The sequence below is a fragment of the Pelophylax lessonae genome (genome assembly GCF_965119305.1).
Source record: "Pelophylax lessonae genome assembly, chromosome: 5".
In the NCBI taxonomy this organism is placed as follows: domain Eukaryota; kingdom Metazoa; phylum Chordata; class Amphibia; order Anura; family Ranidae; genus Pelophylax; species Pelophylax lessonae.
Genome location: NC_138772.1, coordinates 512,491,150 through 512,635,328, shown reverse-complemented (window position 1 = coordinate 512,635,328; position 144,179 = coordinate 512,491,150).

The following is a 144,179-nucleotide window of genomic DNA, read 5'->3' as shown; positions in this document are numbered from 1 at the left end:
TTTACTGCCCACTGGGTGAACCTTCTGACAGCCGTCAAACAAGTAACCCATGGCACCCATGTAGATTTGATTGTACCGCCACGGATTGCATGCAGGCCTGCCTCCTCCTCTCCTCCTCCATTCTCCCTCTCCTTCTCGGCTGACTCCTCCTTTTCCGCTGCTACCGTCTCTTCCGCTGCGTCTCCCAAGATCCCCAGAACCTATTCCACATGCCAGATGAGACGTTGCCATACTGTGCTGCGTCTGTTGTGCCTGGAAGCCAAGAGCCATACTGGTCCTGCGCTCCTTTCAGCTTTGTGTTCACAGGCAGATCAGTGGCTGACACCACTGAATTTGACAGTTGGTAAAGTGGTGTGTGACAACGGTGCCAATCTGCTGAGCGCGCTGAAACAGGGCAAAATAACACACGTGCCATGCATGGTACACCACCCTGGATTGGAGTCTTACGTCACTACGTCACTTCCGGTATTTGGAGCTTGGGCCGTGGAACGCGGAAGCTTCCCGGCTTCTCTTCACTGATCGAGGACAGCCTAACCGTGAGTTACTACCTCGCCCTTAAAAAATTGGCACCATACATCGCACCAAGGGGTCCCCCTCTCTCTCTCTTTTTGTATTCTGAGGTACTCTGGACGAGGAGAGATCGTGGTGAGGGAACCCCAGGATTCCATATTGGTCCCTATTGATATACAGGTGGTATACTGGCCGGGTGCGACACCTAGTGGCTACATTGGTGTTTGCAACCCGTGCTCTCCTTTCCTCTTTATCAACACCTGTTTTCTCATTTCTCTACTAGAGAGGACTCACTACTTCATTTATTTTTTTCACCTGTATATATATGTGAAGTTTCACATCACCTTTTGATCACAGCACGTAACAATAACAGGTTATTATTTTACAGTCATTTTTTCAATAAAATAAGCACTTTTTGTTTATATGTTATTTATGTAAACTTCCACGATTTACCACTGTAACACACAATATTAATTTGAATAAAAGCACTGGGTTTGGTTTCTTTTCAAGTTTTTTCTGGCACTAGCATTTATGATTGATAAGTGTTGCAATATTTAACCCGTTATCACTCAGCATATGAGCACTTTAAATAAATAATATTCATCATATTAGACACACCAGCACTTTATTTCATACACTATTTATTTATTTATTTGGCACATTAGCACTTTGAAGGTAGCGCCGTTTTCAACCTTTTTTACATTTTTATCAACCCTGTGGTCTAGGACCTCTTGAGGCAGGCCAGGAAAATCTCAGGCCCTTTCAGAGGATCTTACACAGCCATGGCTCGCCTTGCTGACATTCAGCGGCGACACAACCTGCCCGTCAGGCTTCTTATTTGTGACTGCCCGACGTGATGGAACTCAACATTGCATATGCTTGATAGGCTGCTCCAGCAGAAACGTGCAGTTAACGGCTACCTGTACGAACTCTGCGGCAGGACAGGTTCTGGGAAGCTTGGGTTTTTTTCACCTCGCCAGTGGCTGCTCATGGGCGATGCATGCAGACTTCTGCGGCCATTCGATGTGATCACCAAACTGGTCAGTCACGGCCAGGGCGCCATCAGTGACATCGTACCTTACGCCTTCTTTCTGGAGCATGCATTGCGTCATGTCATTGATCAAGCCATTGAGGAGCAGGAGCAGGAAGATGAGGAAGTTGCAATGTTGGATGAATTCCCAGTGGGTGCTACTCCACCTGAGACAAGTCAACAGCAGAAGTCTGAAGAGGAGTCAGAGGAGGATGGTGCCGGGGGGGATGAGGAGAAGCAAGAAGAGCTTGCTTTAAACCTTTCTGGGATCCCTGGTGTTATCCGTGGATGGGGGGAGGAGAATCAGGACAAAATTATCCTGGATGATGAGCTGGAGCAGGCCACTACACCGCTTCCAGTTTAGTGAGAATGGGGGCCTTCATGCTCCAGTGTTTTAAGGGGGACCCCCGTATAAAAAGCATAAAGGCCAAGGACCAGTACTGGGTGGCAACGTACTTAGACCCCCGGTACAAACAAAAAATGGCAGAAATGTTAGCACAATCACAGAGGGCAGAATGCAGCACTTCCAGGCCTTGCTGCGGGAAATACTGCATTCTGCTTTTGCGTGCGCTGGCAGAGGAATTTCCAGTCACAGAGAGACAGTTGCGGTTAGCAATCCAACAGCGCCGGCTAGAATAGGGTGGTTTGAAGATGTGTTGGTCACTTCAGATATGAGATTCTTCTTTCAGCCGACCCATCGGCAGCTGTAGTCCGGATCCAGCATGAGGGAACGCCTAAACCAACAGGTGTCCGACTACATCGGGTTAACGGCCGATGTGGATGCTCTAAAGAGTGATGAACCCCTGGACTACTGGGTGGGCAGGCTTGACCTCTGGCCAGAGCTTGCACAATTTGCAATGGAAATGTTGGCTTGCCCCCATTTAGTATCCTGTCCGAAAGGACGCTCAGTGCAGCAGGGGGGATCATGACCGATAAGCGTACTTGCCTAGCTTATGAAAGTGTAGACTACCTCTCATTTATAAAAAATGAATGAGGCATGGATCTCTGAGGAATTCAACACATGTGACCAGTAGGCCATGTTTCATTGAAATTCCTTATGCCAGGCCACAAAAATTCCGCCAGATCGCCATCCACCCACAACAATTCCTGGTCCTTGTCTTCGCTAAATACAGCGGCATAAAAGGCATTTCATGTCCATAGAATGCCAAATTTTTGCGGCCTTTCAGGGCCGACAATTATTTTTTATGTGAATGCCTAATGTACAACATTCTTAGCTGTCAGGTAAACCCATATGGGCTAATTTTTGGGGCCAATACTGGCCGACACTTACTTCTGTATCCTGTGAATGCCTAATGTGCCTTCAGCCACAGAATACAACGTTCTTAGCTGTCAGGTACACCCATGTGGGCTAATTTTTGGGACCAATACTGGCTGACACTTACTTCTGTATCCTGTGAATGCCTTATGTACCTCCAGCCATCAAATACTACGTTCTTAGTTGTCAAGTAAACCCATGTGGGCTAATTTTTGGGGCCTATACTGGCCGACACTTACTTCTGTATCCTGTGAATGCCTAATGTACCTTCAGCCACAGAATACAACATTCTTAGCTGTCAGGTAAACCCATGTGGTCTAATTTTTGAGGCCTATACTGGCCGACACTTACTTCTGTATCCTGTGAATGCCTAATGTACCTTCAGCCACAGAATACAACATTCTTAGCTGTCAGGTAAACCCATGTGGTCTAATTTTTTGGGCCAATACTGGCCTACACTTACTTCTGTATCCTGTGAAGGCCTAATGTGCCTTCAGCCAAAGAATACAACGTTATTAGCTGTCAGGTACACCCATGTGGGCTAATTTTTGGGACCAATACTGGCTGACACTTACTTCTGTATCCTGTGAATGCCTAATGTACCTCCAGCCATCAAATACTACATTCTTAGTTGTCAAGTAAACCCATGTGGGCTAATTTTTGGGGCCTATACTGGCCGACACTTACTTCTGTATCCTGTGAATGCCTAATGTACCTTCAGCCACAGAATACAACATTCTTAACTGTCAGGTAAACCCAAGTGGGCTAATTTTTGGGGCCAATACTGACCGACACTTACTTCTGTATCCTGTGAATGCCTAATGTACCTTCAGCCACAGAATACAACGTTCTTAGCTGTCAGGTAAATGCATGTGGTCTAATTTTTGGGGCCTGGAATGGCCGACACTTATTTCTTTATCCTGGGAATGCCTAATTTTTCAGACTGGAATTGAAAATCAATGGGTCTGTAAACATTCTGCAAAATTGTGGAATGGACGGGGACCCATTTTACAGATGTGTGAATGGACCCTATATGTATTTGACATGTATTTACCGGCTGCTGTCAGTTCTGGCTGATTTATGAAAAAAAAATATATTTTTTTTTTTGCTGTAAAAAAATAAAAAATTTTTAGGGCAACTTTTCCAATTGCAATACTTGTGTTATGACATTGTCCATGTGCTGGGACTATTTGTGCACAGCTAGTAAGTCTTTTGTGGCTGCAAACATGACCTAAAGGTTTTTAAAGTTTGCCTCCCATTAAAGTCAATGGGGCCCGCCGATGTTCGTCCATCACTATCTGTAAAGTGGTGCATCTGTACGATGTATGGAGCCTGCTGCAGCAATACTGACATTTCTAAAGGAAAAAATGTAATTTAAAATTGTTTGCGGCTGTAATGTATTGTCGGCTCCCGGCAATACAGTAAAAAAAATGTAAAAAAAAAAACAGCGTGGAGTCCCCCCCAAAATCAATACCAGACCCTTATCCAAGCATGCAGCCTGGCAGGCCAGGATGGGGGGGGAGCACAAGCGAGCGCCCCCCTCCTGAAACATACCAGGCCACTTGCCTCCAACATGGGGATGGTGCTTTGGGGTGTCCCCAAAAGCACCTTGTCCTCATGTTGATGGGGACAAAGGCCTCTTCCCGACAACCCTGGGCTGTGGTTGTGGGGGGCTTATCTTAATTTTGGAAAATCCTGCTCCCCCGCCCTCATGTGAATGGGTATCGGATACATCGTACCCCTACCCATTCACCAAAAAAGTGTACAAAAGGAAAAACCACAGAACACAGTTTTTGACAAGTCCTTTATTAAAAAGAAGAAAAAAATAAATAAATAGTGTCCCTCGATGTAAATCGTCAATCACAATGCCTGCCGACATGAAGAATAGAAAAAGTTTAAAAACAGCTTCGATCTTTCCTGAGGCTACCCGCCATATACCCCACTTCAGGTTTGACAGCTGTTTTATAGGCAAGGGGCGGGGCCACCCGCTTACGTCACCGAGTGGGACCGCCCCATTCTGACGTCACATGACAAGCACTTAATGCACTGCAATTGTACAGTGCATTGTGAGCGCTTATCGGCGGGCAAACTTCCCACGAACACCCGAACTTCAGCGAACACACAAACACCCGATGTGTCTACCATCTCTACTGGTCACATGCTTCACTCCATGAGGTTGATTTACTAACACTGAAGCATGCAAAATCTGGTGCAGCTCTGCATAGAAACCAATCAGTTTTCAGGTTTTTATATCAATGCCTAATTGAACAAGTTGGAGTTAGAAGCTGATTGGCTACCATGCAGAGCTGCACCAGATTTTGCACTCTCCAGTTTTAGTAAATCAACCTCTGTGTGCACTACAATTCCCATAGTGCTGAATGAGTCTACATGTAGATACATCTGCTTGAGGAGTGGCTGTGTTCACATGCACAAGGTGGGCATTAAGAATAAATGTAGCCACCCTAGAACAGGAAGGCTGAGAATAGCAGAAACAAAAGCTTACATTTGAGAGAAGAAATAAAGTGAAGAGTGAGATAGGAGGTACATTCTACTTATATTAAAACATCAAGTTGATATAAGATCACTTTTGCACTAAGACATGGCACCAGTCCTATTGGGGAGGCTCTCTCTAGATTCCATGTATCTCCAGCACGTAACCAAGGCCATGGTCTTATAAAATCCACTTGGTCTTGCTGTCCACTTCAGGATGGAGAATCCATAAGCATGCCTCCCAAATTTTCAGATGGGAACAAGGTACACCTATTAGAAATAGTATGTAAGCATAGGACACACACCCTGCCACGCCCCTTAAAGGAGAATTATACAAAAAAAAAATTAGTTAAACCCACAAGTGCTTTTTTTTAACACTGCTATTCCTTTATACTGGCTTTTGAAATTTACAAATGAAACAATTTAGAAATTGGATGAAAGGTTTAGCACTGGGAAACACTTTCTGAAAGATAAAAAGTACATTATATATACAACTATAAAGATGAGACCAAAATGAGGGACAAATGCGGAGGAAAGAGGGACAGAGGGACTTTGCTCAAAATCAGGGACAGTCCCTCCAAATCAGGGACAGTTGGGAGCTATGCTTAAGCACTATGCATGAAAAAAAAACCTTTGAATCACATGGTACTTCATTCTCTACTAGGGATGATCGAACGGTTCGGGTCGACCATCGGTTCGGCCCGAACATTGGGAGTTCGAGGTTCGGCCGACGTTAGAACGTTTTGCCCAAAAAGTTCGGAATTCGGCAACCAGAACCGACCAAAATGCAATGCTTCAGGAAATGGGCTTTAAAAGCCCGTGATTGGACCAGAACCATTAGCAAAAGCCAATTGAGGGGGCAGGAGAATGCTAGGAATGTGATTGGAGTGACTAGGGGGTCCCTAGACCAATCATTAGTGAATACGCCCCCCAGTATATAAGATCGCCCCCGCCATATTCCTAGCATTGTTATACTGGACATGGAAGAGAGTGGAAGCAGTTCTGTTAACTTTACTTTAAAAGTGTCATTTAGCTATTTATTAGTGTGAGGAAAGGGATATCTAGTGTAGTTAGAGTGCTCCTTTACACTTAAGTTAGCTTCAAAAATTTAGTTTCTGTAGGGAAAGTGTTAAGTGTAAAGGGACCGTAGTGTAGGGTTAACTGGCAGTGACTGCTATGGCAGGGTGACAAAACCCTTCCATAGCAGGGTGACCGCTATAGAGAAATGATCATTTCTCTGAGTTGCTTCGGAACTGGAATATGGCTTCTCACCAGCCAAGCACTTTTTATGATGCAGAGGCTGCCACTGCCAGTGCTTTTTTGAGGACATGTTTGATGTCAGACATGACATCTGAACATGTGTATAGGGGGTATATATACACATATATGTCTGTATATATACCCCTAGACATATATAGGTGTGATAGTAGCAGAAATAAATGCTTGCGCTAATGAAATCATTTACAGTAATATATTTCTGCTACTATCACACCTATATATGGCTAGGTGTCTATATACATATAATTATGTGTGTATATATACCACTATACACAAGTTCAGATGTTTTGCCTGCCTCAAAAGAACCCAAAAAAATGCCAAAAAAAACGCTAGCGTCAAAAAAAAAAATGCCCAGGTGTGTTTTTGCTGGCATTTTTTGGGGGGTTTTGGAGGCAGGCAAAACATCTGAACTTGTGTATAGTGGTGTATATACACACATCCATATATTTATATACACACCTAGACATATATAGGTGTGATAGTAGCAGAAATATATGCTTGCGCTAATGAAATCATTTACAGTAATATATTTCTGCTACTATCACACCTATATATGTCTAGGTGTCTATATACATATAATTATGTGTGTATATATACCACTATACACAAGTTCAGATGTTTTGCCTGCCTCAAAAGAACCCAAAAAAATGCCAAAAAAACGCTAGGGTCAAAAAAAAAAATGCCCAGGTGTGTTTTTGCTGGCATTTTTTGGGGGGTTTTGGAGGCAGGCAAAACATCTGAACTTGTGCACAGTACCACTATACACAAGTTCAGATGTTTTTCCTGACTGCAAAGAACCCAAAAAAATGCCTGCTTTGAAACCGGCAAGGTGTGAAAACCGAGGAGAGAAGCTAACCCCCTGAGCTGAAAGTTTTCTAATACAAACAATCCTTTTTTTTTTTTCTGGTTCTGGACATGCTACAGAGCTGAAACTTCACTGGTACACCTTTTAGACCCAGCAGACACAAAATCACACAAAAAAAAGTTCTTAAAAATTGTCATTTTTGATAAAAAAGCCAATTATTGAAAAAATAAAAAAAATAAAAAAAAAAGAGATTTTTTGATTTTTACTTTGGATTTCAGATCTGGGGGCGTCTAAAAAGTGTACATGTGAAGTTTCAGCTCTGTAGCATGTCCAGAACCATAAAAAAAGATTGTTTGTATTAGAAAACTTTCAGCACAGGAGTATGGCTTCGCTGCTGTAACACCTTGCCGGTTTAATAGAAGGCATTTTTTTGGGTTCTTTGCAGTCAGGAAAAATATTTTCCTGGTAGCCAATAAAAATACATACTACTATTACTGTAAATGATTTCATTAGCGCAAGCATATATTTCTGCTACTATCACACCTATATATGTCTAGGTGTGTATATAAATATATGTATGTGTGTATATACACCACTATACACAAGTTTGTTTGTTTTTTAATTTTTTTCAATAATTGGCTTTTTTATCAAAAATTACAATTTTTAAGAACTTTTTTTGTGTGATTTTGTGTCTGGGGGGTCTAAAAGGTGTGCCTGTGAAGTTTCAGCTCTGTAGCATGTCCAGAACCAGAAAAAAAAGGATTGTTTGTATTAGAAAACTTTCAGCTCAGGGGGTTATCTTCTCTCCTCGGTTTTCACACCTTGCCGGTTTCAAAGCAGGCATTTTTTTGGGTTCTTTGCAGTCAGGAAAAACATCTGAACTTGTGTATAGTGGTACTGTGCACAAGTTCTGATGTTTTGCCTGCCTCCAAAAACTCCCAAAAAATGCCAGCAAAAACACACCTGGGCATTTTTTTTTTTTTACGCTAGCGTTTTTTTTGGCATTTTTTGGGGTTCTTTTGAGGCAGGCAAAACATCTGAACTTGTGTATAGTGGTATATATACACACATAATTATATGTATATAGACACCTAGACATATATAGGTGTGATAGTAGCAGAAATATATTACTGTAAATGATTTCATTAGCGCAAGCATATATTTCTGCTACTATCACACCTATATATGTCTAGGTGTCTATATAAATATATGTAATGTGTGTATATACACCACTATACACAAATTCAGATGTTTTGCCTGCCTCAAAAGAACCCCAAAAAATGCCAAAAAAAACGCTAGCGTCAAAAAAAAAATGCCCAGGTGTGTTTTTGCTGGAATTTTTTGGGGGTTTTGGAGGCAGGCAAAACATCAGAACTTGTGCACAGTACCACTATACACAAGTTCAGATGTTTTTCCTGACTGCAAAGAACCCAAAAAAATGCCTGCTATTAAACCGGCAAGGTGTTACAGCAGCGAAGCCATACTCCTGTGCTGAAAGTTTTCTAATACAAACAATCTTTTTTTTTATGGTTCTGGACATGCTACAGAGCTGAAACTTCACATGTACACTTTTTAGACCCCCCCCCCCCCCCCCCCAGATACTAAATCTCTTTTTTTTTTTTTTTTTTTAATTTTTCAATAATTGGCTTTTTTTTTTTATCAAAAATGACAATTTTTAAGAACTTTTTTTGTGTGATTTTGTGTCTGGGGGGTCTAAAAGGTGTTAGGGAATGAAGGGCACCCAATTAAGAGACTACTGTGTCCTATAAGTACTGGGCACAGAACCGTCAAGAGACCTATTGGAAATCCAATTAGTCTCAAATCATAAGTGGGGAGCCACCGCAGCCAATGTAATACTGTAGAGAAGAAATGGGAAGGGCCATAGAGAACCCCTTGGAACGGCTGCAGGAAGGGATGCTCAGACCGACTTAGTATAAATTTTCAAAAAGCTTTATTGAGGATCAAAAGACACATGGTCTAAAAAGTACCCCAACATTGGGGAACAATGTACAAATATCAAAAAGGTACATGGAAGTACAACCAACAACATACAAGACATATAAAAACAATGACTCACACTCACAGGGCCGGCCACACATTCATTCCAGAAGAATTGACCAGTAGATACTTGAGCCTGCTGCATATATTCCCTTATGGGAATTTGTAAATGCCTCTAGCTCATGGGTCTGCTGGTCGGCATGCCACAATTTGGTATTGTAACCTGGTGTATTAATAAACCAATAATGCTGCACCAATTAGACATTGGATCATGGATTACATATAGTATACTCCCATCGAGTCAGGCTAGTGTTTCAAAACCTATATGTGATGAATTCAAGAGTCCGCTTGGCAGACAATCATGTAACTAGGAAGCACTAGTGGGCTACTCAGGTGCGCATTGAACCATTACCCTTCTGCTTATCTGTGATGCAAATTGGCTCTTGGTTTCCGATGCAGTTCCACCATTAAGGGGAGGGTATCTGGAGGAATGTCTGCGTGCCGAGTAGGATGGGCTATATGGAAAGCCAGTCCTTCGAAAATGGACGATGACTAATGTCCTTAGAGGGATATGGTTTAGTCCCTCTTGAATTTGGCGGTAGCAATATCGGACCGTCATGTGTCCGCCTGCAACAGAAAGTCTCTCTTTTCAGTAATGGATGGGGGTGCGGGAGCTGGGGAGAGACGCAGTATAGTTGGATAGCTGCCTGGGCTCACACCGTGGTCAGGCTGTATCCAATATGGGACAAATTTGCAATTGGCCAGTCTATGGCCGTTCACTGAATAGCATTGACATGCTGTGTGTCCAGTACAGCCAGGTGTTCACTGCCTTTTCTCTATCCCCTATCATTCAAAGGTTTTAGCTCACCGTGCACTTGAGACTTTCAATAGGTAGACTTCTGTGCATCCTCTTCGGGTGTAGTTTTAGATGAAGGCCCGATGTGAGGGTTCAGCTCCGGCATGCCATTGTAATGTTCCGGTACCTTTGGTACCCTAAATTACACTTTCCACAAGTGTATGCACCCCACCATTTACTTTTGAAAAAGGTGCGCATACACCTTTAAGACTGGAGCTGTCATCACCCAGCGCCGGACTAGATGGCTATTTAAAGCGCCGGTTCTCACTCACATGTGTTCGTTCAAACACCCTTACCTGGATGCTAACCTTGCTTGAAGCTTCCATGCTTGCAAGCTTACCTCGCTGACGGAACCTCGCCGCGCTGATCCCTGTATCCCGCTACTGGATCATATGTATCGCTAATAGTGCTAAGTACCCCGCAGGGGAATTCTCTATAAACTTATACTAAGCTTACACTATCTAGCTCTGCATAGTAAAGACTGTTTATCACATCTGCATAACTAGATTGCTAGCTCTTGAGACTACTGCTACTTTTCTGCACTGGGTTGATCTCTTTTGTATGTCCACCTGCTATTCTGTTATCTGCTACCATACAACATTGCTAAACCTTCCTGCATCCATCTGCTACTGTCTCACCTTCAAGTGTCTATCACCTACCACCTCCACTCAACCTATCCCTCAACCTTCATCATTGTGTTACCACATACATAAAGTCATTCTTTGAACCAGCTTGCTAATTGTGTGTATTTACTGGCTGAAATAAGACCTTCCACACATGATGAGTCATTGAGGTTGGGAATGGTATCTCAGCATATCTCTTACATGACTACTGACGTGGAACTATTTCTGCAGCTGAAAATCCACACCATATAAGAAACGCAGGAGCGTTACAGATTGAACGAACCCAAAAATGGATTCAGCAGAAATAACCACTCAGGTGACACAATTAAAACAGCAAGTATCTGCGTTAATACACGCACTTGTTGAATTAAAAGAAGACAATCAGGCTCTGTCGCAGCAGGTAATTAGACTGACACAACTTACCTCTGCTCAGTCCCCTGAACCCAAGATAAATCCCCCTTTGGTATTTACAGGCGATCGCAAAAAATTTCGCGAATTTAAAAACGCATGTGAGTTACTTTTTTTTGCTAAAACCTCGTACCTACCTTACTGATCACATTAAGGTTTGTACTATTATTTCTTACCTATCAAACGATCCTCGAGCCTGGGCAGATTCTCTTTTTGAGAAAAACGACCAGCTTCTCAACTCCTATGCCTTGTTCCTGGCAGAGCTCACTAGCCTATATGATGACCCCAATAGGCAGAGTACTGCTGATCTTCAGTTAAGATCCTTGAAACAAGGAAGGAGGCCTGTAGAAGACTTTGTCGCAGAGTTCAAGAGATGGACCCTTGATTCAGAATGGAATGATGCATCTCTGAAAACCCAATTTAGGCTTGGCCTATCAGAAGCCGTTAAGGACGAGCTCGCCCGAGCGGATCTGCCAAAAACCCTGGATGCATTAATACAACTCAGTATTACCATAGATAGAAGACTACGAGAAAGAAAGACTGAAAAGATGGGAATGCCATTATCCGTTTCCTCTCGAAGTCTGGCCGTTCCTATGGAGGTAGGAACCATACGCCCACCGCTATCAACTATGGAAAAAGCCAAAAGACAAAATGAAAATCTCTGCTTGTACTGTGCATCCCCGGATCACAAGATAAACGTCTGTCCCCTAGTCAACAAAAAGAAGGGTGAGTGTTCACATGTCTCCCTAGGAGGATTGACAACTTCATTCACTAACCCCTACATTTCTGTTTTTTTGACATTACAGTGGGACCAGAACAGGATTACTACTAAGGCCATGATTGACACAGGATCTTGTGGAAATTATATGGATATATGTTTTGCTGCTTTAAATAAAATTCCTATTATTTCTAAACTCAAACCTGTCTCAGTAAGTCTTATTACCGGTGTTCCGTTATCCTCTGGTCCGATCACCGATCAGACACAAGCACTTCTAGTCACTATTAACGAGTCTCATAGGGAGACTTCTACCTTCGATTTAATACCATCACCCCACTTTCCCATTGTGTTGGGACTTCCCTGGTTGCACACACACCAACCAACCATAGATTGGAAGAAACGGTCCTTGACCTTCCCTTCTTGTTATTGCGAGGAAACGTGTAACCTCCCGTTTTCCGGGAAGATTCTGTCTGTGGTGACAGATGAGATTGCACCACTATGTTATCAGGATCTTTCTGAGGTTTTTCTTGAGAAAAATGCTCAAGCATTACCTCCTCATCGAGACTATGATTGTAGCATTGATCTACTCCCAAATAGCAAATTGCCGTTAGGTCATGTTTATCCTCTTTCACAGGATGAACTTGCCCATCTCAAAACCTATTTGGATGAGAACTTGGAAAAAGGTTTTATTAGACCTTCCACTTCTTCCACAGCAGCAGGACTCTTTTTTGTTCGCAATAAAGATTCAAGTCTCAGACCTATCATCGACTACAGGAAATTGAATGCTATCACAATAAAAGATCGCTATCCTCTACCGCTTATCCCTGAGCTCATTGAGCAGGTGCGTGGAGATACCTATTTTTCAAAATTAGACCTGAAAGGAGCATACAATCTCATTCGAATCCGTGATGGACACGAGTGGAAGACTGCATTCAGAACTCGATACGGATTGTTCGAATATCTTGTGATGCCATTCGGCCTATGCAATGCCCCTGCAGTTTTCCAACGATTTATAAACAATATTTTTAAAGACTTACTAGATGTCTGTGTTGTGGTATATCTGGACGATATACTTATATATTCACGGACCCTGTCTGAACACATAAGACATGTAAGACTTGTATTATCGAGATTGCTTGCACATAATCTTTATGTGAAGCTGAAGAAATGCTTGTTCCATAAAGATGAGGTACTCTTTCTAGGCTACATCATATCCAAAACAGGAATCGAGATGGACATGAGTAAAATATCCTGCATTCAGGATTGGCCTACACCAACTACACGCAAGGCGCTACAGCGATTCCTGGGATTTTCAAATTTCTACAGGAAGTTCATAAAAAACTTTTCTGCTATTGTGAGACTCCTCACACAGCTCACTAGCATAAAAATACCATTTAAATGGTCAGAAGAAGCAAATAAGGCTTTCCACTTGTTAAAGACAAGGTTTACTTCCGCTCCCATATTTCGCCATCCAGACCCATCCCTCCAATACATTCTGGAGGTAGATGCGTCAAACATGGCAGTAGGAGCAATACTCTCCCAACGACCTACCCACACTTCACCACTTCATCCAGTCGCTTTTTTTTCTAAATCCCTGAGCAGTCCCGAGATAAATTACCCCGTGGGTGAAAAGGAACTGCTTGCTATAAAATTGGCTCTGGAGAATTGGCGACATCTACTCGAAGGCACCCAACTACCAATAATTATATACACGGACCATAAAAACCTCCAATATCTTCAGACTAGCAAAACTCTCTCGCATCGACAGGTACGATGGTCACTATTCTTTCTAAGGTTTAACTTCCTAGTGACCTACACACCCGCAGATAAGAACAAAAAGGCGGATGCACTATCACGACTAACTGAAGAAAACTACTTTGAAATCCCTTCCGTTCCTATAATACCTCACAAACGCATTATTGGAGTTGTCCGTTCCTTAAAGGAAGAGGTTCTGCATGGTATAAGTTTGGATTCACCCCCACCACAACTAAATACTGATGCAGAAGGCTTCCTCTACTACAACGACAAACTTTACATACCACCTACCTTACGCACCAAGATCTTGGAATTATCGCATGATGTGCCTATGGCAGGACATATGGGTATGACAAAGACTTTCAATTTGATTTCTCGACAATTCTGGTGGCCTGACATGAAAACATCTATACAAAAATTCGTCTCTTCATGCAATGTCTGTGCCAGGTCCAAAATTGACACTACGAGACCATCCGGTCTACTATGCCGTCTATCAATACCCCAAACTCCATGGGAGGTTTTGTCATTGGACTTCATCGTAGAATTGCCTCCTTCCAAAGGATTTAATACCATCTTGGTGTCAGTGGACCATCTGACAAAGATGGCACATTTCATTGCTATTCGCAGACTACCTTCGTCCAAACAAACGGCAGAACTCCTGATGAAACATGTCTTCAGATTACATGGTATCCCAAAAACTCTTCTGTCTGACCGTGGATCCCAATTTATTTCTAAATTCTGGCAAGAACTATGTCACATACTACGGATTGAGTGGAAGCTCACTTCTCCTTACCATCCGCAGACCAACGGACAGACTGAAAGAGTCAACCAATGCATCGAGCAGTATTTACGTTGTTACACTTCTTACCAACAGGATGATTGGTTGGATCTTCTCCCCCTGGCAGAATTTGCCTACAACGCAACTCACAGTACAACCAAGCAGAGTCCGTTCTACTTGAACTATGGGTTCCATCCCTCTATTCTCCCTCCACGCATCCTTCCTTCAAATAACCCAGTAGCCTCAGACTATCTTACCCAAATAAAGGATTCTCTGGGTTTACTAAATATTACCATTGCACACGCTCACAGTCAACAAAAGAAGTACTATGATCTTCGTAGAAGACCTTCTCCACAGTATACTATCGGGGACCTCGTTTGGCTCTCAACAAAAAACTTGAGACTGAAGATCCCTAGCAAAAAGCTTGGACCTCTGTTCTTGGGACCTTTCCCAATCAAGAAACTTATTGGAAAAGCTGCAGTGCAGCTTACATTGCCAATGGACCTAAAAATCCATCCCATTTTCCATGTGTCGCTACTAAAACCCCATGTTCCGAACCAAGGAATAAGGCCTAATATTCCACCTCCCCCTCCTGTACAAGTTGAAGGTGGAGAAGAATACGAGATAAAAGAGATTCTGGATTCTCGTATCTACAGAAGAAGACTTCAGTACTTGGTTAGATGGAAGAACTATGGGCCCCAAGACGACACCTGGCTAAACACCTCTGACATACATGCCCCTAGATTAATCCGCAATTTTCATGCGAGATACCCAGACAAACCAGCTCCAGAGGCCTTCAGGAGCAGGCCTTAAGGGGGGGGTATTGTAATGTTCCGGTACCTTTGGTACCCTAAATTACACTTTCCACAAGTGTATGCGCCCCACCATTTACTTTTGGAAAAGGTGCGCATACACCTTTAAGACTGGAGCTGTCATCACCCAGCGCCGGACTAGATGGCTATTTAAAGCGCCGGTTCTCACTCACATGTGTTCGTTCAAACACCCTTACCTGGATGCTAACCTTGCTTGAAGCTTCCATGCTTGCAAGCTTACCTCGCTGACGGAACCTCGCCGCGCTGATCCCTGTATCCCGCTACTGGATCATCCGCCTCTCCTGAACCACCCTTCGGCTGTATCGCTAATAGTGCTAAGTACCCCGCAGGGGAATTCTCTATAAACTTATACTAAGCTTACACTATCTAGCTCTGCATAGTAAAGACTGTTTATCACATCTGCATAACTAGATTGCTAGCTATTGAGACTACTGCTACTTTTCTGCACTGGGTTGATCTCTTTTGTATGTCCACCTGCTATTCTGTCATCTGCTACCATACAACATTGCTAAACCTTCCTGCATCCATCTTCTACTGTCTCACCTTCAAGTGTCTATCACCTACCACCTCCACTCAACCTATCCCTCAACCTTCATCATTGTGTTACCACATACATAAAGTCATTCTAGGAACCAGCTTGCTAATTGTGTGTATTTGCTGGCTGAAATAAGACCTTCCACACATGATGAGTCATTGAGGTTGGGAATGGTATCTCAGCATATCTCTTACATGACTACTGACGTGGAACTATTTCTGCAGCTGAAAAACCACACCATATAAGAAACGCAGGAGCGTTACAGCCATGAAGAGGCAGCGTGTTCTGTGTATGGCTGGTGGACTGCGCCGTAGGTGGGAGCTGGAACGCATCAGTGGCTCTTCCGGGTGACGTGCGGTCGGCGTGTGACGTCAACGCGTTTCGCGTGCGTGACGCACGCTTCGTCAGGACGTCATTGGATAGTGCGGAAGGACAATAAATAGGGAGATAGCCTGATTGGTGAGTGCTGTCAGGTGGCAGCACTGCAGACATTCCTCCATTACCACTTCCTGTATAGTTAAAAACCGGATGGTAGATCTCCATCTTGTGGTGAAAAATAGGTAAAGCTTTATATTTCATATTCATTAACAATTATGGCGTGGCTCCGGAACTACATACAACAGCATTCAAAAATATTGTCTAACTTCGAGGCATGAATCAGAACTATAGTCAGCAGATATTGAAGTACCATTGGCCAAGCTAGTCAAAGAGCTACGTTATTACTGTCATTTTTTAGTACTCTTCTGACAAGTCACATTGCTATCATTCAAATGGCAACCGTGATAAACACAGCTTGAAATTATTAAGTGATTAGACATATACTGGATTTAATAAGTGATATATGGAACCCATAGATCTGGTGCTAGTCAAGTGTCACCTTTGACCTATACATCTAAAAGTGGGCTTTATTTTAAACAGAGTTTCCATACTTCATTTTAGTGGGATCTTAGACTATGCTTTGGTACAGTAGCCTAAGTCTTATGAAGGGGACGTATTAGTATTGGTTTCGCCCATTATTAGCATGCATGTAGATAAATATACAGATGAGTTGTCTGGATTTATGAAAGACAGATATAATTCAGGTCAAAGGGGTGCTGGTTCGAAGGAAATATCGCATAATTTGCTGGAAAGTGTAAAGGGTACTAGGTGGTATTGTCTGGTGATAATTAAAGAGCAAGGAGTTCTTTCGCCCTCTATTCCAGTATTCTAAGACTTAGTGTGGTTCCTCTCATAGTCTACCCTTTGTGTCACCTAGTTGCCCACCTATAGTCCTAATACTAAGACTGACCCCATGATTCTATGGTTCAAGAAATATGCTAAGGCTCATGTCGGTGTTCAGGCCTAAAGGTACCAGACTAGACGGAAAATCCATGCTTTCTCCTCTTTTAGAAGGACTTTATCAAAATCACCTCTTCTAGGTGATATCTTTAAGGCCCAAAAGCCCATTACCTTCAAGCCTGAAGGGTCTCCATTGTGCTTTTCAGCGAAGTGTAAGCCAATAGGGGTCTCTTCCTTGAGTCGTACACTTTTCAGGTGCTCCCCTATTCTAATACGTAGTTGCCGTTTGGTCTTACCTACGTACATTTTGTGACATGGGCACTCTATAATATATAATACTCAGGAGGTGGAGCAGTTTATGAAGGACTCAACTTTGTAAGTTACTTTAAATTGTGAGTCAGTGTAGACCTGTGATTTTATCACATGGCTGCAGATCTGACAATGACCACAAGGATACATTCCTTTTAAGGGTTGTAGTTCAGTGAGCCAGTTGGTTTTGGTGATACGTGTAAACTCAGAGCGTACCAGATGGTCATTAAGATTTGTGGCTCTTTTAGCTGTTAACAGTGGACGTGGGCCCACTACATTTTTTATTTGTTCATTATTTTGCAGTATGTGCCAATGTGATTGAAGGATTTGTCTCACCTCATTCCAATGGCAGCCATATTTGGTGATTAGGCGCGGTAGGTTGGGATTTTCTTTTTTTGGCTTATTTTGGATCAGGAGCTCATTTCTGTCCCTTGCGGCCGCCTTCCTTCTAGCCCTCCTGATCATTCGGTGAGAGTATCCTCTTTCGCGAAATCTCGAATAGAGTTCTCTGGATTCCCGTAAATAGTCCTCACCGGATGAGCAGTTGCGCTTAATGCGGATAAATTGTCCTACAGGGATCCCCATTTTAAGGCTGGTTGGATGGTGGCTATCTGCCCTGAGGAGGGTATTGGCGGCTGTTGGTTTACGAAAAGCAGTGGTAGCTAGTTTTCCATCTTTAAGCTCAATATTCAAATCCAAAAAGGAAATCATTTTCTTATCAACTGTATAGGTCAACCGGATGTTGCGCTGATTGTTGTTGAGTTCCGACATGAACTGCAGTGAACACCTGGCTGTACTGGACACACAGCATGTCAATGCTATTCAGTGAACGGCCATAGACTGGCCAATTGCAAATTTGTCCCATATTGGATACAGCCTGACCACGGTGTGAGCCCGCACAGCTATCCACCTATACTGCATCTCTCCCCAGCTCCCGCACCCCCATCCATTACAGAAAAGAGAGACTTTCTGTTGCAGGCGGACACATGACGGTCCGATATTGCTACCGCCAAATTCAAGAGGGACTAAACCATATCCCTCTAAGGACATTAGTCATCGTCCATTTTTGAAGGACTGGCTTTCCATATAGCCCATCCTACTCGGCACGCAGACATTCCTCCAGATACCCTCCCCTTAATGGTGGAACTGCATCGGAAACCAAGAGCCAATTTGCATCACAGATAAGCAGAAGGGTAATGGTTCAATGCGCACCTGAGTAGCCCACTAGTGCTTCCTAGTTACATGATTGTCTTCCAAGCGGACTCTTGAATTCATCACATATTGGTTTTGAAACACTAGCCTGACTCGATGGGAGTATACTATATGTAATCCATGATCCAATGTCTAATTGGTGCAGCATTATTGGTTTATTAATACACCAGGTTACAATACCAAATTGTGGCATGCCGACCAGCAGACCCATGAGCTAGAGGCATTTACAAATTCCCATAAGGGAATATATGCAGCAGGCTCAAGTATCTACTGGTCAAATCTTCTGGAATGAATGTGTGGCCGGCCCTGTGAGTGTGAGTCATTGTTTTTATATGTCTTGTATGTTGTTGGTTGTACTTCCATGTACCTTTTTGATATTTGTACATTGTTCCCCAATGTTGGGGTACTTTTTAGACCATGTGTCATTTGATCCTCAATAAAGCTTTTTGAAAATTTATACTAAGTCGGTCTGAGCATCCCTTCCTGCAGCCGTTCCAAGGGGTTCTCTATGGCCCCTCCCATTTCTTCTCTACGGTCTAAAAGGTGTACCTGTGAAGTTTCAGCTCTGTAGCATGTCCAGAACCAGAAAAAAAGATCATATAGGTGTTAAAGGAGGGTCCCACATCCCTGTTCAACTGAAAAATTATCTTTTTTTTTTTTCATGGTTCTGGACATGCTACAGAGCTGAAACTTCACATGTACACTTTTTAGACCCCCCAGATACTAAATCCAAAGTCAAAATCAAAAAATCTCTCTCTTTTTTTTTCAATAATTGGCTTTTTTTATCAAAAATGACAATTTTTAAGAACTTTTTTTTGTGTGATTAATAGTTAATGGGGCATGACCCAGAACCCTAGGCACTTTTTAGGGGCATTTATTGGGTTTTAGGGCTTCAAAATGGTGTTTTTTGATTCCAGAAGTTCGGGTCCCATTGATTTCAATGGGGTTCTGGAATCCGAACCGAACTTTCCTGAAATTCGGGTGTTCTGGTCGAACCGAACTTTTCAAAAGTTCGATCATCCCTATTCTCTACAACTTTGGAGACTATATAAAACAATGTTTAGATTGACCTCTTGTTCCCCCTTCTCATGCATCGTTCCTAGGGGACCCAAAATTTACTTTGGGACTATATAAGGCAGAAGAATTTTCCTGGTGGATAGATAATGATCTTATTTCTCTACACAAATTTAATAATAATTCCACCTTTACTACATTTTCAGCAATTCAAGTCATATACCAGACCCCCCAAAACGAACATAGGAACTTGAGAATTGTATGGAGAGAAATGGTCTATATATAAGCTGGCACCGTCCCCTGGGATAAATGTAAGAAGGCAAATGTGTCCAGGTTGGTAGGCGACTAGTAGGGAGTGGGAAGGGAAGGGGATAGGAAGAGGATGAGAGGGGAATAATTCTACCAACCCTGGAAATGGGGATTTAATTGTGCCTATATTTCACAAATTAGAACCCAAAATGAAAGAAGAAATAAAAGGAAATATAATTTATTTATTGACAATCACAAATGCATTATGTATACATGTATATTTTCCTCAACAATCATATCCATAAAACAATGTATGTCTGAAGTATATCACATAGAAACGCTCATGGATCGACGTGTTTCGCTACAATAGCTTCCTCAGGATCTGTACATTATGCGTAAACAGACAATCAGAATGATATCTAAAATGAAACAATGCAATTCAGTATATGGCATATATAATACTTCAAAATAAACACTAATCATGCCCAAAATAAATCAATCCATCATAACAGAAATCAAGAAAGAAGGAAGAAAAAAAAAAGGAAAATGAGTAAAATCAAATTAATCAATGAATGAATAAATAAATAAATAAAAAATACTGGGGATGTGAGGCCGATAAAAAGGCAGAAAATCAAACAAAATATTTGCATCCAAATTGATCATACAACAGCCGCAAGACGTTGAGAGAAAAGGGACAATGTTCCAGCGTAGCCAAGGACCTACAAGACCCAGAGAAAAAAAAGGGGGGGATATTAAATAAATAAATATAAATAAATAGATGAATAAATCAATAAATAAATAAATTAATTAAATATAAAAAAATAAATATGATTGTATAAGAAAAGAGAGGGAGGGAACAAAGGGGGAAAAATGGGGGGAGGGGGGAGGGGAGATGGGGAACATAGGAACTTTTTACAAATTAGACATTTTTATTCTTCCCAGTTCCCAATCACAGCTATAAAGCCTCCTTCATTTTATGAAACTATTTGTCTTAAAAACCCTAGAGGTCAGGGACTAATATTGGAGATTTATAGCAATCTTGTAAAAGCAAACTCACAAGAAAAGCTCCCATACATGTTAAAATTGGAATCAGAATGCAACTCTACATAAGATTGGAGTGAAAGCATTGCCAATCTTCGCAAGTGTACTAGATCTCTGTCGATCAGAGACACAGCAATCAAGCTCTTTACAAGGTGGTACTACACTCCCACCAAATTAAATGCCATATTCCCTTCAGTTTCATTAACCTGTTTTAGAGGTTGCCCTGTCCCAGGTTCTTTTTCGCACATTTTTTTGGGATTGCGATAAAGTCTCTCATATTTGGAACCAATTATCTAATTTTGCATCGACAATCTCCGGTAATCGGATTAGCCTCACTTTGCTCAACTGCCTTTTATTTAGTACCATTCCACAATTATCCATACCTCAAATGAGACTGATCCATACCATTAGTGTTTCTATACTATGGCTTATTGCATCACACTGGAAATCCCCCACAATTCCTATTATACAATTGAAAACGAGACTGAATACTATAATTCTAGTAGAAAATATTTTTCATACTCTATATAACTCTATAACATTTTATCATAAAAAATGGATTTCTTGGTTTAGCCATTCAGAGATCTTCTTTCATTCGTTGGATGATTAGAGAAAGCTCATTTTATTCTTCCTTCGTTATTAAGATCTATAGAATGCTATAATGTACATGTTTGTACCTAAAGAAATACCTTTTTCAATTGACACAGTTATAACCATTGTATTATACGTATGTTAATTAACCCAATAATGCATTCTGTGCAAAGGGGTGCATAAGCCTTGTGCATTAACCAAGACACCATTTACTTAAGAATAACAAATAATGTACTCAGTAACAAAATAGAGCATCGAGCCCATCACAAATAGCCAACAGATACACCAGAACTCTGTCTTATTCTCCAGGTCAGTGATATCAAACATTGACACCCCAACTGTTTTGGAGCTACATTTCCCATGATGCTCAACTACAGTGCAGAGTGCATGAGCATCGTGGGAAATGTAGTTCCAAAACATCTGAGGTGCCAAAGGTTCGCCATCACTACTCTAGGTCAATCTGGGGATGGGCGATGAGGAGGCACCCTCGAATTGCGTTTACCATCTTGGTCCATCTAGAGGTGCCTTACCAGTTCTGGTGAATCTGTTAGATATTTGTAATGGGCTTGATGCGCTATATTGTTTGTTATTGTTATGTTTTATTCTTAAATACCTGGTGATAGATTTACTAACACTGGAGCAGCTCTGAATAGAAACCAATCAGCTTCCAGGTTTTTTTGTTAAAGCTTAATTGAAACAAGCTGAAGTCAGAAACTGATTGGCTACCATGCACAGCTGCTCCAGATTTTTGCACACTCCAGTTTTAGTAAATCAACCCCATTCTTTGGTAATACACAGTGCTGGTGCTCCCCCTTCTTTTGTTTTTATCTATTAAAATATATAAGATTTATTATATTTTATAAAAAAAATTTGAGTTTAATTTCACTTTGACCCTTCCCAACTGTATCTAAACCTAAGAAAAAATGTTGGCTTTGCATGCACTTTAAGAGAAGTCATCTTTCCCTCTTGTTTCTTACACCCGTCACGCTTTCTTGAAGGTTTGCCTACTTTTTGGCAAGACTTGAAAGTGGAAAAGTAGATGGTTCAGGTAACACTGGTCCTATTGCATACAAGCACAGTGATAGCTGTGATATATTAATCTCCAAAAGAAATTATCAGGTATCACAATTACTATAAACATTACTTTGAATAACTTCATTAGTATGAAAACCATGAGCGCCGCTTGGGTTAATGTAAACTGTTACAGTATGAAACTCAGTACGTGTTCTGGTACAGTACAAGGTTTTACTTGCTTGTATGGAGTTTGACCTTCAAAGGTTAATTGCTTGACATGTATCTCCAGTATACAAGGGAAAAAATGAAACATTTATTGGTCTAGACTTCTGCTGTAAATACATGTAAAACACAACTGTGGTCTGGCTGTATAAAACGAGATCACACAAGCTGATAATATAATATTTTTAGAGTTTCTTCTTCTAGTCTGTCCTTTGCAGGCAACCTACATTAAATATATATATATGTAATATAATATAATATAGCAGAATATAATAAATACAGTAAAATTCTAACACTATATATATATATTTTTTTTATATTTATATATATATATATATATATATATATATATATATATATATATTGTGATGGTATGCGAGGTGAGGTAGTAGATAATCGCTATATTTCACCTCACATACGTTCTGTAGTGAGAGACTGAACCGGAATCCGGCCTGGGTTTTTCCAGCCTTTGTGACAGGTTAGGTTCCGGTCCAGAAAATTGTGGGTTACCTGAGTCCATGCTTAGGTGGACTTTAACCACTTAAGCCCCAGAGGATTTGGCTGCTCAAAGACCAGGGCCTATTTTGCAATTCGGCACTGCGTGAATTTAACGGACAATTCCGCGGTCGTGCGACGCTGTACCCAAATTAAATTGACGTCCTTTTTTTCCCAGAAACAGAGCTTTCTTTTGGTGGTATTTGATCACCTGTGCGATTTTTACTTTTTGCGCTATAAATAAGAAAAGAGCGACAATTTTGAAAAAATAATATTTTTCACATTTGTTTATATGAAATTACCCCAAAAAATTTAAAAATCAAAATTTTTTAACATTTTAGGCCAATTTGTTTTCTGCTACATATGTTTTCTGCCAGAACTAGTTTTGCATTTGGCTAGGGTAGGTGTCACTACAGGTAACATGAGGCGATACCTGGAAACCCAATAGAGGTTGCACAGGCAGTCCAAGTCCTCGCACATCAATATGTGCCATTGCCAGAAGGTTTGCTGTGTCTCCCAGCACAGTCTCAAGAGCATGGAGGAGATTTCAGAAGACAGGCAGTTACTCTAGGAGAGCTGGATAGAAGATCCTTAACTAGTAATGGGCCTTACACCCCCCCTGTTCGGTTCGTATCAGAACAATGAGAACATCTTGAACAGGGAAAAAGTTCTAGCGAACATGCAAACTCTATTAATGTCTGTGGGACACGAACATGAAAAATCGAAAGTCCTAATTTTAAAGGCTTATATGCAAGTTATTGCCTTAAAAAGTGTACGGGAACCCGGGTGCTGCCCTGGGGGACATGTATCAATGCAAAAACATTTTTTTTAAATGATCGTTTTTAAAGGAGCAGTCATTTTAATGATGCTTAAAGTGAAACAATAAAAAAGAAAAATTACTTTTGATATCGTACCTGGGGGGCTCCCCTTAATGTGCCTGTAAAGTGACGCATATGTACGATTTATGGAGCCTGCTGCAGCAATACTGACATTTCTAAAGGAAAAATGTAATCTAAACTTGGTCGCCGCTGTAATGCATTGCAGGCTCCCGGCAAAACAGATAAAATAAAGCAAAAAAAAAAAAAAAAAAAATGAAAAAAACTGTGTAGGGTCCCCCCCAGTCCTTCGGGTCTGGTATGGATTTTAAGGGCAACCCTACCCCAAAATCCATACCAGACCCTTATGCGGGCATGCAGCCTGGCAGGTCAGGAAGGGGCTCCCCCCCCCCTCCTGAGCCATACCAGGTCACATGCCCTCAACATGAGGGGGGCTCTGCTTAACAAGCCCCCCCCCCATGTGAATCGTACCGGTACCCATTCACCAAAAAGTGTAAAAAGTAAAAACCACAGGATGCAATTTTTCACAAGTCCTTTATTAAAAAAAAAAAAGTGTCCCTCGATGTAAATCCATCGTCAATCATGACGCCCGCCACCCGAAAAATAGAGAAATTGCTAAAAGCGTATTGCCTCCTAAGAGGCTACCTGCCATATGCCCGATCTTCGGCTTTGACAATTCATTTATAGGCAAGGGGTGGGGCCACCCACCTACGTCACCCGGTGGCACTGCCCCTTCTGACATCACGTGATGTCTGAAGGGGGCGGTGCGCCTGGGTGATGTAGCTGGGTGGCCCTGCCCTTTCCTATAAATTAACATTCAAAGCTGAAGATTGGGCATACAGCGGGTAGCCTCTAAAGAGGGGAAGCATTTTTTTGCTATTTCTCGGGTCGGTATGCATCGTGATTGATGATAGATTTACATCATGGGGTACTATTTATTTATTTATTTTTAATAAAGGACTCGTCAAAAACAGTTTCCTGTGGTTTTTACTTTATTACACTTTTTTGGTGAATGGGTTTTGGGTATATTGTACCCATTCACATATGGGAACGGGGCCTGGGATCTAAGGGCCCCCTTGTTAAAGGGGGCTTTCAGATTCCGATAAGCCCCCCCTATTTGCATGGTTTAGGAAGGGGGTGTTCTTTTTTTTACATTTTGGCATGGATTTCCCCCTATTTTGGCATGGATTTCCCCCAAGGGCCTGGTATAGATTTGGGGGGGGGGGCATGCCTTTTTTTTTTAATTCAGTCATAGGGTTCCCCTTAACCACTTAAATACAGGACACTTTCACCCCCTTCCTACCCAGACCAATTTTTGGTCGGCTTGACATGACACTACTCCCAAACCATAAGTGACAGGGACACCAAACTTGGGGAGTACTGACAGTGGACCCAGGACTACAACATATTTCTTTAAAAGTGGAGTATGCCTGTACACTACACTGACTGCACTAAACTGACTGAAAACACTTTCCACTAACTATGTGCCTAATCTCCATTATCACACACTATACATGGCTGCCGTGTAAGCAGCAGCCTTATATAGTGTGGGGCGTGGCCTTAGACCCTGAGCCATGATTGGCCAAAGGCACTTTGACTTTGGCCAATCATGACTCTGATTGTACATTGTGCTGTAATTGGCCAAAGCATACAGGTCAGGTGCATGCTTTGGCCAATCATCAGCAATCAATGTACTTCAAGAGCGCAGTGCATTATGGGGCTCCCATCAACAGACGAACTTCCCGCTGAGCGCCCCATTTGTTCGTGTGTTCAGCGAAAACACAGACAGCTGATGTCAAACTTACATTCAACTCGAACACAGAGCCCATCCCTATCCTTAAACCATCAGCAGGACCAGTATCTGCTCCTTTATGCAAGGAGGAACAGGATGAGCACTGCCAGAGCCCTACAAAATGACCTCCAGCAGGCCACTAGTGTGAATGTCTCTGACCAAACAATCAGAAACAGACTTCATGAAGGTGGCCTGAGGGCTCGACGTCCTCTAGTGGGCCCTGTGCTCACTGCCCGGCAACATTGAGCTAGATTAGCATTTGCCATTGAACACCATGATTGGCAGGTCCGCCACTGGTGCCTTATGCTTTTCACAGATGAGAGCAGGTTCACCCTGAGCACATGTGACAGGCGTGAAAGGGTCTGGAGAAGTCATAGAGAACATTATGCTGCCTGTAACATCGTTTAACATGACCGGTTTTGTAGTGGGTCAGTGATGGTCTGGAGAGGCATATCCATGGACGGACGTACAAACCTCTACAGACTAGACAATGGCACCCTGACTGCCATTAGGTATCGGGATGAAATCCTTGGACCCATTGTCAGACTCTACACTGGTGCAGTGGGTCCTGGGTTCATCTTGGTGCAGGACAATCCCTGGCCTCATGTGGCGAAAGTATGCAGCCAGTTCCTGGAGAATGAAGGAATTGATACCATTGAATGGCCCCCACGCTTGCCTGACCTAAATCCAATAGAACACCTCTGAGACATTATGTTTCAGTCAATCCAAACCACCAGGTTGTACCAGTCTTTTCAGGAGATCAGTTATGCCCTGGTCCAGATCTGGGAGGAAATACCCCAGGACACCATCTGTCGTCTCATTAGGAGCATGCATCAAAGTTGTCAGGCACATGGGGGCCATACAAACTACTGAGTACCATTTTAAGTTGCTGCAATGAAATTTATAAATACAATTATTTCTGGGTACAAGGACTGTGGCCAATATCTGCTGTGTATACAGTAAGTAGGCTTAGGTTTTTTAACCATAGCCCCTCATACCCTTCCAACTGTTACAACAATATGGCCACAGTCACCAGGGGCAGACTGGCAACTTTCGGCCCAGGGGGCAAGTACAAACCAGAGGCCCATGGAGCAGCGACTCAGCCCCCCTCCCACTCTCCCTCTTCCCGTCCTCCTCCTGACCCCCATTCCATGCTGAAGCCCTACTCACTGGCTTAATCCAGGTTCCCAACCTGGCCAGCAGGGGGCAGTTGGGGGAGCTGGGACAGCTCAGTTGGGGCTGGCCAGTGGAGGAGAATCTCCAGTGGGGCCTCTACTCAGATACAGTTTACACCATCCATGCTGAGGAAGGAAGCCTGTGCTCTGTCCTTATCTTCAACCCGCACTCAGTAGGTCAGCGGTGGGGACTTTTTACTTCTCTTCACTAGGAATCCTTTAAGCATGTCTGTGGCAGAAGCAGTGCAGCCTTTTTACAGAACATCAGAGCGGCCCAGGGGGCAATTGCCCCCCTGCCCCCTGGCCCAGTCCTCCCCTGACAGTCACCATTTGCCCAATAGGGGTGGGTGGATTAGAATAATACTCTGCATGGTTTAAGAATCTATTAGAACATAAAACTGTTCTTACATTTGGCTTTAAAAAGCACTGCGTGACAAAATGACGCCATGCCTCAGCATATTTAGATAATTTGCCATCCATTTATTTTGCTATTCTTTCATTTTTCGTTTTTTAACCTTAAAAAGCTTTGTTGTGTTGGGAAAGCCACATTTTCTATAACTAATTGTGGTTTATATTTCCAATGGATTTGTAAATCCCCATGTCAGCACGTTATTGTTGCTGTAGAGTTGGCTTCAAAGGCCACAATTGTATTTGTTTTCATGACTCTGGCCTGCTGCTTTTTTAGCACTTGATGGTGTTAGCATTTCTCACATAAAGAGGTTGATGCTGATTTTAGAATGTGTAACTGTTCCCTAACGGTGTATGATCAGAACTGTGATCTTTGTCATTTCCCGCACATGCAGATAAAAAGGAACCCCGTGTCCCCTTAACAAGCCTCTTACTTAATGTACTTATTTTGCAAAAATAAAACAGCTTTCCATTAATTCTACACAGGCTTACCTCACTCTCTTCATAGCTGTTTAACCACTTGCCGATCGGCCACCGTAGTTTTACTGCGGCAGGTCGATTCTATTACGCCAAAACGACACACCTGTATGTCGCTTCCTGTAATAGATAGTGGGGGCGCCCGGCGCACCACCGGAGCCATGCACACACGCCGATTGGCCAGAGGGGCAGCCAATCATCAGATCCAACGGATGCGATGTCTGCCAGCCACCCACGATCGCTCCCCATGGAGACAGAATGGCGGTCTGCCTATGTAAACAAGGCAGACCGCTGTTCTGTTATAGATGAACACAGGGACCCTGTGTTTCTCCTATTTAGGAACACAGGTCTCTATGTTCATCCAGTGAGTCCATCCCCCACACAGTTAGAAAGCACTCCCTAGCAGCACACTTAACCCTTTGAAGTTAACCCCTTCCCTGCCAGTGTCATTATTATATTAACAGTGCATATTTTTAGCCCTGATAAAGGAAAAGGAATTGGCAGCACTCCAGGTTGAGTCAAGTAATGATTAAGCACACAGTCAGTGTGTGAAACGTGTCTACCTTGTCACGATTGTCATATTTGGATGTCCTGCCAATAAAACTGGATTTTGACTCAACCTGGAGTGCTGCCAATTCCTTTTCCTTTATCAAGTTTTCACTGAGGCGAGCCGGGGCATGCACCGGTGTAAGTCATCAGGCAATTACACCACCTTGAGCAGTGAGTTCTTGTCTCTTCAATATTTTTAGCCCTGATTACTGTAATAATGTCACTGGTCCCCTCAAAAATGTCAGTTAGGTGTATGATATGTTTGCTGCAATGTCGCAGTCCCGCTAAAAATCACTGATCGCTGCCATTACTTTTTAAAAAAATAAATAAAATAAAAAACTGACATAAATCTATCCCCTAGTTTGTAGACGTGATGACTTTTTTGCAGACCTATCAATATACACCTATTGGGAATTTTTTTTACCAAAACTGTGGTAAAATACATATTGGCCTAAATTGATGAAAAAATTTGATTTTTTATTTTTGTTTTATTGGGAATGTTTTTTAGCAGAAAGTGTTTGTGTTTTTTTTTTTCAGAATTGTCGCTTTTTTTTGGTTATAGCGTAAAACATAAAAACCGCAGAGGTGATCAAATACCACCTAAAGAAAGCTCTATTTGTGGGGAAAAAGGACAACATTTATTTGGGTACAGCGTTGCACGATCGCACAATTGTCACTTAAAGTAAGGCAGTACTGTATTGCAAAAAATGGCCTGATCATTAAGGGGGTAAAACCTTCCACTCCTTAAGTGGTTAAAAACACTACTCAAATACTTCTGCCTGGCTTCCTGGTCAGACTTTAGGTCATGACACAGGAAGTTGTTGACCAGCTGAGGGTAGATGATGGAGGGTGTGTGCTAATGAGATCAGTTGGTCAACTCCATCCTGTGTCATGACCTAAAGGAAGTAAGGCAGAAGTAATAGATAAGTGTTTTTAAACAGCTATGAAGAGAGTGAGTTAAAGCGGAGTTCCACCCTGGGACATTTTTTTTTAAAAAATTACCCCTGGGACAGTCAGTATTCCACAATGGCTAGCCTCTGATCTGTCCCGGGTCGCACTTACATGCAAGAAGAAATACTCACTTTTAAAATTTCTTCTCCAGCGCTGCCATCTCAGGTGTGGGCAGCTTGAAGCCAGCGCAATCCTCTTCTGCGTCCTCTTTCGTCCTCTTCGGTCCCACGATGCACTGCACCGGCCCCGCCGTCACTTCCGGTGCCGCAGCGTCATCCCTTCACAGCTTCTGGGCATGCCCAGAAGCTGTTTAGCAAGGTATGACGGCGCCTGCACCGGAACTGATGTCGGGGCCGGTGCAGGCGCATTAATTCCTGGGAGCGATGACGTTCAGCTCCCAGGAATCATTGCAAAGTCAGGAAGTGACGAATTGCCGTGGCCGCCGAGGGGAGGAAGAGGAAGTAAGGTAAGTATATTTTCTTCTAAACCAGGTAAGTAAAAAAAAAAAAAAAAAATTGCGATTATCCATTTGTTTTTCAGGTGACCTGGAGCGAGAAGATGGAGGTAAGTTTAATTTTAGGGTGGAACTCTGCTTTAAGCCTGTGTAGAATTAATAAAAAGCTTTTTTATTTTTGCAAAATAAGTACATTAATTATATATTAGTGTACAGGGAAGCTGGAATTCAGAAAAAAAAGGTGAGCTTTAAGCCTTTAAGCCTATATGGCCTATTGGGTATCTGGTTCTGGCACCTCAGAAGAAATGCTTTAAAGTGCTATTGTTTAAAGGTGTGCATGTGTTCATCATATGCTCAGTTTGCGGTTTTCTGACACGCCTACTTTAAATGAAAGAAAGATAAAGATCTAAAGATCAGCTATTCCTTCAATATTGAGCTGTCACCATCCGCTGTTTACAGCTCTGTGGTCCCACACATAGTAGAGCTAACCAAAAAGAAATGATACAGTGCATGTCATAAAGACCACATCATTTGTCTGAGGCTTCTTTCAATGTTTTATGGAGCATACATTTCCTAAACACTTCAACAGTCTGAGATTAAGATGTGAGAAGGACTGCTTTTACCTAAAGTTTATGTAAAGCTAAAAGTTTTTGGATAAAATCTGGAAGAGTTTAAACCCCAAGTTATTGGAACTGCTATATCAACGTAATGATTGTGGTGTAATATTGTTCCCAGGCTTGTGGATTCTTCACCCAAAAGGATCTCCACGCTCTCCTTGACTTGAAAAATGTGAATTGAGACATCACACCACTGCCAAAAGGTGCAGATAAGGCTTTATACCAAAAACAGTCGAGGAGAAGAGTATCTGATGCATTTAAGGGGTCCAAAAACATCCCTTCATCAGAGCTTGATATTTAGAACAATGTGAATGGACTAGAGGTGAACTGGACCTTTATTGGTATTTCTTCTTGTGTGATTACAAGCACAAGTCCCATCGGCAGCTGTTTTTGCAGTCCATTCATATTTCAATCTCAAGCCCCGATGAAGATTGGATTGTTCCCCTGACTTTTATTGAAATAAAGCCCCATCTGGATATTTTAGCAGAATGTCTATCTGTGTCCCCACTGGGGACATTCCTTCTCTTTATTGGTCCTGGTAAGCATTGTCTACAGTAAAGAGAGTAACTGGAAATCCAACATTTTGTATTTGCCTTGGGAACTGAGGAGAAGCATAAATCCTCAAAACCAAAAACCCACTGTAGTGACAACTGTATAAAAGGGGATATCCTGTAGTTTTTGTATAGATCTCCTCCTACTTCCTCCAATGTGTCTGGGACAGGAAGTGAAGGCAAAACCCTCTGACAGGACAAAGACAAAAAGATCGCTTAACTAATCCCTACTCTATCCAAAAGTACAGCAAACAAATTTTAGCTTTAAAATATTATAAAACAGCGCTACCAGGCGTATAAAAATTAAGTGCACTAATAATGTAAACTAGATTATTCGATAATAATAATAATAAAGTGCATCAGTGACAGAAAATGTAATGTCATACAATCACATAATTATTTAAAGTGCAAAATAATATAATATATAGAGTGCCAAATGTGCAATAAGTGCAAAAAGTGCCAAATATAGTGCAGTCCAAAAATTGTAAACAGTTCACTTGAATCAAATAAAGTGCTGAATATCGTGCTCCACACAAAGTGCCACATGCTTCCAAAGAAACCCCTTTTGGGGATCCACTCACCAGACTTAGGATAATTCTGAGCTTTACATATATATCCAAGCATATGGCCAATAGGGAAGGATAGGATGGCTACACCTCCGAATTAACCTCCAGCCTCAGGTGTTTTAGCTTTACTGTATGCACATTATTACATTTGTTCCAATATATGCATCTCAAATCATCATGTCGGTATGTCTGATCTGGCTTTCTTTAGTGTGTCTCTCAAGCTGCAAAAACAGGGGGTGCTGATATGCAAATATCAACCAGCCCCCCCATGGTCACTGACTCTGCCCGCCTACTTCTGACCCTCGCTGTAATAGGTAGCTCCACTAACCATCAGTGAAACTTAGGAGGTAAGATTGGTAGGCAGACCTGGTGACCATGGAAAGCTGTCACATATCAGGACACTTTGTGTTTTGGGGTCCATGGGTAGCTCTACAGAGGTAGCCCCTTTACACAGCCTGCATACGTCTTATGGATTTACAGTAGCTACAGGTTAGACTTAAGAAGTCTTTATAAAACATACAAATGTGGCTTCTAATCAAGTCTTAAGATCCCCCAAAGCACTCTCTAGCTCCCTTTTGGAGATCAAACTGGACTCTTCCTTCTGGGTTCTGCAGATACACAACATTTTTATTTTTTTTGTTTCAAAGGAGTAGGGAAAGGTCAAAACCCCTAATATGTTTTTTGCTGTCTGTGTCCTAGGTATAAGTCTTTTTTACTTTCTACCTTGGAGACACAACAGAAAATTAAATGAAATCTCCCCAAAGTGAGGATGATTTCTATCCTAGACAGCTGTAACTGTCCCCATAGGAAGATTTCCACCCCACTTCCCTCCTGTTTTGTCATGACAACTCTTAAATGCTAGGATTTTCCTTAACTTTCTATCTCGGTGATAATGGTCACCACTCACCAGGACAAATACAGTGGTGGATCTCCCAAATAAAAAAAGACTGCAATATAAACTTGACAGAACGTTTTTCCTTTCCTTTCTAAATCCAGATCTAAACTTTAATTTCCATTGGGGTGCTACGGGTTGTGTGGTAGGGTAGGTGGAAAATTATTTTTTTGTTAGGAGATACATCACATGCTCATTTTAGAGATTTCAATAAATGTTAAGTTTAGAAGGAGGGAGAGGTTGTGTGTTTGGTGGGTGAAAGTGTTAGTGATAGGTGGGCATGCAAGTTAATATCTAAATTAGTATATGTTCTAACCACTAAAAACATGGCGTTTGGATGCCCTATGTTAGGCTGTTGGCAGGTTGCAAAACCCAATGTCCTATTCTACCCATATACAATTGGCTGATCCTGTGCCATTTTACCTTCAGCTCAAAATTTACTCCTGTGCTGTTCCTTCAGATTCCTGTGCTGTGAATGATGGGTCTCCCACACATGCGTGGGAGTGACGTCCTCGCGGCTCCGGCCTGGCACACAGTCCCGGTAGGAAGACCGGGAGAAAATAGAGGCTGCCTCCAACAACTACATTGCATCGCTGAAGGGCTTTGTTTTCAGATAAGTTTCACATAATGTGCTAGTATGCAATGCATACTAGCACATAATGCCTTTACTTTGCACGTCCTAAAAAAAAAAAAGTAGCCATCAGTTTACAACTACTTTCAAAAGCACATCAAAATGGTTCTTAAAGCAGTTTTAGAGTCACGGGCCTATAAAAAAAAGTGCACCGCTATTGTCTCAAAAGCGCTGCAAAACCACTCCGTGTCCTCAGTGTGAAAGAGCTTTAAGGGAATTGGTCCCTCGGAAGTTCTGTACAGTGCATAGAGAGAGGAAGGCATAGTTGCATAGTTACATAGTTAGTCAGGTTGAAAAAAAAGACACAAGTCCATCTGGCTCAACCAATAATAAAAAAAAAAAAACAGTAAAGAAAACGCAACCATACAATCCCATATATGCAATCCTATACCCGCAGTTGATCCAGAGGAAGGCGAAAAACACCAGCAAAGCATGATCCAATTTGTTACAGCAGGGGAAAAAATTCCTTCCTGATCCCCCTGAGAGGCAATCGGATATTCCCTGGATCAACTTTACCTATAAAATATTAGTACCCATTTATATTATGTACACCTAGGAAAGAATCCAGGCCTTTTTTAAAGCAATCTACTGAGCTGGCCAGAACCCCCTCTGGAGGGAGTCTATTCCACATTTTCACAGCTCTTACGGTGAAGAAACATTTCCATATTTGGAGACGGAATATCTCTTTTCCTCGAGATGTAAAGAGTTCCCCCTTGTCCTCTGTGATGACCTTAAAGTGAATAACTCAACACCAAGTTCACTATATGGACCCCTTATGTATTTATACATGGTGATCATATCCCCCCTCAATCTCCTCTTCTCAAGAGAGAATAAATTCAGTTCCTCTATTCTTTTCTCATAGCTGAGCTCCTCCATGCCTTTTATTAGTTTGGTTGACCTTCTCTGCACTTTCTCCAGTTCCCCGATATCTTTTTTTAAGAACTGGTCCCCAAAACTGAACTGCATATTCCAGATGAGGTCTAACTAATGATTTGTACAAGGGCAAAATTATATCTCTCTCTTTGGAGTCCATGCCTCTGTTAATACAAGAAAGGACTTTGAACGCTTTGGAAACTGCAGCTTGGCATTGCATGCAATTATTAAACTTGTGATCTACCAGAACACCCAGATCCTTCTCCAATATGGACTCCCCTAGTTCTACTCCCCCTAGTATGTATGATGCATGCATATTCTTAGCCCCCAAGTGCATAATTTTACATTTATCAACATTAAACCTCATTTGCCTCATAGTTGCCCAATGAAACAGTGCATTTAGGTTGGCTTGTAAGTGGAAGGTAGTCTGACTGGACACTGAACCCTCGAGAAAAATTGGTGGCCATCTTGGGTGAGGGAACCTTTTCAAAAATGGGACCCCGCATCATTTTGTCATTCGTTCTCGCATTAGGTTCCAAATGAGAACAGATAGCTTAGGGAAGACTCCTTCTTCACAGCATATACCCTGGTAAGCTGTGGGGAGGCAAAGAGCAGAAACATCCTCTACCTATTCAAAGAGGGTACACAACCCCTGGTAGCAGAAGCAATCCTACGGTAACCTATACTGTTAACATTGAGAGCTAAAAAAAATTGTTTTTGGTGGAGTTCCTTTTCACAGTAGAGAACATATCTCACCATTCATAAACTCATAATTAAAAATGAATAATTGATACGAACTAGCTCAAGTTTATATAATGAATTCTTGGTAAACCACATGCGTTGAGCTTTCCAATGTATATTCCTTAGAATTTATACAATAGAACAGCCGATCATATGGTAACAATCATCTGTGAAGTTTGCTGGGGAGAGCTACGCACATGGTAACAACATGCAATATATTTATACTGTGCATTATATTCAACACTCCGTTTTCTAGCCATATATATGCAGTAACTCTGTTGACAGACCTGTTTAGGGGTAATAAGGCCCACAGGAATTACAAATAAAAAAGCAAGCTTGAATAGTACATTTGTTGCTTCATATTTTTTCCAGTGCTTGTTGTGTTGTCTTTTAATCATAGGAACATCCACTGATGCACATTAAATGAAAATGTATGATAAATGCTTTAGAACTTTAAAGTGGAAATCCAACCCAGATGTAAAAAAAAGATTTGACAATCCAAAGAATAATATAGTGAGCAGCAGAACATATAAAATTCCTTTTTCTTTCTCCTGGCAGTTCTGCATCTCCAACATCACATCCCCCTGCTGCTGGTGTCAGCCAACCAACATGTTGCCTGCACAGAGTGTCCAGGTGTACTTGACTTTACTGGTGATGGTTCCTCCAAGCTCACCTTTTTACTTCTCCTATTGGTTTTAGGTCTTGTGATCCGGGATAAGCCTCACTGCCCTGGGCTCAGTTCGAGCAGGGTTTGGCAAAACCTAGAGTTTGGGTGCCGAACCTCATTGAAATCAATGAGAGCCAAATCTGTCAAATCAAATTGCCCATTTTCTGGGCAAATAGGCAAATGGCTGTCAAAAAACATTAGGGGTGGACATTGCACTGGGGAACATGTACCAGTGCACAAACGTAAAAAAAAAAATCCTATTGACTGGGAGCATTGATTGTTTTAAGTAGTGATCGACCGATTATCGCAAAGCTCATATATCGAGGGCCGATCTGCACTTTCCCCAATATATCGTAATCAGCCCCCGAGGGTACCGATATTGCCGATATTTCGGGTAAGTGTTGTACCGGAGTGATGCCTGCAGCTAGAGGCTGTGTCCATAGCTGACGGTCGGCTGTCTTGTAATGACAACTGATGCGTCTGAGAAGCCGCTCGGGTGTCATTACAAGGAGCAGAAGGGGATGTCCCCCCCCTCCTGCTTCACGTAATAGAGCCGACCTGTCGCAGTAAAACTACGTCGGCTCATCGGCAAGTGGTTAAAGTACTGACATTTACAAAGGAAACATGGTTTTAAATTGCCTCCAAATGACATTTCCCTTCTGGGCTCTATTTTTTAAAAAAGGCACACAGACCCAAAATATGTGGGGGATCTTTGAAGGTGTCTGTTTGCCATTAAAAAAAAAAAAGAAGCTGGCAAAGAAATAGCATTTGCCAACAATTGAAACTGTATACTTTTTTTCCATTGCAAATGCCACTGTTCTGTAGCACATCCTTCAAATAAAACGAACCCCCCCCCCCCCTTCCATGCATAGCAGATCTCTTGAATCTTGTATGGATTTTAAGGGGATCCTCGTGCAAAAAACAAATAATTGCTTGAGGTCCATCTAAAAACCCATACCAGACCCTTAATCTAAGCTTGTAGTCTGACTGACTGGCCTCATACCAGGCAATGTGCCCTCAACATAGAGGGTGCCTTGCAAGGGGGGCCCCCCATGGCAAAGCACTTTGTACCCATGTATATAAAATGTATTATTTGACTATCAACCAAACTTTTTTTTAATTAAACTTTAAAGTTGGAAGGTATAACTAATGGGGTCCTTTTTAAAAAGCAATGGTACTGCAGTAGTGTGGCCACCATGCTGGGTGGAGAGCCCATTCATGGGACCCGTCAAAGTCACATTGCCTGCTTTTCAGCAATAAAAGCTCTCTCTCAGCTACGTTAAAGCGGAAATAAACTCCTCAATTTAACAGTTTCAAAAATACTGCATGCACCGTGAATGTAACATTGGTTGTGCTCTCAACCAAACTGTCAATCCATCAAATGTCTGGTGTCATACCTGATCCCATGTGCAGCATCATGGCAGTTTGAAGATCTAACAGAGGCCATGATGGCAGCTTCCTTGGCTGAAAGAATTTGGAGGGTTTAGTTCTGCTTTAAGATGAAAGAACTCTGGGGGCACTGCAGGCTCCACAACATGGCCCCCATTTTATGAATGGGCTTTAAAATGTGGGTCACAGTTTGCATAACCCTAGAGAGCATGAAAGAGAATGGATAGCACCATCCCAACCTGTCTAAGCTGGTGTCAGAGCTCAAATGAGGATGATGGTACATTCCCCAACCACAGATAACAGTGTTCAGGCTTGTGGACTGGGTGACTTGATAAAGCGCACAGCGCGAAACATGTAGTCATGGCAACCATATAGCTTGTGGTCCACCCTGGTTCCTGGTACTTCCCCGCAAGTGGCGCCTGTCCGGCTGATGTCACCGCTACGGAACTAGAGCAGAGTCCTTTCATCCTCACGTCGGCTAGTTTCCGGCTTTGTGCACACTGCTCAGCAGTCCTGGGAGACTGACCTCCTCGCACTCATGTTGCTTGCTGCCAGGTGTCCTTATCCACTCCAGCCCAGGGGGATGTAAGCATTTTATGTACTTTGTTTTTCGGCTATCAATACCAATAAACTGTTAACCCTTTCTATACTGGATGTTCACCTGACTTTCTTATCCATTGCATCCCGGTGTGGTTCATGCGCTGCCTTCCTCATGTACTTTTATCCATATCAGCACCCTTCCTATGCTCGTTGGCTAGCAGCAGAAAAAAACGCTGGGGAGCCTCACAGGCTTATTTTTATCCCTCCACCGTAAAGGCACCTCAGGAGCGCCAGATTTGTGATTATTGCTTTGACTTCTGGACTGGAATTTTTCCTATGGCTTGCCTGGGTGCGAATCTCTTTACTGAGCCACTAGTTGGCTAACAGCAGAACAACCGCTGGGGAGCCTCACAGGCTTATTTTTATCCCTCCACCCTACAAGCATCCCAGGAGCGCCTGGTTTGTAAATATTGCTTTGGGTGGCATAGGAGCATGGCTCAGTAAGTATAACTTCTTGGGGGTGTTGGGTTGTCTTCAGCCATCGGAGCTATTTTCCCTGAATGGGCAATTTCACAGTAAGGCAAATAACCAAAACAACAAATAACATGGCTTCAATTCAACCCATAATGCATGCAGACAGCGGGAAGCCATTGCAACCTGACCACACACAAAAATAGATGTGTGAGCTATTTGGCTTTAGATTGTTATTGCTAAGTTCTCACTTTTTCTGGGATCCAATTATCAACACTTTCTCTATATGATCTGGTTTATTTGGACGGGTTTATCGTTTGCATGTTGATTTGTATAGTTCTTAATATAATTTTTTCCCCTCCTTTTTACTTTTATTTTTTTTTACTCTATAAACTAATTTCTGGTGTTCACATTTTATGGATGGGTTTCCTGCCTTCTCTGGAGTGATTATTACATATTTAATGACACCTTTCATAGCCCATGTAAAGTAATCAGTTTTAATAAGTAGAGTCATACATTACTTCTTAGGTAGAACCAATTGTGTATAATGAACTTTTACCCTTAGCCACAACATTGAGTTATTCAGACCCTCTTAACCTTTCCAACAGCCTAATGAGTGTGTTAATATTCCCCCTAAGGGCTCTGCTGTGCCGAGATTAATTCAGGAAGGAAGCTGTATGGAGATGTCACTAGGAGTTCCATGCAATACTCAGGTCCTGCTGGCCACTGGGACATAAATGAAAGAAATACTGTCTCCTTATTAGGACCTCTTTTTACACTGTTCTACATAAGACATTTCTGTTCTAGTTCTAAAAAATAACTGTTGAAATATTTTTTGCATGTAACTCTTGGTTTACTCGAGGTATGACCAGATGTTTTTACAGCCTCATAACCAAGAGGCTTTCAACTTTTTTTGATATGTAAATGTTTGAAATCTTTTCCTACTTTGGAAATGTTTAGCTTCAGGTTTCGTGAAATATTTTTGTTCTGAATAGTATCATAGTAAATCATGTTATTTGGATACCTGTTTACAGTATCTCACAAAAGTGAGTATACCCCTCACATTTTTGTAAATATTTTATTATATTATTTCATGTGACAACACTGAAGAAAGGTGTTATCGCACTCCCTCTCTCATACTGGTCACTGGAAGTTCAACATGGCACCTCATGGCAAATAACTCTCTGAGGATCTGAAAGAATTGTTGCTCTTCATAAAGATGGCCTAGGCTATAAGAAGATTGGCAAGACCCTTAAAGCTGCAGCAGAGTGGCCGAGTTCATACAGCAGTTTAACAGGACAGGTTCTACTCAGAACAGGCCTCGCCATGGTTGACCAAGGAAGTTGAGTGTACGTGCTCAGCGTCGTATACAGGGGTTGTCTTTGGTCTCTAAAATCCACCAGCTCCTTGATGTCATCATGGAGGAGTGGAAGAGGACTCCAGTGGCAACCTGTGAAGCTCTGGTGGACTCCATGCCCAAGAGGGTTAAGGCAGTGCTGGGAAATAATTGTAGCTACACAAAATATTGACACTTTGGGCCCAATTTGGACATTTTAATTTAGGGGTGTACTCATCTAAGTGAAAATGTCAAAATTGAGCCCAATAAGCCATTTACCTTTCCTGTGTCATGTGACTAGTTAGTGTTACAAAGTCTCAGGTGTGAATGGGTGTGTTAAATTTGGTGTTATCACTCTCACTGGAAGTTCAACATGGCACCTTATGGCAAAGAACTCTGAGGATCTGAAAAAAAAAATTGTTGCTCTACATAAAAATGGCCTAGGCTTTAAGAAGGTATATCCAGAGGTTGTCTTTGGGAAATAGACGTATAAGTGCTGCCAACATTGCTGCAGAGGTTGAAGGGGTGGGGGGTCAACCTGTCAGTGCTCAGACCATACGCCGCACACTGCATCAAATTGGTCTGTATGGTTGTCATCCCAGAAGGAAGCCTCTTTTAAAGATGATGCACAAGAAAGTCTGCAAACAGTTTGCTGAAGACAAGGAGACTAAGGACATGGATTACTGGAACCATGTCCTGTGGTCTGATGAGACCAAGACAAACGTATTTGGTTCAGTTGGTGTCAAGCATGTGTGGCTGCAACCAGGTGAGGAATGCAAAGACAAGTGTGTCTTGCCTACAGTCAAGCATGGTGGTGGGAGTGTCATGGTCTGGGGCTGCATGAGTGCTGCCGGCACTGGGGAACTACAGTTCATTGAGGGAACCATGAATGCCAACATGTACTGTGACATACTGAAGCAGAGCATGATTCCCTCCCTTCAGAGACTGGGCCGCAGGGAAGTATTCCAACATGATAACAACCCCAAACACAACTCCAAGATGACCACTGCCTTGCTAAAGAAGCTGAGGGTAAAGGTGATGGATTGGCCAAGCATGTCTCCAGACCTAAACCTATTGAGCATCTGTGAGGCATTCTCAAATGGAAGAGGAGGAGCGCAAGGTTTCTAACATCCACCAGCTCCTTGATGTCGTCATGGAGGAGTGGAAGAGGACTCCAGTGGCAACCTGTGAAGCTCTGGGGGACTCCATGCCCAAGAGGATTAAGGCAGTGCTGGAAAATAATGATAGCCACACAAAATATTGATACGTTGGGCCCAATTTGGACATTTTAACTTAGGGGTGTACTCATCTAAGTGAAAATGTCAAAATTGAGCCCAATAAGCCATTTTCCCTTCATGTGTCATGTGACTAGTTAGTGTCAAAAGGTCTCAGATGGGAATTGGGAGCAGGTGTGTTAAATTTGGTGTTATCGCTTACATACTGGTCACTGGAAGTTCAACATGGCACCTCATGGCAAAGAACTCACTGAGGATCTGAAAAAAAGAATTGTTGCTCTACATAAAGACCATACAGTGGTTTAACAGGACAGCTTCCACTCAGAACATGCCTCACCATGGTCGACCAAAGAGGTTGAGTGCACGTGCTCAGTGTCATATCCAGGGGTTGTCTTTGGGAAATAGAGGTATGAGTGCTGCCAGCATTGCTGCAGAGGTTGAAGGGGTGGGGTGTCAGCCTGTCGGTGCTCAGACCATACGCCGCACACTGCATCAAATTGGTCTGCATGTCTATCATCCCAAAAGGAAGCCTCTTCTAAAGATGATGCACAAGAAAGCCTGCAAACAGTTTTCTGAAGACAAGCTGAAGGACATGGATTACTGGAGCCATATCCTATGTTATATTGCCTAAAGTATTGGGACACCCGCCTTTACACGCACATGAACTTTAATGGCATTCCAGTCTTAGTTCATAGTGTTCATTATTGAGTTGGCCCAGCCTTTGCAGCTATAACAGATTCAACTCTTCTGGGCAGGGTGGCCACAAGGTTTAGGAGTGTGTCTATGGCAATGTTTGACCATTCTTCTAGAAGCGCATTTGTGAGGTCAGGCTCTGATGTGGGCGAGAATGCCTTGCTTAGAGTCTCCACTCTATTACATCCAAAAGGTGTTCTATTAGGTTGATGTTAGGACTCTGTGTAGAGCAGTCAAGTTGCTCCTACCCAAACTCGCTCATCCATGTCTTTATGGACCTTGCTTTGTGCACTGGTGAGCAGTCCTTTTGGAACAGGAAGGGGCCATCCCCAAACTGTTCACACAAAGTTGGGAGCATGACACTGTCTAAAATATCTTAAGAGTTCCCTTCACTGGAACTAAGAGCCCAAGCCCAACCCCTGAAACACAACCCCACACCATAATCCCCCCTCCACTAAATGATTTGGACCAGTGCAAAAAGCAAGGTCCATAAAGACATGGATGAGTGAATTTGGGGTGGAGGGATTTGACTGGCCTGCACAGAGTCCTGATCTCAACCCAATAGAACACCTTTGGGATCAATTAGAGTGGAGACTGTGAGCGAGGCCTTCTCATCCAACATAAGTGCATGACCTTAAAAATACGCTTCTGGAAGAATAGTCAAACTTTTCCCTAGACACATGGACAGCCTTCCCAGAAGAGTTGAAGATGTTATAGCTGCAAAAGGTGGGCCAACTCAATTTTGAACCCTACGGACTAAAGCAGGCATACCAATACTTTTGGTAATATAGTGTATGTGAGCCCAGCCTAAATACTTCCACTTTTTGCTCCCTACACCCCTTTCAAAAATGAATTGTGCCATGTTTGATGTTTCTTTCAGCAGGATCCATTATCCAAGATCAGAGGATTTAAAAAAAAAAAACATAAAAAAGAGAAAAGGATCGGACAGGACAAAAAAAAGGTGTGTGAAAAAAATAAACCAAACCTTTTAACTACCATTAGCTGGCATAAAGCATATTTTTCTTTCAGCAACCCAAATAATATCCTAGGTCAAAGAGGAACTTTACCCCCCCCCCCAAATTTTTTATATTTTTGTAGCCTCACCTACCTGATGATGAATTCTGCTAACTCTCACCCACCCAGAAGATCCAGCGCTGTCCGCCTGAGAGCCCCTTCTCTTTTGGCAGTGCTCAGTCCCGCGCCGCCATGTTTCCCTGTGACATCATCGCTAGGCTGCCAGCTGTTCAGGGTTCCGCTAGCACGCCTCCTGATGATGCATAGACAGGCCTGCCCCCTCCTCCTTTCCCCAATGAAAGCCTATAACTCCTGGGATATGTGATGCACATATCCCGGGAGGCACAGTGGCAGAATGCACGTCATTCACCTAAGGGGAGGCGGGTCGGACTTTATATTAAAAAAATTGGTAAACAAAAGGGAAAAAAAGCCCTAATTCTACAGAGAACGAGGAGGGGTGGAGAGGCGGGATCCTCCTTGGCAGTGGCGTCGGGAGAGGGGCTGACCAGGGCTATAGCCCTGAGTGGGCCCCCAAAAAGCCATGGCTCTCGTATTGCTCATTGAGAATTATTAGCCTCGAGTCCCAAGGCCTGGGGTTGGCTGGGAACTCAGGGCTATAGTATGCAGTTTGCACACATCCAGGGCTGGGCTTGCCTACCACTACCAGGATAGCGGAAAATCTCCCACTAGGCTACCTGCCCTGGGGCTGCTTTGAGCTGTGGCTGCAGTGGGGCCGATCCTGGGCAGCTAGGGCGCGGAAGCTCAATTACCAGAGTCATCCCCTCCCTCCTCCTCTTCTTGTTTTACATCACACACAGCAGGAAGCCTAGGCCTGAATCCTGGGAAGGATGGAGGTCCGCTTTAAGAAAACACAAACAAATGTCTGCAGGGGCCCTGAGGGCTGCACGAAATGTGCCAAAAGACCCCCCAGCTGCTGGTTGGGCACCAGGGTGCTGAACAGTGACTCAGGTAAGGATAGAATCGAGTGTTGTTCATAGGAGTGCCAATGCAGTGAGATATTCCTAACTCCTAAGACAAAACATTTGAGACCAGTTTACACAGTACAGGGTTTAAGTTAACACTTTGCCACTCATTATTTAAATAAAGCCTCATTCAAGCGTATTATTTCATTTCCTCTTCCCAGTGTATAACAAAGAACATGCATTGTCTGGGTCGCATACACCAGTAGCACTCATGAATATTTTATCATACAGTCTACCACAGCCATATATCAAATTTTGCCTTATTGCGTTACATACTTGTTGAGCTATTCCGTCAAAAAAAGTCCATTCTTAAACTCTCATTGATGAAAAAAGCCCTGCCACACAAGTAAGCCCTTTGTTTGAATTATACGATTGATGACGGAACTCAAGCCTGTAATTAATGTTAGATCGAAATGCAACATCTTGCTTGGACTCTCTGCCAGAACCAATAGTCTAAACAAATCTGGATCATGCATTAAACATAGATTCGGAGCTGATTGACGTCCAACATTTTCTACACTCAGGTTTTGTGCCAAGGTGAAAAAGTCAAATGTAACCTGGGCAAAAGTCCTTTGTTTTCACAGAGTGTACAGTAATGTAATGTCAAGGGATACTTCACTGTATTGGGTTATTTCGTAGGAGATTTTTCCATAATGTGAAAAATGCTTAGAATGAGGTTGCAATTGAATTTGCTTTCCTTGGGATAAACTGTGGATATAGGGTTCCGTATATGGAGGGTTTCTATTTTTTTGTTTTATTCTGATGACTGAACTAGATAGTTTGTGTCTTTTTCTCAACCTAATTTTGTAACTATGACATTTCTAACAGGGCTTTAACCACATGCTGTCCACATCATGGAAGCATGGAAGCAGATAATCAAGTACAATCCATGCTTGATTAGCTGCACTGAAGCGCAAGGGAAGCATTGGGGGTTTAATAGACCCCTGATGCCTCCAAATGCGTACCTATCACTAGGGATGCACTGATAACGGTATCAGTGCCAATACCAAGCATTTGCACAAGTATCCTTACTCACACAAATGCTCCCATTACCAAAACTAATAGTTTGCAGGGCATTGAAGAGCAAGGGAGACATTGGGGGTTTAATAGGCCCCCGATGCCTCCAGAAAGCGTACCTGTCACTAGGGATGCACCGATACCAGTATCGGTGTCGGTGCCAATACCAAGCATTTGTGCGAGTATCGGTACTTGGGCAAATGCTCCCGATGCCGAAACTAATACTTTGCAGTGTGTTGAAAGGAAAAGGAGACTTGGAGGTGTAATTGACCCCCTCTAAAAAGAGAACCTGTCAAGGGATGCCCTGGTATCGGTGCCAATACCAAGCTTTTGTGCTCGGTACTCACGCAAATGTTCCTGATACCAAAACCAATACTTTGCAGTGCGATTTGCATCAATACAAAATGAATGGGCGCAAATCGCACTGCAAAGAACCGCATCCGATTTGAACAGGAATGCGGTGCAATTCCTGTCTGAATTGCATGCGATTTGCCCCCAACGCTCCTGTGTGTGTATGTGAGTGTGGGTGTGTATAGAAAGGGAAGTGCCATCTAGTGGGCAGTTTACTAAACACTATGCAAATTTTGCATTTGATCTTACATAATGTGAGTTATAAACTGCCCACAAGATGGCACACACACACACACATACAGGAGTGGTGGGGAAATCACATACGATTCAGAGAGGAATCACTCCGCACTCCTGTTCAAATCACCTGATATATAGATATATAGATATATATCTATATCTATATCTATATCTATAGATATAGATATATATAGATAAAGATAAGTTCCTCCCCTGGTCCAAGTTTAGCAGATGCTGTATGGAGTAACCAAGAGAGGGAGTAAGTATTAGCATATTTAAATCATACCTGTCTGTTATATAGTATCAATGTTTGTTCAAAAAAGCCACAGCTGCCATTAGCTCCATGTAGTCTGAACTAGCCTTGAGGAGTGATCTCTATATACCTTTCCTACAGGGGATTGGTAGCAACTTGGTGTGCAACACAGTTGGTCATTAGTGTGGTGAAAGTGTCTGTTGTCTTGGCAAAAAGCCATATCCACCAAGGGTCCCTCGGCGAGGTGGCGTGCGGCACCAGCCCGCCCAAAGGGGCGGAGTGAAGTTCCGTGTCATATCCCCACCGGTGCATCATAGGCCAAGCGTCGGCATTCCAAGCTGGAGTGCAAACAGGAAGAGGACCGCACCTGGAGGATCAAGTGTACGGTCCATAACGGCCTGCTAAAAAAGACCCACTAACCCTCTATAAGGAAGCGAAAGGGGCCTTTATGTGGTCCTGTATCAAACCACCCCTCCATAGGCCAACAGATCCTCCCATGGGTTGGCCCCATGTTTCACCATTACCAGCAAACTAGAAAATACAGTACATATTAACATAGCAAAAATTGGTCAACATTAGTTTGATATTTATTGCCATAGACAATGTAAAGACCATACTAACAGAGTGATCTATTGACTTGAATACATAACAAATTAAGTTCATTGAGCAAACAGCATTGCAATAGAATGGTTATTCACTTTGTATATAACATTCAATTTACATCAAAAGGATAGACAGACAGAGAGAATATAGAATGAAGAATGAAAGAATGTGTCTGATCATATTATAAAGGTCCAATTCACACGAACCTGATTGAAAATCAAGTGATATGGTTTAACCACTTTACCTCCGGCCACTGTGCTGCTACTTGATTTTTACATATTTGATTTTTACATATTTTCTGGGAGGAATTTCATATTAAAAAAATTTTAAAAATATTGTTATTTTTTTCAAAATAAACGCTATTTTTTTGTTTATAGCGCAAAAAGTAAAAATTGCACAGGTGATCAAATACCACCAAAAGAAAGCTCTATTTGTGGTAAAAAAAAGGATGTAAATTTCGTTTGGGTACGGCATCGCACGACCGTGCAATTGTCAGTTAAAGTCACACAGCGCCGAATCGCAAAAAGTGGCCTGGACGTAAGACAGCAAAATCCTCCGGTGGTAAAGTAGTTAAATGAAACGCTTCATTCAAACCAGGGGGCGATGTGGCTTTAAGATGAAATATCCATCTAAGTCAGGGGTTTTGCAATTTACATAACGTTTAGGCCTAAACTTATTGCCATTAGGCAGAGTATTGCAAGCCCTTGTGTCCATGTATTTACTGCAACTACAGTTGCGGCATATAAAGTACCTACCGTTCTGCATCTATCCCTTTTTTCTATTTTAAACTCACCGTGGACCAGTTTGTCTTTCAGACAGACTCTTCTGTATGTAATCTTAGGGGGTTTGGGTACAAATCGGGCCAAGTATGGATCCATACTAAGTAAATTCCAGTACTTTCCAAAAATATGCTTAATTTGTTCATGTTGTATAGCGTATTGAGTAATGTTATTCGGGTTGTATTTTCATTTTTTTTTTTTTTGTGAAAATAATAGATCATTAGGCGATCTAACCTTAGCTTTTTTGTAAGTCTTTTTCAAAAGATATTTTGAGTAGCCTCTATCGAGTAATCTGGATCTTAATCGTTCTGCCTCCTGTTCAAAGAGAGTATCATTTGAGCAATTACGTTTCACTCTGATATATTGTCCATACGGGATTGATGCTAGAAGGAGTTTTGGGGTGAAAGCTAGGAGTTTCCAGGATTGTATTGCCGGCCGTAGGTTTTCTGAATAGTTTGCTATAGAGTTGGCCATCTGAGTTTTTGTGTATAGATACATTCAAATATGTAATAGTAGACTTGTTGTGGGACATTGTGAACCTTAAATTAAAGGTTTTGTTCTGATTGATGTAATCAAGAAAATCATTAGTAGTGTTTCTGGTCCAACAAAAAAAATGTAATCGATGTATCGGTAAAGTGCCAGAGCATGGTCCATATACACCAATGCTGTCTCCTCAGCAAATAGTAGAGATTCTCACTCCCCCAGGTACAAATTAACATAAGAGGGGGCGTAACAAGTGCCCATGGCTACCCCATTGTACCTGGAGGTAGTGGGAATCGAGGAATGTAAAATAATTATGTTTAAGAATTAATTCCAATGATAACACAATAAATTCATTAAGTGATTGTTCATATTGGCTCTTCTGTGAACGAATGTGTTGAATGGCCGACAGGCCTCTATCATGGGGTATAGAATTGTATACAGCCTCTACATCAATGTCCACCAAAGTATTTTTTTATAGACGATACATCTGGCCGTTGGTCACACAGGCGGTTTTTCCACTGTCGGGTCCTTGTGATTGTAACATTACTCTTCCTGGGTCATGCCGGTTCATGCCTACATTGGGTCCCTAACCATGCATATCCATTCAGCAATATCTATTGTGTATCCAGCACCCCAAACTCGCTCATCCATGTTTTAATGGACCTTGCTTTGTGCAATGGTGCAAATCATTTGGGGGAGGGGGGATTATGGTGTGGGGTTATTTTTCAGGGGTTGGGCTTGGCCCCTTAGTTCTATTGAAGGGAACTCTTCAGGCATCAGCGTACTAAGAAATTTTGGATAATTTAATTCTCCCAACTCTGTGGGAACAGTATGGGGTTGGCCCTTTCCTGTTCCAACATGACTAAGCACCAGTGCACAAAGTAAGGTCCGTAAAAACATGGATTTGGGGTGGAAGAACTTGACTGGCCTTCACAGAGTTCTGACCTCAACCATACAGAACACCTTTGGGATAAACAAGAGTGGAAACTGCAAACCAGGCCTTCTTGTCCAACATCAGTGCCTGACTTCACAATGTGCTTTTGGAAGAATGGTCAAACATTCCCATAGACACACTCCTAAACCTTGTGGACAGCCTTCCCAGAAGAGTTGAAGCTGTTATAGCTGCAAAGGGTGCAGCTCAATATTGAATCCTACGGACTAAGACTGGGATACCATTAAAGTTCATATGCATGTGAAGGCAAGTATCCCAAAACTTTTGGTAATAAAGTGTATATTCACATGGCTGAGCCGTGATTTTACAGCCCCTAAACTTAACTTACTGTAAGATTCTGGTACCTTTGGTAACCTTATAGGTCATTTCCTTCTTCATATTGCGTCCCACCTTTTCAGCTAGGTGGAACGCATATACCTTTAAGCCGCATGACGTCATCACTAAGCGCCGCTCTGAGCGGCTATTTTAATCGCCAGCTTCTCTCTCACAAATTGTTCGTTCAAACCGCATGGTATACAGCCTTGTCTTACGCTGCCGGAGCCTCCAGCTATTGCCATACCTGGATAGACCGGAACCTCGCTATTGATCCCGTATCTCGCTACCCGATCATTCACTCATTACCGGACCCTTCAGCTTACTAATCTAACTAGTGATAAGTACCCCGCAGGGGATTCCTTCCTATCAAACTTACACTATCTACTTCTGCATACTAAGGACTGTTACTATCTATGCATTACTATTTCTATCATCTGCACTGTTACATAGATTGCTAGCTCTTGAGTCTACTACCATCTATATCCTTGCACTAAGTTAGGCTCTCTTGTACACTCCATCTGCTGTCCCCTACCACCTGTTATTGCACATGATTGCTAACCTATCTACCATCATCTACTACTCTCCTGAACATTACTATTGAGTACTCATCATTGCTATCACAACTCACGCCTGTCCTTTCAGCACATCACCTCTATACTATCATATACAACCTATCACTCCAGGAACATCTTATTGAGTGTTTGTATATTGTATGCTGAAGCAGGCTGGCCACAATGATGAGTCTGGAGAGTTGGACATGGTGATTCAACACATCTCTACATGACTACTGAGTGGAGATTCTGCAGCTGCAAATCCAACTCTCTAAACAAACGCTAGAGCGTTACACTTGCAAAGTCAGCCAGATGTAAATGTACACGCCCTGCCACATTAGACGAGCAGTACCACCATTTAAAAACCCATTCAAATGAATAGGGCGTGGCTACAACCGCAGGCAATGCGACCCTTTGATACAGGCTTTATAGAGTTAAAACATATGGCAGGAAGACAGCATTACACCTCCCAGATGCCTGTCAAATGCCTTCTTAAAAGTGTTAAAAGTGATCCACCAAGCCCTATTATATGAACCTCATGAGACTAAAATAAAAATCTATATTAATAAAAGCCATGTGGCTCTGCATCTGCTTTCCCTGTGTCCGTGGAAATGCGCTACTGCGCATGTGCCCCAAGACAGCCGTTGAGACTTCGGGCGGCCGGCCGAAGAGACTTCGGGCGGCCGGCCGAAGAGACTTTGGGCAGCTTGCCGAAAATGTTGAAGCGGCGGGATGGAGAGGCTTCTGGATGCGGGCACTGATCGGGGCTCCCCGGGACCCTCACCGTGGGACATGGACCTCGATCACAGCGGAGCCGTGCTGCAGTCTGCCAGCGGTAAGGAGCGGAAAGGAGGGGGGTGTGATGGAGGGGAATGGGGCAGTGTGGTGAGATGGGATGATATTTGGGAATGTGGTATGAGGAGGATGCTGAGAAGGTGCTGAGCCCACAGGAGATCACACTCCATTCTGTGTTATCATCCGAGCACCGGGGCTGATCGCTGGGATCACAGCTCCCTCCTGCAGGTGACAGGCAAAGGTCTTTTTTTTTTTTTGTCATTTATGTGTACCTATAACACTCCATTGTACAGTATATAAATTCTGGAGCTGATTGTTACTTATGGGGGGATTCAAACTGTTGGAATTAAAAAATCAACAAGATTGTCTTTCTGAGCTCAATTTCTTAATTTCACGTTTTTTTCTTTTGGTTCTGATCTCTGTGTGTGGAACTTTGGTGTTCAGTAATTGTATTTCTATGGATTTTAACAACAATGCTATTTAAACTATATATACTGTATATATATATATATATATATATATATATATAGTTTAAATAGCATTGTCGTTAAAATCCATAGAAATACAATTGCTGAACACCAAAGTTCCGCATATATATATATATATATATATATATATATATAATAAACTGAAAAGGTTTAATAGAGTATGAAAGAAAACAATATTGTACACCAGGAGATTTTTTGTGTAAGTTATAAAGTGGGACCTTGATCAACTTTTATATTGTATGAATATGAAAACTCAGGAATTCCAAAATGGAATTGTAAAATGCCTTATAACTAGTGTTGAGCGAACACGGACTGTATTATTCGTGTTCGTACCGAATAATTGGATTTTTTGTACCCGAACACGGACACGGACACTTTACTGTATGTTCGGGTAAAAATCCGTGTTCGGTCGTTTTATTTCCGGGTTTTGCATGCTTTGGCGCTCTTTTCATGGCGGGCTTTCAACAGCCAATCAACAATCGTTTAACTGGTGTGCCTTAAGCCATCCCAGCCATGCCTGCAAATGTCTCAGTAGCTGTGATTGGCCGTCTGAAGCATGTGACCAAGTCTTTATAAGTTCGAGGCAGCCGCAGCGGCGTCATTATGCTGCTTAGATTCAGGGACAGAGCACACATCAACGTGCTGGCTGCTGATTAGGGAAAGATAGGCAGGAAAAAACCATTTGTGTCCGGATAGAATTGAGGGACAGGTCGGAGTGTTTAGGCAGGGCGAGTTGTAGGCATTTTAGGGATAGAGTCTGCTGAATTATAGGGTCAGTGTCTTCTACAAACTACAATCGATATTGCTGTGTGGGGGGTGGGGTCTGCACTCAATCCTGATCTACGATCTCTTCTCAATCCTGTTAGGGACAGAGTCTGCTGAATTTTAGGGAAACTGTGTTCTACAAACTACAATCGATATTGCTGTGTGGTGTGGGATTGGAGATAGGCAGGTGTCAGTGATCCACATCCATTTTTCTGTGTGTGAGCTGCAGTGAACACAATCTTTTTGGGCTGCAGTGAACACAATCTTTTTGGGCTGCAGTGAACACAATCTTTTTGGGCTGCAGTGAACACAATCTTTTTGGGCTGCAGTGAACACAATCTTTTTGGGGTGCAGTGAACAAAATCTTTTTGGGGTGCAGTGAACACAATCCTTTTTGGTGTGCAGTGAACACAATCTTTGTGGGGTGCAGTGAACAAAATCCTTTGTGGGGTGCAGTGAACACAATCTTTTTGGGGTGCAGTGAACAAAATCCTTTTTGGGGTGCAGTGAACAACATCCTTTTTGGGGTGCAGTGAACACAATCTTTTTGGGGTGCAGTGAACAAAATCCTTTGTGGGGTGCAGTGAACACAATCTTTTTGGGGTGCAGTGAACACAATCTTTTTGGGGTGGAGTGAACAACATCCTTTTTGGGGTGCAGTGAACAAAATCCTTTTTGGGGTGCAGTGAACAAAATCATTTTTGGGGTGCAGTGAACACAATCTTTTTGGGGTGCAGTGAACACAATCTTTGTGGGGTGCAGTGAACACAATCTTTTTGGGGTGGAGTGAACAACATCCTTTTTGGGGTGCAGTGAACAACATCCTTTTTGGGGTGCAGTGAACACAATCTTTTTGGGGTGCAGTGAACACAATCTTTGTGGGGTACAGTGAACAGAATCTTTGTGGGGTGCAGTGAACACAATCTTTGGGGGGTACAGTGAACACAATCTTTGTGAGGTGCAGTGAACACAATCTTTGTGGGGTGCAGTGAACACAATCATTGTGGGGTGCAGTGAACTCAATCTTTGTGGGGTACAGTGAACACAATCTCATACTTCTGAAGGTTTGAGGGTGCTGCCTGTTCCATACTCCCCCTACTCCTCATCTAGCCTTTTAGGGGTACAAACAATAGTAATTGGGGCCTAGTGTGGTTGTGTACGTGTGATATACATACACTTTTTTGGGATCATATTTTCTATTCCGCTATTTAATCAAAAACCTTTGGGGATCAGTTAAATTGGGGGATAGTCTGTGTTGGTACGTGTGAGAGAGATCCACCTTTCCAAGTTGTTGGGGTTCATCTCATACTTCTGAAGGTTTGAGGGTGCTGCCTGTTCCATACTCCCCCTACTCCTAGCCTTTTAGGGGTACAAACAATAGTAATTGGGGCCTAGTGTGGTTGTGTACGTGTGATATACATACACTTTTTTGAGATCATATTTTCTATTCCGCTATTTAATCAAAAACCTTTGGGGATCAGTTAAATTGGGGGATAGTCTGTGTTGGTACGTGTGAGAGAGATCCACATTTCCAAGTTGTTGGGGTTCATCTCATACTTCTGAAGGTTTGAGGGTGCTGCCTGTTCCATACTCCCCCTACTCCTAGCCTTTTAGGGGTACAAACAATAGTAATTGGGGCCTAGTGTGGTTGTGTACGTGTGATATACATACACTTTTTTGGGATCATATTTTCTATTCCGCTATTTAATCAAAAACCTTTGGGGATCAGTTAAATTGGGGGATAGTCTGTGTTGGTACGTGTGAGAGAGATCCACCTTTCCAAGTTGTTGGGGTTCATCTCATACTTCTGAAGGTTTGAGGGTGCTGCCTGTTCCATACTCCCCCTACTCCTAGCCTTTTAGGGGTACAAACAATAGTAATTGGGGCCTAGTGTGGTTGTGTACGTGTGATATACATACACTTTTTTGGGATCATATTTTCTATTCCGCTATTTAATCAAAAACCTTTGGGGATCAGTTAAATTGGGGGATAGTCTGTGTTGGTACGTGTGAGAGAGATCCACCTTTCCAAGTTGTTGGGGTTCATCTCATACTTCTGAAGGTTTGAGGGTGCTGCCTGTTCCATACTCCCCCTACTCCTAGCCTTTTAGGGGTACAAACAATAGTAATTGGGGCCTAGTGTGGTTGTGTACGTGTGATATACATACACTTTTTTGGGATCATATTTTCTATTCCGCTATTTAATCAAAAACCTCTGGGGATCAGTTAAATTGGGGGATAGTCTGTGTTGGTACGTGTGAGAGAGATCCACCTTTCCAAGTTGTTGGGGTTCATCTCATACTTCTGAAGGTTTGAGGGTGCTGCCTGTTCCATACTCCCCCTACTCCTAGCCTTTTAGGGGTACAAACAATAGTAATTGGGGCCTAGTGTGGTTGTGTACGTGTGATATACATACACTTTTTTGGGATCATATTTTCTATTCCGCTATTTAATCAAAAACCTCTGGGGATCAGTTAAATTGGGGGATAGTCTGTGTTGGTACGTGTGAGAGAGATCCACCTTTCCAAGTTGTTGGGGTTCATCTCATACTTCTGAAGGTTTGAGGGTGCTGCCTGTTCCATACTCCCCCTACTCCTAGCCTTTTAGGGGTACAAACAATAGTAATTGGGGCCTAGTGTGGTTGTGTACGTGTGATATACATACACTTTTTTGGGATCATATTTTCTATTCCGCTATTTAATCAAAAACCTTTGGGGATCAGTTAAATTGGGGGATAGTCTGTGTTGGTACGTGTGAGAGAGATCCACCTTTCCAAGTTGTTGGGGTTCATCTCATACTTCTGAAGGTTTGAGGGTGCTGCCTGTTCCATACTCCCCCTACTCCTCATCTAGCCTTTTAGGGGTACAAACAATAGTAATTGGGGCCTAGTGTGGTTGTGTACGTGCGAGATACATACACTTTTTTTGATCATATTTCCTATTCCGCTATTCAATAAAAACCTTTGAGGATCAATTGAATTGCGGGATAGTCTGTGTCGGTACGTGTGAGAGAGATCCACCTTTCCAAGTTGTTGGGGTTCATCTCATACTTCTGAAGGTTTGAGGGTGCTGCCTGTTCCATACTCCCCCTACTCCTCATCTAGCCTTTTAGGGGTACAAACAATAGTAATTGGGGCCTAGTGTGGTTGTGTACGTGTGATATACATACACTTTTTTTGGATCATATTTTCTATTCCGCTATTTAATCAAAAACCTTTGGGGATCAGTTAAATTGGGGGATAGTCTGTGTTGGTACGTGTGAGAGAGATCCACCTTTCCAAGTTGTTGGGGTTCATCTCATACTTCTGAAGGTTTGAGGGTGCTGCCTGTTCCATACTCCCCCTACTCCTCATCTAGCCTTTTAGGGGTACAAACAATAGTAATTGGGGCCTATTGTGGTTGTGTACGTGCGAGATACATACACTTTTTTTGATCATATTTCCTATTCCGCTATTCAATAAAAACCTTTGAGGATCAATTGAATTGGGGGATAGTCTGTGTCGGTACGTGTGAGAGAGATCCACCTTTCCAAGTTGTTGGGGTTCATCTCATACTTCTGAAGGTTTGAGGGTGCTGCCTGTTCCATACCCCCCCTACTCCTCATCTAGCCTTTTAGGGGTACAAACAATAGTAATTGGGGCCTAGTGTGGTTGTGTACGTGCGAGATACATACACTTTTTTTGATCATATTTCCTATTCCGCTATTCAATAAAAACCTTTGAGGATCAATTGAATTGCGGGATAGTCTGTGTCGGTACGTGTGAGAGAGATCCACCTTTCCAAGTTGTTGGGGTTCATCTCATACTTCTGAAGGTTTGAGGGTGCTGCCTGTTCCATACCCCCCCTACTCCTCATCTAGCCTTTTAGGGGTACAAACAATAGTAATTGGGGCCTAGTGTGGTTGTGTACGTGCGAGATACATACACTTTTTTTGATCATATTTCCTATTCCGCTATTCAATAAAAACCTTTGAGGATCAATTGAATTGCGGGATAGTCTGTGTCGGTACGTGTGAGAGAGATCCACCTTTCCAAGTTGTTGGGGTTCATCTCATACTTCTGAAGGTTTGAGGGTGCTGCCTGTTCCATACTCCCCCTACTCCTCATCTAGCCTTTTAGGGGTACAAACAATAGTAATTGGGGCCTAGTGTGGTTGTGTACGTGTGATATACATACACTTTTTTTGGATCATATTTTCTATTCCGCTATTTAATCAAAAACCTTTGGGGATCAGTTAAATTGGGGGATAGTCTGTGTTGGTACGTGTGAGAGAGATCCACCTTTCCAAGTTGTTGGGGTTCATCTCATACTTCTGAAGGTTTGAGGGTGCTGCCTGTTCCATACTCCCCCTACTCCTAGCCTTTTAGGGGTACAAACAATAGTAATTGGGGCCTAGTGTGGTTGTGTACGTGTGATATACATACACTTTTTTGGGATCATATTTTCTATTCCGCTATTTAATCAAAAACCTTTGGGGATCAGTTAAATTGGGGGATAGTCTGTGTTGGTACGTGTGATAGAGATCCACCTTTCCAAGTTGTTGGGGTTCATCTCATACTTCTGAAGGTTTGAGGGTGCTGCCTGTTCCATACTCCCCCTACTCCTAGCCTTTTAGGGGTACAAACAATAGTAATTGGGGCCTAGTGTGGTTGTGTACGTGTGATATACATACACTTTTTTTGGATCATATTTTCTATTCCGCTATTTAATCAAAAACCTTTGGGGATCAGTTAAATTGGGGGATAGTCTGTGTTGGTACGTGTGAGAGAGATCCACCTTTCCAAGTTGTTGGGGTTCATCTCATACTTCTGAAGGTTTGAGGGTGCTGCCTGTTCCATACTCCCCCTACTCCTAGCCTTTTAGGGGTACAAACAATAGTAATTGGGGCCTAGTGTGGTTGTGTACGTGTGATATACATACACTTTTTTGGGATCATATTTTCTATTCCGCTATTTAATCAAAAACCTTTGGGGATCAGTTAAATTGGGGGATAGTCTGTGTTGGTACGTGTGAGAGAGATCCACCTTTCCAAGTTGTTGGGGTTCATCTCATACTTCTGAAGGTTTGAGGGTGCTGCCTGTTCCATACTCCCCCTACTCCTAGCCTTTTAGGGGTACAAACAATAGTAATTGGGGCCTAGTGTGGTTGTGTACGTTTGATATACATACACTTTTTTGGGATCATATTTTCTATTCCGCTATTTAATCAAAAACCTCTGGGGATCAGTTAAATTGGGGGATAGTCTGTGTTGGTACGTGTGAGAGAGATCCACCTTTCCAAGTTGTTGGGGTTCATCTCATACTTCTGAAGGTTTGAGGGTGCTGCCTGTTCCATACTCCCCCTACTCCTAGCCTTTTAGGGGTACAAACAATAGTAATTGGGGCCTAGTGTGGTTGTGTACGTGTGATATACATACACTTTTTTGGGATCATATTTTCTATTCCGCTATTTAATCAAAAACCTCTGGGGATCAGTTAAATTGGGGGATAGTCTGTGTTGGTACGTGTGAGAGAGATCCACCTTTCCAAGTTGTTGGGGTTCATCTCATACTTCTGAAGGTTTGAGGGTGCTGCCTGTTCCATACTCCCCCTACTCCTCATCTAGCCTTTTAGGGGTACAAACAATAGTAATTGGGGCCTAGTGTGGTTGTGTACGTGCGAGATACATACACTTTTTTTGATCATATTTCCTATTCCGCTATTCAATAAAAACCTTTGAGGATCAATTGAATTGCGGGATAGTCTGTGTCGGTACGTGTGAGAGAGATCCACCTTTCCAAGTTGTTGGGGTTCATCTCATACTTCTGAAGGTTTGAGGGTGCTGCCTGTTCCATACCCCCCCTACTCCTCATCTAGCCTTTTAGGGGTACAAACAATAGTAATTGGGGCCTAGTGTGGTTGTGTACGTGCGAGATACATACACTTTTTTTGATCATATTTCCTATTCCGCTATTCAATAAAAACCTTTGAGGATCAATTGAATTGCGGGATAGTCTGTGTCGGTACGTGTGAGAGAGATCCACCTTTCCAAGTTGTTGGGGTTCATCTCATACTTCTGAAGGTTTGAGGGTGCTGCCTGTTCCATACCCCCCCTACTCCTCATCTAGCCTTTTAGGGGTACAAACAATAGTAATTGGGGCCTAGTGTGGTTGTGTACGTGCGAGATACATACACTTTTTTTGATCATATTTCCTATTCCGCTATTCAATAAAAACCTTTGAGGATCAATTGAATTGCGGGATAGTCTGTGTCGGTACGTGTGAGAGAGATCCACCTTTCCAAGTTGTTGGGGTTCATCTCATACTTCTGAAGGTTTGAGGGTGCTGCCTGTTCCATACTCCCCCTACTCCTCATCTAGCCTTTTAGGGGTACAAACAATAGTAATTGGGGCCTAGTGTGGTTGTGTACGTGTGATATACATACACTTTTTTTGGATCATATTTTCTATTCCGCTATTTAATCAAAAACCTTTGGGGATCAGTTAAATTGGGGGATAGTCTGTGTTGGTACGTGTGAGAGAGATCCACCTTTCCAAGTTGTTGGGGTTCATCTCATACTTCTGAAGGTTTGAGGGTGCTGCCTGTTCCATACTCCCCCTACTCCTAGCCTTTTAGGGGTACAAACAATAGTAATTGGGGCCTAGTGTGGTTGTGTACGTGTGATATACATACACTTTTTTGGGATCATATTTTCTATTCCGCTATTTAATCAAAAACCTTTGGGGATCAGTTAAATTGGGGGATAGTCTGTGTTGGTACGTGTGAGAGAGATCCACCTTTCCAAGTTGTTGGGGTTCATCTCATACTTCTGAAGGTTTGAGGGTGCTGCCTGTTCCATACTCCCCCTACTCCTAGCCTTTTAGGGGTACAAACAATAGTAATTGGGGCCTAGTGTGGTTGTGTACGTGTGATATACATACACTTTTTTTGGATCATATTTTCTATTCCGCTATTTAATCAAAAACCTTTGGGGATCAGTTAAATTGGGGGATAGTCTGTGTTGGTACGTGTGAGAGAGATCCACCTTTCCAAGTTGTTGGGGTTCATCTCATACTTCTGAAGGTTTGAGGGTGCTGCCTGTTCCATACTCCCCCTACTCCTAGCCTTTTAGGGGTACAAACAATAGTAATTGGGGCCTAGTGTGGTTGTGTACGTGTGATATACATACACTTTTTTGGGATCATATTTTCTATTCCGCTATTTAATCAAAAACCTTTGGGGATCAGTTAAATTGGGGGATAGTCTGTGTTGGTACGTGTGAGAGAGATCCACCTTTCCAAGTTGTTGGGGTTCATCTCATACTTCTGAAGGTTTGAGGGTGCTGCCTGTTCCATACTCCCCCTACTCCTAGCCTTTTAGGGGTACAAACAATAGTAATTGGGGCCTAGTGTGGTTGTGTACGTGTGATATACATACACTTTTTTGGGATCATATTTTCTATTCCGCTATTTAATCAAAAACCTCTGGGGATCAGTTAAATTGGGGGATAGTCTGTGTTGGTACGTGTGAGAGAGATCCACCTTTCCAAGTTGTTGGGGTTCATCTCATACTTCTGAAGGTTTGAGGGTGCTGCCTGTTCCATACTCCCCCTACTCCTAGCCTTTTAGGGGTACAAACAATAGTAATTGGGGCCTAGTGTGGTTGTGTACGTGTGATATACATACACTTTTTTGGGATCATATTTTCTATTCCGCTATTTAATCAAAAACCTCTGGGGATCAGTTAAATTGGGGGATAGTCTGTGTTGGTACGTGTGAGAGAGATCCACCTTTCCAAGTTGTTGGGGTTCATCTCATACTTCTGAAGGTTTGAGGGTGCTGCCTGTTCCATACTCCCCCTACTCCTCATCTAGCCTTTTAGGGGTACAAACAATAGTAATTGGGGCCTAGTGTGGTTGTGTACGTGTGATATACATACACTTTTTTGGGATCATATTTTCTATTCCGCTATTTAATCAAAAACCTTTGGGGATCAGTTAAATTGGGGGATAGTCTGTGTTGGTACGTGTGAGAGAGATCCACCTTTCCAAGTTGTTGGGGTTCATCTCATACTTCTGAAGGTTTGAGGGTGCTGCCTGTTCCATACTCCCCCTACTCCTCATCTAGCCTTTTAGGGGTACAAACAATAGTAATTGGGGCCTAGTGTGGTTGTGTACGTGCGAGATACATACACTTTTTTTGATCATATTTCCTATTCCGCTATTCAATAAAAACCTTTGAGGATCAATTGAATTGCGGGATAGTCTGTGTCGGTACGTGTGAGAGAGATCCACCTTTCCAAGTTGTTGGGGTTCATCTCATACTTCTGAAGGTTTGAGGGTGCTGCCTGTTCCATACTCCCCCTACTCCTCATCTAGCCTTTTAGGGGTACAAACAATAGTAATTGGGGCCTAGTGTGGTTGTGTACGTGTGATATACATACACTTTTTTTGGATCATATTTTCTATTCCGCTATTTAATCAAAAACCTTTGGGGATCAGTTAAATTGGGGGATAGTCTGTGTTGGTGCGTGTGAGAGAGATCCACCTTTCCAAGTTGTTGGGGTTCATCTCATACTTCTGAAGGTTTGAGGGTGCTGCCTGTTCCATACTCCCCCTACTCCTCATCTAGCCTTTTAGGGGTACAAACAATAGTAATTGGGGCCTAGTGTGGTTGTGTACATGCGAGATACATACACTTTTTTTGATCATATTTCCTATTCCGCTATTCAATAAAAACCTTTGAGGATCAATTGAATTGCGGGATAGTCTGTGTCGGTACGTGTGAGAGAGATCCACCTTTCCAAGTTGTTGGGGTTCATCTCATACTTCTGAAGGTTTGAGGGTGCTGCCTGTTCCATACCCCCCCTACTCCTCATCTAGCCTTTTAGGGGTACAAACAATAGTAATTGGGGCCTAGTGTGGTTGTGTACGTGCGAGATACATACACTTTTTTTGATCATATTTCCTATTCCGCTATTCAATAAAAACCTTTGAGGATCAATTGAATTGCGGGATAGTCTGTGTCGGTACGTGTGAGAGAGATCCACCTTTCCAAGTTGTTGGGGTTCATCTCATACTTCTGAAGGTTTGAGGGTGCTGCCTGTTCCATACCCCCCCTACTCCTCATCTAGCCTTTTAGGGGTACAAACAATAGTAATTGGGGCCTAGTGTGGTTGTGTACGTGCGAGATACATACACTTTTTTTGATCATATTTCCTATTCCGCTATTCAATAAAAACCTTTGAGGATCAATTGAATTGCGGGATAGTCTGTGTCGGTACGTGTGAGAGAGATCCACCTTTCCAAGTTGTTGGGGTTCATCTCATACTTCTGAAGGTTTGAGGGTGCTGCCTGTTCCATACTCCCCCTACTCCTCATCTAGCCTTTTAGGGGTACAAACAATAGTAATTGGGGCCTAGTGTGGTTGTGTACGTGTGATATACATACACTTTTTTTGATCATATTTCCTATTCCGCTATTCAATAAAAACCTTTGAGGATCAATTGAATTGCGGGATAGTCTGTGTCGGTACGTGTGAGAGAGATCCACCTTTCCAAGTTGTTGGGGTTCATCTCATACTTCTGAAGGTTTGAGGGTGCTGCCTGTTCCATACCCCCCCTACTCCTCATCTAGCCTTTTAGGGGTACAAACAATAGTAATTGGGGCCTAGTGTGGTTGTGTACGTGCGAGATACATACACTTTTTTTGATCATATTTCCTATTCCGCTATTCAATAAAAACCTTTGAGGATCAATTGAATTGCGGGATAGTCTGTGTCGGTACGTGTGAGAGAGATCCACCTTTCCAAGTTGTTGGGGTTCATCTCATACTTCTGAAGGTTTGAGGGTGCTGCCTGTTCCATACCCCCCCTACTCCTCATCTAGCCTTTTAGGGGTACAAACAATAGTAATTGGGGCCTAGTGTGGTTGTGTACGTGCGAGATACATACACTTTTTTTGATCATATTTCCTATTCCGCTATTCAATAAAAACCTTTGAGGATCAATTGAATTGCGGGATAGTCTGTGTCGGTACGTGTGAGAGAGATCCACCTTTCCAAGTTGTTGGGGTTCATCTCATACTTCTGAAGGTTTGAGGGTGCTGCCTGTTCCATACTCCCCCTACTCCTCATCTAGCCTTTTAGGGGTACAAACAATAGTAATTGGGGCCTAGTGTGGTTGTGTACGTGTGATATACATACACTTTTTTTGGATCATATTTTCTATTCCGCTATTCAATAAAAACCTTTCTAGGGCAAGATCTTAAATTACAGAAATATGAGGAGACCGTCAAATAAGGGCCGTGGCCTGGGTCGTGGTGCTGCTGGTAGAGCTCCTGTTGCAAGGAGAGGACATGGTCGATCTGTGCCAGCTACACGCACAAGTGAAACACCTTCCTCAAGTGTGAGTAGGCGACAGAACCTGCATCAGTATTTGGTAGGGCATCAAACGCCCCTAGAAGTGATGAGGCCAGAACAAGTTGAGGCGATAGTAGATTGGTTTGCTGCTGACAGTGCCTCCAGTTCCTTCACATTGTCTCCCACCCAGTCTACTGCAGAAAGGTCAGAGTTGGCACCTGCAGCCAATGTCCAACCGTCTTTCACCTCACCCCCTTGCAAATCAGGCCAGCAGTCTGAGCCCCAAGCCATACAGCAGTCTCTTATTCTTTTTGAGGACTCTCTCAGCAGGGTTTCCCAGGGCCATCCACCTAGCCCTGCCCCAGAAGTGGAAGAGATTGAGTGCAGCGATGCCCAACCACTTATTTCTCAAGATGAGTACATGCAAGGATCATCGCAGCACGTCTCCGATGATGACGAAACGCAGGTGCCAACTGCTGCGGCGTTCAGCATTGTGGAGACCGACAAGGAGGGCAGGGGTGAAGACTGGGTGGAAGATGATGTGGAGGACGATGAGGTCCTCGACCCCACATGGAATGAACGTCATGCAGGTGACCTGAGTAGTTTGGAGGAAGAGGCGGTGGTCGCACAGAGCCACCAGCACAGCAGAAGAGGGAGCAGGGTGCAGAAGCGGAGCGGCCGTGCCCTAGACACTACGCCCGCTACTGCCCAACGCAGCAAGGGAACGAGCGCACCAAAGTCAGCTCAAAGGAGTTCTCTAGCGTGGAAGTTCTTTAGAAAATGTGCTGATGACAGGACACGAGTGGTTTGCACCCTGTGCAATCAGAGCTTGAAGCGAGGCATGAACCTTCTCAACCTGAGCACAACCTGCATGATCAGGCATCTAAGTGCAAAGCACGAGCTGCAGTGGAGTACACACCTTCAAAACCAAGAAACGTCTCTGGCTCATCCTGCTTCCTCTTCTGCTGCAGTCTCGGCCGCTCCAGCCACATCTGTAGTGATACCGGCACCTGCCACCCCGCAAACAGACGATCTGTCAGCAACACCACCACCTGGGTCACCAACAACCATCTCCACAATGTCCCGTGGAAGCGTTCAGCTTTCCATCTCCCAAACACTTGAGAGGAAGAGGAAGTACCCCCCTACCCACCCGCGATCCCTGGCCCTGAATGCCAGCATTTCAAAATTATTGGCCTTTGAAATGCTGTCATTCCGTCTGGTGGAGACGCACAGTTTTAAAAACCTTATGTCGGTGGCTGTCCCACAGTACGTCGTGCCCAGCCGCCACTACTTTTCCAGGCAAGCCATCCCTTCCCTGCACAACCAAGTGGGGGAAAATATCAGGTGTGCACTGCGCAACGCCATCTGTGCCAAGGTCCACCTAACTACGGATACGTGGACCAGTAAGCACGGTCAGGGGCGTTATATCTCCCTAACGGCACACTGGGTAAATGCAGTGGCGGATGGGCCTGAGGCGGATAGCAATTTGGCGCATGTCCTTCCACCACCGAGGATTGCAGGGCGCTTCAGTTTGCCTCCTGTTCGTAACTCCTCCTACTCCGCTTCCTCATCCTCTACCGCCTCCTCATCCGGACAGCGTAACACCTTCACCACCAACTTCAGCACGGCCAGGGGTAAACGACAGCAGGCAGTTTTACAACTTGCCTGTTTGGGGGACAAACCACACACCGCGCAGGAGTTGTGGAGGAGCATGGAACAGCAGACAAATGAGTGGTTGCTGCCAGCGAGCCTCAAGCCCGGCCTGGTGGTGTGTGATAACGGGCGAAATCTCATAGCAGCTCTGGGCCTAGCCGGTTTGACGCACATCCCTTGCCTGGCGCATGTGCTGAATTTGGTGGTGCAGAGGTTCCTTAAAAACTACCCCGATATGTCAGAGCTGCTGCAGAAAGTGCGGGCCGTTTGTGCGCACTTTCGGCGTTCTCACCCTGCTGCTGCTCGCCTGGCAGCGCTGCAGCGTAACTTCGGCCTTCCCGCTCACCGCCTCATATGTGACGTGCCCACAAGGTGGAACTCCACCTTGCACATGCTGGAAAGACTGTGCGAGCAGCAGCAGGCCATAGTGGAGTTTCAGCTGCAGCACGCACGCGTGAGTCGCTCTGCGGAACAGCACCACTTCACCACCAATAACTGGGCCTCCATGCGAGACCTGTGTGCCTTGTTGCGCTGTTTTGAGTACTCCACCAACATGGCCAGTGGCAATGACGCCGTTCTCAGCTTAACTATCCCACTTCTATGCCTCCTTGAAAAAACAATTCGGGCGATGATGGAAGAGGATGTGGCACAGGATGAGGAGGAGGAGGAGGATGAAGAGGTAACATTTCCAAGGCTTTCAGGGCAGTCATTCGCAAGGGGCTCCGAGGGTGGGTTCCTGCACACGCAAACGCCAGGGACGCAATTGTCCAGCAGGGGCACAGTTCTGGAGGATGAGGAGGATGAGGAGGAGGAGGAGCTGGAGGAGGAGATGGAACCATGTTCACAGCAGGGTGGCACCCAGGCCAGCTCATGGCCATCACTGGTGCGTGGCTGGGGGGATACAGAGGACACGGACGATACACCTCCCACAGAGGACAGCCTTTCGTCGCCTCTGGGCAGCCTGGCACACATGAGCGATTACATGCTGCAGTGTCTCCACAACGACCGCCGAGTTGCCCACATTCTAACTTGTGCTGATTACTGGGTGGCCACGCTGCTGGATCCCCGTTACAAGGACAACGTACCGTCCTTAATTCACTCACTGGAGCGCGATCGCAAGATGCGCGAGTACAAGCGCACGCTGGTAGACGCCATGCTGCTGGCATTCCCATCTGACAGCGGGGCCACAGTGGAAGCACAAGGCAGAGGAGGAGGAGGAGGAGGTCGCCAACGCAACCAGGGCACCGCCAGCACCTCAGAAGGCAGGGTTAGCATGGCCGAAATGTGGAAAAGCTTTGTCAGCACGCCACAACAAACAGCAGCACCAGCAGCTCAGATGGAACGTCTTAGCAGGAGGCAGCATTTTACCAACATGGTGGAGCAGTATGTGTGCACACGCCTACATGTAGTGAATGACGGGTCTGCCCCCTTCAACTTCTGGGTCTCCAAATTGGGCACATGGCCTGAGCTTGCCCTTTACGCCTTGGAGGTGCTGGCGTGCCCTGCAGCCAGTGTATTATCTGAACGGGTATTTAGCACGGCTGGGGGCGTTATAACAGACAAGCGCAGCCGCCTGTCCAGAGACAATGTGGACAAGCTCACGTTCATTAAAATGAACCAGGCATGGATCCCACGGGACTTTTCCGTACCTTATGCAGAATAGCAATGGATACCGACCTTACCCACCCATTGTTCCATTTTTGCTCTTTCTCACTCTTTTGGGGTGTACCCTCATTTAAAATTTTTGAAAAGAAGCAGTGTTGGCTACCTCGTCCTCCTCCTCAGGGCCAGATTAATGTAGGGGCTATTGGAGCTGCAGCTCCAGGCCCCTACCTTTTATATAGGCCCCGGGTTGGCCATATTCACTGTTACCGCTCTTCTGTCACTTGTAAACACAGAAGTCTGGCTTCTATGCTCGCTTCCCCAGGCAGCACCCTCAGAACCTCCCCACACAGCGTGAAGGCCGGACAAGGAGGGACAGTTGGCGATGCATGGATGTGTTTATGGGCTTCAGAGACAGCATCCCATGTTGAATTAGGCATGCATGGCTGCACCCTTCCTCCTCTGGGTGCATGGCAAGGCACGGCCCTTAAGGCCCTTCAAAATCCTCAGCACCAAGCCCATGATGCTGTTAATCCGGCCCTGGTCCTCCTCCACCGCCGCTTCCACCTACACCGCCCATAGGTGTGCGCAGCCTATTGCATTAAGGTGTGCACCCCAAAGTTGAAATACACATGCATGTGTTTGCCAGCAGGGAGAGTAATGTATCGGGGCCATGTACCTGTAGGCAAGGAGAAATAGAGCAGAGCAGGTCCCAGGGAGATCTTTCCCATCTCCTCACTGGCAATGCTATGTGCCCTAGGTGATTAGGGTGTGCCCAGGCACACCCAGCACACCCTGTGCGCACGCCTATGTCACCGCCACATCCACCACCACCTCAACCTCCCTCCTACTCCATATGGGCCTCGTCCTTCAGAGATGAAGAAGAACATTGTTTTATTTTTCTGTTTTTTTTTGTTGTTTTAAGTTATTTCCCTATCCACATTTGTTTGCAGAGCACTTGCCATGCTCTTAATTACGTTTTGCTGCCATTTGCAGCACTCTAGCCCTTTCCTTTGGTGTTTTAGAGCCATTTTAGTGCCTTAAAGTTCGGGTCCCCATTGACTTCAATGGGGTTCGGTGTCCGGGAAAAGTTCGGTAAAAGTCCGGGACACGGACCCGGACTTTTTTTTAAAGTTCGGCCGAACCCGTCGAACACGGACATCTAGGTGTTCGCTCAACCCTACTTATAACTCACATGTGAAAAAAAGGAAATCAATCCGTGTATAAATGTATATGTGTTAAAAGACTAAAAAAAGAATATAAATAAAGAGAATAAGTGAACAAGGGTGAATGGCATAATTTGCAAAAGTCAAGCACTCAAAATATACAAAACTAGGGGGTTACAGCACTACTACCTCATTTATATATGATAATATATATATATATATGTGTGTATGTATGTATGTATGTATGTATGTATGTATATCATACTATATAAAGTACAAGTGACCACATATGTTCTAGCGCCCGTTAATTTAACGGGCTTAATGTCTAGTAAATAAATAAATAAGTAAATAAATGTGTTAATATATTTGGTCCTGACCAGAATAAATGAAGAAATTATTGTAAAAAAAAAACTTCTCTTTACTACTACACTACAGGTGTGCTTTAATTGGCTTGGATCTGAGCCGGGGTCTTCACATTTGGCCTGCTCTGGCAATCAAAGGATGTATTTTTATATTGGATCAACTCGTAACAAGGCTTTTAGCGGTTATTAAAGCAACAATAAGTAACTTTATGAAGTGCTGACAAAGACGAATTCAGCAGCTACAGCACTCAGACATTATTTCACCTAATAACCTCTAGACCAACTTGAGAATATGTAATATGCGTAAGCCATCGATCCCTATATATGTCATAACACGTCATTGCCTATCCACTGCATGCTATACTATTTACAATATTACAATCATCTGTAATAGGCAAGGGAAAAAGAGGAGGTGAACCGCCTCAGTGAAAATCTACGGCATAGGGTGTCCCGCTGGATCGCCATTAACGACCTCCAGCGCGAACTCACATTTACTACTGACCAGAGAAGGGCCTTGTTTTTTGATGTCATTTAATAAGGTGTAATTCTGCACAGCTGCCATAAATTAAAACCAATAAACTGTAGGGGCTGAACCCATAACTAGCGACTCAGACTAATAGCTACAACTCCTGATTTTAATTACCGCTTGATCCTGGCCATTTGGAGCTCAATCAACACGTGAATAAAAAACGATTTGACTGAAGGTGTGGGAAGTCGCTTATTGACATCAGCTGGCAGGACGCGAATAATAAAGTCTAGGGAATGAGTTGGAGAGAAAACTTTGTTTTGCTTGGCAGCGAAGAAAAACATTGTATGATATTTATGTCTGTGTTGTTTAATGCACCAGAGGAACAAAGGGACGGAAAACAGCTGTATACGACAAAAAAAAAAAAAAAATGACAAACATACAAGATCTTGTGGAATCATACAACAGGGAATTAGAAACAGTAAGCTAACAAACTAGCTAATCAAGAGAAATATGTTACATTGTATAGCAAGCAAAGGATATGTGTAATGTTTATGGTGTGGACTTGATTTAGAGGAGGAAGAATGCCAACTTCGGGGGTCAGTCCATCTCAACTATATTTCAGTTATAGGTTCAGTGACCTGGTGGCCTTTTACATCTCCTGGGGATTCCAGCAGAAAGATCTCACAATTATAATTCCTGGATTTTTTTTGAAGGTTTTTTCAAACTCTTTAGATGGATACAGGAGTAAAGCAGCTCTGGAAAGTGTGGCTTCATCCTGCAACCATACAACATTAGAGGACTTAGGGGTCAAAGGAACCACAGAACATGGCAAGGGACACAGATGTCCAACACTCTCCGAAGTGTTCAATGCCAAAGACACCAAATGAGTTTGCAGAGCTGGAATGAAGCAAAGGTTGGAGATATGGCTTGCTGGAGATGTGAGTATAAGATCTCATCTATTATAGGGTTCCTTTCATCTGTATTTCTGGTAAACCTGGCAGGACAAACTTTTTCTGGCTCATGCAAAGCAACAGGTGCAGCAGTTCCAGGAGGCATGGTTTTATCCAGAGAAAGATACTTCGGCACATGACAGGCAACACTGAAGTCCAACACTCTTGGACGTGTTAAATACCAAAGGCACTTTTTGGGTTTGCAGAGCTGGAATGGAGCAAAGTTAGGAGAAATGGCTTACCGGAGATGTGAGTAAAATATCTATTATAAGGCACCTTTCTACTGTATTTGTGTTTGGCGTTTAATTGGTGCACTTAATTGGCAGCTTCCCCTGTTGTGCATTTATATTTTCCTTTCGTATTTTCATGGTCAGGTAGAAAAAATGTCCATCAATTTCAACCAAAAGAAAAAAATGTAGATAAAATACCGGCACCCTATACCCACAGCTGATCCAGCTTGCACTGATAGGGAAAATGTTCCTTCTAGGACCTGAACAGAGTGGGGTGAAGAAATAGTACTCAAGGAAAGGTTTAAGCCTAAGTTTAGTGAAAAAAAAATAAGCACAAGGGTTCTTACTAACAGTTTGATGTGTCCCTTGTGCTGCCATTTCCTGGTTTAGTTAAAAATCTTCCTCCACAGTTCCCCCTACCCTAATCTTTCTGCATGGTAGGGGTTGATAGAGCTAATGAAGATGTGGCAAACAGGCATCAAGAATTCCTAACTATGCCTTTTCACACCCCTCTTTCATTCATAGAGAAAGTATTATAGTTTTTTTAAAAATTAAAAAAAAAAACACAATCTATGTATGGAGGAGGTGAACCTTTCACTCATCTGACCATCCCCATTCATAGATTATTTTACATTCATAGAAACCATAGCACAACCTCTATGAACAGAGGAGGGTACGGAAAGGGTGGGCATAGTCAGGTACTCTTCATGAGTGCATATGAAAGGTCCTTCAGCTCTTTAATCCCCTGTCACACCAGACAAATATGGCTGTAGGGTGGTGACAATGGGAGACAGCAGCACAAGGAACACATCACACTGATAGCAAGTAATGTCCCTTGTGCTAATTTTTCTTTCCCAATTAAACTTAGACTTTATATTGTTAATATAGAAACAGTAAGCCTTACCTGATTGGAGGTTGAGGGACAGGTGGCAGGGAGGAGTCACAGGGGTAGGATCTGCAGGGGCTACTGGGAGTTATTTTGGAAAAATGGAGGAGGGAAGAAAGCTGTCCTGTCTGCCCTCCCTTGATTAATGTTTGACAATAAATTTGGATTTAAATGTGATTATGATGACAGCTTGACAGGTAAGGGTTTTTTTTTTGGGGGGGGGAGGGTTGAGAAAAGGTGTCAGGGGGCCAATCTAGTAGTGATCCCCCATTGGTATCAATAGTTTCACAGGGGATTTCCACTGGAAAGTCAGAAATAATAAATTCTGGAGTTGTCCTCAAGCCAGCGGACTGCAGCTGGATTTAAGAGAAGATTTCAGCTTTTTTTGGCTAGCAGACACCAAAGACCTTTTTCTTGTAGCTGTAGTCATTAAGGTATTTATTTGTTATATTTTTTTTTTTTTCCCAAAATATCTTTATTGAGAATATTTTTTTAAATAGTTATTGTTCATTGGAACCTTTAATTGTTTTGTAGTTAACCCGTTCGGCTCAATTTTCTTTTTCATTTTTTAGCACACATGTAAAAAATTGCATTTTGGCCATAAATTAAATTAAAGCCCAAAATACATTATACACTGCTCAAAAAAACTAAAGGAACACTTTTTAATCAGAGTATAACATCAAGTCAATTAAACTCCTGGGATATTGATCTGGTCAATTAAGTAGCAGAGTATGTTGTTAATCAGTTTCAGCTGCTTGGTGTTAATGAAATTAACAACAGGTGCACTAGTTGGCAACAATGAGACAACCTCCAAAAAAGGAATGGTTTTACAGGTGGAGGCCACTCACATTTTGTTCCCTACTCATCTTTTCTGGCTGTTTTTCACTAGTTTTGCATTTGGCTAGGGTCAGTGTCACTACTTGTAACATGAGGCGATACCTGGACCCTATAGACAGACTGTCCAACTCCTCTAGGATGGCACATCAATACATGGCATTGCAAGTAGGTTTGCTGTGTCTCCCAGCACAGTTTTAAGAGCATGGAGGAGATTCCAGGAGACAAGCAGTTACTTTAGGAGAGCTGGACAGGGCCGAAAAAGGTCCTTAACCCATCAACAAGACCGGTATCTGCTCCTTTGTGCAAGGAGTAACAGGATCAGCATTGCCAGAGCCCTACAAAATGACCTCCAGCAGGCCACTGGTGTGAATATCTCTGACCAAATAATCAAAAACAGACTTCATGAGGGTGGCCTGAGCGCCCAACATCCTCTAGTGGGACCTGTACTCACTGCCCAGCACCATGGAGCTTGATTGGCATTTGCCATTGAACACCAGAATTGGCAGGTCAGCCACTGGCGCACTGTGCTTTTCACAGATGAGAGCAGGTTCACCCTGAGCTCATGTGACAGACATGAAAGGGTCTGGAGAAGCCATGGAAAAATGTATACTGCCTGTAACATCGTTCCGCATGACCGGTTTGGTGGTGGGTCGGTGATGATCTGGGGAGGCATATCCATGGAAGGTCGCACAGACCTCTACAGGCTAGACACTGGCACCTTGACTGCCATTAGCTATCAGGATGAAATCCTTGAACCCATTGTAAAACCCTACGCTGGTGTAGTGGGTCCTGGATTCCTTCTGGTGCACGACAATGCCCTGCCTCATGTAGTGAAAGTATGCAGCCAGTTTCTGGAGGAAGAAGAAATTAAAACCCTTGAATGGCCCCCACAGTCCCTTGAACTTAATCCAAAAGAACACCTCTGGGACTTTATGTTTCGCTCCATCCAACGCCGCCAGGTTGCACCTCTGTTGAGGAGCTCAGTGATGCCTTGGTCCAGATCTGGGAGGAAATACCCCAGGACACCATCCGTCTTCTCAATAGTAGCATGCCCCAATGGTGTCAGGCATGCATACAAGCACGTGGGAGTACCATTTTGAATAGCTGGAATGAAATTTCAGCAAAATGGACTAGCCTGCTGCATCATTTTCTCACTTCGATTTCCAGGATGTCTTTGAATTCAGCCCTCTGTAGGTTGATAATTTTCATTTCCATCAAACAATGTCGCATCCTTTGGATCCTAACACATTACCCAGTCCATATAAGTATAAAAATTTGATGAGATTTGATGTGTCTTAAAGTGTTCATTTAATTTTTTGAGCAGTGTATATTTTCTGAAAACAGAAGCCCAGTAGAATAAAAACTTAGTAGTTGCAATTTTTTATGTGAAGAAAACATTGTCAGACAGTGCTGGGTAGCTCAGTCATGGGGAGGTGTATAAACTATGGAAGCTGAAGTCAATGGAAAGTTAAAACCACATATAGTTTATTTTCATAAAATGAAAAGGGAACAGTATGAAGTACTGCAAACGTTACAACACTGGAAACCTGGGCAACAATGGGTTTCTGTGTCCAATTGTCAAGAAGAATGTCACGGGGAGGCGCCAAACACATGTTCACAGGGGAGAAACGGGCTGCTGTTTAATCCGGCGAGTGTGGGTAAGGTCACTTGGGTAGCCAGGAGGAAGCGCGATATGCAGAAGGAAGCCACATAGAACCAACATGGAGTGCAAGTGTCCATGTTGCCATGACGACGTGTTTCGTGCACATGCGCTTTGTCAAGTCACTGAGGAAACGGCAAACGGAAATGGTTTGAAGGCCAATGTGGGGGCGGGGAGTGGGCAGAGCTAAAGGGAGGACTGGAAATTGACCCATCAGTGTCTATACATAATTAAAAAACATCTTACATAGTTACATAGTTACATAGTTACATAATAGGTGAGGTTGAATAAAGACAATAGTCCATCTAGTTCAACCTGTGTAGGTGTGTGTGGCTGTAATCATCTCACATACCCCTGAATGTTCTGATCCTTGAGATGTAAGTCTAAGAGTCTTTTGAAAGCCACCATACTACCCGCAGATACCACCTCTTGTGGTAGAGAATTCCACAATCTTGTTGCCCTAACAGTAAAGAACCCCCCGCGCTGCCTGAGGTTAAAACGCTTCTCCTCTAATCGCATTGTATGCCCTCGAGTCCTCATGCAATCCCTTCGAATGAACAGCTTTTTTTCTAAGCTGGGATCCCCATTAAGATATTTATAAATTGCTATCATGTCCCCCCTCAGACGTCTCTTCTCCAGGGAGAATAAATCGAGCGATTGTAGACGCTCTTCATAGTCAAGGTCCTCCAATCCCCTAATTAGTTTAGTTGCCCTTCTCTGGACTCTCTCCAGCTCCAACACATCTCTCCTGAGGACTGGCGACCAGAACTGGACGGAATACTCCAGATGCGGTCGGACCAGAGTTTTATAAAGTGGAAGGATTATAGTCTTATCTCTGGAATGCATCCCTATCTTTATGCATGCTAATATTCTGTTGGCTTTGGAAGCTGCCGCTTGACATTGCATGCTGTTTCCTAATCTATCATCAACCAAGACTCCCAGATCCTTTTCCATTTTTGATTCCCCCAAGGGCTCCCCTCCTAACGTGTATTGTGTTTTTATGTTTTTAGTCCCCAAGTGCAAAACCTTACACTTCTCCACGTTAAACCTCATTTGCCATGTCGTTGCCCACTCTGTTATTTTGTCCAGGTCATTCTGTAGGATATCTGCTTCATGTTGTGAAGTTATTGCCCTGCCCAATTTTGTGTCATCTGCAAAAACTGATATCGAACTACTGATCCCGACCTCAATGTTGTTTATGAATAAATTGAACAAGGTTGGTCCCAAGACTGAGCCTTGGGGGACCCCGCTTACCACCTCAGACCAGTCTGAGTATGCGCTGTTTATTACTACCCTTTGGACACGCCTTTTTAGCCAGTTCCGTATCCAAGAGCAAACCCTGCTATCGATACCTGCAGACCTTATTTTATAAATTAAGCGCTTGTGGGGAACTGTATCAAACGCCTTAGCGAAATCCAAGTACACCACATCCACTGGTCTCCCCCTATCTAGCTCACAGCTCACCTCCTCGTAGAATGTTAGGAGATTGGTTTGACAAGAACGCCCATTTGTAAACCCGTGCTGATTACTGCTGCTGATGTTGTTGTCCTTAGCAAACTCTACGATATAGTCCCTTATCATCCCCTCCAGAAGTTTACATACTACTGATGTCAGACTGACAGGCCTATAATTTCCCGGGATATGCCTCTGGCCCTTTTTGAATATTGGAATCACGTTAGCTTTCTTCCAATCCCCTGGTACATCTCCTGTCCTAATACTGTCAGCAAAGATCAGGAACAGTGGTCTCGATATAACTTTACTGAGTTCCTTGAGTACTCTCGGATGTATGCCATCCGGTCCTGGTGATTTGTTTGTGTTAAGTTTATCCAGCCTTTCCCTGATTTCCCCCTCTGTTAGCCATGGTGGCAAGTCCTGTTTATTACTACTAACCATACAGTCATGGTCAGTGTACCCCTCCTTTTCCTGTGTAAAGACTGACGAGAAAAAAGCATTCAGCACGGTTGCTTTTTCAGTGTCCTCTGTAACCATCCTCCCATCATTGTTAATTATGTGTGCAATATGCTCTGCCTTAGTTTTTTTGCTGTTGATATATTTAAAGAATTTCTTTGGGGTTTTTTTACTATCCTCTGCTATTTGTCTCTCAAAGTTGATTTTAGCCATCTTGATTTCTTGTTTACTTTTCTTATTTGCCTCCTTGTATTGCTCGAAAGCCGATACTGTGCCCTCTGATTTATACTTCTTGAAGGCCAATTTTTTCCCCCTAATAAGTTTTTTGACGCTACAGTTTAGCCAGCCAGGTTTGGCTTTGTCTCTTCTAAATTTATTTCCCATAGGAATGCACTGCAAGATGCCTTTGCCTAATATGTTCCTAAAGCATTCCCATTTTTCCATCTTAAAACCACTTTGAACATCCAAGTGTTTAAAATAAAAATTGTAGGTGATCAAAAATAAAAAATGAATAATAAATAAACAAATGAAATATATACGTGTGTATATATATATATATATTTATATAAAATAAAAAATACACAATATTACCAATAGGGATGATCGAACTTTTGAAAAGTTCGGTTCGGCCAGAACACCCGAACTTCCCGAAAGTTTGGGTCCGGATTCCAGAACCCCATTGAAATCAATGGGACCCGAACTGCGGTAATCAAAAAACACCATTGTGAAGCCCTAAAACCCAATAAATGCCCATAAAACGTGCCTAGGGCTCTGGGTCATGCCCCAGGGACTATTAATCACACAAAAAAAAGTTCTTAAAAATTGACGTTTTTGATAGAGAGCCAATTATTGAAAAAATTATTGAAAACAAAAAATGAGATTTCTTTGGATTTAGTGTCTGGGGGGTCTAAAAAGTGTACCTGTGAAGTTTCAGCTCTGTAGCATGTCCAGAACCAGAAAAAAAAGATAATTTTTCTTAGAATTTTTAGTAGCACAGGGATGGGGTTCCGCTCCTTTCACACCTGGGCGTTTTTGTTTCAGGCGTTTATTGGGCATTTTTTGGGCGTCTTTGGAGGCAGGCATGACATCTGAACTTCTTTATAGGGGTATCTATACACACACATATATATATATCTATATATATATATATATATATATATATATATATATATATATATATATACATATATATATATACAGTAAAACCTTGGATTGCGAGCATAATTCGTTCTGGAAACATGCTTGTAATCCAAAGCACTCTTATATCAAAGCGAATTTCCCCATAAGAAATAATGGAAACTCAGATGATTCGTTCCACAACCATTTATTCATAAGTCTTTCAGTTTATAGTCTATATACAAAGATTATTATATTAATGTGATAGGTTGTGTCATCATAAAATGTCCATCCACAAATGGCGCCTCCACAAGGGGATTAGAAGCAAAATCCAGCAGGAGTTACAGAGTATAAAAGAGAAGAGAGGCGCCTCTAAGTGTAGCAGTATGGGGACATTTAATGAAGGTACAACATTTAGCAACTCGCATGGTTTGATGATTAAAGAGGCACATCTAAGTATGCAGGTATCCGGGGTAAAGCTGTCCACATAGGCCATCTTCTGAACCACTGGCTCTCACCGATGTCAGTCTGCAATCGTGATTGGGAAGACTACCCTGCAGTAGAGTGATCTGAAAGCGAGACTTTGAATCCCTTGTGGATCACAGCGCGGAAGGGTGTGATGAAGATGGCAGTGAGGAGGATGGTCTATGTGGACAGCTTTACCCCGGATGCCTGCATACTTAGATGTGCCTGTTTTAATCACCAACCATGTGAGTTGCTAAATATTGAACCTTCATTAAATGTAACCATATTGCTACACTTAGAGGCGCCTCTCTTCTCTTTTATACCCAGTTGTGACATGACACTACTTGTATATCAAGACATCGCTTGTATATCAAGTCAAAATTTATTTTAAAAATTTGCTTGTCTTGCAAAGCGCTCTTAAACCAAGTTACTCTCAAACCAAGGTTTTACTGTATATATATACACATACACACATATAGGTGTGAAAGGAGCAGAACCCCATCCCTGCGCTACTGAAATTATGTCAGTAGCGCAGGGATGGGGTTCCGCTCCTTTCGCACCTATGTGTGTATGTGTATATATGTACATATATATATATGTGTGTGTGTGTATATATATATATATATACCCCTATACAGAAGTTAAGATGTTATGCCTGCCTCCAAAGACGCCCAAAAAATGCTTAATAAACGCCTGCAACAAAAACGCCCAGGTGTGAAAGGAGCAGAACCCCATCCCTGCGCTACTAAAAATTCTAAGACAAATTAACTTTTTTTCAGATAAAAAGATAATTTTTCAATTGGCTTTTACTGACGTTTCTGGTTCAATCACGGGCTTTTAAAGCCCAGTTCCTGTCCCATTGCATTTTGGGCGGTTCTGGTTGACGAATTCTGAATTTTTACCGCAAAAAAATTCAGAATTTGGCCGAATTTCGAACAGCCAATGTTCGATCGTCCTTAATTACCAACAGTATTGGGACACTGGCCTTTACATGCACATGAACTTTAATGGCATCCCAGTCTTAGTCCGTAGTGTTCAATATTGAGTTGGCCCACCCTTTGCAGCTATAACAGTCTCAACTCTTCTGGGAAGGCTGTCACAAGGTTTAGGAGTGTGTCTATGGAAATGTTTGACCATTCTTCCAGAAGCGCATTTTTGAGATATGGGCAAGAAGGCCTGGCTCACAATTAGGAGAAAGGTTGGAGGGTGGAGAAAGTAGTCAATACATATTGACAGCCCACTAGTAAAACTGTAGGTGCTGGCTACTATTGGTCTCCCAGGGGGATTTTATAGGGATTTATGTAATTTTTTATGTAGCTGATATTTGGGCAACTGTTTATCAAATGCATATTTTCAGGAAAAATTATAATAAAATTAATTTGAGTGCAAACACACATAATATGATACACAATTGTTTGTAACATTTAAAAGATAGGGTTGTGTTGAATAAATAGATACCAAGAATGTCAAGTTTAACATTGCATGCACCCCTTAAAATAGCGAAAAACTATGGTACCGAAACATCATCAAAGGGAATATTTTAAAAGCCTTTACTTCTCATTAGTTTAGAGTTAACTGTGAGCTATGGTGCTAAAATTATTCCAATTCCACTCCAATGAAAGGGCTGCAAGGGCTGGGATGGTAATAATAATGGGGGATTTTACTTACCCTGATATTGATTGGAGTAATGGTACTGCTGGATCAGTTAAAGGTCAAAAGTTTATAAACCTATTACAAGAAAAGTTTATGGTACAGCTCATTGAGGCACCGACTAGTAATGATACTCTGCTGGACCTGGTAACCTCAAACCATGCAGAGATTATTACCAATGTTCATACAAAAGAACATCTGGGTAGCAGTAACCATAAAATTATTTCTTGTAATGTTAGCTGTAAGCAACAAGGTCATTCTGGAAATATAAAAACATTAACATACTGTAACTTTAAGAGGGTACATTTTCCAAGGATGAGGGCTGCTCTCCAAGACTTAGACTGGGAGGGAATATTGGCATCGATGAACACAGAACAGAAATGGGAATTCTTTAAAGGGACTGTATATCAACCCACTGCAAAGTATATTCCCATGGGCAACAAGTTTAAAAGGATTAATATAAAACCTATGTGGTTCACATCCAAAGTTAAAATAGCTATAAATAATAAGAAAAGAGCTTTTAACCACTTTCCCACTGCTCACATTGCTGCTACTGTGGCTCGTTATCGTCCAGCGACGTAGACCTACGTCGCTGGACTCCTCCCCCTGTAGGCGGCGCTCCCACCCGCAGGAGGCGCGCTCCCACTGTTTTCAGTCACATCGTCGGGGAATTGAGTGAGGAGATCCGCCCACTTGTGTAAACAGAGCGGGCGGATCTTCTAAGTGACAGGCAGGGACAGATCGCAGTGTTCAGCATAGCTGAACATCCGATCTGTCCTTGAGTCACTCAGTCAACTCCCCCCACACACGTTAGTAAGCACCAGGCATACATTAACCCCTCCCTCTCCAATAAAATTAACCCCTTCCCTGCCAGTGTCATTTTTACAGTAACAGTGCACATATATATATAGCACTGATTACTGTAGTAATGTCACTGGTAACCCCAAAAGTGTCAAAAATGTCAGTCAAGGGTCCAATCTGTCCGCCGCAATGTCGCAGTCCCGCAAAAAAAATCACAGATCGCCGCCATTATTATTGTGATTTTTTTTACCAAACATAGGTAGCAGAAAACAAATTGGCCAAAAATTTAAAAAAAATTAGATTTTTACATTTTTTTGGGGGGGAATTTCATATAAAAAAATGTTAAAAATATTGTTATTTTTTTCAAAATAAACGCTCTTTTTTTGTTTATATCGCAAAAAGTAAAAATCGCACTGGTGATCAAATACCACCAAAAGAAAGCTCTGTTTGTGGGAAAAAAAGGACGTAAATTTTGTTTGGGTACGGCGTCGCACGATCGCGCAATTGTCAGTTAATTTTGCACAGCGCCGAATCGCAAAAAGTGGCCTGGACTTAAGACAGCAGAATCCTCCGGTGGTAAAGTGGTTAAAAAATATAAAAAAGAAGGAAACCTATCACTGTTTAAATACTACAAAGAATATAACAGAATATGTAAAATGGGAATAAAGCACACAAAAATTCAAAACGAACAACAGATTGTAAAAGATAGGACAAACCCCCAAAAAATTCTTCAAATATATTAATAGTAAAAAGGTCAGGTCTGAGCATGTAGGCCCTTTACAAAAAAATCTGGAGTGGGTGACTGGGGACAAAGAGAAGGCAAATGTATTAAATCCCTTCTTCAGCTCTGTGTAATATAGGAGCATCTGTATGGAGACATTGGGTGTCTAATAGACCCCATTGTCTGCCCTGCCCTCCAAAACAGCTAACCAAACACAGATTGTGTTTGGGTAGGTGCTTCCTTGGGTGTTACAGCCAAGGAATCTTAACACTGAAACTGGAAATGACAAAATCATCCCCACTTTCGGATTCATTTACTGCAGAGGAGATCGAAGAATGGCTGTTCCTTACTCACCTCCTGCTTACCATCCTGAAGCCCTCCGAAATGGTTCCGGGCTTCCGGGAAGAGCAGAAGAGTCAGGTAATAATAGAGGGGGTGCTACTGGGTAAGGGGACTGGACCACCCACAACGTAAAAGTGATAGGATAACTTTCCTTTACAGCTAGGAGCCAGCTGAACAAAGTAAGCACAAACTAATGGCTCTTACTGTAGCCATGAGCTTGTGCTTAACCCTTCACCTTCTCTATAGATGTACTACATTTATCTGAAAAGCTTAAGTGGTTAAATAAAGAACTGCTGTGGCCATTTAAACCCACGTCACACAGTCTGTGTGTTCATTGTGGATTTAGTCAGGGGGGATGGAATTGACATACTGTAGCAGTTGGTGAATCTAAAGGAGATTGTACAGGGATTATACCAGAGGCATAACTAGAACCTTCAGGGCCCCAGTGCAAGAAACCATGAAGGGCCCCCCAGACCCCTCGCCAGGGGCCATTCCCTTCAATCTTGGGGCCTCTCCATGGTGGTGGAATGCCAGGGCCCAATTGCAAGTGTGACCTTTACGATCCTGGAAGTTCACTGGTGTCAGTAGTTTTTATTTTTTGGTATTTTAATTGTATTATTTTTTATCATTTTATTTTTTTGTTTGTCCATTCAGAAAAGGAAGGAGCTGGTAAATTGCATATTTACCAACCCCTACCTGATTCTCTATTGTGACACAGCTCCTGCAGCAGCCGGCAGGAGAGGGGAGGGAGCACAGTACAGGGGCAGCACGGTGGGGGGGGTGACCAGGGGAGCACACAGGGGCCCAGAGACAGCAGAACAAAGGGGAACTGGATACGAGAAGTGGCGGGGGCAGCATACAGAGGAATCAATCTCTTCCATTTTCCTCCTGCAGCTATAGGGGGAAAAAGGAGGTCAGTGATTTTTCTACATGCTGCTCCGCCCCCCCCCCTCCTATCCAGGTGTAAAGGGGAGCCGCACAGGCCCCCTGGAGCATGGGGGCCGGTTGCAATTGCAACCCCTGCAACCCCTGTAGTTACGCCCCTGGATTATACAATCAGACTGTAACATGTTCAGACAACCAATCAGCCTGTAACATGTGTGTTGCCCTTCCATGTGCACCTTAAAAGAAAGGTTAGTTATAGGTTAAAATGGTTGCCATTTATTTGTATAGCGCACAACTTACACTCTAAATGAATGGAGGTAAAGTGGTTTGATACATAACATTTACAAAATGCACAAAGCCCTTCATTAATGAGAACAGGCAGTGACTATCTTCCAAGTGGACCCCTATACAAGAAGTCTACCCTCCAAAGAAGTGCAAGCTATTGCTGCAGTTTGTAACAGGGCATTAATTCACACTTAATACTCAATCATAAAACACAGCGCGAAACAGTGAATCATAATACAAATGTGAAAAAAATGGTAAGCAAGTGTTCAGTGAAAGTCCAAAAACGTAAAAAAAATATATAAATATGTGTTCAGTGAACAGTCCAAAGAATTGATCCAAATAAAGTGCTGAAGTGCTTCACAATTCAAACTCATGCAGTGGAGTGTGCCAGCCACCCTCTTGTGTTTGCACTTACCAAAGGATGTGGACCCCTTAGCAATACTGCATGTGGGTCTATGTAACGGATCCTATAGTCTCTATGAGAGAGATCCGTGCAGCTTCTCCCGAAATCCCAGTGAAAATACCATCAAGAAGTGAAAATAGCTCCCAATCCCCCAAACATGAGTCCAGACTTCATGAAGGGGTAAAACAAACTGTTTATTGAACTCACACACAGTCAAATTATACACACATGAGCACATCCCCCTCCTCATCAAATTACTACACACAGGTCAGGGGTTGAATGACCACACCATCCCATGCAGATGAAATGGTATACAAGAACTGAACTAATTATCTAGCCCATGGGTGTCCAACCTTTTGGCCTCTCTGGGCCACATTGAGTGTCGAGAAATTTTCTCGGGCCGCATATAAAATATATACTATAGTTAAGGCATGCAATAAAATCCTGCCGCGCCCCCCGCGCTAGAGGATGATCAAATTAAATGGAATCAGTATACAGAGGTTTACTTCTTCTGTTCTTCTGAGAGATAATAAAAGGAACACTCTAACCACCATGACCACTTCAGTGATTTGAAGTGGTCATGGTGGTAGGAGTCAGAAACACTGCACATGCTCCCGAGCCTCTGTCTACCGTTAGTTGGAAGCTGCTGTGGCTGTGCCCCCGACCCGACTTCCTTCCTCCCCAGCAAAAAAAAAATTGTCAGGGGGCAGTGGGCCGCATTGCCTGCGGTTCTGGGCCGCATGCGGCCCTCGGGCTGCAGATTGTACATACCTAATCTAGCCCTCTGAACAGAAGCAATGGGAGTTCATTTACATTTCTAAGGAATAACGACCACAAACAGTATTCTTAACAGATGACAATGACTCAATCAACCGGAGCCAATTGACTGGAAGACGGCCGTCCTCAAGCTCATGAAATACAATACACATTATCAAACAGAGGGGTAAATCAGCATATTCAATGATGTCTGGAAGACAGAGGGTTGAGCTGATGACATTATCTGTCCCAAGAAGTACACATCTAAACATGGCTTTGATTATTTAGTAGTTAAAGACTTTATGGCAACAGGCCACAGGTCTCACAGAGCAACTTGGAGAGACATTGTTGACAACTATCCCTCTCCTTTACTGGCAAAACTCAGATTTTGTCACAGTCTATAAAGCTAAATGGTAAGTGGGAAGATAACAGCTCACAAATCTTGAAGCTTGGCGCTCATAAATGGAGGAAAGAAGATTCCAATAGTGTAATGAAGCCTTATTTATTGATGGAAAACATTAAAATTGCACTGACAATATTGTAGGCAACATAGCGCATTCAGGTAAAACAAAGGGTTCAAACACTCAATCCAGAATCGTGACGCGAGGCGAGCATGGAACGCACACGGAACTCATTGCTAAGGGGTCCACATCCTTTGGTAAGTGCAAGCACAAGAGGGTGGTTGGCACATCCCACTGCATGAGTTTGAGTTGTGAAGCACTTCAGCACTTTATTTGGATCAATTCTTTGGCCTGTTCACCGAACACATATTTATATATTCTTTTACGTTTTTGGACTTTCACTGCTTACCATTATTTTCACATTTGTATTGTGATTCTCTGTTTCACGCTGTGTTTTATGATTGAGTCTTGATTATTGATAATTTTTGAACAGCTGCAATGGTGATTATTTATTAGGTTACTCATAGCGTGGGTTTGTTTGAGTTACAAATAATTCACACAAACCCACGCTAGGAGTAACCTAATAAAAAATCACCATTGCAGCTGTTCAAAAATTATCAATAATCAATACTCAATCATAAAACACAGCGCGAAACAGTGAATCACCATCATTGACCCAGTTAGCATACTCCCTATTGGACCATATCTAATTAACAGTATGCTACTTTTTATGTAGCATCAAAAGTAGGATCTGCATTGTGCAGGCTTCCTTTTTCAGTAAAGAAGGGGGGGGGGCATCTTTGCATTATATTTGCATTGCAACTGAAACATTCTATACCTACCCAGATCCACTATCAATGGAGTCCACTCCACCAATTATTAATTTTCAGTACTTGCTTATCTCTTATCTCTGCTCTCATGCCTACCCCCCAACTTTGTAACATACATCATATGCTCCAAAATTAGGAGTTCACTTTATTTTTATGTTCCCATGTACATAATTTACAGAGAATGTGTATTTTATTATATTCTATTGTTTTTCATGCAAAAAAAATGTAAAAAATGTCTAAAACACCACAACACAACTTCTCCTGTAGTAACAAATGTCTGATCTCAACATTTGTGTGGGCCAATCTTTCATTTCCCTATCTTTTTTTCATGAAATTAGAATGCTTGTTCTCCTGAAAACATTTCCTCCGTATTATGAAGGGTGAATTTAATATGAGATGATTGATTGGACCTATCGTTAAGGATTCTTCTCAAGACAAGCCTCTTTGGGATACTCTGGATGTCAGCTTAACATATGCTCTAGTTTAAATAATTTGAGTTGGAAGCGAGGCCTGTCATAAGCCAGGTAGGTAAGAATAATAGAGCTTTGTGTATTATGCGGGATGTTTTATGTTACGATGAGAAGACGAATATTTTGGTTTGGGGATATTTAGCCGGTGTAAAATGAAATAATAATACAACTGGATGACTGAGACATTTTTACAGTTTAACTTTCTTCTATACGTGAATTTGAGTTTATTTATAAGGGATATATATAACTGAAAGAGCACGGTTTTGCATATATTTTTGTCAATACTTCTGTTTCACAGAAACAGAACAGGTTCGAGTTTTCATACATGGTATGAAATTTTGAAGTTACACAGAAATACACAAAAATACATTTGGCTACCACTTCCCATTGTGATGTGGTAATGTAGAATGCCAACACAATTCATGTTTTTCACATTAGCTACTGTACCTAAAATGTACTTGATGAGCATTCTTGGTTTTCCAGTTACAGTTATTTCCCGATTGTCATGCTTCCACAGTTCTGTTTGTGTAGACCTTGACTAGGCTATAAAAGATGCTTTGATTTTCCATAATGCTTGGCCACCACTTCACCACTAGCCTCTATGTAAGAAAACCACACAACAAACCACACATAGGATGGAGTTTCATGGCCATACCAGCTTTTTATTAACAAATCATGATCTACATTTTATTATATAATTGTATTAACATTCCATACAGTTCTGGAAAAAATAAGCCGCGAGGCCCTTGTGGGTATCTACTTCCAGTACCTGCTTAACCATACAAAATGAGGCCTCCAAGTGCAACAAACAACAACTCAGAGACAACCAAATACTTGCAGATACCACCATCCATAATAATGGAAGCCATATCCAGGACAGGTCCCTACACATGTTAAATTTGCCCATAATAAAACCCATACAAGGAACTTGAACCCCGCTGGCTGCCACGACATGAATCTGGCAGTAGATTTCATGGTAGACTGAGTAGGTGATCAATAAATATTATTACTGATAGAGACATGGTTAGTGAATTGGATTTCTGACAAGATTGAGACAAATGTTCTTGTAAAGCCCCGTACACACGTACCGATCGTCGGCCGAACGATCGGCCGTCTTTTGTCCAGGGCTGTCGTGTCTGTTGAAAACTGCAAAAGACTGCACACAAATTTTGTTGGCCAACAACAGCCGACTGCAGAAGTGATGTCATGTGATGGTTAACTTTCCTTGTCTTTTTTCCAGTCTTGCTAATCGGCTGTCTGTCGGCCGAAATCTGTACTGACTGGCGAACAATCGGCCATCTGGTGTTGGCCAACAAAAATTTTAATGCCTGCACGACAGATTCTGTTCGGCCGAAAATGCGCTGTCGGCTGTCGGAAGCATCATACTAACAAGCCTACAATCGGCCGATCGGTCAGCGGCCGAATATTTACGGCCAGCAATCAGTACGTGTGTACGGGGCTTAAAGCGGAGTTCCACCCAAAAGTGGAACTTCCGCTTTAGGGAGTCCTGACCCCCCGACATGCCACATTTGGCATGTCATTTTTTGGGGGGGGGAGCGGGTACCTAGTTTTGACAGGTACCCGCTCCCACTTCCGCTCGGAGCGCCGCGGCGCCCTGAGCGGAAGTTCTCCTCTCCCCCTCCCTCCCTGCAATCTTCTGGGACACGTCAGAGGTCCCAGAAGATTGCCGGCCAATCACGGCGCGCAGCGCGACTCGCGCATGCGCAGTGGGCACCCGGCTGTGAAGCCGCAAACTGTAACAGCCGGGTGCCCACAGCAGTGATGCCGGCGCCGTGGGAGAGGATCGAGGCTTCCGGCGGCCGCATCGCTGGACCGTTGGACAGGTGAGTAAATGGCTGGAACTCCGCTTTAAGTGTCTCTCTTGTGTCTCATATGCTGCATCTGCTACTCCTGGAGTCCAGCCACTCTCAAGCAACCAAATCCATTTGTTTGTGTGAGATTCTTCCTAAAGGACTAAAGTAAATAAAGGATTGTGACGCTTAAGAGGTGGTTGTCACCATTTTACATAGAGTAGATCATACAGTGAGTGTTGGCATAGCTGTTTGTAATGCAACTCTAGAGCCTGGGAAAATTTCTTGGAATTTTAAAGCCAACGGAAAAAAATGTTTTTTTTTCCCTGGTTTTTATTCCATAAAAAAATAGACATTTTTTTTTTTTTTTTTACAAATTAAAAATTCAGTGTGGAGTTACTTTTACAAATACAAATTGAAAGTCTCTTTGTTACTCTGGGAAGGTGAAAGGCAGTGTATATAAAAGTGACATGCTTGAAGTAAAAGTACAGCTTATTCAATAAATGAACTAAAGTTGTTTTTTTTTAAATTGTATTCTTTGTTACAAATGGAATAACAAGGACTGTCAACACTTGACCTATACATGACAACAGGTAACCAACCAACTTTCTCTCATAATAATTTAAAGTGGAGTTCCACCCTAATTTTATACTTACCTCCATGTTCTCGCTCCGGGTCACCTGAAAAACAAATGGATACTCGCATTTTTTTTTTTGTACATACCTTGTAGAGAAAATATACTTACCTTACTTCCTTCTTCCTCCCCTCGGCGGCCGCGGCCCGTCGTCACTTCCTGGCTTTTGCAATGATTCCTGGGAGCTGAACGTCATCGCTCCCAGGAATCATTGCGCCTGCACCGACCCCGACGTCGGTTCCGGCCGGCGCGCGCACATCATTCCCTTCTAAACAGCTTCTGGGCATGCCCAGAAGCTGTGGAGGGATGACGCGCGCGCACCAGAAGTGACGTTGGGGCCGGTGCAGTGCATCGTGGGACCGAAGAAGAAGGAAGAGGACGCCGAAGAGGATCGCGCTGGCTTCAAGCTGCCCACACCTGAGATGGCAGCGCTGGAGAATACTTTTTCAAGGTAAGTATTTCTCCTAAAAGGTAAGATTGTGGAATGTACTAGCCCTGACTGTCCTGGGGGTATTTTTTTTTAAAAAAATGTGCACTGGGTGGAACTCCGCTTTAAAAGCTTTCTGACAAAATTTATTTTTAGTTATTTACAATGCTGATCTACAAACATATATTGCTCAATGAAAAGCTTCATTAATGTTCAACTGATTTTCAGGAGTCATTTTATCTATAAATGAAGGGATTGTGTATTTTTGGGAGGCTATGGTTTGCAGGACTTCCTTACTTGAACAAATAAAAAAAAGAGAGAGCGCACAGGCGCCCTAGCATAATACCGTTTTTTTAAATGAAAACAAAGCCGTGAAAAAATACACTCACATAGGCTGATGAATGTCACGCATGTATCCCCAGGGAGAAACCGACTCTCTCCTGAAAGTCCCCTGAAGAAGGAGGCCATGCCTCCGAAACGCTTAGTCATAGCAACCAGATCTGGTGTCACGTCAGGAGGTTCTATCCCTTTAAATCCAGTCTGCCCATGCTCTCTGTGAGGTCTCCATTCGCATCATATGACGCTTGTGTGGCGCCGGCTGGTCCGGGCGCAGGTGCACTTCGTCCAGCTCACCTAGAGACAGATGTGACCATCTCCGAAGTCTCAGTTTGGAGGAGGCTGTTAGCGAGTGTAGCACGAGTGGGTATGCGGGACTCTCAGGAGACAGTTGGTTTCTCCCTGGGGATACATTGAACCAATCACTGTGTGACATTCATCAGCCTATGTGAGTGTAATTTTTCATAGCTTTGTTTTAATTTCAATAAACTGTATTTTGCTAGGGCGGCTGTGCGCTCTCTCTTTTTTTCTTTGTACAGTTTTTGGTCCACCACCCAGTGGAGGGTTAGGTGAGCTGCAACACCCCACCATTTTTATCACCGTTAGTCTGTTTCAAAGGAATCACCAGCCTGGACATTCAAGTTTAGGATCTGCGCATGGACTGGTAAAGTTTTTCTTCCTTACTTGATGATGCTTTGGTGAAGAAGCACTTTGTAATGATCCAGAAGCAGCAGAATGTTTCTAGAATGAGAGCTGTGGAGGGAAAAGCTACTCGTACTTTCATTATGGTCCTCATCATTTCATTCTCTAAAAGATTTTTCTTTATATGTTTCGTGACAGGAAGCCAGGAAAATCTATGGGTTGTGTACAGGATGGGAGATATATCTGTCCCAGGTTCATACTGTACACCAGGGATGTCAAACTCAATTTCATCGAGGACCACATCAGCTTTATGGTTGCCCTCAAAGGGCTGGTTGTATTTGTAAGACTACATAAATGTATTCATGGCTTTTTTTTTTTCTCAGAGTAGGTTCAGGACCAAAACTTCCCCCCCCTCCAATTGTACCCCACCAAATGGTGGGTATGGCCAAATTACACTAACAGTGGGTGGATCTTAAAGGGGCAATAAATACCAGGGGTAAAGAGTGCAGTTCCAGGGTGCCCTATGCACCATGTGCAGGATTTAAGGGTGTGCTACGTTCAGAGTGCACTACATATGGACTGCAGGGTTTAGAGGTGTGCTATGCAGGGTTCCAGGCTGGAAAAAAAAGCCCTGGGTTTGAGGGCCACATAAAATGGCCTGGCGGGCCGGATTCGGCCCACGGGCCCTGTGTTTGACACATGTGCTGTACATTGATTGCTTTTGTGTTTGTGCTGTGTAGTGAGTCTGTTTGGGCTCAGTGAGGGTTAACCAGCTCAGGTGAAACAGATAAAGCACTCAGGGCTCTATAAAACTCCCAGGATGCTTGGGGAAAAGGGCTCCACCCTAGAACCAGATGTCTGTGCATGGCAGAATGGGGAGCAGCAATACCTCGTCGTGAGATTAAGTCTGTGACTAAAAGCCTCTGTTTTTGATCTGTGTTACCGTAAAGTGTCTGGGCATCGGTAGGCTGTGGCAGAACAAGTAGTGAGGTTCCTTTGTTTTTATAGATAGATGCCCAAAGTGGCAAGGGTTTATTTTACCTGTTTTGATACCTCCACTTTGTAACCACAGACGTATACAGAAACCTCAGTTTTGTTTTCACAAAGATCCTGTCGTCTGTCCGTGTCTACATTACTGTGCTGTGACCCATCCAGGGGGTCCTGCACACCCTGCTACTGAGCTAATCCCTTACAACATACATATATATATATATATATATATATATATATACATATATATATATATATATATATATATATATATATATATTTATATTTATATATATATATATATATATATATATATATATACGTATATATATATATATGTGTATATACAGTATCTCACAAAAGTGAGTACACCCCTCACATTTTTGTAAATATTTTATTCTATCTTTTTTTGTTTTATTTTAATGTCACAACCCTGTTTCACAGTGCTTCACCAGAGCTTCACAGGTTGCAACTGGAGTCCTCCTCCACTCCTCCATGACGACATCACTGATCTGTTCGAAGTTAAAGACCTTGCTCTCCTCCACTTTTGTTTTGAGGATGCCACACAGATGCTCAATAGGGTTTAGGTCTGGAGACATGCTTTGCCAGTCCATCACCTTTACCCTAAACTAGCAAGGCAGTGGTTGTCTTAGAGATGTGTTTAGGGTCGTTATCATGTTGGAATACTGCCCTGCGGCCTAGTCTCTGAAGTGAGGGGATCATGCTCTGCTTCAGTATGTCACAGTACATGTTGGCATTCATGGTTCCCTAAATGAACTGTAATTCCCAGTGCCAGTATCACTCATGCAGCCCCAGACCGTGATACTCAAACCACAATGCTTGTCTGTAGGCAAGACACACTTGTCTTTATACTCCTCACCTGAATGCCGCCACACATGCTTGACACCATCTTAAGCAAATGAGTTTATCTTGGTTTTATCAGACCACAGGACATGGTTCCAGTAATCCATGTCCTTAGTCTGCTTGGCTTCAGCAAACTGTTTGCGGGCTTTCTTGTGCATCATCTTTAGAAGAGGCTTCCTTCTGGGACAACAGCCATGCAGACCAATTTGATGCAGTGTGCTGCGTATGGTCTGAGCACTGACAGGCTGACCCCCCACCCCTTCAACCTCTGCAGCAATGCTGGCAGCACTCATATGTCTATTTCCCAAAGAAAACCTCTGGATATGACGCTGAGCACGTGCACTCAACTCCTCTGGATAACCATGGCGAGGCTTGTTCTGAGTGGAACCTGTCCTATTAAACCGCTGAATAGTCTTGGCCACCATGCTGCAGCTAAGTTTCAGGGTGTTTGCAATCTTCTTATAGCCTAGGCCATCTTTATGTAGAGCAACCTCTCTATTTTCAGATCCTCAGAGAGTTCTTTGCCATGAGGTGCCATGTTGAACTTCCAGTGACCAGTTTGAGGGAGGGAGAGTGATAACACCAAATTTAACACACCTATTCCCCATTCAACCCTGAGACCCTGTAACACTAACGAGTCACATGACATCGGGGAGGGAAAATGGCTAATTGGGCCCAATTTGGACATTTTCACTTAGGGGTGTACTCACTTTTGTTGCCAGAGGTTTAGACATTAATGGTTGGTGGGTTATTTTGAAGGGACAGCAAATTTACACTGTTATACAAGCTGTCCGCTCACTACTTTACATTGTAGCAAAGTGTAATTTCTTCAGTGGTATCACATGAAAAGATATAATAAAATATTTACAAAAATGTGAGGGGTGTACTCACTTTTGTGAGATACTGTACACGTGTGTGTGTCTTTAGGGTACCATTGGCTTGCCAGGATGTGAACTGTCACCCTTAGCATCACCCGTAGCATTTGAAAAAAATATATTTATTCTCACATTATTTGTAAATTGCAGCTTTGCTCTCAGCAGAAATTGCACTGTGGAAATGTTTTCAAACTTTAATTGTCGGTCCCACCATTTTACTGTGCGGAGGAAAAGATAAAACTATTTACTGACTAGACTATAGGGAAAGATTATGCTGTGATGGTGGAGAATTTTAATAGGAATAATTTAGAGGTTAAAAAAGATAAACTAATTTGTCAGACAAATTTACACTCTTACCTGTAAATTAAGGAGAGGACAGAAATTATCATCTACTGTATCCCAACAATCACCCAAGTGTAAAAGGCACAAGATGGAGCCTACAAGCAAACTAAACTGTAGCCTTTCCCCTATAGTGCCCCCTAGTGGCAGAAATGCATATTTCTTTTGTTTGAGAACTGCATTGAGAAGTACAGTGTTACTTGAATTGTATTCCAGGATTCAAGCAATTGTCTTCATCTGAGAGCACTTGCAAAAATGTAGGACTTTACATAAAGTCTCAGAAATCTTTCATTAGGGTCTTTATGTTATATAGTTTGAATACCATGTCATAGATATATTGTAAAATGACGTATTCCACCCAGAAAAAAACCCAGAAAAGCTTTAAAAAAAAAGCAAAAAACAAAATTTTTCCAAATTTTTCAATTTTTTTTTCAGGGCTTCCCATCTCTAGTTGTGCGTCCACAAACTTTTGCCATAAAGTATACATTTTCACTTAGTTGAGAACATATTGACTGCTGCACGGTAACGGGATTATATAATTGTTTCATCTATGGACTAGAATCGATTCTAGAAACTACGTGCCTGAACAAATATGGTGTGAGCCTGCTCTGGAAGGAAAAATATGAAGGCATTGCTAAGGGGGGGGGGGAGGGGTACTTTTGACCTCTCTGTGAGTGCTAATATATGAAATAAAATCTGCATTCTGCAAGTGTTACACTTATACATTACATGCATGCGCTGAAAATGAAAACTATGACTGATGTTACGTCCACTTTAAATCTGTGTAATCTGCTTAAAATTATAAAACGATTATAATGTGCTAAATGCAGTTATTTTCTTCATATGTTTTTATTGTTACTTCTAAGTAGTTGTTTTATATTTCCTAGAATCCTAGCTTAGCCGTGGAACTCCTTTCCCACATGCCTGTGCTGCGGAATTCCCAGTACACATTATAAAGAAAGGCTCAAGCCTGCCATAGCCGACTCAAGGCTCGTATTCTGTGAGTGCTACACTGTATCATTTATACAAACTCCATGTTTTGTGTTGCAGTGTGTGTCTGCACCGCCCTGGACATTAAGTGGACCATTAATCAAAGCCCGTGTACAAAATCATGCCTTCTTATCTCTACATTTTACTTTTCATTTTTCTTTCTAATTGACTCACATATATATACGGAAGGGGGCACAAAGGACCCTATTCATGAAAAGCAAACTGGTGCGCTTCACTCAGCAGCTTATAATGTACTACTGTGCATTAGACGATAAAAGAGTGACGGTGTGGGGCTCTCTAAGGAGGTCTTGCCAAGGAATTACTATGCCATTGGGGTCCCAGGCAAAGCTGTTATTAAAATGGACCTTTGTGACTACACTGATACTGTAAAGCAGCGTAGAAAATGATAAGGCTTGTAAGGAGTATTTGCCACCTAAGTTGTTTTGTTAAAGTGACCCTGTCAGTAGAAAGTCAAAAACATAAATAACCTTAACTCGTAAAAAAAAAAAAAAAAAAGAAGCTAACTATAAGGTCTGTACCGAAAGTAATTAAAAAGTGGGCATAACTTTTTTATTAACCACTTTAGCCCCGGAGGATTTGGCTACTCAATGACCAGGCCCTATTTTGCGATTCGGCACTGCATGACTTTAACGGACAATTGCACAGTCGTGTGACACTGTACCCAAACTAAATTGACGTCCTTTTTTCCCCACAAACAGAGCTTTCTTTCGATGGTATTTGATCACCTATGCGATTTTTATTTTTTGCGCTATAAACAAAAAAAGAGGGACAATTTTAAAAAAATAACAATATTTTTCACATTTTTTATATGAAATTCTCAACAAAAAAAAATGTAAAAATCAAAAATTTTTAACATTTTAGGCCAATTTGGTTTGTGCAAAAGTTATTGCATTTACTAACTACGAGAAAGATTTATGTAATTTTTATTGTTTTTTTTTTTACTAGTAATGGCAGACTGCGACATTGGATCGGGCCCCCAACTGACATTTTAGACACTTTTGGGGGTACCAGTGACATTGCTACAGTAATCACTGCTATAAATATGCACGGTTACTGTAAAAATTACACTGGCAGGGAAGGGGGTAACATTACTGGTGATCAAGGGGTTAAGTGTGACCCTAGGGGCATGATTCTAACTGTAGAGGGACGTGGCTTGTGAAGTAATCACAGAGACATGCGATCCTATATAGCAGGATCACATAGCCTCTGTGATTACTTCAGTGAGAATGACAGACGTCTGTCCTTCTCTGTAGGGGGCGAGCGCCGACGTGCGCTCGCCCCCTACAGTCTCCTGAGCGAGCAACGTAGGGCTACGTCGCTTTGCCCAGCAGCGGCAGAGTGCCGCAGTAAATGTGCGGTGGCGGGGCGCAAGCCTTTAACTCACATAAGTCATTTAAATGTCACATGATGGTAGAGTAACTCTTCCTATATAGCAACTCTTCTTCTTTTTCATTGCAGGTAAAAAAATGAATTCCAAACAGAAGCAATGTGCCATCATTAACTTCTTGACGAAGGAAGGGTGCAGACTGTCTGACATCGACAGAAGGCTACAGAATGTTTACGGAAATGATACCATTGATAAGATTCACCAAAAGCAAGACATTAATAAGTCAAATAGTGTGGTGCTAAATTAACACAGCATGATAGAAAATATATTGTACCTAATGTGCATAGAATCTGTAATATAAATTAATGATTAAAAAAAAACTTAATTCACAAAGTGAAAAAATGTGAAATAAATGCAAATTTACATTTCATAAAAAAATACAGTAACATGATAAAATTAGTGTGTTGAGAAACCAATATTCAAATTCTATAAACAAATAATATGTCTCAATTCATGAATTTAAAAAATTCTATAAAATAGGTAATTCATTTGCAACATCCCAAAAAAATGAGGTGTATAGTCTCATATCCATGTGCAGGTGAATGCCGCTCTTATCCAATAAATGTAGGCAATCCAAGAAATAGATAGTTATTACATCCAATGCTGATCAGAACAGTGATATCTCCCGTGATATAAGGTAGGGTTGATTCTTCCCCAGATAGTGTGGACCATATTAAATGGTCAACAGCACATTTAAAATAACCAGGATGTCTTCCTGTCACTCCTCATCCCCTTGCTATGAACTCTCCCAGATATATTCACATTACAGTAAAATCATATTAAAAGATGCACAGAGTGGTTTTCTGAGCAGGCAATCTCCAAACACCGGTGTTCTAGAAGTCAGATAACATAAAGGCGTCACGTGTAGGCCCTGCCTGACGCACGTTTCGTCAAAGAATGACGTCTTCAGAGGAATTGGCCAAACCATCATGTTGGTGTATTTTTTATGAATTGTAAATTTGCATTTATTTCAAATTTTTGCACTTCATGAATTTAGATTTCGATCATTCATTTATACTAGAGTTTTATGCACATTTAAGTTGTTGTAAAGGCAGAAGGTTTTTTTATCTTAATGCATTCTATGCATTAAGATAAAAAGCCTTCTGTGTGCAGCCCCCCTCAGCCCCCCCAATATTTACTTGAGCCACATCTCGATCCAGCAATGTGCACAAGTGTCTCTGCCGTCTTAGACTCTCCCTCCTGATTGACTGAAGCACTGCAGAGGTGCCATTGCCACCTGCTGCTGTCAATCAACGTCAGTTAGCCAATGAGGAGAGAGAGAATGGGCATGGGTAGCTTTGGCTCGGGTGCCCCCATAGCAAGTTGCATGTCTTTGGAGGCAGGCAAAACATCTGAAATTCTGTATAGGGGTATATATACACACACACTTATATGTATTTATACACATACACACATATAGGTGTTATAGCAGAGAAGCCATATGGGTGTTAATTATTTCATTAGCGCAAGCATATGTTTCTGCTATTTTCACACATATATATGTGTATATATACATACATGTGTGTGTGTGTGTCATGCCTGACTCCAAACATGTCCTCAAAAAAGCCCAATAAAACGCCTGCAACAAAAAGCCGGGTGTAAAAGTAGCTAAACTACTAACCTGTTCTGTATTAATCCTAATACAAACAAACTTTTTTTCTGGTTTTGGACATGCTACAGAGCTGAAACTTCACAGGTACACTTTTTAGACCCCCACAGACACTAAATCCAAAGAAATCTAATTTTTTTTTTTTTTCATAATTTTTTCAATAATTGGCTCTCTATCAAAAATGACAATTTTTAAGAACTTTTTTTTTTGTGTGATTAATCGTCCCTGGGGCATGACCCAGAACCCTAGCCACTTTTTAGGGGCATTTATTGGGTTTTAGGGCTTCAAAATGGTGTTTTTTGATTACCGAAATTCGGGTCACATTGATTTCAATGGGGTTCTGAAATCCGGGCCGAACTTTTGGGAAGTTCGGGTGTTCTGGTCGAACCGAACTTTTGAAAAGTTCGATCATCCCTAGTGGACAAATATCTTTTGCAAAAGGGTAACCAGGTGGATCCAGTTATTACATGCTACCAAGACTCCTGGTCTCAATGAAAGTATTTGCTTTAAGCCTTTCTTGTGAAGGGCTTACTGATATGGAAAATAATACCATTATTTGTTGATGATTTATTTGAGTATAGTTGAGTTTGATTTGGGAATATTTGGGATTTTATGATTTGGTCATTTTGGATGTTATGCTCATCATTGCTCTATAGTGGTAATAAAAGTTGGGTTACATGTATTTAGAATGGAATTTATTTTGGTTGTGATTTCTTATAATTTTTAAGATGATTTGTGTTAAATTCGTTTTTTACATCAACATGCCAGACATCTACAGTATTTATGGACAACTATATGTAGAACTGCCCCCTAGAGGGCTGCTGAGTATTACACTTTAAGGATTCCCCTGGGTTACCCGTAACAACTGGTTGCAGAAACTTATCTCTTTAAGTTCTTGGCTCAGTCAATGATCAGTCCAGGGGTTGTTGTTTTTGTGGTTTTATTTAAATTGGGATGGGAAAAGGGATGAGTGGGATACTGTTAACTATTCACAATGCTGGGGACTTCTGACTTAAGAATACGGCAAGGCCGCTGCTTCATCCTGCTACTTGAATTAAGATTAGGTAAGTGTTTCTATTACATTTCTCTTCAGGGTACTCCCCTAGTACCCTATCTTTCACTTGGCTAGCTGACACCCATCCACTGACTCTACACTCTGAATTGGTCCGCTTCCTGGGCAGACCCCTGGGCAAGTCCCTCTGTACTCATGGACACTGTTTTTCCAGATTCTGCTGTGCCCCAGCTCCTGTAGTCAGCTTCTCCTGGACCTCTGGGTTCAGTCTCACGTCCCTGGTACACCGACTGCCTGTGACCCCCACCAACTGTTGCAGAAGAGGAGGCAGCCACCACCCTCCTTCTGGGACCTGGCTTTCCACCCAAAGACCTCTACCTCATGTGTCCCTGGCTTTTTATACCCTGTCCCATAATGCACCACTGTCTGTGCCAACCCACTGGGACAGTACCAAAAGCCTGTGTACCATTGGTCAGGTTTCCTCCAGCATCCAATGTGCCTCCCCCATTGGATCAGCTGGGGACACTCCCTGAGACCACATGAATACACACTGGGCACACTGAGTAGACCTAACTAACAATCCTGCTCCCTGATAAGCAGAGTGCACCTATGTTTTGCCTGCTGCTCTTCTGATAAGCAGACAGAGCCAAAACTACGCTCTCTGACTAGCACCTAACTAGGAGGGTGCTATATATATATTCTTTTTCAAGGATTTTTGTTAACTTTCTCTTTTCATTATTACTGTATGTGTTCTTCATGTCCTTGTCCTAATGGATGTCTTGTTTAAGTGTTAATTACTATATTTTTACTGTTTTGATTTGGAATTGTTTTAGGACCCTGCTCCTGAAAAAGTTTTATGCAACACATGTTGAAAGGAAATTTATCCACAATGGACTGACTAAACATATATGGCTCTACATCTTATGCAGTATTTGTGCGGTTTTGGACCCATATACATATACAGAGAGGGAAAAAAGTATTCGATCCCCTGCTAATTTTGTATGTTTGCCCAATGACAAAGAAATGATCAGTCTATAATTTTAATGGTAGGTTTATTTTAACAGTGAGAGACAGAAAAACAACAAAAATATCCAGAAAAATGCATTTCAAAAAAGTTATAAATTGATTTGCATTTTATTGAGTGAAATAAGTATTTGACCCCTTTGCAAAACATGATTTAGTACTTGGTGGCAAAACCCTTCTTTGCTTTTACAGTCATTTCTTGTAGTTGGCCACCAGGTTTGCACACATCTCAGGAGGGATTTGGTTCCACTCCTCTTTGCAGATCCTCTCAAAGTCATTAAGGAATCGAGGCTAATGTTTGGTAACTTGAACCTTAAGCTCCCTCCACATTTTTTTCTATGGGATTAAGGTTTGGAGACCGGCTAGGCTACTCAAGGACCTTAATGTGCTTCCTCCTAAGCCACTCCTTTGTTGCCTTGGCTGTGTGTTTTAGGTCATTGTCATGCTAGAATACCCATCCACGACCCATTTTTAATGCCCTGGCTGAGGGAAGGAGGTTCTCAGCTAAGATTTGATGATACATGGTCCCTTTGATGCAGTGAAGTTGTCCTGTCCCCTTAGCAGAAAAACTCCCTCAAAGCATAATGTTTCCACCTCCATGTTTGTTGGTGGGGATGATGTTCTTGTGATTAAAGGCAGCATACCTCCTCCTCCAAACACGGCGAGTTGAGTTGATGCCAAAGAGTTTGATTTTGGTCTCATCTGACTACAACACTTTCACTCAGTTCTCCTCTGAATCATTCAGATGTTCATTAGCAAACTTCAGGCGGGCCTGAACATGTGCTTTCCTGATCATGGAGACCTTGCGGGTGCTGCAGGATTTCAGTCCTTCACGAGGTAGTGTGTTACCAATTGTTTTCTTGGTGACTATGGTCCCAGCTGCCTTGAGATCATTGACAAGATTCTCCCATCTAGTTCTAGGCTGATTCCTCACAGTTCTCATGATCATAGAAACTCCACAAGAGGAGATCTTGCATGGAGTCCCAGACCGAGGGAGATTGACAGTTATTTTGTGTTTCTTCCATTTGCGAATAATCCCACCAATTGTTGTCACCCTCTCACCAAGCTGCTTGGCGATGGTCCTGTAGCCCATTCCAGCACTGTGTAGGTCTACAATCTTGTCCCTGACATCCTTGAACAGTTCTTTGGTCTTGGCCATGGTGGAGAGACTGGAATCTGATTTATTGATTGCTTCTGTGGACAGATGTCTTTTATAGAGGTAAAAAATTGAGATTAGGAGCAATCCCTTTAAAAGAGTGCTCCTAATCTCAGCCCTTTACCTGTATAGAGGACACCTGGGAGACAGAAATTTTGCTGACTAATAGGGGATCATAACCTTTTTCACTCTTTAAAATGCAAATCAATGTATACGTTTTTTTAAATGCTTTTTTTCTGGATATTTTTGTTGTTATTCTGTCTCTCACTGTTAAAATAAACCTACCATTAAAATTATAGACAGATCATTTCTTTGTCAGTGGGCAAACATACAAAATTAGCAGGGGATCAAATAATTTTTTCCCTCACTGTACATGGTAATGCAGCTATATGGTGGTTGTGGGTAAGCCCCAAGGGGGTGTTATGAATGTCGAGTAATTAACTTTTGGTTATGTATAATAATAAAACTATTTTATTATACTTTTTATGCAAATTCTGGTGTTTGTGAATTATCCTGTTGAGAAGATTACACCTTTAAAGTCCTATACTAGTTTCTTGTACTTTTTTGTTTCTGCTTTGTCCTTAGGGATGTGGTGTTTTTATCCACAGGTCAACCTTTCTTTTTATTACTGTGCTTACTTTAAAGAAGTTTTTCCATATGTGGAGGTTACATTTATTTTCCTCTAGACGTAAAGAGTGTCCCCTTGTCCTCTGTAATGATCTCAAAATGAATAACTCAATAATAGCACTACAGTAAGTTACAGATATGGACCACCTATGTATTTATACATGCTGATCATAGTTAGTTTGTAACAAATACCCATTTCTATTATTTTGTATTTTTATCTGCCTGAAGTTCAGCTTAAAAGCGTATGTAAATTCAAAAGCCAAAAATTATTATTATTGCAGCTTACCAGTCCTTAGATGTGATGGTTGCATTTGTTTTCTTTTCTTAGGCTTTCCCCCTATATTTTCACCTGGTGATCCTATTAGTAAGTCTGTTATTTTGTAACTTCCTTCAACAGAATATGTAGTCCAGCAAAAGTGATAGTTAGAGGATTGAGACAAAGTATTTACCACTGACACACCGTATTTTCCGGCGTATAAGACGACTGGGCGTATAAGACGACCCCCCTAATTTTCATCTACCGGTAATACTTAAGTTACCTTGGAGATATTATACTCGGCGTATAAGACGACCCCCCATTTTTGGGGGATTTTTTGGAGGTTCAAAAGTAGTCTTATACGCCAGAAAATACAGTAGGTACTTACAATAGTCAGTTTTTATTTATTCATGTAAAACCTTTATCACAAAAGAGAACAACAAAAGTGTTAGCTGAAGTTCAGTTTTAATTTGTTAGTTAAGTCCACCAAAATCTGTTGGTTCAACACTACTCTTTCCCCACATTGACAATGCTGCTGTACAAAGGTGTCTCCATTTCTCCTTCATCCAGAGTGGGGACACCTGAATAAAGGAAGCAAGCCAAAAAAAAAAAAATGCAGTCACCACATTTAAGGATTGGTAAGCTGCAATGTTTTCAGTTTTTGTTTTTTTTTGTTTAGATATGCTGTGGTTCTAAAGCTTTAGGGTCCTTTCACACGAGCGATCCGATCAGATCCGCCTGTCAGTTTTTTAGGCGGATCTGATCAGATCCCCCATGCATCCGATCCTGTCTGTGAAATCTGGACAGATGGAAACCCTATTTTCCATCCGTCCAGGGGATCAGATTGGATGGGATTGGATGAGAGCGGACAGGCGGACTGCTCTCATCCCATTCCCCCATAGAGATGCATGGGGCTCTGACACCTCCCTCTCTGAACACAGAACGGAGAGGGAGCTGTCACCTGCCTGCTCAGTGGGAATCTGTGTATTGATCCCCCACTGAGCAGTATGGATCCGCCTACGGAGGCAGACCGTGTGAAAGAAGCCTTAAGATTTTTTGTTTGCTTGTTTTTTTTTTACTTTAATGCATTCTTCAAATTAAGGTTAAAAAAAGCTTCTGTGTTCAGGATCCCCCCAGCCCCCCTATACCTACCTGAGCCTGATTTCGATCCAGCACTGTGCATGAGAGCAGCAGCTCTCTCCGCTCTCCTCCTCCAGATTGATAGCAGCAGGAGCCATTGGGGTTAATTTACTAAAGGCAAATAGATTTGGTCCAGAGCTTAGTAAATTAGGTAAATCTTCACTTTGCAAAGAATACCCAATCACGTGCAAGGAAAATAAGAAAGAACAGCATTTTTCACTTGAACATGATTGGATGATGGAAGTCAGCTGAGCTTCTGCTCATTGACTAAACTCTGGTGCAACTGCATTTGCAGAGTGCAACTGCACATTGCAAAGTGCAGTCTATTTGCCTTTAGTAAATCCAACCCTCTGCCTCCTGCTGCTATGAGTTAAATCCTATGATAAGGGAATGTCTATAGACACAGGCAGCCAGGCTCAAGATTGAGCCTGCTTGAGTGCCCCCATAGGAAGCAGCTTCCTATGATGGGCATTTACTGAAGAGGATGAGCAGCAGCAGGGTTCCCCAGAAGAAGAGGATTGGGGCTGCTCTGTGCAAAACCATTCCACAGTATAACATGTTTATTATTAAAAAATATATATATATATATTTATAAGGTTTAGAATCACTTTAAATAGGACTTTGTTTGCCAGCTGCTACACTTGTGTGGTGGACAATTCATGTATACTAAATTAAAATGACATTAAATTTCCAAAATGTGCATTCTGCTGATCAGAAATGTATTGAGCAATTGTATGTGGTTCCCTTAGCAATAAAGATAAAAAAGAATAACATTATGGAATCAAGAATGGCTTTTGTTGTTTTTTATAGGAAAAAATATAGAGTATCATTAGATTTTCTATAATAGTCCTACCAAGAACATCTATTAAGATGTCCATAGACTCCGCCACATTCTTTGGGGTGTCACTGGGTTACCGCACTTGTAAATAAGTTATATGTAGACGGTCACAGAGTGGGAACACATAAAAGTCACAATATGAGCAGTTTATAGTTGTGTGTGATCTAGAAGATAAGGAGGATGTGGGAAATACAAAAAACATCATATAAGGAAGCGATGGGGAGTGATGGTCATAATAACAGGAAGAGGGATAAGGTGAAAGCTAAAAAGAGATTTACGCATCTGGTAGAAATCTAGAAGACATTAAAAATAGATATTCTTAGGTTAATGTTAAGAGTTTAAGAAAGACACAGAAAAGTCCTTAACCTGGAAAAGACAATAGAGAGGACAATGCTTGTTTCCATAGTGGGAACTGTACTTTGTAAAGTATCTAATGTAAAGAAAAGGGAGGGTGAGGCATGCTGTTGTAAAGTGTCAAAGTTAAAGTGTTATTAAAACCAAAAAACAAACATTTTATATACACTATATTGTCAAAAGTATTGGGATGCCTGCCTTTAACTTTAATGGCATCCCAGTCTTAGTCCGTAGGGTTCAATATTGAGTTGGTCCACTCTTTGCAGTTATAACAGCTTCAACTCTTCTGCAAAGGCTGTCCACAAGGTTTAGGAGTGTGTCTATGGAATGTTTGACCATTCTTCCAGAAGCTCATTTGTGAGGTTAGGCACTGATGTGGACAAGGAGGCCTGGCTCGCAGTCTCCGCTCTACTTCATCCCAAAGGTTTTCTATCGGGTTGAGGTCAGGACTCTGTGAAGGCCAGTCAAAATCTTCCACCCCAAACTTGCTCATCCATGTCTTTTTGGACCTTGCTTTGTGCACTGGTGGGCAGTCATGTTGGAACTTGAAGGGGCCATCCCCAAAAGTACATGGCATGGCGTTTTTAGTCCCATGGACTTCAGTTGAAGCACCTGTAATTGCTCAATACACGCTGCGATCTTGGGGAATTATAAAATCAGTTGTAAAAGCATTTGTAGTGAGTCCACACCAGTCCGAACTGTAGTTTTATTTAATCGTACCTAACTATCAAAGACAGGAAATTAAAAATGTCTCCCTCTTTAGCAGCACTTCTGCTCTATTCCCTGGTCCCTCAGACCATCTCACCCAGCTTTCCCTGGCTCTCAGGACTTTTCTGGTTCAGTTGTGTTACAACATCCTGCTGCATGAGCCCTCTATTATAGGGGATCTCCTGGGATCCCGGGCTCTCTAACTCCTCCAAGACCTCCAAATTCCTTCAGTCTCTTGGACCCACTTTGTCTCGGCTCTCCCAGTCTCCCAGACTTCCTTAGCCACCTTGACTCTCTCAGTCTGATGGACATAGAGTCTCTCCTCCAGCATGGGGTCCTGTCCCCTGAGTGGAGCACCATGTGGAGAGATGCAATGTGGAGAGGTGACAGTGAACACACTCTGAGTCTGGTTCATTAAAACTTGAAACTTGTATTGAGCATAATGGCAACGTTACAAATACCCTAGCAGGAGAGTGCTGCTTAGGGGGATAACTCACAGTTCAATATAGTTAAAGATGTGGCTGAGGAGATGTGCCAACAGCATCTGTTTCAGATGATAAAGTTCAGCCTGGTCAGTCCAGTTCCAAGTGGGGAGGTTCCTTTCCTAGGTTAGCCAGCCCCTTGCCTGTCCCTCCTCCTCTTGAACCTTTCCCTACAGCTAGTTGCTTTCCCTAACAAGCAAGATCTCTCTACCTACCCTAACCATATGCAAGAAAGCATGCCAAAACCCAGGGGCATGGACATATATATCCCATACTGACCCAAGATGGCTACTAAGGGTCACATGGCTGCAATGTAGTTAACAAAACGCTGCTCCATTGACCCAGGAAACCATAGAAAAAACTATCTTCCCCCTTGATATCCCCTCAAGGCTGTGGTACGACTCGGGTCAAGCGCCACCTACAGTGGAGAAAACAGACTGCCTACAAGCACACACCTGTGTCCTTAAGGGAGCCCTGATCTATGCTCAAGGCTTTCATTATAAAGGCTGTATGCATCTGCAATCACAGCCTTCCAGTCTCCTGCAAGACCTGAACACTGGGTTGGAGTTTTCTTCCCTTTCATATCACTTGGAAATCTCCAAACCCTGAAGCTCAATCGGAGAATACCACACATACTGAAGCTTCTTCACTCATAACTGATATTCCAGAGTCCCGCATTTTGCATTTGTGTGAACCCAGTGTCCAATTTCCCAATTTTACACAGAGGCAGGGTCTCGTGTTGTCACAATGCTGAAGAACTGCACTCCTACCCAGTGGTGTATTTAGGTTTTGTGCTGCCCTAGGCCAGACTACCTTTGTGCACCCCCTAATTTAACTGCGACCCACCCTTTCCTTTCAAGGCCACTCCCCTACCTGTTTCAGTCCCGCCCTGTCAAAAGTAAACCACTCTCCTTCCTCTTTAGGCTTCACCTTTTCCTCTTAGATCTCCACCTCCTCCTCTCTGTACATTAAAGGTGGGTACAAAGTGCCCACTTGTATATTTGTACATTGTATTGTATTATATTACATTGTACATTGCGGCGGACAGATCGGACCACTAACTTGACATTTTTGACATTGGGGGGACCAGTGACATTACTACAGTAATCAGTTATAAAAATATGCACTGTCACTGTACTAATGACACTGCCAGGGAAGGGGTTAACTTAGTGGGTGATCAAGGGGTTAAATGTAAGCCTAGGGGAGTGTTTATTAACTGTGGGGGGAATTTGAAATTACCATTATATATATATATATAGAAGGATCACAGGCGCTCTATGATAATTTCAGAAAGAAGAACGGTCGGCTATGTTTACAGCATCTGACCGGCCTCTCTCAGCGGGGAGCGATTGTGGCCACCGGCCCTGTGCATCGGAGTCCCCCTGCCTAGTGGGGGCGGCCCCCTAGAACCACGTGCGCGACCGATGTAGTACTACATCGGTTCGCACAGCTGAGCCAGCTTGCCTCAGTAAAACTGCATCGGGCAGTCGGCAAGTGGTTAACCACTTGCTGACCGCCTACCGCAGATTTACTGCGGCAAGCTGGCTCAGCTGTGCGAACCGATGTATGGGTACATCGGTTCGCGGGAGCGCTCCTGGGGCCCTCACTAGGCAGCGGGGATACCAATCCATAGGGCCGGTGGCCGCAATTGCTCCCTGCTGAGAGAGAACGGTCAGATGTTGTAAACATAGCCGACCGTTCTTCTTTCTGAAATTATCATAGAGCGCCTGTGATCCTTCTATATAGGATCACAGGTCTCTATGGTAATTTCACAAGTCCCTCTCCGATACAGTTAGAAAACACCCGCTAGGCTCTTAACACTTAACCCTTTTATCGCCCCTGGTGTTAACTCCTTCCCTGCCAGTGTCATTAGTACAGTGACAGTGCATATTTTTAGCACTGATTACTGTAGTAATGTCACTGGTCCCCCCAAAAGTGTCAAAAATGTCAGTTAGGGGTCCGATCTGTCCGCCGCAATGTTCCCGCAAAAAAATCGCATTACTAGTAAAAAAAAATTAATAAATAAAAATGACATAAATCTTTGTCCTAGTTTATAGATGCGATAACTTTTGCACAAACCAATCAGAATATGCTTTTACCAAAAATATGTAGCAGAAAAGAAATTGGTCTAAAAGGATGAAAGATTTAGATTTTTTAATTTTTTTGGGGAATGTTATATAGCAGAATGTGAAGAAAAAATTGTTGCACTTTTTTTTGTTTATAGCGCAATAAATAAAAATCACATAGGTTATCAAATACCACCAGAAAAAGCTATTTGTGGGAAAAAAAAGGACATACATTTTTTTAGGGTACAGTGTCGCATGACCGCGCAATTGTCCGTTAAAGTAATGCAGTCCTGAATTGCAAAAAATGGCCTGGTCATTAAGGGGGAAAATCTTCCAGTCAAGAAGTGGTTAAAGCTTGGAGCACTGCACTTTGCAGTACAGTGCATGAACTTTCACTCCATGAGAACTGTTAAATGAGTTTGCATTGATTTCAGCATGCATGGAGTACTTTGCACATGCTGAAACCAATGCAAACTCATTTAACAGCTCTCATGGAGTGAAAGTTCATGTATTGTACTGCTAACTGCTCCATATTTGTTGTTGAACATATATTTGCTGCAAAACTTAAATGTTATTATTTTTTGCAATTGCCAATATAGCAGTGGTGGGGGTAACCTAAAATCGTTCCTACCTGCTGTACGATCATCCTGGACTGGCCGGGGGTTCCCTTGTCCTCCTCGCTCTCCTCCTCGTCCTCGACATAGACCACGCCCCGCAGCAGGGGGAAGCTAGTATCCCACAGGCCGCACGGAGGAGGGTAGGCGGAGCATTAGGCTCCGCCCCCACCCACTGATTGAAGTGCAGCAGGTTTGGCCACTCACTGCGGCTCTATGGGGGCGCGAGTTCCTCCCTCCCTTGCAAGTACGCCCCTACTGAAAGCCGGACTGTGTGTGTGGGAGGCGGCGGGAGGCAGGCAAGGACCAGGTGAGTGACAGGAGCTGACAAGGCGGCGCGACTCGCACATAAGATGACCGGACTCCCGGAGCACTGCAGACATGTCTCAGATCGGGTTTTTTTATGCGGGGGGCGGCTTTTTTGCCGCCCCCCGCAAAGTGCCGCCCTAGGCCTAGGCCTTGTCGGCCTAGGCCAAAATACAGCAGTGCTCCTACCCTTATCCAGCCCAGGAAACAAATTCCTTAAACTTAATACACATGCTAAAAAGCTTGTACAATGGTTGAAATTAAACAAAAAAACACTTTAAATTCACAAAAAATACACTCTGCTCAGGTGTGAAATCAGGATAAATTAGAACTTCAGCTCCAGGCATCCTGCATGCACATGTGTTGACAGGAAGAGCGTGCAGAGTGAACAGACTTGATTACTTATCAGGGTCTTGCTGCTCCATCATTGTCCAATCAGCAAGCTGTGGGTGGGAGGTGACACTGTTGTATGCTGAAACTGTAACAGCAAAAGTGGTGTCACTCTCCAGGCAGTGTTATCTTGCAGAGATGTATGAATCACAAAATTGGCTGAACATAATTACAAATCCTGTCAAATTTCAGCACAGTATTTAGCTTAATAATTTTGTTTTACTGAAGTTCAGCATTAAAGACTAACTGAAATTTCAGTTCAAAGTGGAACTAAAGAGAAGCTACAGTCTGGGAAAAAAAATAGCTGCTGACTTTTAATATAAGGACACTTACCTATCCAGGGATCCCACAATGTTGGCACTCTGAGCTGATTCGTCAATCAGTTTTGGGTGCAGGCGCTGGCATTGTGAGTATGGGGAACTGGCAGTGTAGCCTTCAGGATTCACAGCTGGTTTCCTACTGCACATGCACGAGTCATGTTGTGCTTTCTGAATGGTCCGTCATCTTCTGAGAACTGTGTGTTTCCCATAAGGGAGCAGGGGAAGGAAAAGGGTCCAGAAATGCTCAGAGATTGCCACGACGATCTTACCCGGAAGCGGGGGCGGGTACATGTCAAAATTAGGTATCCCCTCCCCCCAAAAAAAGCCAAATGTGTCAGTGGAGGGGGTAAGGTGTGAAAAAGCAGATCTTCCTTTTTTGGATGGAGCTCTGCTCAAACTCATCAATTAAAGATGTTCAGATTTAAAAGCTCAACTTAGATAAGGTTCAAAGGTAGTGACATATACCATTGAGTTTTTTGACAAATTCTTCTGACAAGTTGGCAATTGGTACACACGTAGCCGCTGCCAAATTCTAAATTTGATGGCATTTGCTCTACGTTGTAACTGGGTACCTGGGTGGCATCAGTATTCCTCAACCAGCAAGAGCTCCCACTCTTGCAAACCCATAGTTTTCTATATGGTTGTGACATGGTGACTGCACCACCAACACTATAGCAGCTACTCTTCTGAAATGAGGCTTTGATTTTTTTTAGGTAGTATTTTGTATTGATATTGTTGTTTGGCAGCTCCTACCACCAAGTAATTACCTACTAAATTTAACCTGGTGAATAAATTAATTCTGGGAATTTTAGCAGTGCAGGCTACTTTATGAGACTTGTAATGAAGAATTTTGATTTTAATGGGATGTAGAGTGGAGAGTAGCAGTGCTACTTTGAAGCTGGCTTCACACATATGAGATGCAGGAACAAGCACAATTCTTGTGCAGGATCCCGCATCACATGTAACTTGCAGGCAGTTCACACTGCCCTCTGCAAACCGTTGCAGGTGTCAATAGAAAATTTATGACACTCCCAGATTGTTTTGCAGATTGCAGTGTGAGCTGTAAAATGGTACAGGAATCGGATTGCATAGGTGTGAACACTGATGCAATCTGATTCCAGTGCGGACCAAAAAAAGGGTCCTGCACCATTTTGATGCAAATGCAATGTGATTTCAGCCATACAGTTCGTATGGCTGAATTCACATTGCACAGAAATTGCATGTGATCTGCACAGCAATGCGGTGCAAGTCACAAGCGATGTCTGTGTTCGCACCAGTGTGAACTCAGCCTAAATTAGTTAAATACATTCAAAGTGCATCATAACAAGCTGTGCTAAAATCATATGGTTCATTTTCTTTAAAATTCATCCACAACCTGAGTTGTGCGGAATGGAGATCTAGATCTGACTCATCAGAGGATGTGCTGGACCTCTGCAAAGAGTAATGCTCCTTCTCTACAGAATTCTAGCAAAGAAAAGGCTTTCCTTCTCAGACTGTGGCTGCTTTCTAAAGAAAATAGTAGGGATTGTAGTGGGTGTGGCGATGTTAGTGATAGGTCTGTTTATGGAAACTCCAGTGTGTATCTCAATCAATAGACAAACCGGTTGTGTGGCCAATCTGAGTATTACACCCTGATAAGCTAAACCTTATAAAGTATGTAAACTAAAACATCAATATATAAATCATATGCCATTAGGTCAATAAAGGTGGCAAAAAAACATAAGTGCAAAATCTGCCTTAAAGTGCTGTAATTCATAAATGGTGGTTCGATGAAAAGTGACATGTGCTTAAAATATATTATTCCTTAATGTGATGTTTGCAAAGGGATCCCGATGAAGTCTGAATGACGAAACGCATAGGGCGGAGCCACAGCGCAATTGAATCACTTCTAGTTTTGAGTCCGTGGAGCTCATCGGCATCCCAGGCTTTCTGATTTCTATACACAAACCGCCTGGCATTTTTTTTTTTTTAAGAATGTAAGTGCACTACAACTTATTTTTAATAAATTTGAATTACGGAATTACGCTTTGGATGCCTTTATCACTTTAATACATGTATGACACTGCTGGGGCAGTGAAACTTGGAGCAAGGAGGCACAGCCACCCACCTACACTGGGAACTTACATGCAGCCATTGGTGCTGTAAAGGCTGGATACCCCCTAGAGGGGAGAGCTTTGGGGTAACTGTGGTATACAAGGGGGAGCACGAGTGAGGACACCGGCACATTGCATGACTAGCAGAGACCCTGTGTATTTGTGAAAGCACATAGCACAATTACATTGCATATATGGCTCCAGCGATCCCTTTGTAAACATCACATTAAAGACTACAGTAAAACCCCCTCCATCACGGGGGTTACGATCCGAACCCACCCGCAAAAAGTGTAAATCCGAGAAATAGAAATACCCTATTTAAATACACCCTAGGCATGTTTTGTCAACTTTTTAATAGCATTTAAAGCAATAAAAACACTTAAAAGATAGAGAGAGAGCAAGAGCATTGTAAAAACACAAAAATAGTGTGCTAACAGTATACTGTACAGTACAGTAAAAAATAGAGTGCAGTATTGTATGTATGTACTGTACATACAGTACTGTGCTCAGCAGAAAAGAAGATGAGGATAAGCAGCAAATAAGCAAATAAGAGCAGCTACTGTCCTTCTGAATGCGCAGGTTCAGCAGGCGCTTCTTTAGGTGTAGGTGGGTCATCTTCTTGCTGCTCCATAACCTCCACTTCTACATCAGAGGTGGCTGTGGAGGTACTTGGGGTGGATGCGGCCTTCTTCTGTTTTGTGAAGAACATAGTTATAGGCAGTTGCTGGGCATGTTTCTTTTTTTGAGCGGGAAGGTTCTTGTACACCTGGATGGCTCCATCAATGCTGTTTTGGAACTGCAGTGAACGAATCAAAGACAGGATGCGAGTGTACAGCGCCTTGAATACTCGTATCACACCCTGGTCCATGGGCTGAATTAAAGACGGTGTTGGGTGGAAGGAACTCAACCTGCACTCCTTCGTACGATAGATCCATGGCGTGGCCTCCTGCATTATCCATCAGCAGAAGCACCTTAAAATCAAGGCCAAGTTCTGCAAGGTAGACCTTGACGGCTGGGATGAAACAATTATGGAACCACTCAGTTGTGAGGTGTTTAGTCATCCAAGCCTTAGGGTTATGCATCCAATAGACTGGTAGCTGGTTCTTGTTTTAATGCTTCAGTGCTCTGGGGTTCTTGGCCTTGTAGATCAGGGCTGGCTTGATCATAAACCCAGCAGCATTTCCACACATAACCAAGGTTACTGTGTCCTTATAAGCCTTGAATCCAGGGGGCTCGGGCTTCCTCCTTCATGATGTAGGTCAGTTTGGGCATTCTCTTCCAAAACCATCCGGTCGCATCCATATTAAAGACTTGCATTGGTTGGTACCCACCCTCCTCGATGAAACTCTTGAAGGTCTCATTGGTGTACCTTGCAGCAGCTTCTTTGTCGGCAGATGCAGCTTCGCCTTGCAATGAAATGCTCTTCAACTGATAGCGGTTCTGGAAGTGGTCAAACCATCCCTTGCTGGCAGAAAAGTCTCCCGATGAAGATGTACCTGTACTAGAAGTAGAAGGCTAATCAGGATTGTCGCTGTCTGACTGTTCGGCTGCAGCAGCACCTTCTTCAGAGCCTCCTTGATTGGCAAAAGTGTCATACAGCTTCTTTGCCCAATGTGATGCTTTTTTTTTCTTCAATCTTGGATGCAAATGGCCAATGCAGTTTCCATCCTAACAATGTTTTTATTGCGGGAAGAAACAACTCTTTTTGCAGCTTGGTTGATGGACAGTGGAGCAGTTGCCCTGATATTCTTGTCATCCTTTTTGATGTAGCGAATCGTTGACTCATTCATACCATAATGGCGGGCTACAGCAGCATAACTCTGTCCTTCCTTTATCATATCAAGAAGTTTCACCTTCTCCTGAATTGTAAGGAACTTCCTCTTCTTTTTTGGCTCACCAGAAGCCTTAGCCTTAGATGTTGGGCATTTGGGTGGCATTCTTGCAGGCATCCTTGCTAGTGGTTGGCAAAGGAGCACATCTGCACATGCTGCGAATCGCTTTACCGCCCCCTCTAACGTCACCGCGCTCGGTGCGGTCCACGAGCGAGGCATGCGATCCACCGCAGCCTCGCTCTGATTCTCTGATTCGAAATGGCAAAATATCATCGCGATATCCGAATTAATGGGTCCTAATTAAAATAGCGCAATATGCTGGGACCGCAAAAACTAAACTGCGATAGAGCAGGGGTTTACTGTAATATCTTTTAAGCACGTCACTTTTCACCGAATCATCATTTGTCAATTACAGCACTGGTCACTTTAATGCAAATTTTGCACTATTAAGTTTTCCTTGCACCTTTATTGACTTAATGGCATATGAATTATATAATAATGTTTTAGTTGACATACTTTATAAGGTTTAGCTTGTCAGGGTGTAATACTCAGATTGGCCACACAACCGGTTTGTCTGTTGATTGAGATACACACTGGAGTTTGCATAAACACACCTATTACTAGCAGCACCAAACCCACTACGATCCCTACTATACTCCAACATCTACCTAGGTAGTTGTTTAAGTGGAGACAGCAGCTACACACAATCATTATTCAGTCCATAGCACAGAACTACCCTTCTATAATTCTCCTTTCTAAAGAAAATAGACTATGCTCACCTGGAATGCATTAAGCTAATTTAAACTAAAAAAAACAATTAAGCTTTATTGTTTGTAGTCGTCTTGTATCCAGAAACTAGGGATTTCACTCTTACCTCAGGTGTAACCTTCACATAATCAATTATCACTTTAAAGCAACATTGATACCCAAATATCAATAAATAGGCTACCCCTATAAGAAATGTGATACAATTTTCCTGTAACCATTTTGGCAAATTAGTTTGTATGCAGTGAAAATGTGTTTGAAATGATAAGGCTTTCCATACCATATATCACTGTCCCAATGTCCATTCATCTATAGTATGGTTTCACGTACAACTTGTCTCACATCTTGGTGTTTACTTCTATTTTATGATATTGTAAGTTGCACAAATTGTTATTACAACAGTACAAAACAAATATACGTGTCTGAGCAGTGCGGCTGATTCAGAACTGAGATTGAGTTAAGGGGAAGTTTTGAAGACCACTCCAGTAAATGCGTTTCAGAGGTCTCAATCTGGAACTTTGATACTTTGAATTCATAAAAATAAGAAAAACAAAAAAGGTTGAAGTAACACCTCCTGCCATCTACAGTAGACTTAAGATCTCTATTATTGTCCAATCCAAGATTCATCTACTCAAGAGTCACATCTGACCAGCTGAAACAACTTTAAACAGTTGTAAAAAAGGATGAAAATATGAAACAGTTTCCTGCCAAACAGATCAAATGATAAAAGCTCTGGGCCCTTTGTAAAGAAAAGTGAAAATAAACAAAAGGCACAAATTTGTGTTTCTGTAGATAAATTGGTTTAGTTTTATTGGGTTATACAGTTGGTGTCGGGTTTGAGGGTCATAACAGTGCATGGCTAGTAAAAAAAGATGATAAACTAGTAAAACATTAGAACATGTGGAGATCAAAAGCTTTAGAGTTCAATAAATTGAGTTCCATAAGCAGAATTTAAAGACCTAGGGGAAAAAAATTATACTGTAAGTCTTATTTGCTGAGCTATGCAAAAAAGAATGGGAAGTGCAACCAAAAAGTCAAATTTCAAGCTGAACAAATGACATATGTGATGTTTTATATAACATCCTGACCTCCGGAAAATGTACCCTCCTTCGCGACCAGGCTATTATTTGTTATACGGCACTGCAATACTTTAACTGATAATTACGCAGTCATCGTGATGTGGCTACGGGCCAAGGACAGACCGGGTGTACTTTGCCCTACCTTGTCCCTTTCCCTATGTATATTTCGAAAAGACACAATTTTAAATCCCCCCTCGCGCCTTTGGCGCCCCTACAGGGCAACCCCCTGTTCCCCCCGGGCCTATGTCCCTCGGCATTTGAGTGCTGGACGAACAAGGGATTTCTCTGGCTGGCCGATTTGCGCGACCACCGAGGATTGCTTACTAGAACCCAGCTGCAGGAGAAATGTTCCCTCCCAGACCGGGAATACTATCTCTATACCCAAATTTCTCATTTTGTAGCCTCCCTCAAACACAAGAGCGACATCACTACCTCCACGCAAATGGAGTTCCTATGTCGTACGGTGGATAAGCAAAAAAGCTACATATCCACGATCTATAACATATTGCATGGCGATGACACTAAACTTCCGTATATGCTCCGCTGGGAGGAGGACCTGAATGAGAACTTGTTTTGCACTGAATGGAATTCCTTAGCACAATATAACTCTAAATCTCTACTTAATACTTCCTTAATAGAGGCTAATTACAAGGTGTTCCTCCGATGGTACATGGTCCCGGTCAGGTTGGCGGCGGCGGTTCCTACTGCGTACCCCAGTTGTTTCCGGGGTTGCGGAAAAGCGGGCACTGTTGTCCACACCTGGTGGACCTGCCCAAAAGTAAGGCGATTTTGGATCCGTACTTACAATTTAATCTATTACTTGACGCAGGTTAACTTGGTGAAATCTCCCCAACAAGCCCTTTTGGGTAGGCAGATCGAGGGGGAGTCTAAACATACTAAACGCCTTATAGCTTTTATATTCGCAGCTGCTAAAATTGCGATCGCTCGCTCCTGACGCACTCCTGTAATACCGCTTGAACTGCCCAAAGCTAAACTGACCTGGATCATGATAAATGAACGGATGGTAGCGCTACTTAACGATAAAATGCGTTTGTTTGATAAGACCTGGGACCCTTGGCTCAGATATCTGGCCGGCCCCCCTTGAAGGGGAAGTGCCGTTGTCCCCCTCGGGAGATAAGAGTTGTGACAGCCCCTGATTGGGGGGGACGGACCTGGATGCAGACCCCTTTTTATCCGCCGCCACTAATCTCTTCTCCTACTTCTTTCTTTGCCACTGCCTATGCTCTTGCGGGATACCTGGCCTCTTTCTTTCTTCTCTTTTTCTTTTCTTTTCTCTTCCCTTCCCTTCTCTTTCTTTATTTTATTTTTTATCCTCATTTTATAACTTTTACTCCTTCCAGTGCACTGACGGAAGGCAAATGCCTCCCCCAGTTCGGAGTGTGAGGGTGGGATTGGGGATTGGGGGCCGCCTCCCTCCTCGGGCGCAGTGTGTTCCCGTATGGGGCGCCGGGGGGGGGAGAGCGGGGCCCGGTCCCGCCGACCACCCATGTGGCTGATTGGAGGCATTATTCTTGCCTTGACTTGAGTCACCATTCAATGGCTTACTTTGTTTACCTGGTATTTCTTATTCCTGCGATATTTATATTTGTACTTCTCTAATTCATGTTTTGAAGTTGTTCTGCTATTTCTGTCATGTATGACTGAGCCTTATGGGCACACTTTGCACTGTTGTAAGTTTTGTTTACTTTTTCATGAAACCTTAATAAAAATATTGGAAATTAATTACGCAGTCATGGAATACTGTACAAAAATTAAATTTGTGTAATTTATTTCCCAAAAAAAGGACTTTCTTTTGATGGTATTTGATCACCACTGGGTTTTTTATTTTATGCGCTATAAACAAAAAAAGACAGAAAATGTTGAAAAAAAACAAATCTAATAAAAAAATTTAAAAAATGTAACTTCTTCATACATTTAAGCTGAAATGTATTCTGCTACACATTTTTGGTAAAAAAAAAAAGACCCAATATGCGTATATTGATTGGTTTGCGCAAAAGTTATAGTGTCTACAAACTATGGTATGTATACTGGATTTTTAATTAACTTATTTATTTTGTACTAGTAATCGCAGTGATCCGCGACTTATAGCGGGACTGAGATATTGCGGTGGACAATGTCACACTTTGTGGTAACCAGTGACACTAATACAGTGATCAGTGCTAAAAATATGTCACTATACTAATGACACTGGCTGGGAAGGGGTTAAACATCCAGGGCAATCAAAGGTTTAAATGTGTGCCTAGCCAGTGTTTTTGTGTGTACTGTGTGCTGCTTTAACTAAGGGATGTGCTGGAATTTATTTCCTGCTTTGCAGGAAATAAAATTCAGCCCATCCCTGCTGACAGGACAGAGCTCTGTATTGTTTACATATGCAGAGCTCCATCCAGTGTATCTCCTCCCCAATCAGCGAGTGCCAATGGTCATCTATTAGCCGGCACCTGCTGATTACAGAATCACGTAAATATAGAACAGCCACTCTATAACTGAAAATCTGCTATAGGCCGGTTGAGAACTGGATAATATTACTATTATTAATACTAATAATTATTATTATTACTCTTATTTCTTGATTTAACCACCCATCATTCTGTTACCCTGACTGGGCGTCATATGACGTCCAGCAGAATAAGCCTGCTTGTGCGCCCCCCCCCCCCCCATGGGCTTTCAGCCCGGCGATAAGTAGTGCGGTGTGTTGTTCTGACACACCGCATCTCTGATCTCGGTAAAGAGCCTATAATGTAGGAAGTGCCGTTTATCAGCTTTCCTCTATTCGCACTGACAAAGCGCGAATAGAGGAGAAACCATCAGTGGCTCTCCTGATGGGGGTCTGGGCTGATAAACAGCGCATCGATTATCAGTGCAGACTCATCAAGGATGCCAGCCTGTGTCCACCAGGGATTTCAATCAGTGCCCATCAGGGATGCCAATCAGTGCCCATTAGGGGTGCCAATCAGTAATGCATATCAGTGCCTCCTCATCACTGCTGCCTATAAATGCCATCTATCAGTGCCCATCATTGCCCATCAGTGCCACGTATTAGTGCCCATCAGTGCTGCATATCAGTGCCACCTATCATTGCTGCATATTAGTGCCTCATCATCAGTGCCCATCAGTGCCACCTCATCAATGCCCAACAGTGCCGCCTCATCAGCGCCCATCATTGCAGCCTCATCAGTGCCCATCAGTGAAGGAGGAAACTTATTTATTTACAAAATTTTATAGCAGAAACAAAGAAAAACTTTTCTTATTCCAAATTTTTGACCTTTGGTGATGTGGTGATCAAATATGTTTCATATGGGTACAGCGTTTCATGACCGCACAATTGTCATTCAAAATGCGACAGCACTGAAAGCTGAAAATTGGCCTGGGCACGAAGGGAGTGAAAGTGCCCAGTATTAAAGTGGTTAAATAGCATCAACAGTTTGCACTGCACTTTAGGAAATAAATGAAGACACTACAGTTACAGTGCAATTCAAGACAGGAGGGTTATGAGTGTCCTTCTTGTGAGAGGTTACAATCTCAACGGAAATGCAAGTGATACAAAAGGTGTGGTGTAGAGAACACACAAACACCCGAGGCGCTCAGCGGGAAGTTCGTCCACCGATGAGCACCCCATAATGCACTACGCAATTGCAGTGCATTAAGTGCTTGTGATTGCCCAAAGCATGCACCTGACCTGTATGCTTTGGCCAATCACATCACAATGTCCTGTCAGAGCCATGATTGGCCAAAAGCAGGGTGCCTTTAGCCAATCATGGCTCAGGGGCTAAGTCCACGTCCCACACCCCGCCCCTTATTCCACCCCCTTTGGTTGCCCCTCTCGTGGTGGCCTCACCCGGCGCACCCAGGGGGGGGGGGGGGCGTGCGGAACATGCTGGAGAGAATTGTTATTTGACTGACATGCTCAATTTTACTCTACTTTTGTAAGTGTTTTTAATCCCTTTTTTTTTTTTTTTGGTGATAATAAATATAATGGTCTGCGCTATGATGCTGCCCTGTTTTTTATTCTATACTTACCTGTGACCACTTGCCTGGAGATTGCGAGAAAGGAGGATTACTATCCTGGATCTTTACTGAGTCTGTTTGGCATTTGGGATCTCTGTCATGGGGATCATCTTAATCTGGTAAGGGACAGTGTGAACTGGGTGTTTGGTGGTGGTATCACGGACCTGCAATATCATTCATCTGATCAAATTGGGACTTTGTATGGACTGTTCATGTTCAGTCATTCTTAGAGTTTTTTTTTTTTTGCTGATGATTAGCGCTACATTGTCTTTTATATACATTTTTGTAATTACCAACATACTAAGGTATGAGCTAATACAGACCTCTTGTTGACATATTTTTTTGATATATTTTTGATATATTTCTGACTTAACTTTGGTATACAACTGATCCACCTTTAAGAACTACATTCATGTGAAATATATATATTACAGAAAATTTAGCTGAAATACACCATCCCGTATCCGGATCCCCTTAAAACAGGCACTTCTTCAAACCTACGCACAGATACTTTCTATAAGTTACATCCCTTCTGATTTCTATATCTACCTTACCAATATACCACATGTTATCCTTCAAGTATACAATACAACGTATATATTTATCTTTTGTATACACGCTAATATAGACGTCCGTGCGGGCCTTTTTTGGCATCCTTGCTGGAGCCACATCCAAGAGGACCTACACCCTCAGGGACTTTTTGGTACAATTGCCGGCACTTCACACAGCGGACTCTCTTCTTCTTTTCTTTTACCAGCTGTGACTCTCTTGTCACACCATAACCACTCCACAGGTATGCATTTCTGAATATCCAAAACAACATCTACACATGAAATGATTAACTACTGCTTGAAATCAACTTGAATGTAACATATCTTAAAATATGTAACTAACAAAAATATTATTTATCATGTTATGTAGGAAATCATAAATCTCCCCACTTCCAGACCCCTGAAGAAAGGCCTGCGTGCCTGAAACGCGTCGGGTGGGAGGATTTCCTTCAAATCATACATATGCCATTGAGTATATGCATCACCATTCTCTTTACTTCCTTGATTTACATCCATACATATTCTCTGCATAGAACACTATACTTGGGACACCTCAGATCTGTTTTAGATCTATTTTAATATATATTTTTTGTTAATAAAATGATTTAAATTTTACTCATTTGTGGAAGTGTGTTTGCCGCTAAAGTCCCGCACCCTAGGGGGACCCCCTATTCTGTTTGTCTAGTTCACAGGGATGTTGGCAACTCACTTCCAGGTTTTCATTTAGCTAGGGCATACAACTCTTGCACACTATATAAGGCTGCTGCTTACACTGCAGCTGTGTATAGTGTGTGACAATAGAGATTAGGTAGGTAGTTAGTGGATAGTGTGTTCAGTCAGTTTAGTGCAGTCAGTACAGCCGTACCCAGGGGCAGACTGACCATACGGGCATTTGGGGCACTGCCCGGGGGCCCGGGGCCAGTAGGGGGCCCCATGACGCTCGCCATCTTACTATATGGTAGTGAAGCCGAGTATAACACAGATGGACTATTTGGTGTGAGCTGGAGCAGGCACAGGGCAGAGGAACACACAGCAGCTCTGTGCTCTGAGGTTGTGTTACACTTTGAGCTATGGGAGAGTAAAAACAACATCTGATGTGGCAGTGCAGAGACAGTATTTCAGATTTGATGGACCAGCAAGCTGGAAGTAGAATTGAAAGTCGGTAAAGCTCTCTGCTCTCTGTATGACCGCTCTGACTTGCTGACATCCGTGTAAGAGCCCTGAGTGTTAACCATTGCTTATCTGCTGAGAGGAAATGCTACACTGCTGCTATCCTCTGTTCTTGGATTAAAGCATATGTAAAGTGAAATTCTTGCCTCTGCTCACTGATTTTCTTACACTGAGCATAAAAAGCTGACTTGCTATATGCTTGCTGACAGCGGCGTAACTAGAACTTTCAGGGCCCCAGTGTAAGAACCCATGGGGCCCCCCTGACCCACAGCCTGGGCCCATCCCACTGATCCCTGAGGCCATTTGCTCCCATTTTATGTTTCTTTATTACAATCCAACAGCAGGACCTTTTCACATGTTCTGTAGTGGATCTCCTTCCTGCTGTTTTGGTCCCCCCCACGGTAGCAAAAAACACCAGAGCCTGGTCGAATATGCGACCTTTGCAACCCTGGTAGTGTCAGTCAGTAGGGCAATGGATCGTGTTGGTAAAGCCGTGGACAGTGTCTGCAGGCAGTGGACAGTGTCAGTAGGGCAGACGATGGTGTCAGTAGGGCAGAGGAAGGTGTCAGTAGGGCAGTGGAAGGTGTCAGTAGGGCAGTGGAAGGTGTCAGTAGGGCAGTGGAAGGTGTCAGTAGGGCAATGGAAGGTGTCAGTAGAGCAGTGGATAGTGTCAGTAGAGCAGACGACAGAGTTAGTAGAGCAGTGGATGGTATCAGTAGAGCAGTGGATGGACGGTGTCAGTAGAGCAGTGGATGGTGTCGGCAGAGCAGTGGATGGTGTCAGTAGAGCAGTGGATGGTGTCAGCAGAGCAGAGGACTGTGCCAGCAGAGCAGTGGATGGTGTCAATTAGGCAGGGGACGGTGTCAACAGAGCAGTGGATGGTGTCAGTAGGACAGTGGATGGTGTCAGAAGGGCAGAGGATGGTGTCAGTAGAGCAGACGACGGAGTTAGTAGAGCAGACGACAGAGTCAGTAGAGCAGTGGATGGTATCAGTGTACAGACGGTGTCAGTAGGGCAGAGGATGGTGTCAGTAGAGCAGTGGAGGGTGTCAGTTGAGCAGTGGACGGTGTCAGTTGAGCAGTGGATGGTGTCAGTAGAACAGTGGACGGTGTCAGTAGAGCAGTGGATAGTATCAGTAGAGCAGTGTATGGACAGTGTCAGTAGAGCAGTGGATGGTGTCAGTAGGGCAGAGGACGGTGTCAGTAGAGAAGTGGACAGTGTCAGTAGAGAAGTGGATGGTGTCAGTAGAGAAGTGGACAGTGTCAGTAGGGCAGTGGACGGTGTCAGTAGGGCAGTGGACAGTGTCAGTAGAACAGTGGACAGTGTCAATAGAGCAGTGGACAGTGTCAGTAGAGCAGTGGATAGTGTCAGTAGAGCAGTGGTTGGTGTCAGTAGAGCAGTGGACAGTGTTAGTAGGGCAGTGGACGGTGTCAGTAGTACAGTGGATGGTGTCAGAAGAACAGTGGATGGTGTCAGTAGGATAGTGGACGGTGTCAGTAGAGCAGTGGGTAGTATCAGTAGAGCAGTGTATGGACAGTGTCAGTAGAGCAGTGGATGGTGTTAGTAGGGCAGAGGACGGTGTCAGTAGAGAAGTGGACGGTGTCAGTAGAGAAGTGGACAGTGTCAGTAGGGCAGTGGACGGTGTCAGTAGGGCAGTGGACAGTGTCAGTAGAACAGTGGACGGTGTCAATAGAGCAGTGGACAGTGTCAGTAGAGCAGTGGATAGTGTCAGTAGAGCAGTGGTTGGTGTCAGTAGAGCAGTGGACAGTGTTAGTAGGGCAGTGGACGGTGTCAGTAGGACAGTGGATGGTGTCAGAAGAGCAGTGGATGGTGTCAGTAGGGTAGAGGACGGTGTCAGTAGAGAAGTGGAAAGTGTCAGTAGGGCAGTGGACAGTGTCAGTAGGACAGTGGACAGTGTCAGTAGAACAGTGGACGGTGTCAGTAGAACAGTGGACGGTGTCAGTAGAGCAGTGGATAGTGTCAGTAGAGCAGTGGATAGTGTCAGTAGAGCAGTGATTGCTGTCAGTAGAGCAGTGGACAGTGTTAGTAGGGCAGTGGACAGTGTCAGTAGGGCAGTGGACGGTGTCAGTAGAGCAGTGGTTGGTGTCAGTAGAGCAGTGGTTGGTGTCAGTAGAGCAGTGGTTGGTGTCAGTAGAGCAGTGGTTGGTGTTAGTAGAGCAACGGTTGGTGTTAGTAGAGCAGTGGATGGAGTCAGTAGGGCAGTGGACGGTGTTAGTAGAGCAGTGGATGGTGTTAGTAGAGCAGTGGACGGTGTCAGTAGGGCAGTGGACGGTGTCAGTAGGGTAGAGAATTGTGTCAGTAGGGCAGTGGATGGTGTCAGTAGGGCAGAGAGCGGTGTCAGTAGGGCAGTGGGCGGTGTCAGTAGAGCAGTGGAGGGTGTTATAGCTGAAGGGTTTCACATGTACTGTTACTTTAAGGCTGGCTCCACCCAGGAGTGATGACAAGGGTCAAGGGGCAGAGTGGCCATCTTAGAGACATGTAAGAGATGCATTGATATACAGAGCTGTCCTGTAATGCATGTTGGAGTGTACAGTGAGTCCTGAATAAACAACCGTTATTCCAGATCAGAGTCCTGTGTCTCTCACAACACGGAGCATATAACAGTGGCGACGAGGATGGGATTTACAAGGTTACTATCCGTGTGAGAAAAGAAAAAAAGGAAAAAAAACTCTGGATTGTCAGAGCCCAGCAGGAAAATGTCATTGATCGGCACATTAAGTGAATTTGATGGAGAACAGACAACCTGGAGTTCCTGGGTTGAGAGACTGGAACACTATTTTTGTGCAAATGCCATCCCAGGCGACAGGCAAGTAGCAGTATCTCTGACAGTGGTTGGTGCTAGGACATATGACACTCTTAGGAATCTCATTTTCCCTGAAAAACCAGCAACTAAGACTTTGGCAGAGCTCCTGACACTGTTAGGGAATCACTTTCAGCCTAAACCACTAGAGATTGCAGAAAGATTCCGGTTCTATCAGCGGCAGCAACAGCCGGGTGAAGATATTAAGGCTTATGTGCTCGCCCTTTGCAGACTAGCCTCAACCTGTTCTTTTGGGGAGTATTTACCGACTGCACTGAGGGATAAGTTTGTCATGGGACTAAATAGTGAGTCTAGCCAAAAGAGACTGTTAACAGAGAAATACCTTACCCTTACAAAGGCAATTGAGATAGCTTCAGTGATGGAAATGGCTGTGAAAGATACAGAGGCATTGAACCCCCAGAGCAGAAGGGAAGAGGTTAAAGAGGAAGTTTTCAGAACAGCAGTCAAGCCAATAGCAGCAAACTGGAAATATAGACCCTCACCAAGCCGGGAGTCAGCTTGCTACCGTTGTGGGAATACAGACCATGATCACAAAGTCTGCCGGTTTAAGGATCAGCTCTGTCATAATTGTGGTAAGGCAGGCCATCTGAAACGAGTCTGCCGTAGTAAGAAGGTGCAAAATAAACAACCTCTGAACACCAGGACAAAGGCATATATGGTGGGAAGATATACGTCGTCATCTGAATCAGAGGATGAGGAAGTGATCCACAGATTAGACATACATCATATGCATTCAGCACCCTCTTCAATGACTGTAGAGGTAACCGTGGAAGGAAAGAAACTCAAGATGGATGTAGACACAGGAGCAGCAGTTTCAGTTATCACCCAGAAACAATGGAGAGAACTTCTGATCCGAACAACTGTCCGTCCAACACCAATCAAACTGCAGACATACTCAAAGCAGATACTCCACCCACTGGGGTACGTGAAAGTACAGGTATCCTACAAGGGTCAGAGGAAGAGAATGCCATTATATATCCTATAACATGGGGGACCCCCTCTCTTTGGGAGAGACTGGATTGCTCACTTTGGCATGCCAGACATCGCCATAAACCCCTGCAACACTGTGACCATCCCATCAGGAGATAAAGAGGGATGGATGGAATCCCTGAAACAACGATTCCCACAAGTCTTTGATAACTATTTGGGGAAAATAAAGCATGACTAAGTGAGACTCAGGCTGAAACCCAACGCCCAGCCTAGGTTCTTCAAAGCTCGGACGGTACCTTTCGCACTCCAAGCAGGTGTGGAAGCTGAACTAAGCCGGCTGGAGGAACAAGGTGTCATCTCAAAGGTAGAGCACAGCGGGTGGGCATCACCAGTTGTACCAGTAAAGAAAGCGAATGGGGTCTTACGCATTTGTGGCGATTTTTGCATGGCACTAAATTCTCAACTGGAGATAGACCAGTATCCCCTACCCAGAGTAGATTACATTTTTGCCTCTCTTGCAGGAGATCAAAAGTTCACCAAGCTTGATCTCAGGCAAGCTTATTTACAGTTTGAGGTCCAGCCTTCATCCCGCAAGTTTCTAACCATCAACATTCACTGTATGAATACAATCAGATGGTGTTTGGTGTAGCCTCCGCCCCCGCCATTTGGCAATGCAAAATGGATGAGATTTTGGTGGACATTCCTTTCACACAGTGCCTGTTAGATGACATGCTCATTACGGGCCTGACGGACCAGGAACACAAGCGGAACGTGGAGCTTGTGTTGGCGAGACTCCAAGAGCAGGGTCTAAAAGTGAACTTAGCGAAATGCCAATTCATGGTACCTAAATTGGAGTTTTGTGGCCATCTTGTGGATACAGAGCGTATACACACCACGGAAGCCAAAGTTGATGCTTTAGTAAAAGCTCCAGCCCCAACCAATGTCCAACAACTGCGATCATACCTGGGCTTGCTGAACTATTACCACAAATTCCTGCCAGATCTAGCACACACTTTGTTTCCGTTAAACAAGCTTTTGGAGAAACACTCCAGATGGAACTGGTCGGCTGCATGCCAACGTGCTTTTGAAGTTTCTAAGCGAAAACTGTTGGTGTCACGCATGCTCATGCACTATGACCTCCAAAGGCCTCTCACCTTGGCTTGTGATGCCTCACCCTATGGTCTAGGGGCTTTGTTATCTCACGTTTTACCAGATGGGTCGGAGAAACCAGTGGCATTCGCCTCCAGGTCCTTGACAAAAGCAGAAAGCAATTACTCTCATATTGACAAAGAGGCTCTAGCGCTCATATGGGGAATTAAGAAGTTTTATCTTTACCTGTATAGTAGGGAATTCACCATACTGACTGATCATAAACCACTCCTTCAGATCTTTAGCCCTGACAAAGGCATCTCCCAGACGACTGCGGTCCGTCTTCAATGCTATGCCCTATTCTTGGGAGCATATAGCTACAAAATCCAGTATCGCAGCCATGATGCCAATGCTAATGCGGACGCCATGTCCTGTCTGACAAGGACATTAACAGACTCTTCTCCACCAGTCAAGAGTTGTCGTTACACCAGCCTGTCCTTTCTGTCTTCTGGGGAGGTAGCAGCCCATACAGCCAAGGATACCTTCCTTAAGACATGGGATGGGATGGGAATTCACCATACTGACTGATCATAAACCACTCCTTCAGATCTTTAGCCCTGACAAAGGCATCTCCCAGACGACTGCGGTCCGTCTTCAACGCTATGCCCTATTCTTGGGAGCATATAGCTACAAAATCCAGTATCGCAACCATGATGCCAATGCTAATGCGGACGCCATGTCCTGTCTGACAAGGACATTAACAGATTCTTCTCCACCAGTCAAGAGTTGTCGTTACACCAGCCTGTCCTTTCTGTCTTCTGGGGAGGTAGCAGCCCATACAGCCAAGGATACCTTCCTTAAGACAATACTCTCCTGGGTACGGTACCGTTGGCCTGCAACTGTCACACAGGATTATGAACCTTACTTCCGTAGGCGTCTGGAATTAACTGTGGCTGGCAACTGTGTTTTATGGGGAGACCGAGTGATCGTTCCATAGACCCTCCGGAGACACATTCTGGACTTGCTACATACTGGTGATCCCGGGGGCACCCGTATGAAACAAAAGGCTATGTGTGGTAGCCGAATCTAGACTCAGATATCACGACATATGTGAATGCGTGTGCTGGATGTGCACAAACTGCAAGAGACCCTCCTTGAGGGTGCGTCCAGCTCTGGACTTGGCCCACGGTTCCCTGGTTTCGCCTTCACTTGGACTTTGCAGGCCCGATCAGAGGACACACCTTTTTGATCATTATTGATGCCCATTCAAAGTTGCCTGAGGTCATTCCTGTTACCCAGCCGACGACTAAGGCGACGATTTCCATACTGTTACATCTCGCTGCTACTTTTGGATACCCCAGAGAAATTGTCACAGACAACGGTGCACAATTCACAAGCCAGGAGTTTCAGAGTTTCCTGACTGCCCACAACATCAAACACAAGTTGACCGCACCTTACCACCCGGCTACAAATGGTCAAGCAGAAAGGTTTGTACAGACCTTCAAATGCTATTTCAAAGCTACTGTGGCTACAAGTAAACAACAGTCCCTGTCACCCCAGCAGCTGGACTCCTTCCTTTCTGCTTACAGAACCACACCACATGCAATCACTGGGAAAACTCCAGCTGTACTTCTTTTGGGTCGGCAGCCATGGACTGTTTTGGACATGCTCCGCCCTCAAATGGTCCAGGAACATGTACGGCAGTCCCAAGACAAGAGGGTCGAACACAACGAGATTCCCCGGCTTACAGCCCAGCAAAAGGTATGGGCCCGATCTTATGGCGCTTCCAACACTCGTTGGCTTCCTGCTATCGTCGCAGAGACTTTGGGACCCAGAATGTATAGGGTCTGTCTGGAAGATGGTTCCATTTGCAGACGGCATGCGGACCAATTGCGCCCTCGTTCTCAGCTACCCAAATCCCTGACATCGGCTGCACCTCCAGTGTCTCAAGGATCTGCTCCTACCGGATCAGGAGGCATTGAGACCGATGCTTGGGGGGACTCTGAACTTTTGAACTCAGCTCCAACAGAGCCCTCCAGCCCTGGTCCGGAGGTCTGTGCACCCTCTGAGCTAAGGGATCCCCTCTTGGCCCCGCTGGTGTCCATTCCGGCCAGCCCTGCTTCCTCCGGCGGCCCTGGGTGCCCGTCCTCAATGACACTGTCGCCCTCCTGACCGGTTTCAGCTGCAAGACCGGTTACGAGACTTTCGACGGGCCCACCGAAAGTTATCCGCTGCCATGTTCTCCCCGTAGCGTCCCTAGAAGTTGTTCTCACATCGGGATGCGGAAGTAGCCATGTAAATCTCCTGAGTTGGAGGACTGTATTGGACAATTATTAATTACTGTTTTATGCTCTGTTCTCGTTTTGTTGTGTTTTTTTTTTATTTATTTTTTGTTTGTTTTTTTAGGGATGCATAGAAGGTGTTATACCTGAAGGGTTTCACATGTACTGTTACTTTAAGGCTGGCTCCACCCAGGAGTGATGACAAGGGTCAAGGGGCAGAGTGGCCATCTTAGAGACATGTAAGAGATGCATTGATATACAGAGCTGTCCTGTAATGCATGTTGGAGTGTACAGTGAGTCCTGTGTTGACTAGGTGCCCCCCAAAGCACCTAGTCCTCATGTTGATGGGTACTAGGGCCTTTTCCCGACAACCCTGGGCTGTGGTTGTGGGGATCTTGGATGGGGGCTTATTGGAATCGGAATTTAACAAGGGGGCCCCCAGATCCCGCCCCCCTCCTATGTGAACGGGTATGGGCTACATTGTACCCCTACCCATTCCCCAAAAAAGTGTAAAAAAGAAAAAAACACAGTTTTTGACAAGTCCTTTATTAAAAAGAAAAAAAAAATAGTGTCCCTCGATGTACAGTAAATCCATTGTCAATCATGATGCCCAAAAGCACCCCAAAGCACCTTCCCCATGTTGAGGGAAAGCAGTCTGATATGGTTCGCAAGGGTGGGTGCTCGCTCGTCCCCCCTCCCATCCTGGCCTGACAGGCTGCATGCTCGGATAAGGGTCTGGTATGGATTTTTGGGGGGACCCCAGGCCGGCTTTTTAAAACATTTTGGTGTGGGATTTCCCTTAAAATCAATACCAGACCCAAAGAGCCTAGTATAGACTGAGGGGGACCCCACGCTGTTTTTTTTTTCATGTTTTTGGATCTGTATTGCCGGAAGCTGACAATAAATTACAGCCGCGAGCAAGTTTAAATTACTTTTTTTCATTTAGAAATGTCAGTATTGCTGCAGAAAGATCTATATGTCGTACAAATGCGCCACTTTGCAGGCACATTAACCACTTACCGCCCGCCCGCCGTCATATGACGGCGGGACGGTGCGGCTATTATCCTGGGCGGACGTCATATGACGTCCGCCCATTCAAGCACGGCAGGCGCGCGATCGCGGGCGCGCCGCCGTGCACTGCCGGTGTCGGTGTGTCCCCGGGACACAGCCGGTCACCGGCAGGGGGGAAACAGCCAATAGGCATGGCTGTTTCCCACGTGATCGGCTGTGTTCCAATGACACAGCCGATCACAATGGAGGCGGCCGGGAGATGACCGCGCATGCGCGATCGGGAGCGCGCAGCGCGGTCATGTCGGTGGCACTGTGTTCCGTAGGAACACAGCTGTCACCGGCAGTAGTAAACAGTCACTGACAGTGACTGTTTACTATGTGATCGGCTGTGAATCCATTCACAGCCGATCACAAAATGTAAACAAAGAGCAGTAACTCACTGTTACTAGCTCTTCTCTCCTCATACAGCTTCCAGTATGAGGGGAGAAGAGCTAGAAATAGTGAGTTACTGCTCTGTACACATGTAAAAAGTAAAATCACACTAAAATCACACTAATAAAGGTCCCCACACAGTCCCCAGCCCCCCCCAATGTCACCTGTCACCCAACAGTCACCTCATCAGTGCCCAGAAATTGACACCCATAACGTTCACATGTGAGCGCAGCGTTCGCGGGCAAAATCACCACGATTCTGCCCGCGATCCGGAAATCATTGCAAATTGCGGGACGCCTGTGCGTTGCCCGTGATTTGCAATAGCACCCCAAACGCTGTGCGATGTTGCCGCCATTTCCGCCTGCCGAATCGCAGTAACATCGCGCAAACATCGCATGACGCCCAAAAAAGTACAAGAGTTTCTTTGGGGCGTGATGCGTTGTTTGCGTGATGTTACCGCGATTCGGCAGGCGGAAACATCGCACAGCGGGCAACGCACAGGCGTCCCGCCATTTGCAATGATTTCTGGATCGCGGGCAGAATCGCAGTGATTCTGCCCGCGATCGCTACGCTCACATGTGAATGTAGCCTAAAGTTCACCGGTCACCAGAGACTGCCAACAGTACCGCCGTGCACCATCGCCCGTCACCTGTCACCCATCAGTGACCATCGCCCCGTCACCTGTCACCCCATCAATCACCGTCACCTGTCACCCCATCAGTCATCGTCATCTGTCACCCCATCAGTCATCGTAACCTGTCACCCCATCAGTCACCGTCACCTGTCACCCCATCAGTCATCGTCACCTGTCACCCCATCAGTCACCGTCATCTGTCACCCTATCAATCATCGTCACTTGACACCCCATCAGTGATCGTCACTTGTCACCCCATCAATCATCGTCACATGTCACCCGGTCAGTGATTGTCATCTGTCACCTCATCAATCATCGTCACCTGTCACCTCATCAATCATCATCACCTGTCACCCCATCAGTCATCATCACCTGTCACCCCATCCGTCATCGTCACCTGTCACCCCATCAGTCATCGTCACCTGTCACCCCATCAGTCATCGTCACCTGTTTGCCATATACATGCAATCACTTACTGACCGCCTAACGACTATATGCGTCGGCCATTAAAAGCTAAATACTGGGGTTATGGCAGAAGATAGCCCCCATAACCCCGGTATTTTTTGAAACGGCGGGCGGTCGGCTTTCAGATAAGGGTGGTCCCAGTGGCGGATTCGCCGCGGAATTACCCTTACGGTGCAGGGGAAGAGGTGCCCCCCCCCCCCCTCCTGCCGCGTCCCAGACGTTTTCCCAGCTTACCGGACCCGCCGGCAGCGGGGAAAACTATCCGGTCCCGGATCCTCAGAGACAGGAAGTCGAGTGAGGGCAAGATGGCCCTCACTCAACTCTATGGTCTTGGAGGACCGAAGCTACGTCAAAAGACGTTGCCTAGCAACCGGTTTAAAGGGCCGCTTTTTTTTTTTGCTTTTTTTTTTTTCCTCTTTCAACAATTTTTTTTTTTTTTTTCTTTTTTAGTGTAGTTGTGAGGTGTGAGGTCTTTTTGACCCCAGATCTCACAATAAAGAGGACCTGTCATGCCTATTTCTATTACAAGGGATGTTTACATTCCTTGTAATAGGAATAAAAATTATCAAAACATTTTTTTTTTTTAAACTGTGTAAAAATAAAAAAATAATAAATAAAATAAATAGGAAAAAAAAAAAAAAAAAAAAATTAAAGCGCCCTGTCCCCGTTAGCTCGCGCGCAGAAGCAAACGCATACGCAAGTCCCGCCCACATATGTAAACGGTGTTCAAACCATACATGTGAGGTATCGCCGCGATCGTTAGAGCGAGAGCAATAATTTAAGCCCTAGACCTCTTCTGTAACTCTAAGCTAGTAACCTGCAGAAATTTTTAAAATGTTGCCTATGGGGATTTTTAAGTACCAATGTTTGGCGCCATTCTGTGAGCATGCGCAATTTTGAAGAATGACATGTTGGGTATCTAATTACTCGGCGTAACATTATCGTTCACATTATGGAAAAAAAATTTGCTAAATTTACTGTTTTCTTATTTTTTAGATCAAAAAAGTGATTTTTTTTCAAAAAAATCGCATTTGGAAGACTGCTGCGCAAATATGGTGTGATAAAAAATATTGCAACGATCTCCATTTTATTCTCTAGGGTCTCTGCTAAAAAAAAATATATAATGTTTGGGGGTTCCAAGTAGTTTTCTAGCAAAAAAATGATTTTAGCTTGTAAACACCAAGTGTCAAAAATAGGCCCAGTCTTAAAGTGGATAAATGGACAACTTTGTGTAAAGCGCTACTTGGATGTTAGGCCTATGTATGTGGCCAGGCTGTGAAAAAGTGTTACACATGTGGTATCGCCATACTCAGGAGGAATAGCAGAATGTATTTTGGGGTGCAATTTTTGCTATATACATGCTATGTGTTAGAAATATTGCATAAATGGACAGCTTTGTGTAAAAAAAAATGTGTTTTCATTTTCTTTCCACATTTTCCAAAAACTTGTGGAAAAAAATGACATATTCAAAAGACTCATTATGCCTCAAAAATTATACGTTGGGGTGTTTGCTTTCCAAAATGGGGTCATTTTATAGGGGTTTCCATTGTCCTGGTGCTCCAGGGCCTTCAAAAGTACGATAGGTTGTCAGGAAATTATATGTGAAATTTGTGCTCCTAGAATGCCGGACGGTGCTGGTTGGATGTTAGGCCTCTGTATGTGGCCAGGCTGTGAAAAAGTCTCACACATGTGGTATCGCCATACTCAGAAGGAGTAGTAGAATGTGTTTTGGGGTGTAGTTGCAAGTATACATGTGCTGTGTGAGAGAAATAACCTGTTAATACGGCAATTTGTAAAAAAAAATAAAATAAAAAAAAAAATCTTCATTTTGCAAAGCATTGTGGGAAAAAATGACAACTTCAAAAAACTCACCATGCCCCTTATTAAATACCTTGGAATGTCTACTTTCCAAAAAGGGGTCATTTGGGGGGTATTTGTACTTTCCTGACTTTTTAGTGTCTCAAGAAATGAGATAGGCCTTCAGTACATCAGGTGTGATCAAGTGTGATCAATTTTCAATGATTCGCACCATAGCTTGTGGACTCTATAACTTTCACAAAGACCAAATAATATACACTTACTTGGGTTATTTTTACCAAAGATAAGTAGCAGTATAAATTTTGGCCAAAATTTGTGAAGAAAAATTACTAATTTGCAAAATTTTATGACAGAAACAAAGAAAAATGCGTTTTTTCACAATATTTTCAGTCTTTTTTTATTTATAGCACAAAAAATAAAAAACCCAGTAGTGATTAAATACCATCAAAAGAAAGCTCTATTTGTGTGAAAAAAAGGACACAATTTTTGTATGGGTACAGTGTTGCATGACTGAGTAATTCTCAGTCAAAGTGTGAGAGCGCTGAAAGCTGAAAATCGGTCTGGGCAGGAAGGGGGTGAAAGTGCACTGTAGGTAAGTGGTTAAAGTGACCCCCAGGCATAATATTTAAAGAAATGTTACTTTTTTATTGTTTCACTTTAAGCATTATTGAAATCACTGCTCCTGTAAAAATGATTGTTTTAAAAAATATTTTTGCATTGATACATGCAGTACCAGGTCTCCATACAATTTATTTTTGCAATAACTTGTATAATTAGCATTTAAAATTAGGACTTTTTATTTTTCATGTTCCTGTCACATAGAGTTTAATAGAGTTCGCTAGTTCGCTAGAACGTTTTCCTTGTTCGAGATGTTCTGGTGTAAGCTGAACAGATTGGTGTTCGGCCCATCACTTGTGTGTGGGGGGTGAGTTGTTCAAGAAAGCAAAATGCAGTTATTAGGCATTGGCAGGATAGGCTTCCCTGAAGAGATGAATGTTCACGGATCGCCTAAAGGCAGACAGAGTAGAAGATATCTGAACAGTGGCGGCTGGTGCTCAAAATTTTTGGGGGGGCGCAAAAAGAAAAATGTAATAGGTATTGCTTTGCGCCAAAAAACGCAGTAAAAAAATTGCGTGACTTTGAAGCTGTGCCCCCTTCAATGCAATGAACACTGTGCTGTGCCCCCTTCAATGCAATGAACACTGTGCTGTGCCCCCTTCAATGCAATGAACACTGTGCTGTGCCCCCTTCAATGCAATGAACACTGTGCTGTGCCCCCTTTAATGCAATAAACACTGTGCTGTGCCCTCACAATGCAGAGTTCAGCGTGCATGCCCCTTTCAATTCAGAGCGCCACAGCATTGTCCCCAATCACTGCAGAGTGCCACAGCATTGTCCCCAATGATTGCAGAGTGCCCACAGCATTGTCCCCCAATGATTGCAGAGTGCCACAGCATTGTACCCCAATGGTTGCAGAGTGCCACAGAATTGTACCCCAATGATTGCAGAGTGCCCACAGCATTGTACCTCAATAAATGCAGAGTGCCACAGAATTGTACCCCAATGATTGCAGAGTGCCACAGCATTGTACCCCAATGATTGCAGAGTGCCCACAGCATTGTACCCCAATAAATGCAGAGTGCCCACAGCATTGTACCCCAATAAATGCAGAGCGCCTCAGCATTGTACCCCAATAAATGCAGAGCGCCACAGAATTGTACCCCAATGATTGCAGAGTGCCACAGAATTGTACCCCAATGATTGCAGAGTGCCACAGAATTGTACCCCAATGATTGCAGAGTGCCACAGCATTGTACCCCAATGATTGCAGAGCGCCACAGCATTGTACCCCAATAAATGCAGAGTGCCCACAGCATTGTACCCCAATGATTGCAGAGTGCCACAGCATTGTATCCCAATAAATGCAGAGCGCCACAGCATTGTACCCCAATAAATGCAGAGTGCCCACAGCATTGTACCCCAATAAATGCAGAGCGCCACAGCATTGTACCCCAATGATTGCAGAGTGCCCACAGCATTGTACCTCAATAAATGCAGAGCGCCACAGCATTGTACCCCAATAAATACAGAGCGCCTCAGCATTGTACCCCAATAAATGCAGAGTGCCACAGAATTGTACCCCAATGATTGCAGAGTGCCACAGAATTGTACCCCAATGATTGCAGAGTGCCACAGAATTGTACCCCAATTATTGCAGAGTGCCACAGCATTGTACCCCAATGATTGCAGAGCGCCACAGCATTGTACCCCAATAAATGCAGAGTGCCCACAGCATTGTACCCCAATGATTGCAGAGTGCCACAGCATTGTATCCCAATAAATGCAGAGCGCCACAGCATTGTACCCCAATAAATGCAGAGTGCCCACAGCATTGTCCTCCAATCAATGCAGAGTGCCCACAGCATTGTCCCCCAATCAATGCAGAGTGCCCACAGCATTGTCCCCCAATAAATGCAGAGTGCCCACAGCATTGTCCCCCAATAAATGCAGAGTGCCACAGCAATGTACCCCAATAAATGCAGAGTGCCACAGCAATGTACCCCAATAAATGCAGAGTGCCACAGCATTGTCCCCCAATAAATGCAGAGTGCCACAGCAATGTACCCCAATAAATGCAGAGTGCCCACAGCATTGTCCCCCAATCAATGCAGAGTGCAGCGTGCGTGCTCCCTTCAATTTAATGCACTTACCTGGCGGCGGCGGCGGTTTCTTCCCTCCTCGATCCAGTCCGTCCTCTCTGCGGCGGCGGCGGTGGGAAGGAGAGCGGCTTCTCCCTCGTCCTCTGAGCGGCGGTGACGGTGAGTGACTGACTCACGCACCGGCACCGCCCCCATTGTGACGTCAGGGATCGGATGTCCTGGATGATGATTGGTCCAGGCAGGAGACTGGACCAATCACAGCCAGGATATCCGAAAGTGGGGGTGTCCAATCGCAAGGACTTGCGATCGGGTTACGCCCCCAGAAGGCTGCCGATCGGCGCCTCTTCTGGGACGTAACCCCACCCCCCCCCCCCCCCTAGCCACCACTTCCATTGCAAAGGCCGGCGAACCCAAATTTTTTTTAAAAAAAAAACTTTATTTGTTCGCTGTCATTTTGTTTTTTTTTTCTTTTTTTTAGGGGTAGGGGGGCGGCGCCCTGGCGCCCGCTATGCACGGGCCGCCACTGTATCTGAACAGGTTGTAGTAGCAAATTTCAGAGGATGGGACTTTGCCAGTGGCAAGACTTTTCATAGCCTGCAATATTACAGACTCCAAAAAATGAGGGAAATAGGATGAGCAGACTGATGTTGCCTTAAATTACACAACGTGGATTACTTAGGTAATCTACACTTTGAAGAATGCAAACCTTTTGATGTCAATGATGTCAACCATGCTGTCAACACACACGTGGTAGGTAATGGCTAAGTTCATAAAGCTAACCCTAATGCTAAGAGCCGGTTCACACCAAAACTGATTGATTTTTCTACAGCCTGGCATATTTTTCTCGCTCAATCAGCACCACCGGCTATAACCAGCAGGGATGATCATTGTATAGAATACAATACCTCAGTAGGGAGGAATCCCTTTCCACATCGAATGTGTGGATGGGAGGATCAAGTAATTTTTTTAGTACAACCCACTGAAACTAAAAAACATGACTCCGGAGAAAGCCTTTGACAGGGTCAATTGGCAGTTCATGTTTTCAGTCCTGAGACACATTGGCTTATAGCAGATAAATAAAATTAATGGGAGTCCGGTCGGAAAAATTTTCTTCCAGCGGAGGTCCGAGTGTCATATTAGTGTTATGATTCCACATAATATCCTCCACATCGCAGCCTCTCGTGCACGTTACAGTGCCCACACACAAACACCCCTTTAGGGCGCACACACATATCACGCTTTGTCTTTTTTTTTCAACTTTATTGAAATGTCAAAATTAAATTTCATTTTTGTTTATGCACCGCAGCTCAGTTGCGGTGCTTAGAAACAGTGTGCATTTCGCACTGCACTGCTCAGAACTCAGGGGTGCTGTTGCAGTGTGAATAGGACACATAGAAAATAATTGTTTTCTATTGCCCTTGCAGAGACCTGTATTTTGCTAGTGCAGAAATCACAGACCCCCTTTTACATCAGTGTCCTCAGTCCCCCCCCCTTCACATCACAGATCCCCTTTTACATCAGTATCTTCAGTACCCCCCCCTTACCCCCCCCTTTTACATCACAGACTGTCTCATCACAGACTCCCCGATCACAGACTGACCCATCACAGATCCTCATCACAAACTGACCCCTCACGGAATCCCCTAGTCACAGACTGACCCATCTCAGACCCCCATCAGAGAACCCCCCCAATCACAGGCTGACCCATCAGAGACCCCCCTCACAGACTGTCCCATCACAGACCGCTTACCACAGACTAACCTAAAACAGACCTCCCACCACAGAACCCACCAATCACAGACCCCCATCACAGAACCCCCAATCACGGACCCCCATCACAGAACCCCCAATCACAGACCCCCCAATCACAGACTGACCTTTCAAAGACTCCCCCATCACAGACCCCCCCAATCACAGACCCCTCTTTACAGACTGGCCCATCCTAAAACCCCCACCCCAGACTGACCAATCACAGACCCCCCATCACAGACTCCCCACCTCAGACTCACCCATCACAGACCCCCCTTCACAGACGGACCTATCACAGACCCCATATAACAGACTGACCTACCACAGACCCCCCATCACAGACCCCCCATCACAGACTGACCTATCACAGACCCCCAATCGCAGACCCACATATCACAGACCCCCCAGCCAAGACTAACCCATCTCAGACCCCCATCACAGACTGACCTATCACAGACCCCCCAAATCACAGAATCCCCCATCACAGAACTCCCCAATTAATCACAGAACCCCCCATCACAGAACCCCCCTAATCACAGACCCCCCATCACAGTCCTCTCTCGATATTAAACTGTTATTTTCAGCACAGCCCCCCCCCCCCTCCACCCACAAAGCCCTACCTTATTCACACAAGACGGAAATCACGGCAGCCCTGGATAGAGGGCAGTAATTTTCACATTAAAGGTGGGTGATTGACTGCTGGGTCCGCCCCACTGCCTAGCAACCAATCACTTGCTTCTTAACTTTAAAAGTCCCGCCCTTTGTTCATAGTGCTCGTGCTTCTTGTGTGAATAAGACAGGCAGTATTTGGAGGGGGCAATGCACAATATTATGGAAGGGACAGACCTGCCACGCCTGCCATGCTGTGAACATAGCGGCAGAGGCAGGTGAGCCGGTGGCTGGGAAAGGACAGGACACACAGGGAACTACTTGGCGAGGCTGCGGTCCGGGTAAGAAGGTTACTGGGGCCGAAAGCGGACCACGGGCCGCCATTAAGTGACTCCTGGCTTAGAAGATAACATACTTCGCTGGATCTCCAGTATCGATACTTCACCGACGGCGCAAGTTAAAGTGAACAGGGTGTTATCGCCCTTGTTCCCTGTCACAAATGGGACTAGGCAGGGCTATCCATTATCACCCCTTCTTTTTTCACTTTTTTTAGAGCCTTTGCTTTGTACTGTCCTGTTGAATCCTGATGTACAGGGATTAGGAGTGGGTAAGATACAACATAAAGTCTCGGCCTACGCCCATGACCTCCTTTTCTCTTTGACTAATCTGCTAATCTCCCTTCCAAATCTTCTCAAAGAATTCGAAACCTACCATTCGCTCTCTTACCTTAAGATCAACTTCTCAAAATCAGAAGCTGTGGGACTGAATATCCCTGCTCCCCTGCTCCCCTGCTCCAATCATTGCAGCTCGACTTTAACTTTAAATGGACAGACAAAGCTTTGAAATACCTGGAGACCCTCATCCCTGCTGACCTTTCTCGCAACTTTGAACTTAACTTTCCTCCCCTTTCTTTTTACATAGTTACATAGTTAGTGAGGCTGAAAAAAGACACAAGTCCATCCAGTTCAACCTATGATGTGTGTGTGTGTTTGCTTTTAACCGTACATTGTATACCCCTGTATGTTGTGGTCTTTAAGGTGTCCATCCAATAGCTTTTTGAAACTATCAATGCTCCCCGCTGATACGACTGCTTGTGGAAGAGAATTCCACATCCTTACCGCTCTTACAGTGAAGAACCCCTTACGCACTTTAAGGTTAAACCGCCTTTCCTCAAGTTTTAGTGAGTGGCCACGTGTCTTATTGTATCTCCTTTCTCTGAATAGTTTGTTCCTTATGCTAGGGTCGCCAGTACAGTATTTGTACATTGATATCATATCCCCCCTCAATCGTCTCTTCTCCAGAGAGAATAGGTTCAGTGCTTGTAGTCTTTCCTCATAGCTGATGTCCTCCATTCCCCTAATTATTTTTGTTGCCCTTCTCTGGACTTTCTCCAGTTCCAGCACATCCTTCCTGAGGACCGGTGCCCAGAACTGGACAGCATACTCCAGATGTGGCCGGACCAGAGTCTTGTAGAGTGGAAGAATAATCTCTTTATTCCTGGAGTGAATCCCGTTTTTTATACAACCCAGTATTCTGTTGGCTTTGCTTGCAGCGGCTTGGCATTGCATGCCACTTCCAAACCTGTTGTCAACCAGTACCCCCAGGTCCCTTTCCATCCTAGACTCACCCAGAGGTTCCCCCCTAGTGAGTAGCTTGCTTTCTGGTTTCTGGCCCCCAAGTGCATTACTTTACATTTTTCTACATTAAATCTCATCTGCCATGTAGTTGCCCACCCCGTTATTTTGTTCAGGTCTGCTTGCAAGATTTCCACATCCTGCATAGAAGATATTGGCATGCCTAATTTAGTATCATCTGCAAATACTGAGATTGTACTAGATATCCCCTCCTCTAGATCATTTATGAATAAATTAAACAGGATTGGTCCCAGGACAGAACCCTGGGGGACCCCACTTTCCACACCCGCCCAATCAGAGTACTCCCCATTAATCACCACCCTCTGGACTCTCCCCTGGAGCCAGTTCTCTATCCAGGTACTCACCTTATGGTCCATACCTATCTTCCTTAGTTTGTACAGTAAGCGTTTGTGGGGAACGGTGTCAAAGGCCTTTGCAAAGTCCAGATACACCACATCCACAGGCTTACCTTTATCTAAGTGGCAGCTCACTTCATCGTAGAAGGTTAATAGATTGGTTTGGCATGAACGATTTTTCATGAATCCATGCTGATTACTACTTATAATACCGTTTTCATTACTAAAGTCTTGTATGTGGTCCCTTATCATCCCCTCCAAAATTTTGCAGACTACTGATGTTAGGCTGACCGGCCTATAGTTACCCGGGATATATCTTGGCCCCTTTTTAAATATTGGTACCACGTTGGCTTTTTTCCAATCAGCTGGCACCATACCTGTCTGTAAACTATCCTTAAAGATCAAGAATAATGGTCTGGCAATCACCTGGCTGAGCTCATTAAGAACCCTTGGGTGCAAGCCATCCGGTCCCGGGGATTTATTTATGTTAAGTTTCTCTAGTTTAGCTCTAAGTCTATCCTCTGTTAGCCATGGCGGCACTTCCTGAGGTGTATTATTTAGTTCGGCCTTACAAGCGGGGTTCGTGTAGCCCCCCGATTCCTTTGTGAAGACTGAAGAAAAGAAATTATTTAACACTTCCGCCTTTTCTCTGTCCTCAGTGGCCATTTTTCCTTTATCATCTTTTATGGGGCCAATGTGTTCTGGCCTCGCTTTCTTACTGTTTATATACTTAAAGAACTTCTTGGGGTTCTTTTTACTCTCCTCCGCTATATGTCTCTCGTGTTCTATTTTAGCCACCCTGATTTCGTCTTTACATTTCTTATTACACTCTTTGTAGTGCTTAAATGCTGCCAATGACCCCTCAGTCTTGTATTTTTTGAAGGCCTTTTCTTTAGCTCTAATATTTTATTTATGTTGGAGTTTAGCCACTCAGGGTTTAGTTTTGCTCTTTTAAATTTATTTCCCTGTGGAATGCACTGGCCCACCCCCTTGTTAAGTATGCTCTTGAAGCACTCCCATTTTTCCTCCGTGTTCTTTGTTCCCAGGGTTCTATCCCATTTGATATTTTCTAGCAGCGAGCGCAGTTTAGGGAAATTGGCTCTTTTGAAATTCAGTGTCCTTATATTACCCTTGTGTTTCCTATTACTGTAATTAATACTGAAACCAATTGACCTATGGTCACTGTTCCCTAAGTTGTCCCGTATTTCTATATCCGTGAGCAGGTCTGTATTGTTGGTAATCAGTAGGTCAAGTACCGCATTGTTTCCTGTCGGTGCATTCACCATCTGACCCATGAAATTGTCCTGCAAAACATTTAGGAACTGCCGAGCCTTGGCTGAATGTGCGGTTCCTTCTGCCCAGTCTATATCAGGATAATTAAAGTCCCCCATTATAATGACATTTCCCATCCTTGCTGCCAATCCTATCTGTAACATGAGGTCCACCTCACCCTCCTCCCTCTGGTTTGGGGGCCTATAGCATACGCCCAATATTACCTTCCCCACCGTGCCTTTCCTTTGAAGCTCTACCCATAGGGATTCTGCCTCGTCCATAGCTCCATTATTAATATCATCCCTCATATTTACCTGTATACTGTTCTTAATATACAGACATACCCCTCCCCCTTTTTTACCCTCTCTATCTCTACGATAAAGGGAATACCCCTGAATGGTCGCCATCCAGTCATGAGAGCTGTCAAACCAAGTCTCAGTTATCCCCACAAAATCTAAGTCCTCCTCAAACATCAGCAGCTCCAGCTCTCCCATCTTGTTGGCCAGGCTTCTAGCATTGGTATATAAGCCTCGTAATTTTGATGTTTTTAGGCTGCTCTCTTGATTTTTCCCTGTACCCACCCTGGGTATAGGAACTCCGAACACCCTACCGCTAATGCCCCCATTTCTGCCCTCTGAAACTTGCTTTCCACTGGCTAATTCTACATCTGTACCCTCCCCCCCATGCACTGTGCAAACCCTTCTAGATAAATGGCACTCAGGATTACACTCCTGGTTTGGAAGATGCAATATCATAACAATGAGTATACCTCTTCCAGGCCCTTCCAATAGCTATCCCTAAGGGGTATTTTAAGCAAGCTTGTACTCTTTTTACATGTTTTATTTGGGCACATGGACGTCATAGAATGAATAGGTCCTTAATATTGTTTCTGAAACATTTTGGAGGCCTTGCAGTCCTGGAGCTTTATAAATATTACCAAACTGTACACTTGGGACGTCTCATAGATTGGAGCCTCCATGGGGATGCTAAACTCTGCACACATATAGAGCAGGACCAATGTCGGGTCTTATTGAATAGATCTCCTTGGTCCTTTGAGACTCTCCCTTCCCCCTATTAAAAAAATACCCGCTCGTTTGTGCTCCCAACTCATCTCTGCGTGTAGATGGTCTTTGTTGGATTCTCCATTATTTCCCATACTGGGTAACCCCAGATTCACCCAAGGTCTTTTCGAGGGGCCCTTTGGCACGTTGATTGAGTCAGGATGTTATCAAGCCTCTCATTTTGTCACATCAGGGTCCTGGCCATCGTTGCAGTCCCTGATGGATCGGAATGGACCCTCCCACCTCGACGTCTGGCGAGCCTCATAATTACACCACTTTTTACAGTCTCTACCTGCTCCTGACAATTATTGTCCCAAAGTGACTCCTAAGGAGAAGTGCTGCTCTGGGAGTGGCTCCCTTCCGAAAAGCCCTCTCCACCCTGTATGCTCTTTTAGTCACCCCCCCCCCCCCCCCGATAATCATCTACCTCCATACTTGACAAAATGGGAATCTGACCTGGGTAGATCATTCTCGAAAACGCAATGCACCAATATCACCCGATTCGCTTTGAGATCTTCTATCAGCACAAAAGTGCAAGAAACCAATTTTAAGATCCTTCCACGATGATATTGCATGCCCACACTCCTCCAAAAGCTCTTTCCATCCATGTCTGAATTGTGTTGGCGATGCTTAAAGGAACCTGGGACTTTGTTATAGATTTTTTGGTCCTGTATCAAGTTGAGGGGTTTCTGGAAGGAGGTCCGTACAATTATCTACAAATTTACTGACCGCGGAGTCCCTGAGGATCCAGTGTTCTGCCTGTTGCACGCTTCCACGATTCCTGCTAGAGCCTATAAAAAATCTATTCTCAGACACCTTCTGAATGCGGCTAAGTCCTGCATACCCCTCACCTGGAAACAGACGCAATTGGCATGTGGTTGAGGAAGGTGGAGGAACTGAATACAATGGAGGATCTGATTCTGACCGCCCAGCAGACATGAGAGGCCTATAAAAACACCTGGACACACACGAGAGGCCTATACATAAACCTGGACACTTTGGAACTTATTTATCTGCTCTGAGGTACCTCCACGAGTGATGAAACTGCTACTTTTGTTTTTTTTTTCAGCAGGTTATCCTCCCCTGTGCTAAGCTTTTCGAACCTCTCCATCTTGCCCAGGTCACACCCCACTCCCCACACACTCTCCCCCTTTTTTTCCCTCTTTCTCACCCTTTTTTACCACTTCCTCTATCTCCTTTCTGCTTTTCCTTTACTGTTGCTTCCCCTCCCCCAGCTCGCATGCAGCTGAGAACAGAGGGGATGTGATAACTTATAAAAAAGGTATTTAAAATATTTTTATATCTATACACTAATGTTTTGCCTTTCATTTCGATTTTAAATGACATGGGTTGTTTTTCAAGGTGATTGTTTACAATCACTTTAATTGTCCTTTTGTGAAACTATTTGTCAACTATTGTGCACAGGATGAAAAAAAAAAAAAGCAACTGTTTTTACTATTTCCAGCTCTATTAAAAATGTAAATAAATATTTTTTTACATATTCTTTTGGATACCTGAACCTCCTCCTCCTCCTCCTTTCAATCTCTCCAGCATCACATCACTTACAATAATAATCTATTGCAATATAAGAAAAGAAAAAAATGAAAGTAATCATATTGGCTCTCACAGGCATTTTTTATCAATTGTGAAAAACGTAACAGATAATAATGTAAAAATGTTTCAAATCATATTTTACAACTTTTCTTATTAAGTCTCTTGTCAGAATTATGGAGGCCACCTATAATGATTGTTTTATATGAAAACATAATGTTGTCAAACATATTGAAGCTCAGGGTTAACTGTGAAATGTTGTGCAAAGGTTATGAGGTCCTCTAAAAAAAAAATAAAAAAAATTCAAACGAGAACCATATAAATACACATCTACTGTACTATCTTCCCACAGTGATGATTCTCTGTGGAATATCTCTCTAGCATGGTTCTGGGTGATTCCGTTACAGTTGTGTGAAAGTTGTTATCTTGGAATTCATCGTTTGAAAATGTCTTAAAGGAAGAAATTGAGACATGCCAATGTGAAGAAAAAAAAATAAATATATATATATATATACATATATATATACATCATATACTGTATGTATATGTATATATATATATATATATATATATATATATATATATATTTTTTTTTTTTTTTTTGGCTCTCTAGTGTATATAAATCTCCTAGTCCTTCTAACACTCCCCTCTCCCCAGATTAATAAGGCTGCTGTCTGGTTGATTCCGCTACAGTTGTCTGAAAGTTGTTATCTTGGAATTCATCGTTTGAAAATGTCTTAAAGGAAGAAATTGAGACATGCCAATGTGAAGAAAAAAAAAATAAATATATATATATATATATATATATATATATATATATACATATATATATATACATCATATACTGTATGTATATGTATATATATATATATATATATATATATATATATATATATATATATATATATTTTTTTTTTGGCTCTCTAGTGTATATAAATCTCCTAGTCCTTCTAACACTCCCCTCTCCCCAGATTAATAAGGCTGCTGTCTGGTTGATTCCGCTACAGTTGTCTGAAAGTTGTTATCTTGGAATTCATCGTTTGAAAATGTCTTAAAGGAGATATTGAGACATGCCAATGTGAAGAAAAAAAATTAAATAAAATTAAATAAAAGAAATATATATATATAAAAAGATATATATATATATATATATATATATATATATATATATATATATATATATGTATGTGTGTGTGTGTCTGTGAGTGTGTGTATATATATATATATGTGTGTGTGTGTGTGTGTGTGTGTGTATATATATATATATATATATATATATATATAATTTTTTTTTTGGCTCTCTAGTGTATATAAATCTCCTAGTCCATCTAACACTCCCCTCTCCCCAGATTAATAAGGCTGCTGTCTGCTGTGTCCCATATGCTCCTTCATCCTTCATCTAATACAGGAGGTGTGTTACTGGCCAGATCACCAGGTGAGAACAGAGGGAAAAAGCCTAAAAAAAAAAAAAAAAAAAAAAAAGAAATCTAATGCAGCCACCACATCTAAGGATTGGCAAGCTGCAATATAATACATTTTTTGGTTTGGGTTTAATACTGCTTTAACAATTAAAGTTCCAGACTTGGATCCCAATCAATGACTTTGTTTCCTTCTAATCAATCTGCATCATTATTTCACTCCCTTCATTTTTATTATTACCCTACTTGCTAATGCGGAAATATATATATAATAGCCCCATTTGTAAAAAAAGAATTGTAACCAGATTTATTGAAGTTGTGGATGCTTGAGTTGGAATTGCTAATGCTGTAATAAATGGGTTGTGTGATCATAATAAACAGATGTTGAAAAGTAAAAGAAAATGTCATGGAAAATATTTGTGTCAAGCCTATAAATTGGGAAAAAATTAATGTGATTTATATAAAAAGCTCCATGTTTGTCATTCTTTCGTTTCAATGGGTATGTGTATATTTCACACCTTTAATTTAATAGGAAATACGGTTTCAGCACTTTTAATGAAAACCATACACATAGCTTCTGCTAATCTGTTTAAAAGAATTACATGGAAATAATTTTCTCTTACACGTATCGAGTGTAAATTCCCATCAGTAGCCAATTCAGCTATTAATTATCCACATAGGAGTACAATTGACATTGATCCTTAAAGAATATCTGTCACTTTGCTTATTCAGGACAGAGTGACAAGTTTTCTTCATGGGGACCCACTTGTATTCACCTTTCAGACTCAATCTGCAGTAGTGCTGAGATGTATTTTTAGCTAGGGACCATATGACCTCTGCCTAAGATGCAGCGCTCCGGCCTGTGTTGGCATTTTTGAGGCCCAACTACTGTCATGTGTGAGAGGGAAGACGGCCTTTAATTATGCTTGTGGTAAACCCTTACATTTAGGATAAACAAATCCTCCTACATCGGTTGTACCTGTTTATCTGTAGTCTTCTCTTCTCTACATCTTTTCAAATTGGACAATTTGTACATCTTGTCTGAGCTTTCAGAAAGCAAGGGGTGGGGAGCTAAAGTTACACTCTGCAGAGCTCAGTGAGAAGAGCTCTGAGAGCTGATTGGAGGGATCCTTCCCCACATCTCCCACAGCACACAGGAACAGAGCTGAGGCTGTCAATCACAGGCTGTGTGTTAGAGATCTCTCTCCATCCCCTTTTTTTCTCTTGGTATGAGGAAAACATGTCAGAATTGATTCATGCTGATAGCAGAGGACTGGGGCAGCAGACAGAAATTACACATAATGCTCTGGATTTAGACAAGTACACTGTCATTAATCTGCAGTAATGTTTCCTGCCCTGACTGTCCGCTTACCTCTCTGGTCTGTGTATCAGCTTTAGAGACCATGCTCTCAAACCTGTGTGTTTACCCACTTAAGGACCGCCCACCGCAGTTTTACTGCGGCAGTCAGCCCCTCTTACGCGAACCAACTTAGTATTACGTTGGTCATGCGCCTGGTGCTAGGGGGCGAGCGCACACCGAGGGCAGCGTTCTCCCACCCCTACTCGACAGCGGGGATGCCCATGCACGGGTGCAGGCGGCTGTGATTGCCGCTGGCCACTCGCGATTGCTCCCTGCTTAGAGAGAAGGACGGGCAGCTGTTGTATCCTTGTTGGATCACCCTCTGTGCCCTGCAGATTGATGTGGGTTCCCCTTCCCTCCTGTTTCTATGCGTGTTGGCACTGTCTTTTCCCTCACAGATGCTCTTTGCCAACATGGCAGCTGTGATGCTTCTGTTTCTGGTTGTGAAGTCGCAACATGCGTCTTTAGCTCTGGCCGAGATGTAATTTCCGGCCTGGTTCATCTCCTGGACATGACGGCAGGAGATACAGAAGACAGATCAATTAGGCTGCTGGCTATCTTACCTTCTTATTTGTGATTTTGGAGCCAATCTGCCCCACCCTCATTGGCTCCCCTTAGACACATGACAGGACCAAACATCTCATTTATATCTGACACCACTGCAGTCATGTTCACTGTTGTTGGCGCAGAGGTGACCTGCAAACATCCCTCACAGAGTGTTAATCTGAGAGACTGCAAGTTTCAGACTGGTTAGATTAGGCTTTCTAGACCTATTTATCTTTCTTCTTTTACACACAATATTGATAAAAGACTTTCAATATTTTTGGGTCCCCCTTTGCTTATGCCTTTTTAGAAAGAACTGGGGGACCACGCCAAAATGCTTTCTGAACTAGAGCACCGCGTATCTGAATTAGAAGATGAGGTGTAAAACATTTTCACCTCAGATCAGCAAGCTAAGCAAGCACAGCAGTTCATATTTGATAAGCTGGATGACCTGTAGAACTGCTGCAGGCATAATAACCTGCGGGTTATTGGTTCCGGAAACCTTTAATGCTGACTCACTGGTTGAAATTTGCACTACGTGCATTCCATGCGCCCTGGGTATGCCAACGCCCCTTACAGTCGAGAGGGCCCACCAACTAGGGTCACCTTCAAACGACAGACGTATACCGAGACCTGTTATCGTGCACTTTCTGAATTAGGCTGACAGGGTCAATATCATAAAATCATTCAGAAAATCCAAATCCCTACAGTTAGACGGTTACAAACTACTCTTCATAAGTGAGAGAATGGAGCAGCAGGAGCGGCTGCTCCTGATGACGTCATTCTGATGAAACGTGTAGAGCGTCATTGCGTCACTTCCAGCCTCCTGTTTCCGGTCCATGGAACGCATTGCGTTCCAGATACAGTGTATGGACTGATGGCTTTTCATTCACTGTTCTATTGTAAGTGTATTTACTTTTACTAATAAATTCATATAATGAAGATTTACACTATGAGATGCCTCTTTTCATCCATTTACCCTGTGATGGGAGTTCCCAGTGACCTGACATACTGAGGAGGAGAAGGAGATATACAATTGTCCAGCTATCTGTTGGTGTATTTGACCCCTGCCGGGGTTTATTCCTCTGGTGAGTGCAGACTTGAGAGGGGGAGCATGAGTGGATTCAGTTTGAACTGGAAGCCTGAGATGAAAAAGCACTATGTGGACTTTATGCAGAAGGTGTTTGATAGAGATCATGCTGAGTCTGCTCCTCCTCCTAGGGAGGAGAAGAATGTTGGTATCTACCATGCATTGGTGTCTACCATCTTCGCAAGCCTGATCAGATTAGGGTGGTTTTCGACTCTAGTACTCGTACAGTGAAGGTGTCTCCTTCAATGACAATCTTCTTACTGGGCCTAATCTGAACAACAATCTTATAGGAGTTTTACTTTGCTTCAGACAAGAGCCAATTGCTGTGATGGCTGACATTCAGCAAATGTTCCACTGCAAATGCTGCCTGGGCACTCCCTGGAATCAGGAAGGACACAGCAGATTACACTGTGGCTTCAGATGCCCACATCCAAGATGGCCGCGCCCAGACAGCGTTTTTAAAAGACAAAAGACGGCTTTAATTAATCTCTTTGGCCTAGAGTCAGGCAGGCACACTACAGCACCCTGGTCCAACAAGAAGAAAAATACTACCAGGCACAGTGGGGGTCTGAAAAATTCAAAGGAGAACTAATAAGGTGATCTAAGGATTCTGGAGCCACTTTTCCTTCATACTGGTGTTTGCAGCAGGAAGATTTGCAGTCTTTAAAAACAGGAAGGCCAGATTAGAGTTTGCCAAACAACATCTAAAAAAGCCTTCACAGTTCTGGAACAACATCCTATGGACAGATGAGACCAAGATCAACTTGTACCAGAGTGATGGGAAGAGAAGAGTATGGAGAAGGAAAGGAACTACTCATGATCCAAAGCATACCACCTCATCAGTGAAGCATGGTGGTGGTAGTGTCATGGTGTGGGCATGTATGGCTGCCAATGGAACTGGTTCTCTTGTATTTATTGATGATGTGACTGCTGACAACAGCAGCAGGATGAATTCTGAAGTGTTTCGGGCAATATTATCTGCTCATATTCAGCCAAATGCTTCAGAACTCATTGGACGGCTTCACAGTGCAAATGGACAATGACCCGAAGCATACTGCGAAAGCAACCAAAGAGTTTTTTAAGGGAAAGAAGTGAATGTTATGCAATGGCCAAGTCAATCACCTGACCTGAATCTGACTGAGCATGCATTTCACTTGCTGAAGACAAAACTGAAGGGAAAATGCCCCAAGAACATGCAGGAACTGAAGACAGTTGCAGTAGAGGCCTGGCAGAGCATCACAAGGGATGAAAACCAGTGTATGGTAATGTCTATGAGTTCCAGACTTCAGGCTGTAATTGACTGCAAAGGATTTGCAACCAAGTATTAAAAAGTGAAAGTTTTATTTATGGTTGTTAATCTGTCCCATTACTTTTGGTCCCTTAAAAAGTGGGAGGCACATATACAAACTGTTGTAATTCCTACACCCTTTACCTGATTTGGATGTAAATACCCTCAAATTAAAGCTGAAAGTCTGCAGTTAAAGCACATCTTGTGTGTTTAATTTCAAATCCAATGTGGTGGTGTATAGAGCCAAAAAGATTAGAATTGTGTCGATGTCCCAATATTTATGGACCTGATTGTATTCTTTTGCCCCTGGTTCCTCCCCACCTCATAGCTCAGTTTATCCTGTAAAGATAACTCCACCCTTTGTTCATTTGTCCCAGTAATGCATCTCAGCCTCATATCTCATGAAGTGGATCACATTATGATTT